This window comes from Miniopterus natalensis, chromosome 11, assembly GCF_054644295.1.
Source record: "Miniopterus natalensis isolate mMinNat1 chromosome 11, mMinNat1.hap1, whole genome shotgun sequence".
Taxonomy (NCBI): domain Eukaryota; kingdom Metazoa; phylum Chordata; class Mammalia; order Chiroptera; family Miniopteridae; genus Miniopterus; species Miniopterus natalensis.
The window spans coordinates 39,739,373-39,879,057 of NC_142091.1; the positions used below are offsets into that span (position 1 = coordinate 39,739,373).

At 53.5% G+C, this 139,685-nt stretch overlaps 2 protein-coding genes and 1 pseudogene across 2 annotated transcripts in view; 2 read left to right on the forward strand and 1 right to left on the reverse strand.

The window, feature by feature from the left end:
• Positions 1-15,241: 15,241 nt before the first annotated feature.
• ARAP1 (ArfGAP with RhoGAP domain, ankyrin repeat and PH domain 1) lies at positions 15,242-59,502 on the forward strand. Its single transcript, XM_016208488.2, has 33 exons — positions 15,242-15,315; positions 20,660-21,197; positions 31,958-32,121; positions 32,723-32,790; positions 33,422-33,552; positions 33,666-33,821; positions 34,206-34,275; positions 34,570-34,690; positions 35,081-35,283; positions 35,676-35,782; positions 38,236-38,435; positions 40,214-40,299; positions 41,620-41,802; positions 42,910-43,084; positions 44,265-44,399; positions 46,178-46,313; positions 46,607-46,709; positions 47,536-47,731; positions 47,995-48,046; positions 48,156-48,319; positions 48,516-48,728; positions 49,031-49,136; positions 49,570-49,717; positions 49,806-49,892; positions 49,975-50,043; positions 50,342-50,459; positions 51,943-52,056; positions 52,269-52,414; positions 56,267-56,349; positions 57,079-57,129; positions 57,312-57,375; positions 58,498-58,647; positions 58,895-59,502. Exons 2-33 carry the CDS (start codon positions 20,689-20,691, stop codon positions 58,910-58,912), a joined length of 4,326 nt encoding a protein of 1,441 aa, XP_016063974.2. The 5' UTR covers positions 15,242-15,315; positions 20,660-20,688; the 3' UTR covers positions 58,913-59,502.
• On the reverse strand, positions 37,081-37,620 carry LOC148091979 (small ribosomal subunit protein eS12 pseudogene; annotated as a pseudogene).
• Positions 59,503-100,043: 40,541 nt separating the features above from the next.
• The window catches only part of PDE2A (phosphodiesterase 2A), a 56,180-nt gene continuing 16,538 nt past the window's right edge, over positions 100,044-139,685 (forward strand). Inside the window, exons 1-6 of the mRNA XM_087822219.1 lie at positions 100,044-100,179; positions 106,043-106,104; positions 125,783-125,872; positions 129,500-129,588; positions 136,442-136,551; positions 137,392-137,447. Coding sequence (XP_087678345.1) covers positions 100,044-100,179; positions 106,043-106,104; positions 125,783-125,872; positions 129,500-129,588; positions 136,442-136,551; positions 137,392-137,447 — 543 coding nt within the window. The remainder of the gene's footprint in view (positions 100,180-106,042; positions 106,105-125,782; positions 125,873-129,499; positions 129,589-136,441; positions 136,552-137,391; positions 137,448-139,685) is intronic.

Below are 139,685 nucleotides of genomic sequence, written 5' to 3' on the forward strand. Positions count from 1 at the left end.
AAAGAGCCTGTTCTGGGGCGAGAGCTGGGCCAGAGCCTAAATCCTGCCCCCAGCAATGAGTGTTTGAATGAAGAAAAGGCAGAACCTGGGGAAAGGGGTCTCTTGAGAGTCCTAGGGGCTAGTGGTAGACTAACCCATTGGCTGGAAGAAGGGAGTCCCCTCTCCTCTTCAGGGCCCTCTCCCCTCCCCACTGCATTTTCCCTTTGGCCAAGCTCAAAGCCTGCAGGCTGATGCTCAAACAAGTAGCTTCTGTTCCCAGGGTAGGGGGAGGGGAGGCAGGCCCTGGGCTTCTGGCCTGACCCTGCTTCTCCCCTCCACCCCCCTTCACTTTGGATCTTAACCCTTGGAGGCCTGGGATGAGCCCTGGGCTGCTTGAGGACTGGTACTCCTTGCCCACCAGCTGTCCCTTTAGTGTTCCAAGGGTTCTGTTGCAGTAGTAGTGGATGTAGTAAGACGTGAGTTGGAAATAGAGAGGGAAAGAGGGAATGGAGGTGGGAAGAAGGCTGGAGCAGATATGACCATGGATAGTCAGAGACCACTTGACCCAGAAGCTTTTTTCACAGATGGGGAGACTGAGCCCAAGGGCCAGAGATTGGACCAGGATCAAACAGAGAACCCTCGTGGGGGTCAGGACTGACCCAGACTCGTGGTCTGGCCCCTCTCCGGGAAAGGAGAGAGAAAGGAGAGAGAAAGAAAGGGCGCTGTCCTTGATTTGAGTACCTACAGTGTGTCTGACACTACCCATTTGCTACTTTTTAATTTTGCATCATTCCACAAGACAAGGCTCAACCTCCAATAAAAGGGGAAGAAACTCAGCGAGAGCTGAGTAATGCATCAGCCAGGATTACTGCGTCAGCAAACACGCACACAGCACTGTTGCAGGCACTTTTGTCTATGTTAACCAGTTTCGTCCTCCAGCCAACCTTAGAGGTTATGTTCCAATCTACAGATCAGGAAACTGAGGCACAGAGAGGCGAAGTCACTTGCCCAAGGTTACAGCAAATAAGTGGTAGAGGCAGGATCAGGATCCAGGCTTTTTTTTTTTTGGCTCTTTGGCCTGATTTCTCTTCCTCTAGCCTGACCTCGCCCCTTGAGCTCAGTCCAGGGTCCCACTCAATAACGGGCTTTCCTCTGGGTGGTGGCCAAGGCAGCAGAGTGTGACCTCAGCCACAGACCCAGCCCCCCTCCCTCAGGAGCAGAGTCCAGTCCCTTGGGTGGCCACTCTCACCCCTTCCTCTGGTCTCAGGCAGGCTGGGCTCGTCCCTTTCACAGCCCTGCACAGAGGGGTGTTTGATGTTTCAGGAAGGGGTTCTGCGCTAAAGGATGGCTGCTCCAAGGGTCTGAACAAGCAGGAGGATATGGGAACCCTCAGGAGATCCCCTACAAGTACACTCCCCATAAAGCTCAGGGCTTGCTGCTGACTCCCGAGTGCCCCCAGCCCTGATCTGAGAGGACATCTTGTCCACTTAACCCCACCCCTGTTGGGCCCCCCAGACCTGTGCATTCCAATCAGGGCTCTGGGGAGGACAGTCCTAGCCAAAGAGGCAGATGACCTCAGGTTTCAGGGACAGCCTGGGGGTGGGGGGCAGTCCATGGTTGGTCTTCTGCATGACCTTCCTGTGGAATTTCTCTCTGGCTCATCCTTTGGAACATAGTTCAGAAGGAAGAAGTCTGTTCTATAATCAGGACATCTGTCCTAAACCATTGGGACAATCAGAGTAGCTTGGAGTTAAGTGACCAATTTAATAACCAAATTATTATTTAATAATAGTAATGATAGCTGCTGTTTCTTGAACGCTTACTATGTGCTACCACTGTGCTAAGCATTTTATATAATTATTTCATTTAATCCTCAACAATAGTCTTGTGGGGTAGGCACCATTCTCATTTTACAGATGAAGAAACTGAGGCCCAGAGAGGTTAAATGATTTGCCCAAGATTGTCCATTCCATAGTAGAGCCATGAGTCTGAATTTCTATTGTTTCCCAGTGATAACCCTGAGCACTGGGAGACACTGCCGCCAGAGAAGATCCAAACCCTGTCCTACCCCAGGAACTTCCAGTCAAGGTGGCAGGCAGGGACTAGAAGGCCACCTGATCAGGTGACATTGCTGGTGACCAACTGTGGGGATGGGATGCCTGCAAGGGCATCCTGCCTGCAGACTGGACTGGCTGCTGTCAAGTGCTGAACCCCCATGGGCCCCGCCCTATGATGAGCACCTCCTGAGGTCTGCTTCCTGCTCGCGTCCTGTCCACTTGGCTTTGCTAAGTGCAACGGTTCTTTCAGACCCCATTTTGCTGATAAGGAAACTGACATCAGTAGAAGTTAATTGACTTGCCTATGGTCTTTCAGCCAAGGAAAGGGAGAGCTGGGACTGGCATCCCAGGTAGGGAGCTCTGAGGCCTGCGTTCCACCTCCCTGCCTGAGGTCTGGTCAGGGCCTCTAACACCCTGAGGTTCCTTCACACACTGCCCACCTGCCTTTTCAGAGGGCCCAAGTCTTTCTCCCTGACCAAACCAGGAACCTGATTCCTCCGAAGGTGACTGAGATCAGGTACAGCTGGGTGTCAGTGACTAATTGAACAAACCTGGAAAAAATGGTTCCGGAGCCAAGAGGGCAAGAAGCATAGACCAGCTGCGATCAAGAGTGTGGTACTCAGGCCCAGCTGGGCGTGGCTCGGCAGCTGAGCATCGACCTGGGATCCAGGGGGTCATGGTTCAATTCCCAGTCAGGGCACATGTCTGGGTTGCAGGCTCAGTCCCCCGGTTGGGGGTGTGCGGGAGGCGGCCGATCGATGACAACTCTCTCATCATTGATGTTTCAACTCTCTCTCTCCCTCTCCCTTCTCTCTGAGGTCCATGAGGATATATTTAAAATAAAAAAAGTGTGGTGCTCAGGGTTAGAGGGGTCCAGAGGAGGATTCAGGGGTCAGAGAGCCTACTCCAGGAGGGAAGGATGTGGCAAGCCTTCCACCTCCTTATTATCTTCATTGTTGTGAGGGTAAAGATTGTGAACCAAAGCGGGCAAGAGACGGAGGATTGGGACCTTTCACAGCCACCTCCTTGTCAGGTCAAGGAGCCAGAGGACACACCTGGAATCTCAGCTGCCCAAGCCCCTGGGGGAGCCTGGCCTCCTTCTGGCCATGCAATACTGGGGTAGGTCAGCCCCCAGGACAGGGAACAGTAGCAGGGCAGAGCTACCACTGTATATTCCTCCCCAGGTGCCAGGGTCTCCTCTGGCACCTTCCCTGCCATTCCAGAGGTCATTGCTGTGCCCCTGGGAATCCCCTTTCCCCACTCCTTCCTATCATAATGCAGGCCAGGGCTCAGTCAGGCCTGGAGTCAGGAGCCCATGGTATGTATCTCTCACCTCCAGCTCAGTGAGGGGCTTTGGGCTGCACATAGCTGCAATGGACGCAGCTTTCCTGGAGCTTCAGGGAGGGAGCAGGAAGCAGCAGCTCCTGGAAACTCCCAGGTCCACCAGCCCCAGGTGTGCACAGCAACCAACCAAATGGCAGTGAGAAGTGAGGCAGGTTGAAGTGGGGTGCTTCTCCATCCCTCTCCACTCCTGCCCTCCCTCTCCCCACATTGAGCAGCTGCAATTTTAGGATTCTGACTCTGAAGTCCTAGGTATTAGGGATTCAAGCAATTCTCAGCTTCCAAATTTCCAAAATTGGGTAGGGTGGACCCTGAGCTGAGAGCTCTGTAGACTCTGTGCCACACCTTGGCCTGCTGGCGCCAGACAGATGAGGATTGGAAAGTTTCTCAGGGCTGCTTGGAGGGTGAGTGGCTCAGTTGGCTGCCAGGCTCTGTGTACTCTCTGCACCTACCACCCTAGCATACCTACCCAACTGCCCCCTTTCAAGAAGTCTGAGAACCAGGCCCTACAAGGGACTAGGAGGTAGCAGAAGAGACAGACATCTTAGTGGGGAATGGGGAGGGGACAGACAGGGGCCAGGCCTACTTTTCATTTGATGGTGGTGGAGCTGGATACCAGGACAGGATTGACAGGAGGCCTCAGGAGGGCTGGTGGTTCGTTGGGTCACAGGACAAGTTCTGGGCCACACTGCTGGGCAAAACAGGTACTCCTGGGACAGAATGTGGTTCAGCAGGTCGGCGGCTAGCCTTGGAGGGTTAGTGTAGCTAACAGACTTGACCCAGGGAGCCTGAGGGGGAGATACTGCCCCTCCTCAGGGGGCTGGGAAGCTGGGCCTTGGCTGAAACCTTTGAGCGTTTCACAATGCTTCCCCCACCTCCTTCTGGTCCCCATCTGGGCCTGTGGGCACAACAACTGCTCTAAAAGGACCCTGGGCTTAGAGTAGGACCTGCCCCCCAGGGAGGAGGCCTGTTATCTCCCCATGAAGGAAATGCACCCCTTCCTGGAAGATTTCCTGGCTTAGTGAGCCCCTTCCTGCTCCACATCCCTTTGGGGACTTTGAGTGTGCTTGTGTGTGCACCTGTGTATGCTTGGATCCAGATGTGTCCTTGAAGGTCCTGTGCTTTTGCCTGTGTGTAGCTGTGATCAGCATTTGATGTCTCACTGAGTTGGGGTAGGAGGTACTTGGCTCTGCACTCCTTGGTATGTGAGCTGGGTGAGTCTTTCACCCACTTGAGTGGTGTCCTTTGTCCAGATGGGCCACTTTGTGGGTCTGCAGCTAAAATGTCACAATTTATTCCCAAAGGTCTCCCTAGCCTGGTGGGGAGAAAGGGGCCTCCCTGAGAGCAGGGTTGGGATCTGAGCTTTGCCAGATAACAACAGGACAGCTCTGGGATGGGGTCCCTCCTGCTTGGTGAAGGGGTTCCAGAGCCTGAGCTAAAGGTCTACCTCTCCCCTCAGACTGGGGCTGTTCCTGTTCCTCCTGTCTTCTTCTCAGCTTTAAAGATGGACCTGCTGAGCCTAGGTAGGCTGGAGATCTAGGGAGTGTTTAGTGGTTCTGTTCCGGAACATGAACCAGGACACTCGTCTGCCTCTACTGCATGTGGCCTGAAAACCCATATTTCTCAGTGCAAGGCCAACCTAGCCAGCTCACTTGGAGGAGGGGAGTTGCTCCAGTATCTCTGAGGTCACCTGAAAGGAACTCCCCCTCCCAGTTCTTTCACGAAACAGGCAAGTGGAAGGGGGGGGGGGGACTGGGCCCTAGTCTTGACTTGCTGTGTGGCCCTGCTAAGGTTCTTGCCTCTCTCTGGGGCTCACTTTCCCCTTCTGGAAGTGGGAATGGTTGGATGAGGCGGTTCCTAAATGCCTAAGGGAGCAAGTGATTGCTGGTGGTGGTAGGGTTCCAGGTGAGGGAACAGTATAAGCAAAGTCCTGGAGGTAAAGTGTCAGGTAGTGGGGTTGGGGAAGAGTGAGCTGCAGGAACCAGAAGATGGAGGCCTTTGAACCCCATTGGATAATGGGGAGCCATGGAAAGGGTAGGCAGGCAGGGGAGAGGCACCTGCCTTGAGTGGGGGGTGGGGGGGGTTGGTCTCAGAGACTCCTGGAAGTCTGAGTGGTTCTGACCTTTTCTGGGGAACAGTTGAGGGGTGAGCAACTTGAGGGGGTCTGAGAGTCAGCACTTTTCCGTGTAGGTAAGCTCCCCCACTGCAACCCAGCAGTGTTTATCGGCCAGCACAGCAGGAAGTGGCTGGGCGCCTAAGTCACTGGGCAGCCGCAGAGGTGGAAAGAACTGTCAAGCCCAGCCATGGAGGGTGCCAAGGAGCCTCAGAGTTGAATCTTTGACTCCTGGACCCCTGGTCTGAACCTTGACAGCTGCTTCAGCCAACCATTTCTCTCCCTACCCTTGTCACAGGCCCCTGTCCCAAGCTCCTGACCTGGGTGTGTCAGGCCTTTGTAGATTTTCATTCATCCGTCCTCCCAGTGGCCAGACACTTCTAGCTGCTGGGGATAGAGCTGTGAATGAGACAAAGTCTTGGTCCTCCAGTTGAGATTGACAATGAACACTGTCTAATAGTGATTAGTGGGATGCTGAAAAATGACATATGGTCAGGAGATGGGGACTTATGGGAGCACTTTTTTAGGTAGAATGGTCATAGAAGTAAGGCCTCGTGTTTGAGCAGGTGCTGGGAAAGTATGGGAGTGAGTCCTGTAGGTGTCCGGAAGAACCTTCCAGGCAGACAGAGCTCTAGTACCCAGTCCTGAGGTGAAGCACATGGAGAGGGTTGGAGAAACAGCAGGGAGGTCGGAGGTAGCATGCCTGTGCTATCTTTGGCTTTCTCTCTGAGGGAGGTGGGAAATCACTGGGGAGTGAGAACTGGTCAGACTTGGAATCTGTTTCGAAGGCATACATTTATTCCTCACAAGCCTGTCAGGTGGAGCTGTCATAATCCCCATTGTGCAGATGATAAAACTGAGACTCAGAAAAGTTATGTGAATTTCCAAGTCTCACAGCAGTAGGAACTCCTGCCTGCCTGCCTGCCTGTCTGTTGCCCTGTGCTTGGTTCCCAGAGCACCCTGCTGCCCTTCATGGCTTCCTGTTTGGACAGTAAGGGTGAGTGTCTTAGCATAACCTTCAAGGCCCTTCTCAGCCTGCACTCATCTTCCCTCTCCTGCATGGCCTCCCTGCTTCCTGCCTGTTTCTAAACTGTTCCCTTTGAGGAGATGGAGTGGAAGGAGGGGCCCAGGCAGCCCTTGGTTCAGATTCTGGCTCCTGTGTCATTTTGGGCAAGTTACTTAACCTCTCTGAGGCTCAATTTCTTCCTCATCTGTAAAGTGGGCTAAAGCCATCCACTTTCTAGATTGTCCAGAGAATTATATGAAATAATCCATGCAACATGTTTAGCACAGTGTCTGGTAGATGGTAAGCACTCCATAACCATGACCTTTTAAGCAGGGGTGGCTGGATCAGATAAGTGGGTTAGAATGTTCTCTGTGAGTTAGAGAGGAAAGGCCTAGTCAGGAATCTTTCCTGTCTGTTATCTGATTATATAGTGGAGGAGGCTGAGGCCACACATCAAACTGCAGGCTTGAACCTGTGAGGCTGATCCCCTATCTCCCTCTCCCTTCTGGCGCCTGCTCCGCCCATCTGGTCACCTCCACCCACCAACACAGGCAGCTTCCCCTTTCAGGTGCCAGCAGCATGGGGCCGCTTGTCTTCTGACTTCTCCATTTCAGGGGCCACTAGTGAGAGGGCAGGTTCGGGTCCCTGTACTCCTAGGCTGCTAGTTCTGGGGCACAGAGAAACCCACCAAGCCTCTCCTGGGTGGACACACGTCAGGTCAACTCAGAGAGGATGGAGTCCAGCAGACTGCTCTTCCCCTCCTTTGTCAGGTCTCAGGGCCAGGGATAGCCCTCATCTCCTCTGGTGTGTGGTGAGGGTCCCAGCGTGTGACTCTGGTTCTGTCCACTCCTGCTGCCTGGGAGTCTGTGTTCAGCCCTGTGCACTCCTACCTTCCTTGTGGTTAGCCTGTTTCTTCCTGTTTCTGCCTCACTTACAGTGTTAAGAGCCCCCCACCCACCTTCCCAAGGCGGCCAGTGGTCACAGAGGAGGATCTTCCTGCAGTTACCTGTAGCACCTAAGACCTCCCCTTGGCCAGCACTTTTGGTAGGTGGAGGTGCTCCCTGCTTTGCCCGGGAAATCCCCAGCCAACTAGAGTATGTCTGTGACTGAGGGGCAGTGGGCCAGTCCAGAGGCCTGTAGGGAGTGCCCTAGGTCTCCACAGGTGCTGTGGGGCTGGCTGGGTCACTCTTTAAGGTGGGAAGGGCCTGAGTGAGGCCTGAAGAGTGAATGGTTGGGGGAGGTGGATGTGGGTCAGGGCTGTGGGTTTAGGGTTCCGGTTAGAAACTCTGCTTTGTGGCAGGTTAGAGGTGTAGGCTAGAGGGTGTCCTGGCCGCAGGTGGGGGAGGGGCATGAGGCAGGGAGGAAAGCCCAGGGGTCCAGGCAGGCTGGGGAGGCCTGGGGTGGATGGGGGCAATGGCGATGGAGAGGAGGGTGATGTGTAACAACATGGTGGTGAGGAGGCAGTTAGGGGGAAGGGGAGGGAGTGGTCCAGAGTAATCCATTTGGAAGTGGAGGTACATGGTAGAGCCAAGGGGAATTCATATGTCATAGACTTTTTGACAAGGCCTAGAAGTCAAACCATTTGAGTTTCAGCTTCATTTATTTCCAAGTGACGTACTTTAGACATTCACCCTGCATGCTCATACCTTACCCCCATCACACCCTCCCCAGGATGGGGCTTGGGCATGAGGAGCCCCTGAGTGAGTTTTGGGGGAATGTGGAGTGAGGGTCAGGGCTAGGGTGAGGTCAGGTGCTATTAGAGGACAAACCACAGGTCCTGGAGTCTCTCCTGTTTACTAGTGGATCTCAGTCTATTTCCAATTTGCAAGCCCATGGGCTCCACTCTGCTGCTGCACCCTGCTGGGTTCCTGGTGAGCAGACCTTATTTGATAATAGACCTTTGGGAGGATAAGCTGGTGGCGGGGGAGGGAGGGAGCTTTGGGTCTCAGTTTCTTATTCTCTAGTCCAGATGGCCCAGGAAATGAGCAGTTTTGTTTATAGTGGTTCTCTTAGTAGTCTATCCATGTTATATTTAAAATCATAACACTACTTTATAATGACAGTTTGAGGAACAAACTGAAACAAACTCAATTCTAATAGACACATACTTTTATTATTTTTTCTTTTAATTATAAAAGTGATACATAACTGTAAAAACTTTAAACAGTACAGACATGAAGGTTGTAGAAAGTAATAGTCTTTCAAGACTGGGGTGGAAGTTAAGGCTAGGCCTGAAATTTAGGTCAGGGATGTCTATGGTCACTTAGTCTTTAATGACCCTTGGTCATTAATAAAACTGGATTTACTACCCCAAGGAGGTTGTTAAAATATCCTGCCTGTCACCAGTTCTTTCGTGTGTGGATGGGTGTGTTGTGCACTCCCTAAGGGTAGCTGGTAGGTGGGAGCAAGCGGAGAGCTGGGAGAGGGAGGACTGAAACCCAGCCTGTCCTCTTTGCTGAGCTGCAAGCCTGATGTGGGGCTCCTGAGGGAAGAGGCATTTAAAAATTTATTTATTTATTTATTTATTTATTTATTTTAGAGAGAGAGGAAGGGAGAGGGAGAGAGAAAAACCAGTGTGAGAGTGGAACATTAATCGCTGCCTCCTGCATGCCCCCTATCAGGGAGCCCACAACCTGGGCATGTGCCCTGACCAGGAATTAAACCAGCAACCTTTTGGTGCATGGGATGGTGCCCAGCTAACTGAGCCACACCAGCCAGGGCAGGAAGAGGCATTCTTGTTTTATTTTTTTTAATCCTCACTCGAGGATGTTTTTTCCATTGCTTGAGAGAGTGGAAGGGAGGGAGGGAGAGAGAAACATCGATGTGAGAGAGACTCATTGATTGGTTGCGTGCCCTTGGCTGGAATTGAACTTGAGACCCTTCGGTCTACAGGCCGACACTCTAACAGCTGAGCCAAACCTGCCAGGGTGGGAGACGCATTCTTGATTTGATCAAAGGCCCCGTGTAGGTTGGAGGCAGCCTTGCTTTATCTGGAGAGGGGAGCTGGTGAATTCAGTGTGGCATGGGGAATGTGTGGTGCCCGGAGTCATCCAGGAAGAGGTCCAGGGGGTAGTGGGGTGTCTAGTCTAGAGCCCTGCAGGGGGACATGGTATCTGGGGGAACTGAGAACTCCAGGGTGCTGAGGGGGTCCAGACTAGAGTCTGGCTACAAGACCAACACCAAAGGCTCCTCTTGTCAGGAGCAGCCAAGGCCTTGGTGCTAGTGACCGAAAGTATATTAGCAATCCAGAAGTGAGTAGATGACCAGCGTAGCCTCTAGTATACACATGGTGACATGTCAGAGTCATCTAAATGACAGTTGTGCTTTGTGGAGGGGGAAACAGGCTCAGAGTGTGACATGACTTGTTCAGGGCTTCAAGCAAGACGTAGTGGACCTGCACTTGCCTTGTGTCCTGCAGGGGAGGTGCTCTAGCCTGTGTCCCCAGCTTCCCACCAGGTGGCTGAAGTGGCTCTTTATGCATTTAGGCCCCTGGACTGAGGGCTGCTCCTTGACAGCCTCCACCACTCCTGGGACACCAGCGGACAGGCCACGCCATAGATGGGATGGGAAAGAAAATGGGTGCTAGGGTGAGTGACAGGGCAGAGATTCAGGGCTGGGGTAGGGCAGGAGACTCTAGTGTGCCTCCTTGGGACCAGTGTGCAGTGGCCACTAGTCTGAGAGACAGAATATAGACTTCTTGGTCCAGGGGTCAGTCAGCAGCGCACCTGCTGCTTTGTCCAGAGCCTGAGGGAGCTGGCTTCTGCAGGGGAGTGGGGGCCACTTCTGCACCCTCTGAGCCAGGAACCCAACCCCCGCCTAGTTCCTCATATGTAAGGGAAGTGTCTCCAAGGCCTCTTGCCTCCATTAGTGGAGTCCTGAGAACGTCCTGCAGACCGAGGGTGGCCCTGCCCATAGGTATCCCCTGGTGACTGGGCTATGGGGTAGGGGTGGGCTGGGAGGGTGAAGGGTATTGGGCATTGGGGGCTCTGAGGCAGTTGTACACAGTTGAGTTATTGGTGGGGAGTGTGGGGACTGAAGGCTGTGTGTGTGGTGGTGCAGATCTGCTGTGTGGCTGTGGGTCCGGTTGGTGGTATGTGTCCCTGGAGGTGGTGGGAGTGTGCATTCGTGGTATGGGTGGGGTGGTTTGTAGACTGGGCCTGGCCAAAGCTAGATGAGTGGGGTCTTGGTTCCTGTGTGGAGAGCTCTGGGGGGTTTCTTGAATTTAGACACTAGGGTCCCTGTCCAGCCTGCCTGGGGTGGGGGGCTGTGCAGGGAAGGAGGAGGAGGGAGGTGGGTAAGCTCAGGCCTCAGGTCTGGACCCCTGGGCCACCCTTTTCCCCCTTCCTCTCCCCACACCTCTGGGTCTTCCCTTGAACCCAGAGCACAGCTCTGTGTAGAGTGGGATCCGAAGATGTAATCAAGGGCCTTGGCTGAGGGGATGCTAGCACTGAGTGCTAAAGGAACAAGACCTTCAAGGCTGCCCTGCCCTAGGCCTGACTCACTCATGCAAATCAGAATGCAGTGGATGCTCACATGCACATGGTGAGCAGGCTCTGTGGGCACCCAAGGGAGGGTTCCCAAACCTCTCTGGATGTCACTACTGTCTTTTCACATTTCCTGTTCCTGCTCCACTGAAATCTCCCATTTCTGCATCTGTCAGGTCCTATCCCATCCCTGGGCCTTGCACATTCAGTTTCCTTTGCTTGGAAGGGCCCAGTTCAGGAGTGCCCTCAGGAAGCCTTGCCAACTCCACCAGACAGAAGTGGTCACATCTTCTGAACGCCCTTTTGGCCCTAACAAGCGACCTGGGCCAGTTTCCACCTCACATAGCCTCCATGAAATGAGGTAAAAGCACCAGGCCTTGGGATTGTTATGAAGATGACTGAGATGAAGGTGGAAATCTGGCAGGGGCTGGGCACAAGGTGGGCACTTAGAAAATGAAGAAAACAGGAGTGTACCTGTCCTTGAGGAAGGCTCTGGGCCACCTTCCTGCTAGACTGTCAGAATTGGTGTCCCTAGTCAGTAGTGGGCAGGGATGGCACCAGGGTGATGCTGGGCTGGGTCAGAGAAAGGGAATGAGATTTAAATTCTGCCCTTGGGGGTGGAAATGGTAGTTAGAGGACAGAAGGGTGACAGCTTTTGCTCCAGCAAGAGGGACTCAGGCCAGACCTGAAAAAGGACTGACTAGCAAGGATTAGAGATTCCAGATGACCCTTACTTACCTATGGACTGAGTGCCCTGTGAGCCCAGTCAGGTCCTACTGTGGAGGGCAGGGGGCACAAGAAGGGGTGCAGACTCACAGGGTACCCCAGACCAGGTTGAAGGTTGGGTGGAGATGGACCCCCATGAATGGAACAACCAAAGATAGAGCAGAAGCAGTTCTGAGCTGCATGGCTGTTTCCTAGGCCTAAGAGCCTGAGGGCGGTCAAGGAGATCTTTCTGAAGGATGTAGTCTGGAATCAGTACCCGAAGGTAGGGAAAATTTGGGGACCTCCCAAGTGCCAAGCTGGTGCCTGATGCAAAAAAGTGAAATGGAGGGAGTTGTGGGCAAGCCCCGGGGCTTGGGGTATGTCACGGGCAACTTGGGCAAGTCACTTCCTCCCTGTGGGTGTTTGTTTCTTCATCTGTAAACTTCAGCTGCAGCAGGTCGAATGACAGGCTGAGCAGCTGGACTTGAGAGCACTAGGAACCACAGAAGGGCTTTGAGCAAGGGTGGAACCAGGGTTGGCACAGCAGAGATGTTCTAGAGGGAGCAGGGATAAGGTGGAATGGTGAGGTGTTGAAACCTGAGTTGGGTCTTTCGCGTAGGGAAGGAGGGGAACCCCACCAACTTTTGGCCATGCTATCACAACAGGCTGATGCTCCCCTCTGCCTGGGTTCCTGCTTCCCTAGGGGTGGAAACTCAATGATGTGTCATAGCAGCTTGAAGGGCTTAAACGTGGGGTGGGGTGTGTTTCAGGATTAGAGCGGAGCAAGCGAGGCTCTTGCCTTGGGGGCAAAATAAAGGGGGTGTGCATAAAAAACTCAATAATTAAGATAAATAATAATTTTTAAAAATCAATATTGATGAAAAAAGTCCAAGGTAAACAAAATATCCAAATTTATTTAATTAATTTATTTTTAAATATATTTTTATTAATTTCAGAGAGAGGGAGGGAGAGAGAAGTAGAGAGAGATAGAAACGTCAATGATGATCGGCTGCCTCCTGCACACTTCCCACTGGGGATCAAGCCGGGCATGTGCCCTGACCTGGAATCGAACCACAGTCTCCCCGATCATAGGTTGATGCTCAACCTCTGAGCCACGCCGGCCGAGCAAAATATCCAAATTTTAAATAAAGAGGTTTAGTATCACCAGTTCTTTCTTTGCCTCTGGCTCTGGCATGGTTCAGCTCCAAACTTTTTTCTTTAAGGAGCTGCTTCTTCCAGGAAGCCTTCCCTGACCCCTGGCCTGGTGAGGGCCATGTAAGCTCTTTTTGCTGGCTGGGTGGTGGGTGACCCCCTCCAGCCTGAGGTCTGACTCATGCTTCCAGTGCCTTGAATGGAGCTGTCCTAGAAGGTTGTGAGTGTGGAGTCCCTGAGCCTGACCTCGATCTGAAGCCTTTAGTGCAAGAATAGGAACTTGAGAGAGGCCCAGGATGGGGCTGGGTCCATTGCAGCGACTATCACTTTTGAGAGGCAGTGAGCAGAGAGGTTGAGAGTCTAGGGCTGTACTGTCCAACAGAAATATAATTTGAGCTATAAGTGCAATTTAAAATTTTCCAGTACACATGAAAAAGAAGCATGAAGTTAACATTTATAATATACTTTATTCATATAGCCAAAATATTATGATTCCATTATGTAATTAGTAGAAAAAGTTATTGAGATATTTATATTCTTGTTTTTTTGTACTAAGTCTTCAAAATCCAATTTGTATTTGATACAGCATACTTCATTATGCAGCCACATCCTGAGTGTTCAGAAGCCATATGTGGCTACTACTACTGGTTACTGTATTAGACAAAGCAGGTCTCGAATACTATATTCTAGCTGCCCCTTTCCTAGCTGTGTGACTTTGGGCAGTTATTTAATCTCTCTGTGCCTCAGTTTCTTCATGTTAAAGTATGAGGTATGTACTTCATGGGGGTTGCTGTAAGGATTAAATAAGCTAATTAAAAGTGATTAGGGCCTTGGCGGGTGTGGCTCAGTGATTAGAGTGGTGGCCCTAGGACTGAAGGATCTCAGGTTCGATTCCCAGTCAAGAGCATGTACCTGGGTTGCAGGTTCAGTGGGACTGGGGCCCGTGCAGGAGGCAACCAATCGATGTTTCTTTCTTTCCCTGTCCCTTTCTCCCTTCCATTTTCTCTAAAAAAATCAATGGGAAAAATATCCTCAAATGAGTATTAACAACAAAAAAAGTGCTTGGCATACAGTGAGGACTATTTATGTCGTCTATTATTCTTTGTTTGAATCGTCATTTGAGTAGCATTGCCATTTTTTGCCAACTCTTTTTGAAGTACCAATTACTTAAAACTTATTTTTAAAATACTCACTTTTAAAACATACCCCTATTTTAGCTTCGGCCTAAGAAATAATTATGGAGTCTACTTGAGATAAATACCTGACTAGTAAGTTAAAAAGCCATCATGTAGAGCCCAGCAGTGCCATTTACTCTGCCCTAATGGCAGGAAAGGTGGCTTTGCCCAGGACCTGCCCATTCCACCTCCTCCCGAATAAGAGCCCCTTCCATCTGAGCTTGCTGGTGGCCTGCCCTCAGGGAAGGCTGGGCCATCTGAGCTTGCTGGTAGCCTGCTCTCAGGGAAGGCTGAGCCATCTGAGCTTGCTGGTGGCCTGCCCTCAGGGATGACTGGGCCATCTGAGCTTGCTGGTGGCCTGCTCTCAGGGAAGGCTGAGCCATCTGAGCTTGCTGGTAGCCTGCCCTCAGGGATGGCTGGGCCATCTGAGCTTGCTGGTGGCATGCCTACAGGGATGGCTTGTTCTTTCTTCTTGGCTGGAAACACCTCTTTTGGCCCCCACACATAGGAACAGGCCTATTGTATCTCATGCCCCCACCTTATTTGCAGCCCCTCTGTTCTCACTGACCCCATGGCTCCCAGGCTTAGTGGAGAGGGTCCTGTCTCCCTGGGTCTCCCCAGGGTCCCCACCTCTCTCTGACAGGCTCTGTGTTGTTGGGGGAAACTGTCTCAGTCATGGAGCTGCATGTATCTTCCCTGTGTCTTCCCTGGGGGAGGGCTAGAGAATGAGGCATCTAGACGCTCCTTTACCACCTGTGTGGCCTCGACCTCTGAGCAGGCCTGTCTGTGAAGGCCCCAGCTTCCATTAAGCTCCCTAAACCCTGCTCTCCTCTCCCTTCTCTTCCTGTACCCTATTCTATGTCTTTTCCATTTGTCCAGGTCTTCTTTTGGCTTCTCATTAACACACCAAATTTTCCTCCTACAGATTGTGCACATTTCTCATTAAGTTTATTGGCTTTTTATATTTTGTGATGCTATTGTAAATGGGGTCTTTCATCCTGGTTTTTACCTGGTTGTTGCTTATAAGTATCAATTTCTGTTATAATACTTTTGAACCCACCTCACTTTCTTCCCTCTTTCCTTTCCCCATCCCTCTTCCCCTTCCTCCTTAGCCTTCTTCCTTCCATTCTCCTTTCCCTTCTTCCTCCCTCCTCCTCCTGACATGCCTCTGCTCCAAGTAGCCTTGCCTCATGGGTTTTCTCTTCTATTCCTGTCCTTGCAGCTTCCACCGCAGGCCAAGATGAGCTGCTGTTCAGAGTAGCTGCTGCCTTTGTGAGGACCAGTGTCCTGGGCAGCCCAGCAGGTGAGTCGGGAGATGGGGAGGGGGAGGGGCTGGGTGTGGCAGGCCAAGCACCAACACTGAGGTTGGGGAGGAGGCTTCATGGTCCTGTTTTCTATTTTGAAAACTGAGGTTGAGAGGCAGAGAGAGGGTGAGGCCCAGAGACCTTGAGAAGAGCCTCCCAAGAGGGCTTGGAAGGGTGAGAGGGGCAGGGACCACAGGGTTAGGGGGTGAGGTGTGTGTGTGAGTGTGTGTATGTGTATGTATGTATACCTGTCTATTTGATTCCCTTCTGTGCCTGGTGAGTTACCATCTCTTTCTCATTCCCAGATGATCATGTTATCTTTTAAACTGTATTTATATTTTTGAAAAATGATACAAAATTAAAAAGGTACAGCTGCCAATACTCCTCCACAAAGACAGTTTCTTATAAACCCATCCAGAGGTAATTTGTGTATATGTGTGCTATGTGTATGTGGGTTTTTATTTTAAAATTAAATTTATCGAGGTACCATTGATTAACTATATGATTAATTTATAATAATATAAATTTCAGGTGTACAACATTATATTTTGATATCTATATACTCTATTGCATGTTCACCACCCAAAGTCTAGTTTCTTTTTGTTACCATATATTTGGCCCCCTTTACCCAATTCACTCTCACCCCACCCCCTTTTTCCTCTGGTAACCACCACTCTGTTTTCTGTTATTTATGAGATTGATTTTGTTTATTTTATTAGTTCATTTGTTATGTTTTTTATATTTCACATGTGCGTGAAATTGTAGTTTTTGTTCTTTTTTGTCTGACTTTTTGCACTTAGCACAATACTTTCAAGATTCATCCATGTTATCACAAATGGCAATGCTTCCTGTTTTTTATGGCTGAGTCATATTCCATTGTTCATATATGCCATATTCTTATTCACTCATCCATGATAGACATACAGGTTGTTTCCATGTCTTGGCTTTTGTAAATGATGCTGCAGTGAATATTGGGGTACATATGTCTTCACAGATAAGTGTTTCCATGTTTTTGGGTAAATACCCAGAAGAGGAATTGCTGGGTCATATGGTAGTCTTATTTTTAATTTTTTGAGGAACCTCCATCTTTTTTTCATAGTGGCTGCACCAGTTTACATTCTTACCAGCTGTGTATGAGGTTTCCCTTTTCTCCAACACTTGTTATTTCTTGTTTTTTTGTTAATAGCCACTCTAACTGGTGCGAGGTCATTATCTCATTACAGTTTTGATTTGCATTTCCCTGATAAGTAGTGATGTTGAGCATTTTTTCATAAACGTTTTCTTTTTCTTTACCCAGATATTTACATTATAAGACACTTTTCTGCACCTTGCTTTTTCACTTAACAATAAATCTTTAGTATCATTTTATATTAACTGTAGACTCTGCCAGTAGGTAATTTTAGTTGAGAGTGTGCTAGTTATAGCTTAATTAATTCTGGAAGAACTGATGTTTTTATAATGTTGAGAGCTGGATTATCTAAGACATCAAATGTATTTCTGTTTGTGTCTTCCTTTGGGTCCCTCGGTAACCTTTTAAAAAATATTTACATAGTTCAAAATTTAGGTGAGAGGAAAAGATGTGGAGTGGAAAGGCTCCCCACCAGCCAGAGGTGGGTAAAGCTTGATCTTCAGGCTCCTTCCAGGGCCCAGGTATGGGCCCGAGCAGTGTGCACCCATGGTCATGTGTTGTACATTTTTACAAAAGTAAGATATTCTTTTTTTTAAAAATTAAAATAAAATTTTAAGTGGAGATCTAATTGACACACAACATTATATTAGATTCTGGCATATAACAGTGATTCGACATTTATATATATTGTGAAATGCTAAGTAAGATATTTTGCATTCTCTTTCTTAAACAGGACATTCAAATTGTATAAGCTTCAGACCCAGGGAAGTCTGGCTTTGCATCTGCTCCCTCCTGTCCTCTTGGCCCTCATTTTTCTTTCTCCCAGGCTTAATGGAGAGGGTCCAAGAAACCTTGTCTCCTATGTACCTTTTCAGAGATATTTTATGCATTTACTAGTAGATGCATACTGATCTATTCCTTTGTTTGTTTGTTTTCACATAAAAGGCAAAATGTTATGTATACTGTTTTGTACCTTTTTCTTTTTAAAAAAATATATCTTTATTGATTTCAGAGAGAGGAAGGGAAAGGGAAAGAGAGAGAGAAACATCAATGATGAGAGAGTAGTAATTGATTGGCTGCCTCCTGCATGCCTCCGACTGGGGATCGAGCCCGCCACTCGGGCATGTGCCCTGACTGGGAATTGAACCTCAATCTCCTGGATCCTAGGTCGAAGCTCAACCACTGAGCCACGCCTGGCCAGGCTGTACCTTTCTTTAGTCACTTAACAACATATCTTGGAAGTTTCATATCAATATGAAGGAGTTTTCTCATTTTGTACAGTCTCTCAGTATTCTACTGTGTGACTACACCATAATTTAGTTAACCATTCTCTGGTTTATGGATGTTTTGGTTATTTCCAACCTTTTGTTATTTTACACAATGTTTTAGTCATAACCGTTTATGTATGTCATTTTGGATATGCACCAATAAGACTGCAAGATAAGTAAGTGTCTAAGGATGGCTGGATCAAGGGCAGAAGCACCTGGGGTTTTCGCACCTACTGTGTGGCCTTGCCCTTCCCAGAGGCATTCTAGCCTGCCAGGGAGAGGAATGACTCACCTATCACCACTTAGTAGGGGGAGGTATAGTTCTTTTCATCTATTTAAGAACCACTTTTATTTTCCTTTCTGTGAATTTCTCTGTTCATATCCTTTGCCCATTTTTTTTTAGGTTATTGATCTGTTTCTTATTTTTAGGTGCTTTTCAGTTTTTAGGAAAGTCAGTCCTGTGTTTGGGATATAGATGGCAGATATCCCCTAGTTTGTCATTTATCTTTGCTTATGGTGTTTTTTATCATGTAGGAATGTTTAATTTTTATATATTTGAATATTTCACTTCTTTTTTATCCTTCTAGGTCTGTATCATTTCCAAAAGGGTTTTGCTCTCAGATGATTTTTAAAATCCTTTTATGGTTCTATTTTTTATAATCAAATCTTTGATCCTTCTATGATTGATCCTGTTGTAAGTTGTGAGGTAGGGGTCCAACTTAGTTTGTTTCTGGATTGCTCCACAGGTATCCCAACAACTTAATAATATATGTAGTTTTAATTTCTTTTATTATATACTAAATTCTTATATGTATTTCAGTCTATTTTTCAATTTTCTGTTGTTTAATTGATCTGTCCAGGTGCTGGTAACATGTACAGTCATCCCTAGGTATCCATGAGGAATGGGTCCTTGGATACCAAAATCCACAGGTGCTCAAGTCTCTTATTTAAAATGGTGTAGATCAGTGCATGCAGTCAGCTCACTGCATCAGCAGACTCCCAACTGTGGACTGAAAATATGGAGGCCCGACTGTACTGTTTTAATTACCGTGGCTTTATGTGTTTTAATATGTGGTGAGGCTGATTCTCATTCTTTACCCTTCCTTTCTCTCACCCCCCCCCCCCCCCACTTCCAGAATTTTCCTGGGTCTTCCTGCTTGTTTATTTTTCCACATTGACTTTCAAGTCAGCTTGTCTAGCTCAAAAAAAGAGAAACATTCTGTGTGTGCTTAGTAGGATTGTGCATGTTTATAAGTGAGAGCGAGTTGGTCTCTTTATGTTGTCTTCTGTCCTGGAGCATACTGTGGTTTCCCATTTTGTCCAAGTCTTCTTCTCGGTTCTTAGTAACATTCCAAATTTCCCCTCCTACAGATTGTGCCCATTTCTCATGAAATTTATTGGTGTTTTATATTTTGTGGTGCTATTGTAAATGGGGTCTTTCATTCTGTTTTTTACCTGGTTATTGTTTGTAAGTATTGATTTCTGCTGTATTAATTTTGAATCCAACTACTTTACTAAATTCTTTTATTGTTTATAAAAGTTTCTCAGTTGAGCTTCTTGGATTTTTCAACTCAAAATTCATATTATTGGTAACTAATAGATTGTTTATCTTTTCCCAATTTTTATTTATTTATTTACATTTTTATTCCTTGATATTAGAGAGAGGAAGGGAGAGAGATGAGAGAGAGAGAGAGAGAAAGAGAGAGAGCACTGATGTGTTGCTCCACCCATTTATGCATTCATTGGTTGCTTCTTGTATGTGCCCTGACCAGGGATCTAACCTGCAACCTTGGTGTATCAGGACAGCACCAAACCAACTGAGCTACCTGGGCAGGGCCTTCTTCCCAATTTGTATACCTTTTATTTATTTTTGGTCTCTAGAACTTTCAGAGCAATGTGAATAACTAATAATAGTAGTAGTGAAATGGATATCATTGTCTCATTCCTGACTTTAATGGAAGTTTTTCTGTTGTTTTTCCATTAAGCAAGATGCTGGTTTTTGACTTAAGGAAGTATCAATATATTTTAATTTTAGTAAGATTTTTATTTGTTTAAGTACCCTGTGTATTGAGTTTTATCATAGGCCTCTTTTGTGTCTGTAGAGATGATCAGATGACTTTTCCCTTTTGGTCTGTTAATAACCATCTTCTCTTTGCATCATCTATTTCTTGGCTCTTGCCAAGCCAGGAGCTCTTAAGTGTGAGCATGGGACCTGAGTTCCATTGCCCAGTGCAAGGCTATTTTGAATGAACAAATGAATGAATGGCCTTTCTTATATATTACTCCTTTTCCCCCTTGGTAGTGGGAGGGTTTACTCACTCATAGGGCCAGGACCCCACAGACTTTGTGGCGCTGAGTTGACTCACCTCCTGTGGCATTTTACTTCCTCCAGGGGCATGCAGATGGGGTGAGGCTCAACCCCTAGACTGGGCCTGTTGGGGGACCAGCATTGGTATCCATCAGTCTCATCCATACTAAGTTCCTTGGCCTGGCCCTTAGCTGGGAACTGGTGCCTCATAAGGAATTGGGCCCTTGCCAGGGTCTTGCAGAGGGCAGAAGTGTGTGTGTGTGTGTGTGTGTGTGCGTGTGTTCACGCACCAGACACAGCCATTGGCCAGCCTCACAGCAGTGACTGGGGCTCTGGATAGGGGTAAAGGGTGGTACCAACTCAAGCTCCTGGAAGGCGTCCTAGAGGAGACATGAACTGGGTGCTAGGCAGCCACAGGGGTAGGGTGGGGGTGGCTGGTTTCAGGCAGAGAGAAAAGCCTATCTGTTCAGAGACCTGGAAGTACCTGGCCTTGCCTGGCACGTGGGGCATAGGGGAGAAAGCTCAGGGATAGAGCTTGACCCCATGGAATGAGAGAGCCACAGAAGGAGTCTGGTTGGCGAATTACACTTGGGCAACCATGCTGCTGCTTCTGACCTGTGCCCATATATCTATTCCAGGTCTGGACAGAGCCCTGCTGGCAGGAACCATGACAGAGGCCGGGGATGCAGCACTGTTGGTGGCCGAGTGGCTGCAGGCACTGCACCTGGAGCAGTACACCGGGCTCTTTGAGCACCACGGACTGGTGCGGGCCACAGATTGCCAAGGCCTCAGCGATGCCCGCCTGGTGGACATGGGCGTGTTACTCCCTGGCCACCGCCGCCGCATCCTGGCTGGCCTGCTCCGTGCCCATGCGCCCCCAACCCCAGCACCCCGCCTTGCCCCACGGCCCGTGCCCATGAAACGTAATGTTTTCCGTCCACTACCTGCACCCACCACTCCACCTGAGCCACTGCCCATGGCTAGAGAGGATGGAGGACTACCCACTGCCCCACCCATCCCACCGCGGAGGAGCTGCCTTCCTCCTGCCCGCTTCTCTACCCCGTCCACAGCTGTCCCAGACCCTGTGCTGCCCCCACTGCCTGCCAAGCGGCATTTGGCAGAGCTGAGCATTCCACCTGTGCCCCCTCGCACTGGGCACCCCCTTTCATCTGTGAGGTGAGTGGATGCCGCCCAGGTTGGGAAGTACATGGACAGAGGATTCTAGAGGGTTGAGGGGGAGTTTGTGGCTTTTGGCACTGTAGTAAGAAAGACACTTTAGTGAAGGGAACAGCATGTGGAAAGCTCAGAGGTTGGAAGTGTCTTCTGGATTACTCTGGGCAGACTGTGTGGCTGGACTGTTGGGTGAAGGTGGGATATGCTGTGAAGGCCAGATGGGCAGCCAGGAAGGTTTTAAGCAGAATGACCTGATGAAAGCTGAGTGCTGAAAGTATGACTCTGGCTACTGATAAGGTTGATGGGGTAGGAGGCTAGGAGACCACTGAGGCACAGGGCCAAGTGAGGGGTCCCTGCTCAGGCTGTGTGAGAGAAGTAGGCAGATTGGAGTGAGTTGTTTCTAGAATGGACAAGACTTGAGGACAGCCAGAGTGTGGGTGGAGAGGACCTAGGGAGCTATAACAGTATCCAGGTTTCCATCTTGGATGGACAATTGTGCCATCACTGATTTGGGGACCTAGGGACAGAAGTTAGTATGGGAGGAAGCCTAGAGTTCAGGGTGGGGCCTAGTAACTAAGATACTGGGGGAGGGGTGTCAGGCTATGTTCTACAGTCAGGAGGTAGCATGTCCAGGAAGCAGGGAGCCTCAGGTGATGAGCTTGTGGGGGAGTAGGAACTGTCCAGGGTCTGGTGCTTGTGCTCTGTCTCTCCTCTTTACACAGAGAGACCCTTCTCAGGCCTTATCCTACTTCCCCTTCCTCCTCCTCAGGACTGTTTTCTCCCCTCCTGGCTCTTGGTACTCCTTGTTTTCTTGCGTTTCCTCCTATTTCTGTCGCCGTCCCATTTAAATTTCTTCACATGTGCCCTCCCTTCCTGCCTTCACTCGGGTGCCTAGCCAGAAGGGAGCATTCCCAGCTGAGGCTGGATGTGTGTTCAGGGGTGTAATGGAGATTTATTTCAGGACTCAAATCTAGTCAGCCTAATCCAGGAAGGCTTCTTGGAGGAGGAAGTGATATGGTTGGGCTTTGAGCTGTGTGTTTTGCTTATATGATCTCATTTGATCCCTGCAGCAAGCCTGCTGGGGAATTTGTGTCCCATTTTCAAGCACAGAAACTGAGACTCAGAGAAAGGAGGGGAACACTGGCTAGATACATGCCAAGTACATGCTCAAGGAGCCCCTGTGAGGAGGGCCTGGGAGATTTTTCCTACTGAGAGAGAGGCATTGAATAAGGTGCCTTGAAGGCACCCCAGGGCTGTGGTGTTTTGAAGTCTGATTGGTAGAAGCACAAAAATGGGTCGTACCTTTCCTGGGTCCATACAACTGGGGACAGTACTAGGGCTCCCCAGGAGCCTGGCTTGCAGCCTAGATTGGAGTTTCCTGGTGCCATTGTGCCCTCTAGTGGCCATTGTCCTGCATACAGGAGTAATTTCTATTTCCTTTAACTCCATCGTTAGGATGGGAATGTGTGTGTGTCTGTCTGTGGTGCAGTGGATAGCATTGGGTAAACAAGGGCAGGAGGTAGGGCCATGTTCACAGGGAGCTCACAAGGCTGAGGAGGCAAAACCCCTAGTGGGGGAGTGGAGGTCTGGATACCTGCTTAGGAGGTAGGATACCTGGAGCAGGCCCAGCTAGCTTTGTGACTCCCATTAGGAGCTGCTCTCTGAGCTTATTTCCCCTTCAGGTACCCTCCTTGGCCTTTCATGGTCCTTCTGGTGCTAATAGTTTAGTTCAGGAGACTTGCTGGGTAAAGCAAAAGCCTGTGCACTCCCCAGGGTACCGGCCTCCACTCTCAGAGCCTGTTTTAACTTAACTACTTAGCCAACCTCTGGGGGAGGCCAGGCTTCCATGGTTAGGAATCTGGCTCCTTGTAGTGAGAGGACCTGAAATTCATTCCATACTGAGAAATTTTGTAGACAGTTGCTCACAATTCCTTAAGGCAGAGTGTGGTGGGGCTGCCAAGCTTGGCTTCCTGTGTCCTGGGGCCTTTGACATTTGGAATTGCGGACATCTGTAGTCCCAGTGCTCTCAGGGTGTACAAAGTCCTTAAAGCTCATTGATAGAAGAATTCACAGCAGCCAGAGCCTCATGTATGTGTACTGGGCGAAAGTTGGGCAGGGTAGGAGCCAGGATGGAGCCTGATTGGCTACCCCATCCCTTCACAGCTCCTGTGGGAGACTGTTCAACCTGGCCTGGTCTGCACCCTTGCAAGATATGGCCTTCCTGTTCTTGTTTGCACCCTTCAGTGATGGGGATCTCACTCTCTCAATCTTAGGATCTCTTACATCAGATCATGTGGGGGCTGAGTGAACATTTCTGCCTCGCTCCAGCCCATCACAGGCTCCCCAGTGGAATTTGGGATTATCTGCTGGGTGTGTATGTGTGTATTCTTGAGATAGTGACTCCATGTGTGGCCAGTTTGTGTGTGCATGCACTCCCATAGGTGTGTATATTTGTGCGAGTGTCAGGGTAGTAGTATGTCTCTATTTATACATCTACACAGTTTCTAAAGGAGGTGATGTGTGATCCTAAAATGCCATTTCAGTGGTGACTTGTGAGTTCACCAGGAACCTGTGTACATACATGTGCCCATGTGTGCTTTGGGGTAGGGACTTCAACAACATGAGTCCATTTTTTGAGTGCTTATTGCTATGGGTGGTGACTTGGTAAATGTAATATTAATGTTCTGTTAGGTATGAGCCAGTGTGTACAGGTGATGTCAAGGAGTCTGAATGTCAGCTCCATTAGGGCTGAGAGCCTTATTGGTTTTCTTTGTCGCTGAGTCCCTACCATCTGGAACAGTGCGGGTGCCTAATAGGCCCTGAGAAAGTGTCTGTTGTGTGAGTGAATAGACAAAACTGACATGAGCTTCTGTACTGCTGCCCTTAGTGCCCACTGGACACTGAACAACAGGGTTAAAGGGCCCTGAGCTCACCACCCCAGATCCCTTCCCCCACCCAACCCATGTCACCCAAGATGTCTTAGAAAGGGAGAGCCCTTCAGAGGAGACAGGCAGAAAACCAGCAGCAATGGGGTCCCTTCTGCCTTGCCCTAGCTGGGTCAGGACTCTTAGAACCTGGCTCACCATTCTGGCTGGCCTGGGAGGACCCCACTTTACCCCCAAAAGGTCTGCACTCCCAACCTTATTTAAGACTATAATAGGGAACTTGCTGACAAGCCCAGAGATGCTGAGAAATTTGCTCAGTTATGTAGCCCAGCAGATGGAAGCAGATGTTCAGACTCTGCTCCTGGCCTGGGGCCCAGACTACGCAGCTCCAAGTCTCATAGATGTGAACCCTCTGAGCCTGCTTACCTGAGAGTGGCAGAGGGGTCAGTTCTGATCCAGGGTTCCAGGGTCACTCCACAGAGTCTCTCCTGGACTGACCTGAAGCTGGAGTCACAGTGCAAGGTCCCCTACCTGTGCCCTTGACTGCCCTGTAGCCTGGCCAATCCCTGGTCTTCTTGAAGGCTGATCACTGTTGCCGCGGCAGAACTTGCTCCCTTCAAAGAGTCTCTTTCCCAGCCTCTCTGGGCTTCTTTGTGGGGGTGGGGAGGGGCCAGCGAGGGCCAGGGCGGGCCGGGGCTTCCTGGGTGTCCACTCAGTAAGTCCCTGCTAGATGGCACTGGGGCATTTCGTCTCATTGCAGCTTGGGGTGGGGATGGGGGGGCGCCTGGGGGCGGGGAGGAAGTGCCTGCCCCGGGGGATTCTGGGTGACTTTTCTTTTTCTCAGTCAGTGTTTTCAGGAAGTATGTGTTGGCCAGGGCTGCAGGGGTGGGGGAAGCGGAGAGCAGGAAGCCAGGGGAGACCAGGGCTGGAAGCAGACACACAAACACACACACGCACGCGCACACGCACTCCATAGTTATACACAGAAACACACACTCAGACAAGTGATCAGAGACACTCAGAGATACAAATCACAGGCTCACAGAGCCACACCTGGGCCCAGATTTAGCTTCAGACATATCCAGGGAAGAGGTGCCAAGAAGCCTGCGAGACCAGCCCAGGTTGGACGTGGACTGGCCGGGCAGGCACACAGCACACTTGAGCACACGCTGGTCCCGCTGGGCCAGAGCTGTGGGAGTTCTCAGGCTCAGGACCCGGCAAGCATCTGAGGGTGAGCAAGGGGCAGCCTTGGGCTGGGCTGTCTGCAGAGGGGGAGGGAGGCTCCTGAGGGCCAGGCAAGGGAAGAATCCTACTTTGTCTTCCTGTCTCCTCTGGGCTGTGTTTCTATGGTGTTCTCCCCATTCCTTTTTTTACTCTCAGCATTTTCTCTCTTCTTTCACTTTTCCCATATTTTCTGTTTTTTCGCCTGCCCTTTCCTTTTCTCCTTTTTCCTCTTCCCTCCCTCTGCATTGGGATTTCCAGTTTTCCATCTCCCTGTGGGCCTCTCTCCTGGGTCCACTGGGAGCCCATGGTACCTGTTTACTAGATCACACAGAGTATTCCTCTGTGGGGTCTCTGCCCTTTAGGGACCCAGTGCTGATCTCAGTTCTAGCTCCCCAAACCCCACTGAGGATTCTCTCAAGAGGCTTAGTTGGGCATCTCTCAAGTTCAAGTTCAAGAGTGCTGTGGCTCTGGGCAGCTCCTACCTGAACACCCTTGCTCTCCCTGCTGAGTCCAGGGTAATAGACCTGCCAAGGGCTGGCATTTAATTGGCCTGGTTCTACCCCTTCCCTCCAGGGCTGGTGTGTGGTGGGTGCCTATGTTGTTGGGCCTCCCCTCCCCTCAATTGCTGTGGTTTTCTAATGAACTCAACAATCCTGTGTTTGGATCACTGGTGATGTAGAGATGTTTCTAACCAGGTCCTATCCATGCACCAGCCCTGTCCTGCATCCTCAGCTCATCTTCCATAGAGCTCAGCAGACATCTGCACCTTCTCCTGCAGGCCAGCCCTGGGTTGGGCAGTTGAGATGGGGGAAGGGGTTCAGTACAGTGTGAGCTCCCTGAGGACTGAACTTCCTCACCCTGCTACCCTCTAGAGCCAGCACAGAGTCAGGCCCAGGAAGCACATAGAGCTGCCATGGGAGACCCAGGCCTCTGTCTCCTCCTGCCCACAACAGGGCTGGCCTTTGAGGAAGCTCAGTATAGACCTGGTGGTAGATGAACCATGAAGGGCACGATAGACTGTGTGAGCTTAGAGAGGGGAGCAATTGGGTAGACTTCCTGGAGGAGGAGGCGTGTCCTGAGCACAGTGGAGTTGATTATCTGGATCACTGTGGGGATTAAATGAAAAAAGGCCCCCAGCAGAATGCTTGGCACATAGTGGGTACTTAGCAAGTGGTAGCTCTTGTTCTAGGAAGAAGTGTTAAGGGCTGGGTGAAGCTGTAGTTGTGAGGGTAGATGTCAGGTTAATTGAGCACTGCTCTGTGTAGGAGTAGGGGAGCTGCGTACCCTCTCCTATGAGCTGAACATGAGGGGGTGGTGATTATTCAGTCATTCAGTGCACTCGCTGAAACCCTCCTCTGTGTTGAGTGATGCCGTAGCATGAAGAGGGAGTGGCCCAAGGGGGCTCACAGCATGTGCCGAAGTTACAGACATCATATCTAAGCATGTAAAACACCAGGAAGGGCTTTCTGTGCCATGACCTGGGCAGAAGTCAACAGAATAAAACCATGCTAGAGGAGGTGACCTTTGGGCTTCATAATGGAGAAGGAAGGGCAAGAGCTACTGTGGAGGAAGCAAGAAGCATAGGACTGAGGCCTGGGCCTTGTGTAGCCAGCGAATGAGGAAGCAGGCAGCTGGGAAGTCCTTATGGGAAGGGAGGGTCAGGGTAGGAGACAGATGTGTTTAGATCGCTGAGCCTGACCCCACCTCTTGGCCCTGGTGGTGAGAGTCCAGGAGCTGGGATTGACCTGGATCCCTCCAAGGCCTGTATAGCCCAGGGGGAAGGTCCTAACTCTAGGACAGGATGTAGGCCTGGGTCCTTGGGTCCTGTCAGTTCAGTGAAGCAAACATTGACAGACAGCTATACTGAATGATCAGAAGTGTGGAGGCTGGAGGAGCCCCAAGGGGGCGCCATCCTAGCCTGGGGCATTAGAAGAGCCCCAGAGTGGAGAAGGGTGTATGATTTGGATTTCTTGAAGGAGGAGTAGGAGATGGCTGGACACGAAAGGGTATTCCAGGTGGAAGGAACAGCATTTGCAAAGACCTGAAAGTATGCATTTATGGAATGCAGCTCAGTCAAGGACAGCTGGAATGTGAGTGGGGGATGAATTCAAGGCCAGCCTGAGATATTCAGACTGCCCCACTCTGTGCCCCACCTGCCCTTATGGGGAGACTTATTTCTTTTTGTCAGAGATTGATGTAGACAGAAAGATATGAAGGGAGAGCCAAGGGCCACCCTGGAGGAGGAGGTTCCTGACCCAACCTGTAGGGCCTGAGACTCCTTCAGCCACAGCCAGGGTGAGAAAGTTGTGCTGATGACATATGGGAGTGGCTCTCCTTACTGAATGATCAATAACCTTGGAAGCAGATCAGAGAGGAAACTGAAGCTCAGAGATGAAGTCCCCTGCTTTGTCAGGTCACAAACTGATGGGTGGTCAAGATGGGATGCAAGCCCAGGTCTGTCTGGCTCCAAAGCTCTATTAGCTAGAGTGACCACACACACATCTCATTTTACCTGGGACAGGCCCTGTCTACACCTGTTACCCTAACATAATTATTAATAGTGCCTCTTTTAACTCTCAGAAATGTTCTGGTTTATACAATTAATTATATGGTCCCCCTACTCATACCCATTCTGGCTTGAGACCCCTACGTGTAAGTTCGGCTGTGTATATTTTCCCTAATCCAGTAAGACAAACCTTAGACTGAGGGCCCAGGGTGGGGTGGATCAGCCCCTGCCCATGAGTACCCAGTCTTGCTGCGGTCATAGTGGGGAGATTAGAGGGGTCTACATGTCACTTGGATAGAGGAGAAATGGGGCAAAGGAGCAGGGGAGCCAGGGGTGAGGCAGGGGGAAAGCAGCTCTGCATCTATCTGTATCTCAGAGGCTGCCTAGAGGCCAGGTCCATTGAGCTGTGTTTTAAAGTACAGATGGGCTTTCCATGGACCGAGATGGTAGGTACAGGACAGTGAGGAAGAGGAAGCCATTTGAGCCTTGGTGGTAGGGCCACTGAGGACATGCTTAGGGTTGGGGCCGATCTTCTGGTCTAATGGGTCAGAGGTCAGTGGGAAACATCCCAGCTGCAGATTGGAGCTGGCGCTGCTCTTAGGGGTGCAGCCACTGAGTGTCCAGGGCTCCAGCTGGGGCTGGAGCACTCTGCCCCTTCCCCTGGGGTTTTCCCACATGCTGTGCCTTCCTGACACCACTTCTCCTTTTCTGGACTTGACCCTGACTCAGCACAGCCTGGTTCCCAGTGGTAGGCAGGCAGGGGTGAGCCAGGAGGCTTCCTGGAGGTGGCTAGGATGAAGTTTGGAGATTCATGAGGGTCCCCCTTGCTCCCACCTTCTTGGCACATAGTCCTTGTCCTGTGAAGGCTGTGCTGGGAGAAGAACCCTTTGCATTTGTTACTCTCTCCCGTTTTGCCATGTTCACAGCAGTTATCAGAGCTGTAATCACATTCCCTCTTGGACAAAACATCAGCTTTAGAGCTGCCTAGATCCTGAGTCTGGGTGGGATGTGAGCAAGTCGGCCTCAGAGAAGCCCTCACATCCTGGCTGTGGCCTTATTTGCCACTGGTGGTTGAACTTGCAGGCTGTGGTGCTAGACTACCTGGGTGCAAATCCCAGCTGTTGAATGAAGGGCAAATTGCTTTGTGTCTCTGTGCCTCAGTTTCCTCAGCTGTAAAGTAGGGAGAATAGTAAGCCGTATCTTACAGAGCCCTTGTGATGAGTAACTGAATTTAATTCATGTAAAGTACTAGAAGACTGACTGCTGGGAATACACACACACACACACATACACACACACACAATTAATAAGAATTAATTAATCCAGGTCTTCACTTATTTACTAATCCCTGCTGAGTGCTGGGCCCACCATAGTGAGTAAGGTAATATGGCATTTGCCTCAGGGAGCCCACATGCTGGGGAGGCCTCAGGATGGGCAGATCCCTCCCAAATGATCGGGACAGTGATGGAGGACTGGGGGCCAGAGGTGGGAGGACCGATGCTATTTGGGCTCTGAGGATGCTCTGTTGCCACCACTTTCTCCTCAGTTCTGGACCTCAGTCCTGGGGGAGGTCGGGGAGCCAGCCCACACAGCCCTGCTTGGCTAGAAGGGGTAGAACCGGTTTCCATCTCCTCTGGGCCAGTCTGACTGGTCCTGGCCTGACAGCTTGGAGTTCTGCGCTCAGGTGATCAGGCCAGGCCCTTAAAGGCCCCTTCTTGGAGGCTGGGAGGCTGTGTGTGATGGTTGCTTTGCCTGTTAAGAGGTCTCCAAGGGCACTGCACCTGACTAGCTGGGTGCCAACACCCCCAGGTGATGCCCTTAGGCCTGCAGGGACTCACTCATTCTCTTGGTCATCATTTGCTTTCCTCCCAGCCCTCATAGACATCCTGTCCATCTACCTATCCGCCCATCCACCTATTCACCCACTCGTGCTGTCCGGCCATTTGTCTGTCCACCCACCCATTCATTCAGCACGCTCTTGTTGCTGACTCAGCCAGGCCCTGCACTGGGCTGTGGGAATAAAGAATCAAATCCAATGCTGTGCCTGCCCTAACAAGACCTAGGGTCAAGTGCCAGGGACAGCTTGGTGCAGTGCCTACCAGGGGATCTTCTTAGGTCCAGCTAAGCGTTCATGCCCTTGAGACTAATATAAGCCCGCTTGGCATCAGATTCCCTGAGAAGCATATAGAGGGAACAGCTGGCCACCAGGGCAGTGGCAGGTTTCCCTTGGCTGTGGGGCCCTCATAGCTGTCAGTGCCACTGTCCACAGAGCTGTCTAGGAGCCATTCTCTATAGCCTTCTAGGGGAGAGCTCAGGGGTGAGGGACTGAGACTCACAGTGCTCAGGTGTGGGAGCCACCCTGGCTTAGAAATTCTTGCCCCAAGGGGCCAGTATGTCTTCCAAAAACTCCACTGGTACAGTTTTAGGTTTCTGCATGGATGTGCCTGGATACAAGCCACCACATTCAGAGAAGCCCAGAGCTCCTGCTTCGTCACCAGGTGGTGACCCCTTATAGTTTCCCCCAGTCCAGGTACAGGTCCTCACTCAGGCTACTTTGCCAAACACAGTGCTGCCTGGGAACATGGCTGACATGCCACCTTTAGCAGGTTTCTAGGAGAACAGAGTGAGGAAGCTAGCTGAAGATCAGATTCTTACACAGAAAGGCAGTTTCATTCATTCTTTGCTCAGACATGGAGAAGAGACAAAATACAGGATGATACCGAAGGAGACATGTGTCCTAAGAAGTACGAAGACTGTAGATTAAGTGTTCAATTCCTGGCTCAGATACCAGCACAATTGTCTAAAGCTCATAACAAAAGGGAACATGGGCAGGGATTGGGGGAGCATGCAGGAGGCATCAGGAAAGACTTTCAGTGAAGGGGACCTGAGTTTGGAGTTAAAGGATAAGTAGATGTTCCCCAGTCAGAGACCAGGAAGCAGTGTATTCCTGGAAGAGGCAACAGCAGGAACAAAGGCTGACATCATGGTCACACCCCAGCCCTTGCTTTTGTAGTCAGTTGTGCACTGTCAGTCACTGCCAGGAACATGGGGCAATAGGCCAGGCTGAAAATAACCCATGGGGAAAGTTGCCCACACACTCTGGTGCTCCTCCTTGGCCCCTGCTGGACACTTGCAGAGACAATGGGTGGGGCCAGGGCTGTAAGGCTCAGACACCTTCCAGCTTGTGGTCCCTGTACATCCCGTGTGTTGGCATACAACACTCCTTGTCTTAGTTAATCCTCCAACCCCCCTGCCACGTTGGAGATATAGTCCCCACTCTATAGAAGAGGAAACTGAGATTTATTGAGGCTAGTTGCTCACCCCAGGACACATAGGAACTAAGACTGAGACAAGGTTCTAACCCACATCTCTGATGCCAAAGCCCTTTGGGAGACTTTCAGCCTTCAGGGAGCAGTGTGATCTGTGCTGAGGCAGACAGACAGGAGCACTGTGGCTGTGGGAGCCCAGGAGTCCCTGAAGGAGAGTTGGGGAAGGGTTCCTGGGGGAGTGATAGCAGAGGTGGAAAACTGGTGTGCAAGAGGAGTGTGGTGGGATCAGGCGAATTTGAGAGGTCTGAGGGCATCTGGGGAATGGTGAATATCTGTTTCTGGGATAAGAGAGAAGGTGGTCTTGAGCCAGAGACCCATGACTCAGGGCCTTAGAACTTGGTTTCTGGGGCTCTGATCTGCTCCCTTGGCCTCAACACCCATTTCATTTCTGCCCCTGCCATTTGCCAACATACAACTTCTTATCCTTGAAAGTTCAGCACAAGGCTCACCTCTTCCAGCCTTCCCTGACTCCCCAGGCTAGGATGTAAACCACCTACACTCCATTCTGATCTCCATTCCTCTTCTAGAGTGGTGCATATGGCTAAAGGCTAGTTCTGGTGACATGTGACCATGTCACAGTGATGCAGCTGAAGAAGGTGTCTACTTCCTGTAGGCTTTGAGGAGCTTGCAGGGTTTGGGGCAGGGGAGTGAGGTGAGGAGAGCTCCTATCTGAGTTTTTGGAATGAATGAGTTTTGCTGAGGTCAGGTGAGCTGGGGCCCAGTGGGTTTGAGTCCTTACTCTGCCGCATAGTGATGCTGGTCCAGTGACTCAACAGCGCTGATCTAACCCTTATTGCCCAACTTTTTGTCTGTTTCCAGCCTTCCCTACAAGGAGGAAGAGTTACTGTCATCACCACCGTCATCCTCTCCCCCACCAGAACCTGAGGAGCCCCCAGACACCTTCCCCCAGGGGCCTTACCAGCCCCCATCTCCCAGCCTCCCAGAGGTTCCCCCAAAGCCTCGTCACCTGTTCCCAGAGTTCGGTGAGTGCCATAGCCAGGCCTGAGGCTCTGGGTGAGTGGCCTGGCTCTGGGCCTTGAGGAGTCTATGAGGATGCAAAGTTTGCATCCCCCTTTCTGTTGGGCCCTGCCACCCACCCCCTGTGTGGCCCTGGTTGGGACAGCATCATTCTCTCCATTCTCAAAATAGAAACAGCACCCACTTATCCAACCAACTGACTGTTAGGTGCAGGCACATGGCAGACTTTCTGAGTTGCCCATGGTTTAAAGTTGGGGGTTATTTTCCATGATCATTGTTGATTTGCTGCCCCCTCAAATTGCCCACTTCTCTTGATTCTCGATTCATGTTGCCTTTTTTAGACAGTCCCCCACCCCTGACCCCCAAGCTTGCCACCTCTTCAGACCTCCATGTGGTGGCCAGGCACCCCCTAGTGCTGTCCTGTGAGGCCCTGAGAGTATAAATAGCACTTCCTGTCCCCTGTGCTTTTTTTGAAAGCCAGGTCAGGCTGGGGGTGGGCGTCTTTCTTGGGCTGAGAGTGGCCTTTGTGAAGCCAGGCCCAAGTGCCCAGGAGGGGAGGCCAGGCTTCTTGCTTCTGAGTCTCTCCCCACCCCTTTCTCTCCCCAGATGACTCTGACTATGATGAGACCCCAGAGGAGGGGCCAGGAGCCCCAGTTGCTGTGATGACCAACAAGGTGGGGCAGGTGGTGGTTAGTGTTTGGGCTGTCTGCTGTCAGTGTGGAGGGAAGGCTGCTCAGCTGCCTGCAGGCCCTGGGGACCACCAGATAGAAAATGGGCAACCGTTCCAGGAGAGTTCCCTTCCCCCTTCATTGTCTTGCCATGCAAGGGTCGGGTCAGGCATAGTATCCCAAGTCCCAACGCTGGGCCAGAAATCTGGGGGGTCTGGTTTGTGGCTCCAGCTCGTCTACAGCTGCATGTGGATGGCTGTGTGTGGCCTCTTCTCTCCCTCGGTGTTGTGAGCATAGCTATTGTAGGGTATCTGTTCCTCTGTCTTTGTTTCACTTTCTGTGTTCTCCTGCTCTCATGTCACCTTCTCTGAGTGTCTTAACTCTCCACCTCTGAGTCTTTCTGTTTTAGTTTTTGTTTGTTTGTTTGTTTTGTCTTTGATCTGGGCTGGTGTGGCCCTCTCACCCTGGGCCCCTGTGCAGTCTGCTGGTGGGAAAAGGGGAGCGTGAGGAAATAAGTAAATGTGCTAACTTGTGTGGGTCTGAAATAAAGTGGGCAGAAGGGAGCGTGGCAGCCCCTGAGTGGGTGTTATCTGGGTCTTGAAGGGAAGCATGACACTGAGTGGGTCTGGGGGGCCAGGAGGAGCCTCCAGTGAGCCGAGTCCCACGTGCCGTGCGTGTTGCCAGTCTGCTGAGCGAGGGGGAGGAACTGTCGGGGGACGATCAAGGGGATGAAGAAGAGGATAACCATGCCTACGAGGGCGTCCCCAAGTGAGTGCCCACCTCTCTTGGGTGGCTCTCCCTTCCAGCCCTGCCATCTCCTCAGCCCCTACCCTCTTGAGCTCCCACCTTGACCCCCCTAATTCCCTTCCTTCTTTCTCCAGTGGTGGATGGCACACCAGCAACCTGAGCTCAACCTTGCCCAGCAGCCTCCAGATCCCCCAGCTCCCACCCCACCCCATGGATCTGCTGCCCGGGGGTCCTACCCCCATTGCACAGGTCATCAAGGCTGGCTGGCTGGACAAGAACCCACCGCAGGGGTGAGTGAGGCCGGTTGGGTCCTGCTGGTGCCCTGCATGGGGTGCATATTGCTCTAGTACACTGGTGTCATGGATCTGAAAACCAGAGAGGTTGAGGTTATTTGAGCAGGGCTCCCCCCATGGAGACTATAACCACTGATGATTGCCACAGGACCTATGTTTTATTACCCTTAATATTGGGAAGTCCTACTTTGAGTCCAACTTTAGTCACTCTTGCTGTAGGTAAAGTCCATCTTCTCAGTGACCATTTGGGATCCTTTCTCTCTTGGACCTGGCTGTTCCTAACTTTGTATGTGGCTGCCAGCGGGGGCTGGGGTGATCCTAGAGCTTCTCTCATAATCCCCAATCCTTTGCTCTGTTGCCCCTTTGCCTCTGCCTCTCCAGATCTTATATATATCAGAAGCGATGGGTGAGACTGGATGTAGATTACCTGCGATACTTTGATAGTAACAAGGTAAGGCCTGTGTTGGTCCCTGATATGACCCCCCTGTTCCAGCCTGGCTTGACATTGGACCCAGGCAGAGTCCCTCTCCAGATGAGTTCTCACCAGAGCTCCAATCTGACTCCTTAAACCATGTTTTTCTGGCCCATCGGCCAGTTGTAGGCTGTGGTCAGAGTCAAGGTAGGGGTTATCCCTGACCACCTGTGGGAGATGGGGCTGTAGCCTTCATTTCAGCTGAGGTTGAGGAGGGGGGCCGTGCTGGGCCTCTGAGGACCCTCCACAGTACAGCTCCTCTCTCTTCCCCAGGACTCCTACTCTAAGCGCTTTATCTCTGTGGCCTGCATCTCCCGTGTGGCTGCTATTGGGGACCAGAAGTTTGAAGTGATCACGAACAACCGGACCTTTGCCTTCCGGGCAGAGAGTGATGGTGGGGAGCGGGGCAGGAAGAAGACTAGCAGTTTGGCTTGATAAGGGCGGGAAGAGCCAGGGCACAACTGCTTCTCCCACATAAAACCCAGGGAGGAGTCAGCCCTCTGTGAGGTGGGGAATGAAAGCAAGTACCCTCTGACTGGGTCTGCGCTTGAGACACCCACTAAGTCCTCAGAACCACATTCCATTTGCAGGGGGCAATGGGCTCAAATAGGCAAACGCGCTTGCCCAGTTTAAGTGTCGCAGCTGGGATTGGAGCCTGAGGTTGTCCAAGTCAGACAACTCAGATAAAGTCAGAGATAGGTGGGCTAGTCTGGGCAGGCTTTCTTGTTCTTAGGTGGCCTACTGCCAAGCTGAGCTCTGGCTTTCTCGTTTCCCTTACCCACAGTGGAGCGGAAAGAGTGGATGCAGGCCCTGCAGCAGGCAGTGGCCGAGCAGCGTGCCAGGTCTCGGCTGTCTAGCGCTTCTCTGTTGGGTATTCAAAGCTCAGAGCTGCCTGACCGTGCTGGCAGCCTGGAACTACGTGGCTTCAAGAATAAGCTGTATGTGGCTGTGGTTGGGGACAAAGTGCAGCTTTACAAGAATCTAGAGGTATGAAGGGGTGAGCCAGGTTGCTAAACCTCTCCCCCGCCCCATGCCCACCCGGTCCCTCAGCCTCTCCTTTGCCCATGTGGTCTTTTAGGCCTGACCTTTTCCTTTTATTGTTCCCTGTTCAAGCCCAGCCCTTTGCCTGTCTTTCTTTCTGCCCTTAGTCCCGATTCCATCCCTTGCCTAGTCCCTGAGCATTACCCTCCTATCCTATTGCTACATGGCCTCTGAGCCTGGGTCCATTTACCTATGCCCAGATCCCTGAACCCTCCCTTATCTCCTTCCTAGCCACTTTCTAGTCCCTAAGGAACCACCTCCCCCTCCTCTCTACCTCTCCCTGGGCCTTGAGCTCCACCCTCTAGGCTTGCCCTCACTCCTTCCCACCTGCCTGCCAGGAATACCACCTGGGCATCGGCATCACCTTCATCGACATGAACGTGGGCAATGTGAAGGAAGTGGACCGGCGTAGCTTCGATCTCACTACCCCCTACCGCATCTTCAGGTGAGCCTCCATCGCTCACCTGTGTCCTTCCTCCTTCCCACTGTTCTTGCATTTGTGGGAAGATGCCCCTTCTTCTAGGGTGGATTTCTCCTCCCTTCCCAGCCCTGCCTACCCCTGCTGGTCCTTTACCTTCACTTGCTAACCTGCTCTGACCCCTCCCTTTTAAGAAATCTCACTCTTGCCCCACCCCCCTCTGGCGATCACCGTCCCCCCTTCCCTGCCACAGTGCTCCGAGAGTTGCCAGAGTTACCCATAATGGCTTTCTGCACCACCCACTCACCCTTCTGTACTCTCTAGTCTGCCCCGCTCCCTCCAGAGTGTTCGTCTGTCCTCAATACTTGCTTGAGATCAATGGCTGCTCTTCCCTCCTGTCTCCTGGGACCTGTTCTTGGTACTACCTCCTGAACCTCTAAGACTCTGCCAACATGGTTTCCTCTGACCTCAGCTGTCTCTCTGTGTTCTGTCTTCCTCTGTCCTCTCCCTGTGCAGGCTCGCCTACTCCCAGGCCTTCAGTCGCCACCTCTAAAGCACTGTGTCATATCTGGTTCAGATCCCATGTATTAGCTCTGCTGCCATGACAGAATACCATAGATTGGGAGCTTAAACAGCAGAAGTTTAAGTTCTCAGTCTGGAGGCTGGAAGTCCAAGGTCAAGGTGCTGTCAGTGTTGATCTCTCTTCCTAGTTTGTAGAAGGCTGCCTCCTCACTGTGTCTTTACATGGCCTTTCCTCTGTGCGCACGTGGAGACAGAAAGCTGTCTGGCTTCCCTTTCGGTCTTGTTGGATTAGAGTCCCACTCTTATGACATTATTTAACCTTAATTACCTCCCTAAAGGCCCCTTGTCCAGATGCAGTCACATTGGGGTTAGGGCTTCAGCGTATGGCTTTTAGGAGTACACAATTCTGTCTGTAACATCTAGGGTGATTTATACCACTATACCACTGTATGATCTGGGCAGATCACTTAGCCTCTCTGTGCCTCAGTTGTTTCCTCTGTGTGTAGGATCCTGGCAATCTTTGTAAAGCTGTTATCTGACATGATGTGCGGTAACTGCTCAGTCAACACCCCTACCCCTGTCATCATTGCCTTTGCTCTTAGCTCAAATCTCTGTCTGTAGCAGGGCTTTTCTCCTGAGGTCTAGACCTGAATATCTAATAGTTCTATGGACATCCTCCCCCTTTAACTTCCTTTTCAACTCACTGTTCTTCTTGGGTCCCCTCTCTCACCGACGGGGACCCTTGTCTGTCCTACTCACCCCTGTGTGTACCCATCATCAAACCTGTTCTGCCTCTGTTGCCCTCACCTCCTGGTCCCTCCCCTCTGCCCCTCGCCATCTTGCCCTAGGCCTGTGAGCCACCTGGCCCCACACCTGCCTCTTCGTCCTTGGCTGCCAGTCTCTGACCACCAGCGTGGTCTTTTTTCCTTTTTCTTAAGGTTTTTATTTGTCCATTTCTTGCATTTGAGGTAATCTTTGATGACATCCTTGGCCTAATATTCTTTGCCATCATCCTTAAGTACCACACAACTGCAACTAACCACTGTACAGAGTTTTCCTTCTCTGTCAGTTTTACAGGGGCCTGCCCAGTCACCGAGTTTCTGGTTGTCAACCTTAATTAGGTTGATTTGGTGTTCAGCACCAAAGGCTCCCACCAACCTGACGAATGCAGGCTCGCACAGTTGGGTACAAGCACACAAAGATGGGCTTAGCACCTCGCTAAGGCCTTGGCAGCTTCACAGATTCCACTGCTAGGCCTTCGTCGATGAGGGGTCTTCAGCACCTCTCATAAAGCACTGTTAACAATCCGTTACACCTGCAGCAGCAGTGTCTTCTTTGGCCATGGTGGTGGGTTATGGGTGGACCCAAATCTTGAATGCACACATCCAACTCCAGGATGACAGGGACAGAAAGAGCCAGAGGGGAAGACATCTCTGTCCCCCTTCCTCCTTCCCACTGAAACCCTCCACTGCTTCTTCATTGTCCTCTGGGTACATTTTGACTTACTCTCCCTGGCACAGGCTTGTCCTGTACGTCTCCCAGCTTCCTCTCTGCCAGTCTGCCCATCCTGCCCACAGGTCCTAGAATCTCCATGTGCCATCCTGCCCCTTTGCACATGCTGTTCCCCCTGTCTAGAATGTCTTTCCATCTCTTTACCCGGCTAAGCCCTGTCATCTGTCAAGTCTTAGCCCAGGTATCATTTCTTCCCAGCAGCCTTTTCTACTACCTGGGTGGGCCAGAGCCCCTCAGGACTCCCCCAGCCCTCACATATCTCTCAGGTTCATGGTGTCCTTGCCTTTATCACACCCACTTTCCTCACAGACCCAGGATGCCTCCCTTTTCTGACTGAGCTCCCAACACCTTGTCCCCCCCCCACTTCATGCTGTGCCCCTTTTATGCTGCCCCCAAATCCCTCTGAGCCCTTTTCCACCAGCCTCCCGCCATTCCTGTGTCCCCAGTTTCTCAGCCGAATCAGAACTTGAGAAGGAGCAGTGGCTGGAGGCCATGCAAGGAGCCATTGCTGAGGCCCTGTCTACCTCGGAGGTTGCTGAGCGCATCTGGGCCGTGGCCCCCAACAGGTTCTGTGCTGACTGCGGGGCTCCTCAGCCTGACTGGGCCTCCATCAACCTCTGTGTCGTCATCTGCAAGCGCTGTGCAGGTGTGTGTGGGTGGAGCACTGGGCTAAGGCAAGACTGGTCTGGTGTGTTGGGTGGCTGATGGTCTGGTTGGCTGGAGGGGCTAGAGTGAAGATAGTAGTCAGAGATTATTTATGAAGTTGCACCTGTGTGCCAAGCCACTCCCACCAGGATTTAAGCTGCATCCTTACATTACAAGGCTGGGATTTAACTTCGCACATCATGGGTTGGGTACAGGCACAGACAGGGAAAATGGCTCGTTCAAGGTCACCTGGCAAGTAAGTGAGTCTGAATTTTGGCCCAGGCCTCTTGGGGCCCAATGCCCCCTGTCCCATCAGAAGAGTGGAAGGGGGCCAGGCTGGAGCTGCTGGCGGGCCAGGTGGGGGAGGAGATGGTTTTTCATCCAGAGGGGGATGGGAGGCACTGGTGGGGGGGATTTGTGCATCAGACTCTGGCAGGTTGGAAGCTGAGTTGCTGGAGACTAGTAAGGAGGTGGCTGCTGGAGCTGAGAGAGGAGGAGGTCTGGTCTGGTGAAGTGACAGAGAACATTCAAGGGATGCTTAGGGTCTGTGGTGTAAAATTCCCAGAGACAGATTGGATGAGGAGGATGAGAAAGAAAGAGGGTGGAGCTCAACAATCATTCATCTATTCAATCAGCATTTATTGAGGGTATATGATGTGCCAGACACTGTGTTGGGTGCTGGGGATTTGGCCCTCTTTGGAGCTGACAATGCCCAGGTGGCAGCTTTGGGCTGCTGGAGCTGGGATCCAGGAGGAGGAACAGTTTTGGGAAGTTTCTGAGCTCAGTGAAAAACCCTGAAGCCTGTGGGACGCCTAGGCAGACATCCAGGAGGCCTTGGACTATGAGATCTGGGTGCAGAAAAGCGATGACTGGATCAGAGACCAGCTTAGGAAAGCATCAGCTCATGGAGGGTGAGGGCAGCTGTGATGCAGAAGCAGGTGAGGCTGAAGCCAGAGCCAGGCAGTACCAGGCACTCCTAGTGCCCCCAGCCCCCCTCCTTTCTCCAGGGGCCCTTTGTGGGTCCTGTAGCTGAGCAAGGTTGCATTCTGTTCAGCCCCTACTCCCCATTCCCCTTCCACTTCACAGAGACTTACTAAGTGCTTACTATGTGCCAGGTTTTGTCCTGGGCTCTGAGATTAGACCCTAAAACAGACAATGGAGGTTCCTGCTCTCAGGCAGTTTACATTCTAGAGGGAAGGTGGCCATGTCAGTGGAGATTTGAATGTCAGGAAGGGGCCCTGGGGAGATGGGGGAAGAGAATCCAGGAAGAAAGAACAGTGAGTACAAAGGCCCTGAGGCAGGAATGAGCATGGAAGATTAGAAGAGGAAGGAAAGTGTGATTGAATGGGATAGGGGGAAGGGTGAGATAAAGTTGAGGGAGAAGCAGATAAGGAATTTAGATCTAATTCTCAGGAAGCATTGGAGGGGTGTGAAGGGATTTGAAGCAAGGGAATTTAAATATTAAAGAGATCACTCTGGCTGATCTGTGTAGCAAGTGGCCTGCTGGGAGCCAAGACTGGCTATAGGAAGCCAGCTGGGGGGCTGCTGCAGGAGCCTAGATGATGACTGCTGGACTCATTCCTGTGGTGCAGGGAGCAGTGGTGTGTAGCTGGATTCTGGAGATGTGTGTGGGTGGAGCTGCAGGCCTAGCCCCTGGGTCCTGCCTATGGCCTCTCCCTGTATGCCTCTGGGTGAGCACTTGAGGTTGGGATGGGGAGGAGGTGAATGCTCTATGAAGGAAACGGCCCAGAGGACCCAAATCTGGCCCTCTGTCTACAGGGGAGCACCGTGGCATGGGTGCTGGTGTCTCCAAGGTGCGGAGCCTGAAGATGGACAGGAAGGTGTGGACAGAAACACTCATCGAGGTGGGGAAACCCCCTACTTGTCACCTGTATTTGGGGTTCTAGCTGCTACCTGGGTGTCCTAACCCCATCTCCTCCATGTCACAGACCCCAGCACCATAGAGCTAGAAGAGACCTTTGGGATCACCTAATGGGTGTGGATTTTGGAAAAGCTGATTTTTTTGGCCAAGTCAGCAAACTGGCCAGTGAGCTAAGAGTGTTTTTACAGTTTTAAAGGGTTGTAAAAAAAAAAAAAAAAAAAAAAAAAAGACTATACAACAGAAACTTTGTGTCCTGCAAAACCTAAAACATTTACTTCATTTCATCTCAATTTACATGTGCCAGTGGGTATGAATATACATGTTTAGGAGCACACACTCATGTACACTTGTGCCTGTGTTCTTGGGGACCCCAGATACTGATATTTGTGGTAGTTACAGGGGAGAACCTACAACAGCCACTTCCTGACAGCCCCAGACCAGCTGCAGACTCTGGAGCAATTTGGGTGTCACATCCCTTGTGAGTTAGGGTTAGAGTCCCCAGTTTATAGATGCAGACATTGAAGCCCAGGGAGAGAAAATGACTTGCCCAAAGTCACAGAGTGAGTCAGCAGTGGCAGGGACTGTTTCCACTTTGTTCTCTGTTGTGACCCGAGTACCCCACACAAGACCTGACAAAGAGGCAAGGCGAGGGGTGGGGGTGGGGGCAGGAAATGGCAGTGGAACCAATAATCAGCAGAGTGAAATAATGAATAAACTAGTATCCTGAATGCTAGACCCCTGCACTGCAGAATCTGCTCCTGCCCCTTTCCCCATGCTGGAGCCCAGGTGATGATTGGAGGGCTCAGTCCTGTGGTGCCAGGAACAGGGGTGTGTGCCTGGATTCTGGAGTGATGTGTGGGTGGAGCTGCAGACCCAGCCCCTGGGAAATGTCCTAGAGGAATATCAGGGGCAGGATATGGTTCCAAAATCCCTGCCCACCCCATTGGCTGACAGCTTAAACTCCCAGCCCCCAGCTGTGATAGCCTCAGGAATGCAGAGTTCCAGATGTGAGACTGAGTGGGGAAATAGCAAGGCCCCAAACAGGAGCCAGGCCTGGGGTGTTCACCTGTCAGGTTGATCGCCTCTTGTCCTGTCACTGAGTTGAGGAGCTGGGCTCAGGCCCAGGGTTGGTGATGGAGCATCCAAGTCCACCAACAGGCAGGCTGCACCTCAGCTTCCCTGATGGGAAACTGATGGGTGGCCTGGCTCTCCAGTCATAAACCTGACAACCTCAATACCAAGATTTTGCAGGGCATGTGCCCCTGGTCATAGGCTGCCTCTAACCTCTTGCCCACACCTGTAGCTCTTCTTGCAGCTGGGCAATGGCGCTGGGAACCGCTTCTGGGCAGCCAGTGTGCCCCCCAGTGAGGCCCTGCAGCCCAACAGCAGCCCCAGTGCTCGGCGGCAACACCTGGAGGCCAAATACCTCGAGGGCAAGTACCGCTGCTACCACCCACTCTTTGGCAACCAGGAGGAGCTGGACAAGGTCAGGTCATTTGGCCTCGGGCCCCTTAAGAGCACCTCCTTTTCCTACTCTGTCAGCGCCCCTTGAGACCACCCCCTTTCTTCCTGTCCCCGCATTCCTCACCATTGCAGCCCATCTTTTCCACCAGCTCCCAGGGATAAGCTGGCCTAAGGGGAAACTGAGGCCCAGAGGGCAGAAGGGCCCTACTTAAGCCACAGGGAGAGTTGAGGCAAAGCAAGGAGGAGCCAGGCCTGACCCTTGGACCAAGACCACGTCCCTCACATCTGTCTGTTTCCCTCCCCAGCCGATTCCTCTGTCTCCCGCACCCTGTCCTGCTCCTTCTGTATCCTGCCAAAAGGAGTGAACTTGATGGGGATGCTATTTCCTGTCAGGCTCATGAAAAACAGCTGGTCGCTCTGACCCACTCCCATCCACACCCCACTCAAGAGAGGCCCTGAAAGGGCCCCAGGCCCTGACAGGCTGGGAGCCAAGCCCCGGGTTCTGGCTGGCTCCGCCTGAGTGGGAGGTAGCCTGCTCCGAGGCAGGGGGATGCCACTTGTGACCTCTGGTCGGCCTTTAGCCCCTCCCCCAAGCATCCCCACCCAGGCAGGCTCAGTCCAGCTAGAAGCCCAGTGAGAGCCAGGCCTCCACCTCCCGGGAACCCAGGCGTCCAGCCCCCGGTCCAGCCCAGTCTGGCTTGCCAGCTAGGAGGGGCAGCAACTCCCATTGGTCAGGAGGGCTGGGCAGGCAGTGAGGAATTCAAATGTGGGAGGAATTAGCTACAAAGCAACCCCCTCTGCCCTTCCACAAGGCAGAGGGAGCTTGAGATCCTTCTGAGAGCAGGCTTGGCAGCTGACAGGGCCCTGGGGGCTGCCAGCAGGGGTGAGACCTGGGCTGCTGGGACCCTGGCCTCTGCTGGGCAGCCCCTGCCCGTCCTCCTTCCTCTTGGCTTTTCTCCTTCTCTTCTCTGTTTTTCTTCCTCTGTCTTCTCTCTCTCAGTGTGAGGATGGGCCCCCCAGACCTGGGTTCCTCTTTCTTCTTCCTGTCTCTCCCCTCCCATACTCTTTTGCCCACTGGCCCCACACTCCTGCTGGGACTGACCCTTCCCTCCCTCCTCTCCCCTCCCAGGCCCTGTGTGCCGCAGTCACTACCACAGACCTGGCTGAGACCCAGGCACTCCTGGGCTGTGGTGCTGGGGTCAACTGCTTCTCAGGGGACCCTGAGGCCCCCACACCCCTGGCTCTTGCCGAGCAGGCGGGGCAGACACTGCAGATGGAATTTCTTCGGAACAACCGGACCACGGGTGAGCAGCTGGTGGGACAGTCCTCCTTGAGGGATGGGGCCTTCCTGCTGCTGGGGTCTGGCCCTTTGGAGGGGATGCCAGTGGGGGCCTGGGGGCTATATATCACCGTGTGAGGTTTGATTACATACCACTCAAGCTGTAATTGCAGCTCTTTGAGGATCCTCGTGCAACAGTGTGTGTGATTTGAGGTGTGTTTGGGTTTGCATGTCAGTGTTTGTGCATCTGGCATTCCCTTCATATATATGTCCCTTTGTGTCTCTGTATCTGCATCTTTGTGTATTTGTGGGTCCCTCCTTGACCTGTAATGTTGGTCTTCAGTGCTGCATCTGTGTGCTAGTGTCTGTGCGTCTCTGAGTTGCTATGGATCTGTTTCTTTGCACCTGGGGGTGCTAAGGGCTTTGGTGTTTGTGTGTGTGCAGAGTATGTTGCTGTGTGTGTGTGGGGGGGGTATTGCATTTCTCCATGTGCAGCTGACCCACCATAGCAGCCCTGTCCACTGCTCTATCTGGGTGGGGCTCTGTCACAGACTGGGGTTTGGTCCCATTTGGCTCCCACTCTTGGGGTGGGTGGGGAGGGGACAGTGGGAGTGAGTACTGCTGGTCATGGCCCAGGGCTAGCCTCTGGGGCCACATCCTAGGACTGAGGGTGGAGCTCCTCCGTCAGGGTTCTGGGCTCAGGGCCACGGGTGGGTGGGGTGAGCTGGGCTGGAGAGAGCCCAGGTGTCCAGGCAGGCACAGGAGACCACCCAGCTGGCTTAGGCTTTGGGACCACTGGGAGCAGGGCTGCAGCCAGGCTGCTTCCTTAGGCTTTGCATCATCTGAGATAGACCTCCCTTTGAGGATTGTTATTGAGTTTACCCAAGGCCCCCCTCATTCTTTTGTGCTGGCCCTCTGTCTCAACAGGCAACAAGGAGGGTGGGTTGGGCTGGGCTGGGAAGTCAGGGAAACTTCCTGGTACTGGAGCTGGGCCTTGGGAGCAGGGTAAAATTTGCACACGTGGGGAAAGGTGGAGAATGGCTGGGGCAGAATCCTGGGTGTGGCAGTGAGAGCCCAAGGGTGCTAGTCAGGAAAACCGGGGCTGGTGACTTAAATGTAAGCTTGCATGCTCAACCCAGGTAGGGGTGAGGGGGTCCCCCTTGGATGGCAAGCATGACCAGCCATTCTACCCCCCTTCCCAAAAGAGGTACCTCGGCTGGATTTGATGAAGCCCCTAGAAAAGCACTACTCAATTGTCCTGCCAACTGTGAGCCACAGCGGCTTCCTCTACAAGACCGCTTCTGCTGGCAAGCCACTGCAGGACCGCCGCTCCCGGGAAGGTGGGTGCTGGGAAGGTGGCATTCTAGCCAGGTTGGTGGGCCCATGAGGGTGCCACGTGCACTCTGGCAGAGTCACCCTGGAGGGCTTCCCGAATGTGGTCTCTGGTACACAGTAGGTGCTTAATAAATGGAATGATCAGTATATAAGTGGGGCATGGCACTGCAGAGCACATCACTACCCGTTTCCTTTAGACTAAAGAAGTCTTTACTGAGCACCTACTGGTGTGGGCCCTGTGCTGGGCATCTGGCATTTGGAGCCGATGGATATTAGGAAGTTTGAGGACTAAGCTTAAAGCACTGTCCCTCTCTCATCTCAGCCTTCTATTTGCTTGCCAACTCTGAGTAAATCCACAGGCCACAAGGATCTCCATGTCACGCTTCATTACCTCTCTGACCCTGCTCCCCTCACTCACTCTACTCCAGCCTTACTGGCCTCCTTGCTGTGTCTCAAACATGCATATTCACTCCCCCAGGGCCTTAGCACTCACCATGCCCTCTGCCCAAAATGCTTTTCCCTAAATATCTGCATGGTCAGTTCCTCACTTCAATCAGGTCTCTGTTTAAATGTCACTCCTTAGAGACTTCATCCCCGACCGTTTCATCCAAAATAGCACTCCCTGTTTATCCTACTTTCATACCATTTATCTGACATTAATCTGTTTATAGGTCTGTTTATTGAATCTCTGTGCCCCACTGAAACATGAGCTCCTCTTAGTCACCACTGTAGCCCCCAGAGCATAGAACAGCACATAGTGGGCACTTGGCAAATGTCTGCAGGATAAAGAGTGACTGAGGCAAGGCTGGTTGTCCTAGAGGGAGCCCAGCCTGGGGGGCAGGTTCTAGGACACACCAGCCTCAGAGGGCAATGTCACATTCTCGTAGATAGGATAAGACACAGTGTCTGCTGTGGGAACATTGTTGAGACCATTGCTCACTGCATCCCTCAGCATCTCCCGATGAACCCTTCCAACTCCCAGAGAGATTTCTTTAGAACTCTGTGCTGTGCATCACCTCACTGCCCCCGAGACGCTGTCCCACTCTACCTCTCTCTGCCTGATGATGTCATTTACGTAGCTGCCTGAATCATCCTTTTTGTCCTGGGTACCAGGAAGCCCTGAGCCAATGTGAAGCTCAGTGCTATGAACTACAGGAGTCTGAATGGCCTTGACATTCTGTTTTTTCTCCTACCTTTCCTGGCACAGATTCCTATTTCTGTTCCTTTATGGAATCTTGTCAGACTCCTTAGAGCCATTATAAGAGGAGGCAGAGTATAGAGTAATGGGTGCTGCTGGCAAAGGAGGGTGAGGTACAGGAGGGGGAGGGGTGCGTGGAAGGCTTCCTGTGGCATTTGGACTGACCTTGAAGGATGAAGGGTGTGGGGAGAGAACAGAAGAGCAGGGTTGAGTGGTCAGAGGGGGCTGGAGAGGTGTAGTATCAGGCTGAGGGACATAGACTTTGTTCTGAGGACAAGGGGAGTGGGTAATGGGAGAGTTTTGAGCTGAGGAAGGACAAAATCTGGTTTTACCAGATCACTTTTGACTCTTGGAATAAGCAAGGCTGGGAGAGCAATGAAGAGGCTGCTGCAGTGGTCCAGGGGAAGGGTGTGTGCTGAACTGCGTCTGCAGGGCTGCAGAGAGGAAGGTGGAATTGGGGGAAGCTTGTGAATTAGAATGAAGACATGGGCCAGGTGGGTGTGAGAGCCCAGGGAGCATGCAGAGGTGGTTTTCAGGTGAGGGTGGGTGGCTCCCTAATGGTTCCCCTGACCAACTTCTCCCCAGAGTTCAGCCGACGCTGGTGTGTCCTTAGTGACGGGGTCCTGAGCTACTATGAGAATGAGCGGGCAGTGACCCCCAACGGAGAGATTCGAGCCAGCGAGATTGTGTGCCTGGCAGTGCCCCCTCCTGACACCCATGGGTGAGCACTCCTGGGCAGAATCGCAGATTGTTATTGCTATAAAGCCCGCCCCATTCCCAGTTGAGAAGACCGGGAAAGAGGCCCAGAGAGGGGCAGGACCTCCCCAGGGTCACACAGAAAACTGGGGCTGTACAGGGGTTAAGCCAGTCTCCTGAGGGCTTTCCCACCAACTCTTAGGGAACCAGGTGAAGGGCACTCACAAGGACAGTCATGGAGTGGGGCAGAGAATAGCAGTGATGGGAAGGGCAGGGCTGGATCGGGGAGGGCCTGAATCCTGGCCTGTGTATCTACAGCTTTGAGCACACCTTTGAGGTGTACACGGAAGGAGAGCGACTATACCTGTTTGGACTGGACAGTGCGAAGCTGGCTCATGAGTGGGTCAAGTGCATTGCCAAGGTGGGCCTGGGTTAGTAGGAGGGTGTGGAGGGAGTCCTACCGGGCATATGGTGAGACCTCCTGGTGGATCCCATATATTCCAGCTCCCCCAGGATGGAGGGCAGCTGACACTGGACAGGCTCTCATACCAAGGGCCTAATATAATCTGCAACACTCTGAGGGTAGGTCAGGAGACCTGTCTCAACTATATGGGCCTTGTACTCCATCGATGCTCAATACATGTTTAATAATGACAGGCAGAGCCATCTTAGGATGGACAGTGCTGCCTCCAGGGGGAGTGGCCTCCTTGTCCTAGAGAAAGGAGGCAGGGAGCCTACAGAGGAGAGCTCTACCCTTGGGACTAGAGCCAGGTGTCCTCTGTGGTCCCCTGTGCTATGAGGGCCTGTAACTCTTTTATCATTCCCTTGTTCATTGACCAGACATCTGTGGCTCCTGATGGTCATTCCTCAGAGTCCTGGGGACTCAGATGAATTAGTCTTGGTCCTGGCTCTTCAATAGCTCTGATGGGGAAGACAGATGGGGTCCAGGTGGCAATGACAGTATAATCAGTGCTACAAAGGAGGGCAAGGATGCTTTGGCACCTTGGAGGCGCAGAGAAGGGACATCCTTTTGTGGTGTCTGGGAAGATTTTCCAGAGAAGGGCACATCTGAGTGGGTATGATGTGGGGCATGATATACCCAAGTTCATTCACTCTGCTGGGTTCTGCCCTGGGGAAGAGAGAGGAGGCAGCTGGGTGGACAGCAGGCACACACCCACAAGCCAAGGACTGAGGTGTCTGGGCAGGTAGTACTGATGGCTGATGTAGTCCCTGGCCTCCCCCACCAGGCGTTTGTGCCTCCCCTGGCTGAGGATCTGCTGGCCCGGGATTTTGAGCGGCTTGGACGCCTACCCTACAAAGCTGGCCTGAGCCTACAGCGGACCCAGGAGGGCTGGTTCTCTCTCACCGGCTCCGAGCTCCATGCCATCTTCCCAGAGGGGCCCTGCGAGGAGCCACTGCAACTGCGGAAACTGCAGGAGCTTTGTGCGTGGACCCAGACCTGGGGCTCCAGCCTCCAGGGCACCATATCCTGGGCTCCCAGGCCCCCAATCCCTCCCTGGAAGTCTGAATGCTACATTGGCTTAGCTAGAAGTAGCCAACCTGCCCTCCCTCGTTCTGTCCTGCCCTTGGGGTGCATCTCAGTGACCCCATGTGTTGGTGGGTGGGTCCCAGGGGGGCGGTGTTCAGAGAGCCTCAGGGGGACCATGAACAAGGCCTGGGCCTCACTTCTACTGGCTTCTCCACAGCCGTCCAAGGGGACAGCGAGAACCAAGTGCTAGTGCTGGTGGAGCGGAGAAGGTGAGCCCTGGCCTCCCTGAGGGGCTCTGAGAAGCCTTTGGCAGTCTGACAAGCCTGGGAGGGGTGGAATAGGTGTAGATCCCAAGTGACTGACTGTCCCCTGGCCCAGGACACTGTATATCCAGGGAGAACGGCGACTGGACTTTGCTGGCTGGCTGGGTTCCATCCAGAAAGCAGCGGCTAGCTCGGGGGATACACTGTCGGAGCAGCAGCTGGGAGACTCGGACATCCCAGTGATTGTGTACCGCTGTGTGGACTACATCACGCAGTGCGGTGAGCCCTGCCCCACTCTACAGGCTGCGGCCGCCCAGAACGACTTTCACCTGCCCTAGAGGCCAAGCCCCCACCTTCCCAGGGTCCCCTTGAAAGTAGTTGCGATGCCTCGCCCCATGACCAATGCCTTAGGCACCTCATTTTTGCCCTGCCCCCAGCTCAGCCCCACCCTTAGCTCAGCCCCACCTCCCTCCAGGCCTGACTTCCGAGGGTATCTACCGCAAGTGTGGACAGACTTCCAAGACACATAGGCTGCTGGAGAGCCTGCGGCAGGATGCTCGCTCCGTGCGCCTCAAGGAGGGAGAGCAACATGTGGATGACGTCTCCTCTGCGCTCAAACGCTTCCTGCGAGACCTGCCTGATGGGCTCTTCACTCGAGCCCAACGCCTGTCCTGGCTGGAGGCCTCAGGTGTGTGCCGCCGACTTGTCCATTCCTGTCTTAGGACTCCAGCCCTTTCCCAGTATGCACTTGGGCTAAACATGCCCCAGCGGACAGGCTCCAGCCCCCCTCCCTCCTGTTTCCCATGCCTGTTGTCACTCTATACGTGGCTGGCAGCTCCTGAGTGCCTGGTAGAATCTGGGCTGGACAGGGGCAGGCAGTACTGTTCCCAAGGATGAGAAGCAGGACAGCCAGAGGGTTGGGACAGGGAGGTGGTTACAGATGAAGGGTGGGGTGGAGGGTCCTGACCTGATCTGTCTCCCCTAACCCAGAGATTGAGGATGAGGAGGAGAAGGTCTCCAAGTACCGAGAGCTCCTGGCACGTCTGCCCCCAGTCAACCGGGCCACGGTGAAGGCCCTTATCAGCCACCTGTACTGGTGAGGAGCGATACTATTGCGAGGCTCTGGGGGGATGAGGTAGAGAAGATTCTTCTACTCCCAACCCTGCTGGCTGCCCTCCCCTGGGAACCAGGTAGGCCTGGGGACTGAGTGTTGACTTATGAGGTGCCCTAATCCTGGACACTTTGTCCCCCAATTTACTTCCTGCAGATGGGAGAGTAGAGGAGCTTTCAGCTAGGGAGCCGAAACCTTGGGGACCCTGGCCAGGGCTCCCAGCTTCCCAGCCCTACTCTTCCCAAGGACCCAAGACATGGCCAAAAAGACTGTCCCCACTTCCCCTCAATTAGTGGTCTGCTCTGACCAGGACCTTCCTTGGGTTCACTCCAGTCGTGACCCTGTTAGGAATTGGGAAGATGAGGTGGGGAAGTTCTGTGCCGGACTCCTCACTCAGCCTCCATCCCTCCCTGTCCAGCGTCCAGTGCTTCTCAGACACGAACCAGATGAACACACACAACTTGGCTATTGTGTTTGGGCCAACACTCTTCCAGACAGATGGGCAGGACTACAAGGCTGGCCATGTGGTGGAGGACCTCATCAACCACTATGTGGTGGTGTTCAGTGTGCGTCCCTAGCTAGTGGGTGGTGGAGGGCAGGGCTGAGCCTCCCAGCAGCACTGACCATCTGTCTCTGCCCCTCCCCGCTTCCCAGGTGGACGAGGAGGAGCTAAGGAAGCAGCGGGAGGAGATCACTGCCATTGTAAAGATGCGCGTGGCTGGCACTGCCAGTGGGACCCAGGTAAAGGACAGGACCTGGGGTGGGGGGCTCAGGCCATCCACCTGTACCCACTGGATAGACTTCCAGCCCTGTCTCGTTACAGCATGCTGGTGACTTCATCTGTACAGTGTACCTGGAAGAGAAGAAGGCAGAGACTGAGCAGCATATCAAGGTGGGGCTGGTGACCTAGGACTCAAATAGCCAGAAGAGTCAGGCTGGGTCAGGCACAGGCTCAGATGGCTGGGGGAGCAGGGCTTCCACTCCAAAGGGAGCCCCAGTATCTGGGTAGTGCTTGGCCTGTCTTTTCCCTGCCTCTCCATTCAGCTCATCAGGACCACTCAGAGACACCCCTCTCCATCCCAGGACTCCAGAGGGCCCTGAGAGGGGTGGGCTCAGCCCCTGATCACCCAGCAGGGATGTGGCAGGGCAGGGGATAGGGTAGGTTGATCTCCTCTCCTTGGTCATCACAGATCCCAGCATCCATGACAGCTGAGGAGCTCACCCTGGAAATCCTGGATCGCAGGAATGTGAGCATCAGGGAGAAGGACTATTGGACCTGCTTTGAGGTCAATGAGAGGGAGGAGACAGGTGGGTGACCACCAGGTTCGGTGCAGGATATGGTGCCAACCTGTCTTTGTCTGGGCTGCAGCCCCAGTTTGTCTTCCCCTATCCTGAAGTGTGGGGACAGTGGTGGCGAAGGGGGTTTTGGATGACAGATTTTGCTGTCGCACTGTGATCTCAGTAATGGTGGTAACAGTGTGCTGGTAGAGTTTGAGGTCACAGTTGTAGTGCTGCTGACGGGAGGGACAGTGAAGGGGGTAGATGGTGTCAGCTATGACGATGTTTCCTCAGCTGTCAATGAGAATGGCATTGCTTGCAAGGGTAATGATGCTGAATTTGATCATGGGGTTGCAGGTGACCCTGTTGGTGGTGAAGGGGGCAGTGGGTGATAATGACCATGCCAGAGTAGTGGGTGGGGTGGTGGTGTAGGTAAGGATGGTTGTGATGGTGTGGTGAAGGGGCTATGGTAGTGAAGGGGGGTAATAAAGGCATTTTAGGGTGAAGGACAGTCTTGATGGCAGTGGAGGGTGAGGGTATCTCTGTTCATTTTTTCTGTTATTTGTGGAGTGCCAGGCACTGGGCTGGGGAGAAAGACACACAGTCCTGACCCTCCTGGGGGTTAGTCTCGTATGGAATAGAGACATTAATCCTGTGATCACATCAGTAAATGTACAACTACAGCTGTGTCAACTGCTGTGCAGGAAAGGGCCACCACACCACCAGACTTATAGCAGGGTCTCTGGCTTTGAGGTCCCTGAGCTAGGATGTGAAGGAAGAAAAGGGGTTATTTGGTGAAGGGGGGTGGGAGGAGTGCTTCCAGGTAGTGGGACAGCATGGGCAAAGGCCCTGTCATGGCCAGAGACAGCATCCTTTCAGTGAGCTTGAGATAAGGGCAGTGAAGGGATTGTGGCACCTGGTAGGGCTGTGATACAGGGAGGCAGAGGCAGCCATTAGGGGCCTAGAGCCTGACACAGTGCAAGGCCAGGGAAGGGTTAGTGACTGGGAGTTAGAAAAGATGTCTTCTCGCTGCCGGGTGGAGAGAGCTGGGAGAGAGGGGAGTGAGAGCACACACAGGGGCCCACTTCAAAGGCTGCAGTATTAGTCTGAGTGGAAGATGGTAACACAGCCAGGGAGACAGCAATGGAGATGGGCAAAAGCAGAGAGATTCGACCTGTGAAGGGAGGCTGAGAGGGAGGAGGGGTGGTTTTTGGCTGGGGTGGCCTGGTGGGTGGGGCTGTGTTCCCTCATGAGGACAGCAGGAAAGCTCACCACTTGAGTTTGAACATGTCGGGTTGGAGCAGCTGTGGTTCAGCAGGCTGTGTCATGCCTGAAGCTCGGGCGTGGGAGGTGGTTATTGTGTGATGTGTGGTGGCGCTAGGCCATGCTGAGAGTGGACGGCGATGAGAGTGGACGGTGCTGGTGGACATATAAGTGGTATGTGTCCATGCGCCAGCCATCAGTTCTGTCAGGCCACGTAGCCCTGGTGACAGTGGGTGTGACCTCTCCCCAGAGCGCCCCCTGCACTTTTCGGAGAAGGTGCTGCCCATCCTGCACGTGCTGGGCATAGACAGCTATCTGGTGGTGAAGAAGCACCAGTCCATGGAGGCCATGCTGCTGTACCTGGGTAGGTGGTGGATCCCTCCATCCAGAGCTGGGGAAGGACCTGGCGGTGCCAGGGAGGAGCAGCTCAGGCAGTGGGTACCAGACAGGCAGGTCTCTTCAGAGGCTGGGGCAGGACGTGACACTTTCCTTCATCTTGGGACCCTACCCAGGGTATCTGGGTTCATGGGGGGGCGGGGGTTCGTGCATTCTATGCCCACTCCACTCATCCCACAGCCAGCCACGTGGGCGACACCAAGCACGGCATGATGAAGTTCCGTGAGGACCGCAGCCTCCTGGGCCTGGGCCTGCCCTCAGGTGGCTTCCACGATCGCTACTTTATCCTGAACAGCAGCTGCCTGCGGCTCTACAAGGAGATCCGGGTAAGTGGCCCTGCTTGGTCCTGCCTTGCGATGGGCACCGGCACCTGAGTATGCACAGACACCCATGCACAAATGCTCCCTTGGGCTTGCCAGTGGCAGCATCCCTATTGAGGAGTCTTGGGCCAACACAGTAGTGGGGAGAGTTGGAAACTCTCAGGGATGCGGCTGCTGTGGCCCTGGGTGGCTACTCTGCACTGTTCTGTAGTCTCACTAGACCCTGGTACCTGGATGCCATCACATCAGGCATGAGCTTTCTCACCTGTGCCTGTGTCATGTTAGGGCACACACAAGAACATGCTGCATGGTGACAGCCCAAGTTGTGGCCCATGCATGTCTTATTGCTTCATATCTCCTCTTGGCCCACTTTCTCCACATGCTGGATATCTTCCCAGAGCAGACTCCATCCTGGCAACCTTTCCCCCAACATCTATTGCACATACATGCCCCATGCCACCACACACCACAGCGCACACTATCCTGACTCTGGACCTGGGCCTCCTTCTTCCGTAACCCTGATCCTCTATCAAACAGAACCAGAGGCCATGGAGCGGGGTCCCTGAGACCGTGAGTAGCTGTGGGCCAACTGCCAGCTGCCTTACACCACCTGGGGGCCAAGTGAGCCTGGTGGGAACATAGGGACACAGCCAGAGCTCCTGGCCATCTCCAGGCATGGTTCCCTGCACCCTTGCCTATCAGCACTGGCCCTACCCTGGGGCCTGGCGCCTAGGCTCCTGTCCTTCATCCCCAAGCCTGTCCCAGAGTCCTTTCCCCAAGGTAGGAGTCCCCCATCAATGTGATACTCTAGATTTTCCAAAGGACTCAGTGTGGCAGCCGTGGAACCAGTAACGGATGCCCCTGTCACCTCTGGAGACACCCTCTTTTTAACCCTGGAGGGAGTTCCAGGGCTATCAGAATGTCCTTGCTACTGTCCTGTGGGTCCCAGCTGTGCCCCAGGGGCCACAGAACATAGATGTCCTGCAGAGACAGGCAGCAGAAATGTGTTCCCAAGCCCAGGGGACTGGCCTGAGCTCCCATAGCCACCCCTACCAATGTCTCCAGCCCTTCCTGCCCCTTCATCTCCTGAGAACATCTGGACAGGCCTGGCTGCCATGGAGGAAGCAGAGCCAATAGAGCAGGACCTTCACCTTCCTTTCTTTGTACATTATACCTCTGTTAATGCTGTCTGGGCTCCTACTGACCCTTATGGGGAATGCCTCCTCTTCTTTCTTTTGCCTCCTCCTATGATCACATCCTTACTTCTGGGCCTGTCCACCCCTCCAGTCAGTCCCCCTTGGTTCTGGGATATTATTTTCCTGGCCCCCTCCCTCTAGAGGCACTAGCCCCTTAGAACAGACCAAGCCCATCCATGTAGACAGAGAAGAGGGAGGATGGCTGAGGCACCTGGAAAAGCAACGGCTGATCCCTTGGCATGGAGGGGAGAAAGCAGGAGAGCTAGGGAAAGGAAACAGATATAATGTTTGTTAAGCCAGGCTTGGTGAACCACCCCTCACATATTGGGACATGTAATCTCACTACTGTCCCATTTCACAGGTGAGAAAGCAGGCTTTGAGTGACTTGCCTCAGGCCATCTCTAGGTGCTAGACTGGGATTCAAACCCAGGTTTGTCAGCATCAAAGCCGAGCTTTTTATTCCTTGAAGTATAGGAATCAAGGACTCCACAGCAAGGGACTGATAAGTGCAAGGGTGGGTGGTGTGCTCCCCAGTGGCAGCCAGCACCTCAGGCCTGACAGAAGCCCCAGGAAGGTATGTTTTGGCTACCAAGGTGCTAGCAATTTTGGTATTTGCTGGTTTGTAGAGCAACGGGACAGAATATTTGGGACAATCCCTGGCACTCAGGATATGTGAACCCTTGCCTTGTCCTGGGGGAGTCTCCCATTGTTACAGACACCGAGGCACCTGGGAAAGGCACATTCTAGAAAGATCTTGGTTCCAGCAGAGGTCTTTGAGCATCGAGGGGTAAACTTCCTTCTCTGCTAGTGACCTCAGAACTCAGAGATGCTGGAAACATGAGCTGGTTGATTAGAAATTAACTCCTTGGGAAACCAAAGATTACATTGACAGGCTCCCCTTGCCACCCCCTCCCAGCCCCCCTCAACCTTCCTGTCTCAGCCATGCACATGCCACTCATGTACCATGCACACCAGAGCTTGAGGAAGCAGAGGCCTGAGGGTTGTTTTTCAGATCCTCAAGGAGCCACAGCTTGGGTTGAATTCCTCAACTCCCATAATTCTCTCCACGCCCTGACTGGAATTGTCATTCCTGTCACCCACGGGCCTGTTCGTTTCCCTCTTGATTGACTTTACTCCTTGCTTCCACTTTACTTCCCCTCGTAGCCACAGCCTGATTTCTGAGCCTGAAGCCTGCTTTCCATTCCCTCAGCCAGATGCCTTCCATGCCTGCAGCCCAATTTCCCTCATGTCCTTTCTCCTCTCAGCCCAAAGTCTGTGGCTGCAGCCCAGTTTCCTTTACAGCCTGTCTGTTTCTCTATTCTTGCTACCTGCTTTCTTTCAACCTACAGCCTGATGTTTTCCATGCTCTCAGCCTTACTTCCCTGCATGCATGTAGGTTTCTTCCTTGTATTCTTCCCATATCCGCAGCCTAATTTCCCTTTCTACCACCCAGTTTCCTTTCTTCCTGCAGCTCAGGTCATCCTGTGCCTTTTGGGCACATGACCATTGTCAGGTCAGGTACTGTGTGTAGGAGACACAGGGCTTTTCCATCAGGCTTGGGCATTAGGGGAATTGGGCTGAAAGCAGGGTGAAGGGTCCATAGTGAGCCCCTCTTAAGCCATGACTTATGGCAGCACTGAAGTCTCCACAAATCCCTAGGCAACCCATCCTTTTGTGACCTCACAAGGAGTCCACCAATTCCCCAGATTCTCTACCTCCCCTGCCATCCCCTAGTTTCCTCTTTTTGTTCTTGCTGAGGAGCCATGCCTGGAGGTGCCTAGGAGCAATGGTCAGAAGCATGGTGGGGGTGGCTCAATCTTTGATCCCCCAGTTTTGGTTGTAAGTGAGTCCCCCCACCCCAGCCATTTACCCTGGTGCCACTGCTGGCTCCAGGGTGCCTGGTTGGGGCAGGGCTTCGAGCAAGTAGCTCTCAGAGCAGGAGGAAGGCTCATTAGCTTGACCTCCAACTAACTTCTTCCTTGGGAGGTCATTGCTCCCATCCCCCTGCCTCTGAGCCAGCTTGCTCCTTCTAAGACAGACCCATATGCAGAGGTGGGGGCCAGAGGTGAGCATGTCAATGATCTGGTGCCCCTCCCCAGTACATTGGTCTCTCGCTTCCTGACCTAGGCCATTGGAAAGTTCTTCCTTTGGTCTACCAAACAGCTGTCCTGCTTCAGCTTGAGTCATTAGCCTTCCCCTCGGGGAGCCAAAAAGCTAGTAGCTGCTGGCCCCACAGCCTTCTGTTCATACCGTCAACCCTGGAGCCTCCGTGGGACAGGGAGGGGTGAGGGATAAATAACCTGAGACAGATGCGAGCAACCAGCCGAAGCTCCCAGATCACACAGGCTTATTTAGTTTGGTGCCAGAGGGTGATGTGCAGACCTCTCCCTCTGGGACTGGGGCTCACTGCTCTGGATCCCATTGGAATGGCTGCCTCGGGGACTGAGGGTTGACTGTCTGATGCTGCTGCAGGGAGAGAGGCCTGGGGGGCTTCATTGGGCTGGATCGTGAATGGGGAGGGCTTTGTCAGGAAGGCTTCCTGGTGCTGGGATCCAAAGGGGGCTGGGTGAGGGAGGAGGGAGGTACCTAGTTGGGAGAAGTGCCCCAACGTCCACCCCAACTGACAGAAGTATCCTCTCCCTCCACCCTCCCCCATCCCCAGAGTCACCGACCTGAGAAGGAATGGCCTGTGAAGAGCCTCAAAGTCTACTTGGGAGTGAAGAAGAAACTCCGGCCGCCCACCTGGTGAGCTGGACCTGGGGAGATAGGTGTGCAGCTGGGGCCTACCGGGGCTCAGAACAGATCGAGAGAAAGGCACATCTGGGGGCTTTGAACTTGACTGGCTGGTTCAGTGGTTCTGAAGGTGTGGTTTCCCAGACCAGCAGCATCAGCATCACCTGGAAACACATTAGAAACTCAACTTCTGGGGTACCACCCAGACCTGCTGACTTGTGGGTCTGTGAGGTGGGGCCAGCGGTCTGTGCTGTAACAGCCATTCAGGGAACTCTGATCCTTGCTCATGTTTGAGAAATGAAGCCTGGGTTGAAACTCTGTCACTGACTGTCTCTGGGACCTTTCTGTGCCTCACTTCCCACATCTTTAGAATGGTGAAAATAATGGCAGTTGTTTCAAAGGGTGGTTGTATGTTTTCAAAAACTGAAAAGTGACACATAGCCATTATTATTGTTACTAATTTAAGGAGCCACCAGGCTTGGTGTTCTGACTCTCTGCTAGCCGTGCCTGGTTTTATCTGGGGTCGAGTGGGGTTGAGGATGGGGGAGCCAAGGGCCTGGGAGGCTGTGAGGAAGGTAGGGGCTGTGAGAGGAGAGGCAGTAGTTAGTATATGCTACCCTTTTGAGAAGGTCCTGAACTCTGCTCCCAGCTCTGACCCATGCTTCTGGGCTCTGTCCTGGGAACCTGGGCTGTGAGGCCTCTGGGGGCTGTCAAGTGATTCCACTCACTCCTCCTCTGCAGCTGGGGCTTCACTGTGGTGCACGAGACAGAGAAACACGAGAAACAGCAGTGGTGAGCGAAGGCTCTGTCTTGAGACCCCAGGCCAAGAGATGGTAGCCTGTCCCCCTTGAGTGGGTCCCCCCCACTGTCCAGATCTGTGCCCTGCCCTGAGACCCTGGGCTGGGGGGATGGGTAGGGTGTTTCCTGCTGAGCCTGGTTCTTGGCAGCATCCAGACCTGTGTCCCATCCTGCAGGTACCTCTGCTGTGAGACACAGATGGAGCTCCGGGAGTGGTTCGCTACCTTTCTCTTTGTGCAGGTACAAAGTGTAGAGCATGGTGGGCGGGTGTGGAGTAGGGGCCGGAGGAGGCATTCATTGTGGTGAATGGGACTTTGCTTCTTCACTGTTCAGGCCACCAATTCCTTCAAGGAAGTTTTGAGTTGCTTTTAATTCATTTTGTTTGTTCCTTTACTCATTAAACCCTTCCCAGTGCCCACTCTGGTCCATCCCAGAACCGGGTGTACTAGAGACAAAGGGTGCAGACCGCTCTCCTTGGGTGGGTGTATGGGGAAGGCCGCAGGGAGAGGGTATCATGGGAGCTGGATCTTTGGGGATGAGGGAACGTTCAAGCAAAGGCAAGGGGTGGGGGTGGCTTCTAGACAAAGGGAGCAGTTTACTCAGAGGCATGGCAAGAGAACTAGATTGCCCAGTGGGGTATAAAGGGAGAAGCCATGAGTGCCAGGCACTGGCACTGGGAAGGGAGTCAGGAGCAAAATCTCAAGACCCTTGAAGGCCATGCCAAGGAAGCTGAACTTGACCCAGTCGGCAGTTTTAAGAGAGAGTGTTAAGCAAGAAAGTGGTGTAGAGGTTTGAGTTTGAGAGGGCGCATTCTGGGTGCCGCATACAGGAGAGGATGGACTACAGGACCGAGCCCCGAGGTGAGGTGGCCAGGGAGGTGGCTGCTGCAGTGGTCCAGGTGGGAACAGGCTGAGGACTTCAAACAGGACCAGAGGGGCTGGACTTAAACAGAGGTTTTATCTGAGAGCTCAGAATTGTTTAGGGAGAAGGAAGACAAAACTGTACCAGGGCCTGGCTGAGTTCTTTTAGTAGTCAAGGTCCAAAGGGAAATGGTGGATTCTGTAGTTTTCTTGGTTCCTGGTGAGAGGAGGCAAACTGTTTTATTGGTGCTGCATTCCTGGAGCAGTTTGTTTGTGGACTGGGAGATGAGTGTTGTTGGGTAACATAATTGGCTGGGTTTTGCCAGGAATACAGTCATGTTCTCCTAACAGCTGCTTCTCATATCGGCTGGGTTCAAAGCTGAGGGTGTCACCTCGGATCATAGCTGGAGTCATTTCTGGGAAGGATGGGTGGACCTGGAGCTAAGTGTCTGGGCCAAGCTGAGCCGAGATCCTAGCACCCCTCTTCTTTCCTGCTCCCCAGCACGATGGCCTGGTGTGGCCCTCAGAGCCCTCACGCGTGTCCCGGGCAGTGCCTGAGGTCCGGCTGGGCAGCGTATCACTGATCCCCCTGCGTGGCAGTGAGAACGAAATGCGCCGGAGCGTGGCTGCCTTTGCTGCGGACCCTGTTTCTGTGAGTGACTCTCCATCCCTAAGGGCAAGTGCCCAGGGTCTTGGCTGGAGCCTCCCTTCCACCTGACTCATCTCTTTGCTGCTCCTGTCTGAGTGCCCTTGGACCCTGTTCCTCTGTCCTCAGTAGGAGTCCTCACTGTCCCCTTTGGTTCACATGGTTCATGGGAGCCCCCTCTCCACCTGACCCCTCGCCCCTATTAGCCTTCATGAAGTGCTTATGAAATCTGGGCTTCTGTGTCTTCCCACAGCTCCTCAGAAACATGTGAGTGCAGGAGCCAGCAGCCCCTGACTCTGATTCTGTGCCTGGAAGCCTTCCTGTTCAGACACTCTCATGCCCTGCGTGCCTGCTGTGAGCCAGCAGAGGGCGCATGAGGAAGCCGCACCCCCACATTCCACATCCAGACTGCAGCATGGGGCTCCTTGGCGGGGGTTAGGTGCAGCAGGGTCTGCCTGAGGAGGAACCCCTCACCTGCTCTATCCAGGTGCTCAGCCCTCCTGGCCTGGTCTGCTCCCCCCAGGGTCACCCACCCTGAGTTTGAGAGGTTGGAGAGATGGGCATCAATCAGGAACTCCGGAGGAACACCATCTTTGAAGAGGCTCAAGGCTCTGGGGCCCCCGCTGGAAGGGAGCCTGCCCCCTTGCACAAACTCCAGAACAGCAAAAAGCTGATACTCTAAGGAACACTCATCTGGGGTAGGGAGGGAGCTCTTGAGTAAGTTTCTACAGGGCCGAGAGGTGGACTTGAGGGACGTCAGCTCCCCTTCTGGTTTGGGCTGACTGGGAGGGCCCAGGTTGCCTGGTGCCCCTTCCCCACTTTGGAGACCTTTTGATACTATAAATATATCTGTATATTTTATCCTATGGTGCTGAGGCCTGTGATTGGTTGGGGGTTTCTGGTGTTCCAGTATAGGAGGAGATAGGAGATCAGGAGGCCCTGAGGTGAGTGCTGGTGTCCTGAAGCCCAGGGACCTGCAGCCATTCTCCCTTTCCCAGACAGAGCCATGGCCTGGCTCCACGCCATCACCATTCTATTTCTGTGCAGCCAGGGTGGGGAATGCTGGTCCTGATCCTGCCAGGACAGACCCCATCCGAATTGAGCCCCTATTCCAGAGCAGGATCCTGGGTGTGGCATGTGAGTGACTCAGGGCAGCCTCCCACCAGCTCCTCTGAGACACAAGATCACAGGGTCACAGGAGCTTTATTAAATTAGGAAGAAGGGCCTCAGGGTACTCTGGCCCCTGTGCCTCCCCTCCAGAGGTGGTCCCTGCCTTGCACTGGGAAGCTGCCCTCACTGGGCACTGCCTGATCATATCCTCCAAGAAGACAAGGCCCTGGCAAGTGGAGGAGATAATGAGCTGTTCAGAGATGGAGTTGGGACTCCCTAGGAAGATGCCAGACACCACATTCCCTCCTCTGCCTAGTCTCATTACTGGCCTCTCTCCAGGGGCCCAGCGGGCAGACAGGCTGACCTCCCAGCCTCAGTCTCAGCCAGTGGGGCTAGGCAAAGAGATGGAAGGTGGGTCACATGACCTCTGACTCATGTGATTCGGCTCAGTGGGGTGGCCTGTGGGTAGGGATCTTGGGAACCTGGACTCCAGGGTCCTTGTTCCTTGAGAAGGGGAGGTGGATGCTAGGAGACTGGAATGGGTCCCTGGCCAGTTTCACAGGCTGGGGCTAAGTCTCTTGAGTCTTTGACTCTTGTTCTGCTCTAGGTGAGCTTCTCCAGGCCAGGCTGACCATTCCACTTACAACCAAGACAGACAACCAAGGTGCTCAGGTGCTGGAATCTTCCCTGGATCTGACCTTGGACATAGGCTCAGAGAGAGGGTGGATGAGACTGGAGTCCCCCCCTCTGCTAAGTTGCCAATGTCACTGCCCTGGCTGAGGGTCTAGCTGCAGTGACTGCATTGGGCCACCAGGGAGCAGCCACAGCTCAACATTGGACCTCAGGACAGGTTCTGTAGATCTCCAGTGTGGCCATCCTGGCCCAGGCCTTCCTCTTTTGGAGTGTGGGGTGGGACCTGCCTCTGTCTTTGACCCCAAGGCTGGTGATATTCCGGGAGGCAGCACAGTACAGGGATGTTCTTTGGACTTGGGATCTGGAAGCCAGGAGAGAGGGAACAGCCACTGTGGGTCAGTGCCTGTGCTCTATGCACTATCTCCTCCTAGCAGAGGAAGAAATTAAGGCCCAGAGAAGGGAGGCAACTTGCCCCAAATCACACAGGTTTCCTGAACCTGGGCTGAGGTCCATTTCCATTGCCCTACTTTGGGGTGATTTCCCTCCTGCACTCCTCTCCTTATTCCAACTCTGCTCTCTTATAAGTGGCCCTTTATTCTCTGGGGAAGGAGATTTGAACTCTCAGGAGTTTAAAGTGCTTTTGCTTGGAATTGGGAGGCGTTAGGTTCTCAAAGGGCAAGGGGCTCTGCTGTTCTTTGTCACGAGGATTCCTAGAAGTGGGACCTCTTGAGAGGTTTGTTCACTTATTATTTGAGGTTGGGTTGCAGTGGAGATGGCTGAGAAGCCCAAAGCTAGACCTGCTGAGGGGTGGGGAGCAGCTCTTGAGAGGGAAGGGGTTCCTATAAGAGAAGGTGCCCCTGAACTGGCCTTAAAGACTGGTGCAACATAGGGTAGATGGGACTTGGAATGGGGATGGGTTGAAATGTTGGGGGAGGAGGACAGGCTTTCATGGTTCAACCCAAGTCTGGGCCTAATGGCAAGAGACAACAGGGAGCCTTGGGAGAGAAAGCTTGGCAAGTCAGAGGGCATTGTGGATGGAAAGGAGGCTGAGAGGGGAGATGGGGGAAGGACTGGGAGTGGGGGCTGGGTGGTGGGGTGGAATGTCTTTGTCTCTCTTCCATCTCCTTGTTGAACCTACCCACTCTAAAAAAGCATTCAGCAGCTGTCAAGGGTCCCTGGGCTTCCCAGGAAATCAGAGGGGCAGGGGAGGGGAAGATGGGCCCTAACTCTTCCCCTCTTCCCCCTGAGCTGTATTGGAAGGAGGACCTAAAGCTGAGGTCTGTCCTGGCCCCATGCTCTGGTGGCTCCCAAGCCCCCTGTCCACAGCTGGTGGTTTTGGAAAAGCAAGGGTGTGGATGGCAACTAGGCGGATGCTGACACTCCCATCTACAAGCTTTGGCTAAGCTCCCAAGGTTTTTGATCCCCGGTGTTCTCACCTGTACTTTGGAGATATTAATAGTACAGACATACCTCACTTTATTGCACTTCACTTTATTGTGCTTCACAGATATTGTGTTTCTTACAAATTGAAAAACACCAGCAAAAAGATTACAACTCGCTTTATTGTACTGGTCTGTAACCAAATTAACAATATCTCTGAGGTATGCCTGTGCCTGCTAATGGGAGGATAAGTGAGCCAATAAGTGGAAGTATCTAGCACTGTCTCTCAATAACCTTCCCAAATATGTCTGGGGTGACATCTTGGCATCCAGAATCCTCTCCAAGCCCCATATATTTTCATTTTTTGAGCATTTTTTGAACACCTACTGTGTGTAGAGCTTTACTGAACACTGAGTGGGAGCAGATGAGGAAGTGGCGTGGGAGAAGGAGGGAGCCCTTCTCTTGGAGGGTATTGATCAGGAAAGACTCCATGGATGAGGTGAGGCTAGAAAACTAGTGTATTACTGCAGGTGGAGTTGGGAGGGAAAGATGTGTCCAGGAGAGGGAATGGCAGTGAGCAGCCTGTTGCAGTTGGAGCTTAGTGCCCTGGGAGCCCTCCAGGACCTATCCCCCATGCCTCTGTTGTTGGAATTTTTGCCTATATCACGTGCCTCTTACATAGGGCCAGAACCCAGTCAAATGGGTTCCTTGGAGTCTTCCCCACCAGAAAAATGAATAGTTTCTATTCCTTTAGCCAACTCTGTGACCTAAGTGGCCCAGACCCTGATCTGGGAAATGTCTGTCTGTGTCTCATACATGTAAGCACAGCTCGCATGAACCTCCCAATCTCTCTTCCAATATGACACCTCCTTCAGGGAGCTCTTCTGGATTGCTCTTTATTCCTACTGTACTGAGTGCACTTAGGCTGTGTGTGTGTGTGTGTGTGTGTGTGTGTGTTTGCCCAGCTCACTTGCACCCAGCTAGGAACTGGCCCAGGGAAGAGCTGTCAGGGACAAGGTTTCCTGGTTAGCCCCAGCTGATCCAGCCCTAGTGTGTCCCCTCTCTCATGCCACTTTCAGCCGTGGAAATTTCCACACTTTCTCTGCCTTGGTTACAGCTCCTATTGCTGTATTTATTACCCTGGAGACACAGTGACACAGGCACGCACATGCCACACACACTCGCCCTGCACACACGTGCCTGCACACCTCGGCCTGCACTTACACACACACACACACATTCTGCACGTGTATGAACTCCCCCACACAAAGCTCTCTAGGAAAATTGCCCCCCTCCCTCCTGCTGCTGCTGCTCCACTCTGTCCTCCCACTACCACCCACCTCAAACACTGAGACCAAAGAGAGGGGCTGGACAGCGCCTCCTACCACCTGTCAGCCTGGGAGGCGCTTCCCCCTCGGTGACTACAGTGTGTTCTTCCCACCTCCCACCCTCCCCCCCCCAGTCTGTCTCCCAGCTCTTTCTACCCTTCCCCTCTCTGCCACTTCTCTGCACTCCTGTATATCTCCCCCTCCACTTCCATCACTCTGAGTCCTCTCTTTGCCACTCTTGTGACCCTCTGAGGTGGAGACTGTCCTTCCTCCTGAGGGGCTCAGGATGGGAACCTCACAGGGGCTGATGGAGACAGAGGGACAGGCTGAGGGGTCCGGTGGCCTGAGCCTCCTCAGCTCCTGTCACTTTCCATCCTTCTGAGTGAGAGAAGGGCTTTGTGCCTGGCATCATGGAGACCAGTGTCATGGCAACATAGCCTGGGTGGGCACAGCCTTCCTTCTCCTGGGAGGGGCCCCATAGTCCCCTAGGAGGAGCTGCCACGAAGTCCTGAGGAGGTGGGCCTTGTGCTGCTGCCAGGCACTGGCTTCCACGCATGCCTCCAGTTCCTGTAACCCCAGGACACCCCCACTCTGGCCAGCTCTACTTGCACTGCAGCTCCTAATGCCTTAGGTCGCTAATGGGAGAGAGAGGGCGAATCCTCAGGCACCTGAGGGCTCACTTACAGACTGGCGACCAGAGAGAGCAGAGGCTTGTCTAGGGGGAAACACATAGCTCCCAGGTCAGCAGTCACCTGATCAAAGAGGGCAGTCCGACCTGGGGGGTCTCTAGCCAGTCCTTAGTGTTGTAATAATGATACAGTGATAATGCTGATAAGCCATTAGAAAGCACCCACCCGTACCAGGCTAAGGCTTTGCATGTGTCATCTTGTGTCATCCGTATAACCAACCTTATGAGGAAGATACTCCTTTTGTTCCCATTTTATAGGTGAAGGAAACTGAGGCGTGGCCTTGCCGATGTCAGGTGACTAATAAGTGGTGTAGCTGGGACAGGAACACAGATCCTTCCCAGATGCAACAGGTGAGCAAAGGCTTCATGTCTACTGCCCTCCTAGGAGGCATCTTTTTCTATATTAGGGGCAAACTGTTTTCAGTTCTGTCCTTCCAGAGAGAGTTCACAGGGAAGGTCTGGGGCTCAGTCTAGGTCTGGTCTTAGGGTTTCTGGAAGCCAGGAGGTTATTTTTCTGAGAAGATGGAGGGACAACAGAGCCTTCCTAGTGTGGTTAGTCCTAAGGAATACCTCCCCCTTTCAGTCTGGCGATGCAGAAACTAGCTCACAATCTCCAGGACCTTTTGGAGTCATGTCTAAGCCCAGGCTGGAGCCTGGGGATGGAGCAAGGAGACCCTGCCCTCCGGGCGCAGCCTCTCCTTGCCTCCTGACCTTGATGGAGTCACAGATCAGCTGCCTCCCCTCCTGGCTTATGTAATTATTCAAATATAGCAGCTGCCTTTATTTCACTGAGTCACCCCCTCCCCCCCAAATCAGGTGCGCATAGCTAAGGGGGAGGAGGTAATTGGGGATGAGTGGGTGGCTCAGGGTCTCAAGGCAAGGAAGATCCTGGTGTTCTGGATTGGAGGGTGGTGGTAGTGGAGGAGCTGGGGCCTGGCTGAGGGAGAGTAAAGCCTTCCCCGGAACATGCAGCTGCAGGGGCCACTTCTGCTCTAACCTACCCCTTCTGAAGTCCCATATTCCTGGAGATTCCCTCCCCAGATCAGAAGCTGTGCCCACAGCCTTTTCTCCCGGGTCTTTGCCCAGCTGGAGGAGGCGAGGAGGAGGGAAAGGTGGAAGATTACCAAGAGGAGAAGGCAGTCTGGTGGGGCAGTGGCTAAAAGTCCCTGGTCCTAAGCCCAGCCCTGCCCTTTACTCTGCCCTCTCTCACCTCAGTTTCCCCATCTGGAGGATGAGGGGTTGAAGTCTGCTGCATTCTATGCTGCCTGATTCGTACCCCTGGAGAAGACGACCTTATGCAGACAGCATTTCCAAGTGTCTGGTTGACTTCCCTCCCCTCTTCCTGTTCTCTGCCCACCCTAAGTCTGCCTGTCCTCCCTGGGCCAGTTCAGCCTCCCCACCGCACCGACAGGGCAGTGTAGGCAGGAAGGGTCCTGGTTTCTGGGCCAAGGGGCTGAGCTTCAGCTGCCTCTCCCCTCCCTAAACTCGCCATCTGTTCTACCACTTCATCCCCCTGCCCAGTAGGAACAGGGAGCTCACTACCCTAACCTGGGGTCATCCCTTCCCTCATAGGGCAGCTCTGGTCTGGAACCTCAAGCAGGCCCACAATGCCTGGACCCGGGTTCCTGGGTCCCCAAAGCCACCTTCCTGCAATATTGAAGAAGCTGTTCCACCTTAGAGCTGTTCTGGAGGCTGTGGCAGCCTTTTGTTTCTTTTTCAGCAAGGCCTTTGTTACCTATGGTGTGATCGTGTGTGTGCTTAGTGTGGGAATGCAGGGAACTATGCCAGGCTCTTGCCAAGGACATGGTACTCCTCCAGCCATTGTCCTTGGAGCTACAGGTGGCAGCTTCCTAGCTAAGGAGGAAATGGAGAAGCACTGTGAGATGGCTCCCTGAGCTACCCAGCCCCCCCCCCCACACACACACCCTGTTGCCAAGACCCAGATGTGAGCCCATCCTGGCCCCCAGCCAGAGGGAGTCACCCAGGGGTTTTCAGGCCAACCCTCCATGAAATTCATGTTCTGCCAATTACCAGCCTTCCTCTGGAGAGCTGAGAGCTATTTTACACTTTATGGCTTCAGTCTGCCCCAGGTGTGTGTGTGTGTGTGTGTGTGAATCCCCACAAAGCAGGTCAGTGAGGCCTCCCTCCACAACACCTGTGTCCGCACATCCCCCTGCAGCCGCTTAGGGCCTGCTCTGATGTGACCCTGTATTGAGCTCTGAAGTATGCCGTCTCATTTCTGCACTCAACTGTGTCTCCTTCCTACTTCCCTCCGTCGATATTTCTCACTTGTACCTGGTGAGGCTGCTCAAAGGCTGGGGACGGGCTGAGATGAAGAGAACCTTGGCCTGCCCTTGAGGAAAATGTGATCCAGTAGAAGAGATGGACCTAAGCAGGGGGGTGAGGTGGTGGGACAGATGGCAAGTTAGGGAAGGGAGAGGAAGCCAAAGGCTGCTCAGTACAGAATCCATTGACCTCTCCTGCCTACCCTGTCCCCTGTGGGTGGGGACAGGGTGTGTGCTGAACTGGCCAGGAAGAATGGGCTGGCATTTGGGATGGGCAGAGAGGGAAGTCAGCCTGGGAGGGGAAACAGACTGTACCAAGTGAAGGAGGAAAACACTGGCATTGCTTAGGGACCGGGGGCTGCTCCATGTGGAGCTGAGGATGGGAGGGTCACTCAGGGTTGATCACGAGAGACCTCAGATGCCAGGCTGAGGAGCTTGGGCTTTATCCTGAGGGACCTGGGTAGCCCTGCCAGGGTTTTGAGGAGGAGTTACATGACCAGCTAGATGCCTTAGAAAGGTGACAATAGGCCGCAGGGTGGAGGTAGAAGAGAGGTTGAACTGGGATAGGGGGCTGGAGAATGACCAGGGGAGGGGAAGAAAGCTGGTGCTCGGGGAACGAAGGGAGTGGGTAGATGTGAGAATTACAGGGGGAGAATTGACAGGCAGGCCTTCGTGACAGATTTGGTACAAGAAGTGGAGAGGGAAGAGGCAAAGCGACTTTGAAGTTTCCAGATGGGATTAGAAGTTTGCTGATGCCTTTGATAGAGACAAAAGCTGCATTGGATGTTGAATATTTAAGTGTGAAGGACCTGTCATATGTCCCCAGAAGAAATGTCCAGGAGGCAGCATATACCAGACATCTGGTGCTGCAGAGAGGGCTGGACCGAAGGGGTGCTCACAATAGTTGGTACGTTGGTGGAAAGCTGGGTGCCCTGTGGGGGTGAATGAGAGACAGGGCCCGGCGCTTCTGGGAGGAGCACCCATCCATATTGAGCGGGTGAAGATAGGATGAGCAGTGAGCAAGACGGAGTAGGTGCCGTCTGGAAGGTGGGAGGGAAACAGCCTCGGGGGAGGGCGCCGAGAAGCCGCCTTTGGTCAGGAGGAAGTAGCTGGAGCCCGTGGAGCATGGGCGGAGGCTGGATCCTCCCGTCGCTTTGGGCAGCTGCCCGCCTCCAAGAGCACCCTGTGCCTCCCACCTCCCTCCAGTTCCCCAACTAGCAAACAACGGCGTCTGCTGACCAGCTGCGGGGCGGCGCCAACCGAGGCCTGTGAACGAGCCCTGCGCGGGTCAGCACCGCGGAGAGCGCCCGGGGCCCGAGCCGGGGCGGGGCTTTGCCGGTTCGCTCGGGCCGTCGGTTTCCGCACCGCCCGACGTGCGGGCCCGCTCCAGGTGGAAGAGGAACCGTGGGCCTGGGTAGTCTCAGGCTCTCTCCCCTTGTGCACCTTCCCCCTCCCAGCGCTACCCTACAGGAGCCCCTACCCAACCTCGGGGGGCTGTTACTCCCTCAGCCCCATCAGTTCCACCTCTTCAGGGGAGGGGAAGGGAAGAGAGGAACCCGATACTTAGTGGGAACCTTGTAAACATTCTCCAAACCTCTTTGAGCCAAGAAGTTGTGACCCCATCTTTCAGGTGAGAAAACTAAATTAAAGAGAGGTTAAATGACTTGCCCAGGACACATGGCAGAGCTGGGACTTGAACTTCCACCTGCTGGCTCTACGTTCTGGAGTACCAAGAAGTCCTGGATCTGGCACCTCGTTCCTGCAGACACCTTACTTCTGGAGCAGCTGTGGAGTTTGGTGTGACAGTGGGGTGGGGAGGAGATCCTCCCACCTGAATTGCTTGAGTATATTCCCAGGAGATTTCCAAGGACAAGGCCTCCACCATCATTTCCTGAGTGGGGGTAGGGCAGAAAGGGGCCAAGGGCCAGGTGAGGCCTCGAAGCTCCCCCTCACTCATGCTCAGGAGGAGCCCTCCTTTGAACTCCTCTGACTCAGCTTCTTACCGCCAGGCTCCTCAGGGCGTGAAGGGGAGCTGTGAGGGCCAAGACTGGACGTGGTCCAGGGCTCTGGCTTTCTGAGACCGCAGAATGCCTTCCCAGCCAGCAGACATGGAGCAATGAGGTCCCAGGGATGGGTCAGGCTGAGAAAACAGTTTTCCCAGAGCTCTCAGAAATAGAAAAGTCTACTTTCTGGGGCCGCGGTGGGAAGTAAATCTCCCTCACATTTTCTTTCTAGACACTTCATAAGTCAACTGCTCTCCTGCACGAGCTTGGCCATTTCTGCCTGCCCCCCCACCAGAACTGTGCACCCCCATACCCTTCAGCAGGGGTCAGGTTTCCACTGTCTCATGGGCTTCTCTGTCTGGAGCCTGCTGTGTGCAGCCGGGGTTATTCCCCCCACAGCCCAGTGAGGCAGGGTTACTGGTAAGGGTTACATGTAGTTCCCCAAGCCTGGAATACACCCCCTCCTCCTGGGGTTCCCTACTTGCCTTTAAAGTATTCTCTCTTCCAGAAATCCTCACCAACCTCTGACTGGGTCAGGGGCCCCCTCTGAGCACAACAGACCTCATGCTTCCCTCTTTCACACTGCAAGTTCCCCCTCCCCTTGCCTGGGGGCTTCTTCAAAGCAAGAAACAGCTTGAGTCATATTAGATGAGGTTGGCCAGTCATAGGTGTTTGTGAATGAATGAATGAATGAATGAATGAATGAATGAATGAATGGTGTTAGTGGTGGAGCCAGGACTCAAATCCCAACCTCCTGCCTCAAGGTGTGGAGCTTTTCCTCCTATGTCCAACAGGAGCTCTGCTGAGACAACTTTCTACCTGCTCCATTGTCTAAATTGCCCCCATTCCATTGGGCTAAGTTATCCTCCTGAGGAGTCCCCTCTGGGGGAAGGGCAGAGGTGTGGCAGGCCTTCCCCCATGGCTGTAGCCTATTGATGGCAAAGGCACATAGGGGTGCTGTGGTTTGGATTCTCACAGCACTTAGTAGGAGTCCATACTCCAGCATCAGCTCCCAGATAAGCAGAGCTACCAAGAGGTGGACTGGACTCTGTGACAAGGCTCTGAATCCAAAGACCATCAGCAAAATCCCCCTGAGCCTCCTTTGTGCCTAACTCCACGCTGGGGATACACATAGGATGTGATGCAGACCCAGTAAGGGAGCCCACAGAAGTTCTGCCTGGAGGCCTGGCCCGTCCATACTTGGGGGAGCAGGAGTATTGTCCTGCCCAAGGGCCTCTGTGAGGGGGTAGCAGAGGGTCTGTGTCCCATCCACTTGCTCCTCACCCCAGATCCCATCCTAGCCTCTCTCTGGGTTCCTGTATCAGCCCCCCTCCCCCTCTCTCTCCATTTTCATTTCTATTCCCCCCCCTTTTCTGTCTTTGTTCTGTGTGTGTGTGTTTTCCTGTGCTTCTCTGATCTCTTTGTACTTCATCTTGATCTCTGCGGGGCTCTGATCCCTCTCTCCAGGCGTTTCTCTCCCCTTCTTCTCTGTTTCCCTCTCAGTCTCTCGCTCTGTGTGTGAGTATTTCTCGCCCTCTTCCAGCCAGTCTCTCCCCCTCCCTCTCTCCCTCTCTCCCTCTCTGTCTGGGCCTCCCTGTGCCGCCTCCCTCTCCCCTCCCCCCCCTGCATTATCAGAACTCCAACCTCCTCCCGAGCCAGCCAGCCTAGCGGCAGAGGCAGTGGCAGCAGGAGCAGGAGCAGGAGAGGCGAGAGCAGCCGGGAGCAGCCAGGGCAGCAGAACTGGATCGGGGTGCTGAGTCCAGGCTGAGTCGGGGGCAGGCTGCTGCTCTTGGTCCCCGTGCCTGCTGGGCCAGGTGCCCTGCCTGGAACTCCGGGCAGGGTGGGCAGGGCGAGGTGCCACCTTAGTCTGGCTGGGGAGGCAGACGATGAGGAGTGATGGGGCAGGCATGCGGCCACTCCATCCTCTGCAGGAGTCAGCAGTACCCGGCGGCACGACCGGCTGAGCCGTGAGTACAGTGGAGGGGTTGGGGTCTGTGTGAGTGGCTACAGGAGGTGCTGTGGACAGAGTCCTGAGTCCCTCCAAGGAGCTGGGTTTGGCATGGAGCTGAGCCACGTGCTCAGGAGGATGGATCCGGCTCCCAGGCACCTGGTCGCTGGATTGGAGAATGGGGGTGGGGGGTGGGGCTCTGTACCGGGTGGGGATGCCTGGTGTCAACCTAGGGGGTGATGTGGCTGGGGTCCCACAGAAGGGGCTGGTGGTTAGGGTGGGTTGGTAATAAACTGGAATCATTCCTTCAGGGGCTTGGGGGAGGTCTGCGGTGGGTGGAGAGTGGGATGGGGGGGTTCCAAGGAGCTCTGGGGCTGATAGAGATTAATTCAGAACCTTGGAGAGGGACAATGTCTGGCCTGCTAGTGCTCCTGTGTGTGTGTGGGGGGGGGGGGGTGACACAAAAATGAATGAGTGGCCCTGGAGCAGGACAGGGTCTGGGACAACTGCACTCCATGGGACTGGGATTGGGATTCATAGCCGCCAGTTTAGACAAATTTACCTCAAATCGCCTGTCCCAGGCAGAGCTACAGCATTCCTTGGAATGAGGCCCCTGTGCACCAGCCTCGTGTTTGTCCACGTGCAGAGGATGCACGTGCAGGTGAATGGAGGAGGGCTCCTTGGAGGTGCCCCTCCACCGCCTGAGGGCTGCTGAGGTGGCAGGCAAGTGATAAGTCTGTCTTCAGTCAGTGGAGGTGCAGGTCTATGCCAGGCTACCTGAGGGTATGTGTATGTGTGCACACGTGGAGGTGCAAGGGGACAAGTGGATGTAAATGGGCCCATAGAGTTCTGGGGTCTTTGGTGGTTGGATGTGCAGCAGGGTGTGTGAGCATCCCACTGTGACGGTGAGAGTTTATCTGCATATGTCTGAATGCAGGCAGTGTGTGTGTGTGTGTGTGTGTGTGTGTGTGTGTGTGTGTTTGAATTTGTAAGTTGGCATGCATGTTAATATGTACTGTGTCTACAAAATAGAGCCGCTCAATACTGAGCATGTTGTTTGATTCCATGTGCATTTGTGTATATGGGCATATTTGTTAGTGTGTGAATATTAGTATTACTGTGTGTGTGTGTGTCTGTGTTAGCATGTGTTCTGAAGTGGGTCTGTGATCAGGGTGCTAGTGTGCATGAGTATGTATGTTGGTGTTTGTGTGGCTGCTGTGCATGTGTGTGTCTATATGTGTGTGTTCATCTGAGTGTGCATGGATGGCTATTTTCTTTCTTGGGTGGTTGAGGACGTGCTTGTGGGCCACCAAGGCGGGGTGGGAGTGGCTGAATATGTAACCACCTCCATGAGTGCAAGACAGTTCATTCTATACCCTGTGGGGAGATGCAGAAAAGAAATAGACAAGAATGGGTCTCCCCCCGGGGCCTTCTAAGCTCCCTAGATGTAAAATAGCTTGAGAATAGTTAAGCAATGAAGACCAGGATCAAGCTAACAGGTGGGGGTGAAGTGGGCACAGCATAAGCAAAGGCCCTGGGCTGGGATCGGGCACTTGTGGCAAGAGGCTGGAGGGTAGGCAGGAACCACATCCTGCAGAACTTTCAACTCCAGGCCTCTTGGGCTTTATCCTGAGGGACCTGAGGAGTCCAAGAAGGTATTGTGCAGTGGAAGGGCATCATCAAATTTGGGTTTTAGAAAGCTGCCTCAGGGCTGAGCTGGGAGAGGGAGATGGGGGCCAGGAGGCCAGTGTGGAGGCCAAGCCAGTGCAGGCATCAGCGAGGTCTGGTCTGAGTGGCTAAGGTTCAGAGGAGACCAGGGGCTTTCTGAAGGGAGAGACTGGGGCTTGGGAAAGGAGCATGAGGTAGCTCAGGCTTGGACTGGGATGAGGGGGTACAGAGGCAGGACCCCAGAGGTCAGGATGTTGGGAAGGGAAAACTCCTGGAAGTCTGGAGCCTCAAGCAGGTAAGGTAGTAGAGAACCCTACAGGGTTTCTAGCCAGGGTGCAGAGGGTCAGAGATTACAGAGCCATCTTTTCCAAGACAGGGAAACTGAGGCTGTGGCTTTGTTATCCTTGTCTGGCTGCAAGGCTGGAGCTAAAGCTCTTCATCAGACCTGAGCCTCAGTCTCTTCCTTCAGGCCCCGCACATGACCTTTTGGTGGCCTGAGTTGGGTTGGCTCGGTGAGGGTTAATTGCCATTAGGCTCCCCGCCCCCCAGCTCGCCCTGCCCACCAAGAAACTCCTGCCACTCTTCCTGCTTCCCACTCCAGCCTCCTGTCCCCAGGGGCTACTGATGGCTTGGCTGGGATCTGGCCAAATGGGGGAGGCAGAACTCCTGGCAGTACCCCCTTCAGTCTTAATGGACTGGGAGTCTCATCCTCAGCTGGGCTGCTGTCAGGTCGGCCTGCACGCCTCAGGCTGCTCGCCTCTACCGCCCTCTCAGCAGGCGTCCATTCCTGCCTGCGTCCGTTCATTCAGTCAGTCATTTATCCAACAGTACTCCCCAGTGCCTGTTTGGTGCCGACTGTGCTGGTCACTAGGGACACAGAGAGGACACCAACCCAGACCTCCTCTGAGGGAGTGCCAGCCTGATGAGGGAGGCAGAAGTGGAAACTTGGAATCCTGCTGTGTGAACAGTGCTTGCAGATGGAAGCCCTGGAACTATGGGGGCCACATTAAGTCAGAGTTTCAAAGCAAGAGACATTTGAGCTGGATCTTGAAGGACAGATAGGAAGTGCCCAGCAGGGAGGAGCAGAGGGAACAGCATGTAAATGGGGGTGGATGTGAGAAAGCGCGGCATGTTCAAGAGGCAGAAAGAGTTCAGGTTGGCAGGAACATGAAGGGTGTTGAGGAGAGGGCAGAAGGGTCCAGATTCTGTAGGGTCTCAAGTGCCAGGTTAAGGGGCTTGGACTTTTCCTTGTAGGATTAGGGAGCTGGGGAAAGGGTTTTGAATAGGAAAAGCCTCTCCTAGGAAGCCCTCCTTGGTTCTCTCACCCTCTGACTCAGTGACCTACCCTGAAGTCTCTTTCTCTGATGCTGCATGATCAAAAATGCGGCCTAGATTGAGCCTTCCCCTGTGACGTCCCCCGTGTGTGAGCTCCATACACAGCCAGCCAAGGAGTTCCTCAAAGACAGGAGCCGCCTCCTTGTGCTTCTCTGCTCACAGCACAGGTCTGGGCACCCAGGCTCAGTGCAACCTCTGAGTAGGAGAGAACATGAAGAGCCTCTGGGCCACCTTCTAGAAGTTGCTTCACTCCTCTCTGCAACTCGCTCACAGATCTATCCAGCCCAACTTACATACCCTTAGGGGCAGGATGCTCATCCCTTCCCTCTTGGGCAGCCCTTCCCTTGCAGTGGTTATATCCACCCTGTGCTCATCTACAGGGCCTGGCTGCTCCAGGGTTTTGGCCTGGCTTGGTGTCATTGCTTTATCCTGGTCACTCTCCTTCCGTCCAAGCAGGGCCAGGCCAAAGCGTAATGGCTCAGGAGTGGTATGAATACATCCTGGGCTGAGAGATGAACAGACGGTAAAACTGAGATGAGGCAGTCCCTGACCCCTCTCCAAAAATAAGGACAAAGAAGCAGACATGGCCAGAAAAGGGAGTGAGGAGTGAGCGTAGACAACAGGAAGAACTTCCTACCAGCACAGAGAGGCTGTGGGATCTCCTGACTTCAGTGGGGGGAGTCTCCCAGGACAGGAGGAGGAGTTAAAGGAGGAGGCATCCTCCATCCCTGCCCCTCCTGCAGGGAGAGGGGGATCGAGGGGTTCAGAGAGGCAGGGGGATGGGGATTCATTCATTCCCTGGTTCATTCAGCAGCTATTCACTGGGTTGCTGCTCAACCAAACATGGCAGCCCCAGGGGAAAATGGACAGAGCCAATGACCAGCCGAGGGGAGCCATGGCCTTTCCCACCTCTGCCTGAGTCAGGGGCAGGCATTTAAGAGGAGGGGCTTTGGAACTGGCCTTGGAAGGAAGAGTCACTTCTCCAGGCAGGACTGAGGGTCAGCTCCAGGAAGAAGGGTTGCCATGTGCAAAGGCCAAGGGGAGCACAAGCATGGCTTTGCTTCTGTGTGAACTGTGGGAATTCAAAGTGACCTAAGCATGAAGTGCAGGGTGAAGGAAGGACTGGGCAGTGATGAGCAGAAGAGTGAGGGAATGGAGGTTAGACCACAGGAAGCACTTTCTGTCGCCAAGGTATCCCAACAGCCTTAAATTTACAACTTCTCCGTCTCTCCTAGTGACCCCAGCGGTTCTGAGGGGCTCCTCCTTACTTGAGAATGGGGTGTTCAGTGAAAAAAAGAGACCCTGGAAATGGGGAGAGGCGGTGGCTGAAGAATGTGGCCCCCTTCAAGAAAGTGGCATGCAAATGATTGCAAAGTTAAATGCAAATCAACCGACTACGGCTTGGCAACTTTGGCTTCACGCCTTTAGTGCCGGCCTCCCACCCCTTCTGCCCCAGACGCCAGGACAGTGGGAGCAGCCTTTGCTGCTCTGAGCACCCCAGCTTGTCTGAGCCACAAGATTGTGGCATACAGGGCTCCCTTTCAGCACCCCCATCCTCTCGGGAAGTTGATATATTTAGTAACAGAGATGTTTTCAACACATTTATCTCCCATTGTTCAGCTGCCCACTCCCTGGTAAAGGCCAGGTCCCCAGTGACGTGACCTAATTTTTGAAGTCCCTGAAGTCACCCTTCTCACTGCCCTCCTGGAAAAACAAGAGGCAACTGGGGCTTGGTGCAGCAGAAGAAATTTAAGTTGGACATCTGGGAGGACTTCCCAACAGTGTTGGTGTTGAGCTATGTGGACCCTGGGGCTTCTGGGCTCTCACTCTTTGGATGGCTACCCTGGGTTCAGAGGAGGCTTTGAAAATAGGATAGAGAAAGTGGCAGACAGGCAAGGGTTCAAATTTCAGCACCATTACTTTGTAGCTGTGTCGTCCTGGGCAACTTACTGAACTTCTCTAAACCCCATGTGAGCAGTGGAGTGGGAATAACAATACTTTCCTGGCAGGAACACTGAAGAATCTGGACATGGAGAGCATAGCGCCAGGCATGTAGCAGGTGCCTATAAAGGTTAGCTGCTGCCGTTATGAACCACCCACATGCACCTACACTTTTAGAAAGATTCAGTGGGTGGGGCCCAGAGGGGGAGAGGCAAGAGCTGGGAGCCCAGAAGCTGTCACTGTGTGGGAGACAAGGAGGTCTGAAATGGAGCTGTGGTGGGAATGGTGAGAAGCGTGGATGCCCTGTAGGAGGGGCTGAGGGGCTGAGGGGCCTCGGAGACATGTGACCACCTCTCTTGACTGCCCTGTCCCTTCCATCGAGTCTAATCCCCAGAGAGTGCAATGGAGGACAGGGCTTGGTGAGAAAAGGTTTAGGCCTGTGGCCACGCCCATGAGTCTGTGAGTCATTCTGGGAGTTGTAGTCTGGTTGAATTTGCAGTACTGCCCTTCCTTGGATTCAACTCCGCACCCTGCTGCTGAGGCTGGCTGGGGACAGGCCCTGGTGGGTGCTGGGGGATGTGAGGCCCAAAGGTGAAGCAGCCTCAATCCCTTCTCTTAGGAATCCCTCAGTCTTCTATGTGTTGGGGGTGCTGGTGGGGGCAGGGATAAAAGGATTAAGGCACAATTATGACTCTTCACAACTCACACACAAGTTTACAGCTTCCAGAGCACTGTTTTCATGTCCATGATCTCATTTAATCCTCACCAGAAACACCAGACACAGCTATTTTCTGGATGAAGAAACAGAGGATCTGAGAGGGAAAATGACTTGCCCAGAGGCATTCAGCCAGTGACTGAGGGAGCCAGGCCTGGAGCATAAGTCTGTCTGTCCCCAAAGCTCCTGCTCTTTCCACGGATTGTCATTTCAGGTGGCAAAGGCTGGGCCTTGAAGGACAGGCAAGATATAAATTATTAGACATGTCCACAGAGGAGCAGCTTGGCTAAGACCCAGCTCAAGGGACAAAAGGCGAGGCTGGGCTCCTCGGGATATGAGGCTAAGAGGTGGAGTAGCCAGCTCAGGGGCCTGCTTCTGGGCTCAGAGTTTGGACTTCTCGCTGTGGTCCACTAGGATCTACCCAAGGATTTTGAGCAGGAGCAGGACCTGATTAGAGCTGGGCTTTGGGAGGATTGATCTTGCAGCCTGGGCTGAACGGACTGGAGCGGAGAAACCCAAGACAACCGGAAGCTTCTGAACTCCACCCTCGGTGCTCCGTCCTGTTGCTCCTCCCTCCTCGGAGCTTCTCAGAGGCTTTCTCCCCTCCCTCTTTCCCTCGCCCTAGAGCTGTGCTGTAAGGCCACATGTCTCCAGCAGGAGTCGCTGTCACGCCCCATCCATTCCAGCCTGGATCTTCCTTGCGCGTGAAAGGCCAGAGAGAGGGAGGGAAGAAGCTGGACGCAGAACAGAGATGAAGGGTGGAGAGAGAACAGCCTGTTGTTCTTCACTCCCCTGTGCCAGGGGTGGGAGGGCCCTGCTGAAATGGTACAGGGAGGAAGGAAGGCTGAGGAAAGGCTGGACCCCAACCCGGCAGGCACGGACACACTGGGGGGTTAAGCCTCACAGGCTTAGATTTGGACATGGATTTAGAATGACATTGCAGCTGGGGTCTGAGTTTCCATTAGATTGTGAATTTCTTGATACTGAGATAGGGGTGAGATTAGTTGGTTTCTTTGTATCTGAGTGTGTGTGTGTGTGTGTGTGTGTGTGTGTGTGTGTGTGTGTGTGTGCTTGAATGTGAGCTTCCAGTTGTTCCAGTAGGTCTAAGAGGGTGAGAGCATGTGGATCAGTGTTTGTATAAAAGTGTGGATATATTCATATGTGTGAACATGTGAGTGTCCATTTTTATGCCTGGTTTATTGGTAAATGGTTATGTACATGCAATGTGGCTTGTGTGTATACCTGTGTGTAGAGTGTTATGTACATTTGTTCTAGTAACTGTGGGTGGGGAGCTCTGTGTATGGGCATCCATGTTTGAGTGTGAGGGTGTGGGTGAGTGAACCTGTGTGAGGGCACATGCACCTGCTGCTCTGCTGACCCAGCAAGGCCAGGCTCAAGGTCTGGCGACTCAACACTTTCTCTCCTGGCTCTTACCTGCCTGAAGGTAGAGATAAGATGTGTGGGCACTTGTCCCACTGGCATGGCTCAGTGGTTGAGCATCGACCTATATGATCCAGGAGATCGCGGTTCAATTCCTGGTCAGGGCACATGCCCGGGTTGCAAGGTTGATCCCCAGTAGGGGATGTGCAGGAGGCAGCTGATCAATGACTCTCTCATCATTGGTGTTTCTATCTCTCTCTCTCCCTCTCCCTTCCTCTCTCCGAAAGCAATATATATATATATATATATAAAGATATGTGTGGACTTGAGCTGAAGGGTTATCATGTGTGGGGCTGGCATTTCCTCAGGGAACTCTGGGAACCCTCCTGGTCAGTGAGGACCCAGGAGGATCAGGTGGTCTTTGTGTTCAGGCTCAGATTGAGTTGGCTGGAGCTATTAGGTTGAGATGCTAGGCATGGCTGTGAGGTCTAAGTTCCATTCTCCTGGGAACTCTTAATGGTCACACTTGCACCTCACTAGAGAGTTTCAAGGACTCCCGGCCCAGTCGTTTTGTTATATAGGTGCAAATATTGAAACCCAGAGAGTGGTAGTGATTAACCTAACATCACACAGCAGGATCCAGAGCCAGATGGCATGGCTTGGAGCAGAGAGAGGGGTGTGTCTGGCCTTCCCCTCTCCCTCCCTTTCCCTCCCTCCCTCTCTCCCTCCAGGCTCTAGAGCAAGTGGGGAGCTCAAAGTAGAGATCCAAGTCTTTGGCATGAAGCCACCTCCTGTACCTGGGCATTTCCACTCCTCCCAGGCCTCAGATGCTGCCTTTGAAGTTCAGACCAGAGCTTCTGCCTGCTGTGAGACTCCTCCTGGGAACTTGTGAAGTCTGTCATTCTGTGGAGCATGGAGACTCCATGGAGAAGAACTAGTGGTAGGGTGCAACCAGGCGAGGGGTCTCCTCTAGAAGCCTCAATTTCCTCATCTTTGAATCAGATGCTTTTTTAGGTCTCTACTGTCCTGACATTTGAGGCTTTCCCTATAATCTCTCCTTGGGCTCTTAGTACTGAGACAGCGCAGGGTGGTGAGAGAGGCCTGGAGGCCTAGCTTGGCTCAGTGCAAAGGTGGCAGGGCAGTCCCATAGGGAAGGGGTTGCCTTGGGAAGGAGGGATGAACTTCTTGTCTGTGGGGTGGGAGGTGTGAGTGGGAGCTGAGCAGCCTGGTGAGGGAGGCTGCAGCTGAGACTCCCGCCCTAGCAGGAAAGCTGGTTGCAAGCTCTCTGAGATCCATTCAAGCTGTAGCTGCCACAGAGGGGCCAGAGAAGGGGATGCCTCAGCCCACTCAGCATGGCGAGGTTTGAGCCCAGAATGCTCCCCTGGAAGGGGAGTGGGAATGTGTGGTATTAGACTGTGCAGCTGGAGGTAAGGAGACCCCTTCCATGGGAAACTGGAGTGAAATGAGTCTTCCTCAAGGCTTGGAACTGGAGGCAGGGGCTGGTTGTGAGGACATTGGTGGAGACTGGGGGTGGTGATGGACTGGGCAACTCTGCAGCCGCCTTGCTGGTGCAGCAGGGACAGACAGACAGCTTCCTTTTGCAGAATTGTGGGGGCTTAGGGTGGGAGGCCCATGGCTGGGGGTGCAGACATTGGCTCTGGGTGGAGCAGGGGTGGAAGCTTCCTGGTGCTGGCACTGGGCAGGAGTTGGGTGGGAGAAGAGAGAAGCAGGTGGCTTGGTAGTGCATCCTTCCCACGCCAGAGAATTCAGTTCTCTTACAGCTTCATGCAGGGTGGTATCTGGGGGCTGGATGGAGAGAACCAAGGCTTACAGAGTGTCCTTTATATTTTAAAACCACCTTGTTTAATCAGCTCAACTATCCTTCAAGGAGCTAGCCCTACTTTGTAGAGGGGAAACGGATGACACATCACATGGTTTAATTGAAGGAAGTTTGATGACACAATTACTACGGAGGTGGGGAAAGAGAAAGGAACCAACTGAGCATGTTGAGGTACTTAGGACTAGCATCTGAGAGGCCAGAGAGTCAAGAAGAGTGCGCCAGATCAGAGGGGGGCTGTCAGAGGAGGTAGGAGGGGTGAGGGTGTGAATACCCCAGGTGTGAGTGCTCTCTGCTCTCCTGCCCCCATTGGCAGAACCCGGCTGGAGGCCAGAGGGCAAGTGGGGATGGAGGGAATATGAAGCATCACTGGAAGTCAGCCTCCACAGCACAGAGCACAGCGACAAGGGTGCATACCTGGACAATCTGGAGGGACAAATGGTTGATGGGAAACTGAAGCCCAGAGAGGGTGCCAAGTTGCCCAAGGTCACACAGCTGGGTGGGTCTCAGAGCAGAAGCCAGAAGCCAGGCCCTGCCTCTAAACACCCACTTTGGCACCTTCACTGGGTCCTGGTGGTGCCCGGGCACCAGGGCTTCCTGAGGGTACCACATACCCTTAGTTGTCTGCTGCTGCCCTGGGCTCCTTCCTGCCATCCTGCCCTGCTCCCTGTCTGGACAACACTGGGGCTGCTGGAGAATGTCATTTGAGCCATGGTGATCTTGGGTTTAGGAAACTGCAAGTGAAGGGTTAGTGGAGCCAGTGGGAAGGCTGGTGGACATGCAGGTTGTACAGACAGGTGAGAGACACAGTGACAGGCCCCACCCCCAGCTCACTCACCTGAGCTGTGGCCCTCATTCCCCAGTGTCCACCCACCAGTGCAGGGATGTGTGGCAACTCGCTCCCCTCCTCCAGGAGCATCCCTCCCTGCCTCACTGGGCCTGTGGCATCCGTACTCCAGGGGACCATTCATGGTACCAGAAGTCACCTCCTCAGACGATGGCCTCCAAGAGCAGAGCTGTGTCACTCTCGCCTCATCTCTTGATAACACTTATGACCTGTCCACTGCCAAGTCTAATAAAAGTCCTCCTTTTAAAGATCTTCATCCTGGAGTTTGAGCTCAATCTTTCCTGCTATCTAAAGCCTGGGCCTTGGGCCTCCCTGGGAGACAGTCAGTGAGAAGGTCCCCTCCTCGTGCTGGGTGGTTAGAGGCCTCTGCCCAGCCAGGTCATCAAGTGCTGTGTGTCAGTGGGGATTCACTTTCAGCCTCCGCCAGGCCCCAGGCCGCTGACTCAGTATCAGTGTTAATTAGCATCTCCAGTGCAGCCTTCCCCCCACTAAGTACTGACAGTCATTAGACGCTATTGTGTGCAACTGGATCCCAGCTCTAGCACCCTCCTGCCCCCAGGCTTCTCCTCTCCACACCCTCACCTGAACTCAGGGATCAAGTGTCCTGGCCACAAACACTGCTCCAGGCATGGGGAAACAAACACACATAAACAGAAAACCTCAACAAACAGAAATGCACACACAAAGAAGCAGACAACAGCACACACAGATATCAGTACACACGGAGAAACAGGCAAGGATGAGTCTAAAAACTGACGTAGAAACAGCAGAAGCAGAATGAAATGCAGTGCCTGTGCTCACAACCCAGGTGTACACACCCAGATGTGCAATACAGGCACGATTTAGCACACGGTTTGTGCACACCTGCAGTACACTTACACTCAGCATAGAGACTGACCATCAGGTAGCCAGGCCCAGCTACCTTTGGTTCCCCATCTGTGCAGCATCTCTCACCTCTGGGCTGTTGTATATGCTGTTCCCTTTGCCTGGAACACCCTTCCTTGATGCCCCTTCCCTTCACCTGGCTAATATCTATCATTCTTCAGGTCTTGGTTTCCCTTCCATACTTCTCAACCTTGGAGCACTCCGCTGTGACGTGGCACCAGTCTTTGACAAGTTTTGGGATGAAGGCCTTTGCCTGTGCTTGGTGAAGTGGTGACTGTGGTTGTGAGTAGGGAATTAGGGCCACGAAACTGGGAAGAGACACATGGGGGGAGGGGAGTAGTGAGTCAGGAATAGCAGTGAGAAGCCCTGGCTGCTCAGGCTGCTGTAGCTGGATGTCCCTCTGCCTCATTTTTTCAGACTCTGCCTAATTTCTTTTGTGTTTCTTCCAGTCTTGCTGCCTGACCCAATTCCCTCCTTCCCAAAGCTGGCCCTGCCTCTTGCCACCTCTGAGCTCCCACATGCTCACCTCCTTCTTTGCTAGGGTGTACCTTGCCCGAAGCCTAGTGCAAACCTCACTGTTCAAGGCCTGGGCTCAGGCACATGGTCCATGCGCAGCTTCCTGAGCCGGGCCATTTAGTAGCAGAGGTGAGTGATTATGAACACAAGCCCCAGGGAGTGCCTCCCGGTTCACACCTTAGCTCCTCCACTTCCTCGCTGTGGGACCTTTGCTCCCTCATCTGTAAAAGGGGCATGGTGATGGAGTCGGCCTTGGGGCTGCTGAGAGGATCAAATGCGTTTGTAACGCACCTGCTGCACAGTTTGGCTAGCTCTCCGGGCTGCACTAGAGCGGGGGAGAGCTAACGAGGTCAAGGATGTCTAAGCAGCCCCAGGAGGTGCCTAGTGAGCTCTTGCTAATTGGAACTGAGTGAAGCAAACATCTGCGTGGCACCTACTATGTGCCCTCCACAGCTGGTTCTTTGCGCCGCCCCTCCTCAGTTTCTGCGCGGCCACCGGTTCTGCACAGCTGTTATGCTGCCGGAGCCCAGAAGGTGGGGGTGTGACTTCTTTTTTTAAATTTGTTTTTTGTATCCATTTTATTAAGGTATAATTTACATACAATAAAATCATCAATTTAAAGTATATGATTCAATAAGTTTTGGTAAATACAGGGTATCCTCCAAAAATGTATACAGCTGATAGCTCAATTGATGTTTTTCAGATTTAACCCATTGGAATTAATAATTTTGGGGGGACACCCTGTATATACAGTCATATAACCACCATTTCAATCAAGAAAGGGATATTTTATCACCACCCCCCGCCCCACCAACTTCCCCTATGCCCTTTACAGTCAATCCCCGTAGGGGCTGACTTCTCACAGGCTGTGAGAGGTGCTGGGTTTTCCTTGAGCTGACAAACTAAGCACATAGAGTGGGGCTGCCTTGGATAAGCTGAGAGATGCCAGGGAGCTACTGCCCTTTCCAGGACTGGTTCCTGTGGGCGGGCAGAGGTAGGGAGGGGAGGGATGCTCAGGCCTGAGGCCTCGGCCAGCTGGGAGTGGCGACCTCATGAATCCAGAGTGGGTGACAAAAAGTTGGGACACCCACAGCCTGCCCCCTAAGATCAAGTACACCCTGTGGCCCTGGTGGACATGGCCATATGTTGGTCCAGACTGGAGCAGCAGTCCAAGATGACTCCACTTCCCTCCCTATCTCCCCCACTAAGGGCCATAAACCCCTCTGTGGATTAGCAGTTCCCTGAAAAAAAGGGGGGCACTTTTGTTCCCCAGTTCTAGAACCAAATATTAAAGCATTTATGTAACTAGCAATAAATTACTTAAGGTAGTGACTCACTCAGCTTAATGAGAGCACAAGCAGGGAGGGCTTGAGGTATTTTTAGAACACACACCTCACACCCTCCTGTGGGGGAGGCTCTGTGTGAGGTGGGTAGAGAAAGGTCTGGGAGCTCATGGAAGCACCCCAGGTGTCTGCAAGGAGAGGAAAGCTGATCCTCTGCCCCACCGAGGTCCCAACAAAGAGAGACCAAGTTAAGCGCAGCAGGAGCGACTCAGATCAGACTCAAGGAGCACATTCCAGTGGCGCTGATTGGAGAACTGGGTGGGTAAACTAGGTTAGGAACACTTTGATGGCAGGCACTAGGTCTGTGACCCCCTGCCCCAACCAGGAACCAAACAAGGATGAGACCTGGGTCAGACGCATCTGGGCTTGAATCCAGCCTTTACTGGTGACTAGTCTTGAGGCCTTGGGCAGGTTCCTTTCACTCTCATCTTCAGTTTTCTTCACTGTAAAGTGGACATAATATCCACCTTCATAATATCGTAAGAATCAAGTAGGTTATTGTGCGTAAAGCAAACCCTGGGGCTGACTTTACAGGGCCAAAGTCTCCAAAAGGGCAGGAATGTTTCATTTTGTTCACTGTTGTATCTCAAGCTCCATTCACAAGCCACTCATCTTAAAGTGTTTAGTAAATGCTTGTTGAGTGAGTGCCTGTTAGTTTCATCCCCAGTCTCCTGCTCCAGATGGGTTCCTTGCTTCAAGGTTCTGGGGATGAAGGGAGGCAGGGCAGGGCAGGGCAGGGGTGCTCCGCGTGTGGAGTCTGGCCTCTCCACCAGGCTGAGGAACAGGTGACTTCCAATAGGAAAAAGCTGAACTTCCTGGGAAAGGGCTGGGAGGGTTCAGAACCAAGGAGAGCTTTAGCCTGTGTCCCAGGGCCGGGAGGGTCCACTTCGTGTGCCCTTTACAACCTTGGGTGGGAGAAGGAGGAGCCAGCAGTCCAGCCTGACCCGGAGACCAGGACCCTCACCCACCATCACTGGGAGTTCAGAGGAGGGGGAATGGGTGTGGGGTGGGGCATCCTGAAAGTCTCCCCGGAGGAGATGGGATTGGCTGGGAAGATTTAGGCAGAGAACATCCAGGCATCTGTAAAATGGAGTAATAATTCCAAACCTGTAGGTTTTCTGGGAGGATTAAACAAGTTACTTTTTAAGAATGTCTAACACATGCCTGCCTGGAGAGGGCACCATACAGGCTTACTTCCTCCACCTTCCCTCCACCTTTTCTCAGCCCCTGTGGCATTAGAGGGACATCCCCATGCCCTACTGGGGACAGCAGGGTTTGGACACATGCTCACAGACATTGGGGTGGGGGGCTTTCACTGACCCCCACCTCTGTGACTGGACTGCGCTGGACACACAGTAGGTGCACAGGACAGACTGGGGAGAGGTCTCTGCTCCTTCCTCCCAGGAAATTGGGAGACTGAGGGGAGGACACAGCTGGATGGAGAAATGGAATTTAATCCCTGACTCCCCCAGGCCTACAGCCCCAGACTCCTGCTCCCAGTGGCTCTCATCAGCTCTGACCAGCTCTCCTCACACCTCGCTGGCCTCCCAGGGCTGGGTGATGAATTAGTGATGACAGCATCGCAGCATCGCTATGACGACCAGGCATGTTCTTAGCCTCCAGTCAGGGTGCAGACAGAGGCCAGGGACCCCTTTGGCTCTGGGCCTTTGTACTGATGTGTGTGTGACGGGAGCTGAGGCCCAAAGGGGAGTAGGGGTGAGGTGAGCCGGGGACAGGGCACCAGCCAGAGCATGGGGGCTCTGTCTGGAGTGAACTAGAGTTCATTCAGATCGTTAGAGCCAAATGGACCTCCGGGACAATTGTCCCTCTCCCTCCCTCCTTTCTTATCTCATTCTTTTCATTCCTCCCTCCTTTCCTTCCTTTCATTTTCTCTCAGCGCCATCCCCCTTGGAGGCCCTGAGCTGCCCACCTCTCCCCCTGACCCTGGGAATCAGGTCCAGCCTGGCACTCACCCTTGAGAGCTCAGTGAGATGGGGACACAGACACTCCAGGGAAGGCGTGTGGGGCCACTGGTGGCTCTGCAAGGGCGTCTGGCTTAGCTCTGTCAGGAGCCACGCAAATGGCTCTGCAGAGGGGGTGATGTTTTTGGCTCTGTTGAGTGAGGAGGAGACTTTCCAGTGGAGAGGCAGAGTCCAGAGCTGGGCCCATGAACCATGAGGCGTGAGTCCAGAGGTGAAACGTAAAGAAGGATGGGGGGTTGACAAAATCCATAGCAGCCTAAGTAGAGGATGTAAGAGGGGCTTCTGGAGAAGGACTGGGAGGGAGAGGGTGCAGTGAGCTTGCAGTTCGTCTCACAGGGAAAGAAGAGCCCACGAAGGTTTTTGTTGTTTTGCTGGTCTGATTTTAGGGATGGGGAGACTGAGGCCCAGAGAGGTAAGTGACTTGACCAAGCTCGCTGAAGTCATTGAGACAGACTGAGACTATGGGTCCTGCATGGTCCTGCAACACCCAGACAGGACCTCCTGCCCCAGATGTGCTGGTCAGGATTTCCCCAGGGAACTGCCACCTCCAAAAGGTGGGGAGGGCCCATGGGTGACTTTGCCCTCAGTTTGAATGAAATTTGGATAGGCAAGGGCTATGCTTATGGCCCTCCTCTGTCTGACAGACTGGGCATGTGTGTGGTAATGGTAGTGCTGGAGGACATTCAAGGAAGTCAGGGGCTTGGCTAAGGTCAGCAAGCAATTAGGGTCATAAATTGATTCAAACTTGGGTCTTCAGGCTCCCAGCCCAGACACTGTGCCATGTGCCCTTACTCCATCCATACCCTCAGAGATCTTTGGCTGAGTTGGGCACCAGTGGGAGGTAAGAACATCTCTGAACCCCTCGCACCCTCCCCAGGGCTCTTCTTGTCTCTGCCTGATATTGGGTCTGCTATGGCTGGAACTTATCTGGGCAGAATGAGACATTTGACCCCATAGTCCTGATGAAGAAACAGGTCCCAAGGTTACAGTGACTCACTCAGGGTTACCAAAGAGGCCAGTGCTGGGCTGAGCCTGGCTGCTTGGCCCTTAACTTGTCTACACGTCCCCCACTTCACAGCTGTCCCCTTGCCTCTCTTCCATCTTGCTGTATAGCATTTCAAGGCCTGCCAGCTTTGATGGATGGCCCCACAGTTCAGCCTTCCTCCCATTCCTTTCAGGATGCTGGGCTGTTAGACTCCTAATCATCAGTCCCGCCTGGTGGCCACCAAGCCATCCATCTCCCTCACACAGCCTCACCCAGCACAGGTGGATTTTTTTGTTGTTTTTTAATCCTCACCTGAGGATATTTTTTTCCATTGCTTTTCAGAGAGAGTGGAAGGGAGAGGGAGAGAAACATCGATGCGAGAGAGACACATCAATTGGTTGCCTCCCGCACAAGCCCTGACCAGGGCCAGGGACGGAGCCTGCAATCGAGGTATGTGCCCTTGACTGGAATCAAACCCTGGACCCTTCAGTCTGCGGGCCGACACTCTAACCACTGAGCCAAACCAGCCAGGGCACAAGTGGGTTTTTGGGAGGTGCCATAGGTCTCCTGAAGAGTAGGGAGAGTGTTAGACTGAGGAAGAGATGAGGGATCACCGCTCATTGTCCCCAGGCTGCTCCCAGACTCGCACCCTGGCAGTGACACCAATCAGCTAGGGGACTGCATGGAGGAGGCAGCCTCTAGGCAGCAGGAAGAGGAGGCTGGGAGGCAGATCAATAGTCCCTGCAATGCTGCCTTCCAGGAACTGAGACTCAGGGGAGTCTGGCACTGTGGGTCGATCTTCTGGGCTGTGGCCCAGGCCCAGCATGCAGAGTGTGTGTGTGTGTGTGTGGAGTGAGGTTGATGTGAGCTGCCTGCTGTCCCCTGCCCCCTCCCCCCTGCTCTCCCTTCCCTCTTCCTCTCACCTTCCACCTGCCTACCCTATACTTTCCCCCTGCTCCCCCACTGCCTCCCACCATGGGCACCATAGCTGGGAATCAAACTATCAGTTTCCAGGCACCTATGTGCACCTACCAGCTTTGAGGTGGGGGGAGGGTGGGCAGGGAGGCCAGGGGTGAACCCTCAGAGCCCTCAAGGGACAATTTAATGAGATAATGAATGTCAAGTGCTTCATACCACCAGGGGCACATAGTAGGTGCTTAATTATTCTTTGTCTTGTTCCTCCCTCAGGAGTCTGGGGAGAGCAAGGCTCTGGGGGCAGATGGGGAGCCTCTGAGGACATATGAGCTCCCAGAGTGGCTGTCAGGTGCTGCCGACAGTGTTAACAGTAAGGGGAGAGAGAGAGAAGAAGGAAGAGAGATATTAATACCTGACACCTGACAGAGTCTAGCCAAGCCCTGTCACCCATTCTGACACAGGGTGGATGTTTGGTGTTGGGAGGAATGGTGTCCAGAACAAGTCTTGGAACCAAACCCCACTCTCCCTCTGGGAAGGGTCCCCGAGCAGACTGGGATTGCCCCCCTTCCTGGAGCAGCTGTCTCCACCTTGGCAGGGGGGCCTCCACAGGGCCCACCTACTTGCACTAGCCCCAAGAGACTTGGATTCAAGTTCTGTCTCAGGTACTTTAAGCAAGTCACTTTCCTTTTGGGGGCCTCAGTCTTCTCATCTGTAACAGGTTGCTGTGAGGATTCATTGAGATGTCACCTGTCAAGTGCCTGCCACTTCCCTGCCCCTGAGGGGTTAGGCTGCTCCGGGTTCCCCAGAGCCTGCCTTCCCTAGGCACAGCCCTGAGAGGGACCATCTCTTCACTGGGTGCTGTCTGCTCCGTCCTTGGGTTTGGGCTTGTTGTCCAAGAAGAAGGGAGTAAAGGGGGTTGCGTCTTAGGTTCATTCACTCTGGTAGGGGGCCAAGTATGTTCTCTGTACTGAAGGTGCCTCCATGGGTAGCCAAGGAGCGGTCAGACTCTGGTGAGGGTGAGGGGGAAGCTCGGGGCTGGGATCCCCGAGCCCTGCTGTTGCAGATGCTGTCTCACTATGACCTTGGGCAAGACCTCAGGGGAGTAAGAGAGATGCGGGACCTCTGACCAGTCTCTTTTCTGAGGGTCACTGCCTAGATGAGTCTGTGTTCGGGGGGAGAGGCCTGGTGGCGGGATGGTTGCACAAGGCTGGCGACCCCCCTGCCACAGATGGGCAGACCACTGCGTAGGGGCCAGCTCAGGACTCCTGTGACCTCGGTGCCCTTGTCCTCATACTGTGTCCATCTTGCCCTGCTACTGTTTGCTCGGCCTCCTGGTCTGCATTGCCCCGCCTGCCCCCCTTTCCTAGTCCTCTCTTTATTATCTGCCTCTATAGTGCCTCCTGCCTCAGGCTTATCTCCTCCTGTCACGAGTCTATCCATCTTTGTCATTCCCCTGTGGCTTCCTCTGCTCTTGGGCACACTCTCTCCCTCCCCGGGAGTCAGCCTGTCTGGAAGTCCATCCCTCCCTGCCAATTGTCTGTCTCAGTGGTCTCTGCCACTCTGACCAGCTCTCATCTTCTACCTTCCTGCGTCTCCCTCTTGCTGATGGTGTCTCTGCCTTTCGCTGTCTCTGGGCTCCCTTCGTCCATCTCTGCAAGTCTCTCTCTGCTCTTACTTTTGGGGGGGGGTCTCAGTCTCCCAGGAGTTGCCTGACTCTGGCCCCTCCGCCTCCTTCCTCCCCTTTGCAAGCCCAGCCAGGGCCGCAGGTCCAGCCCCTCCAGCCTGGAGCAGGGAGTAGTCACCCCACCTCTCCTGCTGGCTGCCTCCGAGGCCCCTGACAATGCCCTCCGCCCCCAGCCGCGCCACCCGCCTTGTTGCTAGGCTTGGGCTGGCAGCACCTGGCTTCCATAGCGACGGGTGCTTAGAAACTGAACGCCACAGCTCCCAGTCCCACCACTGAGCGAATCGAGCGCCTCTGGATCAATCAGGACAGGAAATGGGCCTCTAAACTGCCTCTAGCTTGGGGAAGTGAGAGAAGAGGGGACCAGGGCCTCTGCATTCTGGAGCTGGGGGACCTCTGGGGTGAGAGGCACAGCTTCAGTGTGGCCCTTAAGTGGAGGAGGGACCGAGAGGGAGGCCCCCAGGCTGTTTGGGGGAGCTAGTCTGCTGCTGGGAGACAGGAGGTTGCCAGGGGGCCAGGTTTGGGCTGCTGCTCTACTATTTCCAGCTGTGTGACTTTAGACAAATGGCCTCCTGTCCTGGGACCTCAGTTTTATCAACTGTAAAGTCAGGCTAATATGAGGATTAAATGAGAAAGTCAACCGAGAGGCCTGGCACTCAGGAGGTAGCCAATGATGGCAACACCCTCGCTTCCCCGTTCAAGTTAAGCTTCAGTTAGCAGAGAGGAGGGTGGCGGAGCCCTAGGCATGGACAAGGGTGTGAGCGAAACGGTGGGGGCTGGAGCACGCCGCACATGCGCAGGGGTTCGCTGGGGCCTGCTCTTACCTGGCACCTGCAGAGGCTCAGCCCACAGACCACCAGGCTCTGGAGGGCGCAAGCCTTGGTGTTGGAGTCCTGGCATCTCAGGCAGTTAGAATAATCGGATGTCAGGATCTTGGCGCCTACATCCTCAGGACCCCAGGCTCTCACTTGCATAGAATGTAAGAAGCACAGGCTCTTCAAATAATGAGACTTTTATAGAGGCTCTGATTTTCTTAGAACACAAAGCTCTGTGAGTTCTTGGAACCGCGAAGCCACACACTGGGGCATCCTTGTGTGAGCTGGCAGGGAGTTTTCAGAGTATGAGGCCTTGTGTCCCTGTTGCTTAGGCCTTGCTTTTCTTTCTTTCTTTCTTTCTTTCTTTCTTTCTTTCTTTCTTTCTTTCTTTCTTTCTTTCTTTCTTTCTTTCTTCCTTCCTTCCTTCCTTCCTTCCTTCCTTCCTTCCTTCCTTCCTTCCTTCCTTCCTTCCTTCCTTTCTTTCTTTCTTTCTTTCTTTCTTTCTTTCTTTCTTTCTTTCTTTCTTTCTTCTTTCTTTCTTTCTTTCTTTCTTTCTTTCTTTCTTCTTTCTTTCTTTCTTTCTTTCTTTCTTTCTTTCTTTCTTTCTTTCTTTCTTTCTTTCTTTCTTTCTTTCTTTCTTTCTTTCTTTCTTTCTTTCTTTCTTCTTCTCTCTCTCTCTCTCTCTCTCTCCCCCTTCCTCCCTTCCTTCTTTCCTTCCTTAGTGAGGGGGTTTAGTGAGGGGGTGGGGCTCAGTGGATGTTGCTAAAGAGTTTCTCACACTGCAGTCTTTCTGCACTGCCCAGGCTCCTGCAGATGGTGGTTGGGGTTGAGGGAGCCTGAGCACATAGAACCCCCTGCCTGTCCCTGGGTTAGGCTGAGAGCCAAGAGCTCCTTTTCCTACCTCTGCCCCAAGCTGGGGAGGTGTTAGAGCTACTGAGAAAGCTGGAATCTGTCTTTCCTTTCGCTCATCTTCCTTCCTGGTTTCCATGGGAATTGTGGCTCAGAATGATCAGTTTCACAGGATGGTGCTGGGGGAGGAGTCAGCATCGGGGTGAGAGGTGGGGGGGGAAGGTGAGGGTTAAGGGCCATGAAGGCCAGGACCAGGGCTGTCACTTTATCCTCATGGCCAATGGGGAGCCATGAGGTTGTGGATGAGGCAGGCTGAGGCTTGGGTGAAGAAAAGATGATGCCAGCATGTATGGGCATCAGGAGAAGGCACAGCCATCGCTGAAGGAGACACTGGGGTAGATATGCCCACCTGCACCTCTCTGTGTGGAAGCCGTGTGATCATGTGTATCGGGGTGCAGCCTCCCCCCCACGTATACACGTGTATCTGTGTGTAGGGGTGTGTGTATCTGTGTGTAGGAGTGGGGGGGGTGTCTTTGTGGAAAGACAGCGAGTGTGTATATGATTGTGTGTGGCCTGGGGGAGCCTTGTGTAGTGGAAGGATCTCAGGGTTTGTGAGAAGCAGATACCAAGGCTTAAGGTGAGCTAAGGCCCAAGTCTCCTGGACCTCAGCTTCGATGTAAGCCAGCTTCGGTCCTGGAATAGTCTTTGACAAGAATCCTACAGGTTCCCTTCCCCTTCTAGGGTCATGAAGAAATCTTTCTGCTACAGACAGGACAAATGTATATGCAGATAACATGGAAATGATGTGGAGATGAATGAGACCTATAGCTGACCTACCCCAGACCCCCTCATCACATGGACTTGAGTTCATTCAGCCTGTGCTCTTTCCAATTCTAGCTGCTGCAGGAGCTCTGGAAGCAGGCCCTGCCCACCCAGAGCCCAAATCCATATTGTCCCCAGCATCTGCCTGCGGCCAGATTCTTTCTCTGTGAGGGCCACGCCCACATCCAGGGCCACAGCCAGCAGACACACAGGGCTGAACTGGGCTACTGGCAGCACCTTTGTTTGGTGTGAATTTGGGTACACACATACTCACACATGTGCACACACATTCATACATGAATGCCCATGTGTGCCATACTTGGACACTTGGGCACACATACAATTGTACACACACATCTGCATGTGTGCGTACATAGACCTGCACACAGACACACACCTGTCTGCACACACACACCTGCATATTCTGTATACACACACACACATTTGTGTACACACACACAAGTTCAGCTATACCATGGAAATATCACACGTCCTCACAAAGACAAATTTACAAATCTGTACTCATTCTCTCCCATTCTCACCCACATCATTCTCACAGACCTGGGTGCAGCCCCCCCCCCCCACGCATACACGTAAATAGCTACCTAAGGGTGCTTCACACCCATGGCCTCTTCAGGGCTGAAGTGTTGAGGACAAGATCTGGATGGATGCAGGACCTGCAGAGATGTCATCTTCCTCAGATGCTTCTTGGATTGAACCCTTGCAGGGCCCCTCAGGGGGTGGAGCCCTATTTTAGTCCATGAGTTCCACTCCAAGTCATGGAGAGACTGAGTCACACATTCTCTCCCTAAAGAGCTTCCTGTACTGGGATCTGGTCCATGTTTAGTGCTTGGGCTTGGCATTCCTGCCTGCCCAGGAGAGCTATCTTCAGCCCAGTGAATCCTACCTGGATCCTGCTTCCTTCCACCTCTGGTGCCTGAGCCCTCAAAGAGAACCAGGTCAACCTTCACAGCTGTTGAGAAGTCTGAGGCCAGAGAGGGCCAGAGCTTTGCCTGAGATCACCCAGCATGTCGGGGCAGGGCTCAGGTTTGAACCAGGGGTTCCAGGAGTCTGACCATGCTTAGCAGCAACAGGATAGATGCATGTCAGGCACCAGACGGGCTCAGAGAAGCAGGACACATGGTCATGGGGATGGGAGCAGATTGTGGCCTGTTGAGGGTCTGCTGGTACAACGCTCTCAGATGGAGAGACGGCAAGAGGGAAAGTCTGCCCACCAGTCCTGGGCAAGGAAGTGCTTTGTAAGCACAGTGGCCCACAGAGGTGTCATGATTAGGAACAAGGGAGGGTCGGTTCCTGGACAGGACCTTACCCAGACTCTTGGCTGAGTCACCTCCGAAAATACCTACTCTGATTTTGCTGGGTGACTGGGTACCTTAGAGTGGCCCATAAAATGGGGAGATGAAAAGAGGTGGCCATTGGGGCTGGGCCAGCTACTTCCGTGGCAGAGATGGGCAGAGGGTTCAGGGATGGGGAGTAGAAGACCCTCAGTCACTGCACTGTTGGGAACAAAAGGAGAGGTGGAAAATCTGTTTTTCTCACATGCCTTTCCTTAAGAGGTGAAGCATGAATCTAAGGCACAGATTAGAGCAAGACAACATGGATTTGATTTTTGGCTCCACTACTACCAGCTGTGTGACTGTGGGCAAGTTACTTAGTCTCTCTGTGCCTCAGTTCCCCTTATCTGTAAAATGTGGCTAATAATAGATTCTACCTTATACTGTTGTTGAGATGAAATGTGAGGCACATAGTAAGTACTTAATAAATGTTAAAGCTCCTCACACACAGAGCTCTAAGCCCCAGATAGGACAGCCCTGACCCTTAATTCCATGGTACTGAGGTCAGCCACAATGCATCTGTTCCAGGGTTTGTAAACCTGGCAGCAAGTTTGAATCATCTGGGAACATTAAAAAATATCTGGTACTGGTGGTGGTAGTGGGGTGTCCCAGGCATGAGCCAGGGTGAGAACCCAGCCCAGAATCACAGAATGGAGACTTGGGAGAGTGGAAGAATCCTGGCCTTGGAGCAAGGGTCACTTTCTATCCGTGAGAGCTGGGGCAAAGCCTTTCACCTTGGCACCTTGAGGAGCCTTGGCTGCCTCTTCTGGGAGGGGCTCGTTGGAGAATTTCAAGGATTATATGAGGGGATGTTTGTGAAAGGACCCTGTATCCTGCCAGGCATCAAAAGAAAGCAGTTTACTGAATCCAGTGTGTTACCATTTCACAGATGAGGAAATGAGGCCCACAGAGCTGCAGTGGTCTGCCCCATGTTCCTACAAGTCTCTAGTAGAGTTAGGACTCAAACCCTCTGAGGAATGCTTGAATCTGAAGAACTGACAAAATACAAATCTCTACGAGTTGAGAGAGACACAGAGTGTGTTCCTGGGGCCCTAGCCATTGAGTTGCAGTATAAGAGACTAAGTAAGATTTCAGAAATAACTCCTCAAAAGGTGAGTGCCGTGGAGGTCCTGCCTAGGACTGAAAGCCCAAGAGATGGCAGCTGTGCCAGGCCAGGGTTGGCTCTTGATGTGGGGCCTGAGATGGCTGGCTTCCCCTGAAGAACAAATAGCTCTGGCCAGTGGCCATATCAGATACCTTCTGGGTACCTGTGTCCCACCCAGGCCATCCAGAGCCTAACAATGACCTGGTGACAAGTGCTCAGGATTTATCAAGAGGTTTGCACACTGGGCTCAGGCTCACTTCTTACAATAAGCCTTACATCAGTCACTCTCTTTACAGAGCAGGAAACTAAGGCCAAAAAAGGGAAGGGAGGGCCTTTTCTGGGCCAGAAGCTGTACACATCTTAGCCCATGTAATGTTTTTTACAGTAATAATAAGTAGGACAAATTGCCCTTAGTTTGAAGATGCAGTAAAATACACTGACTTGGCCTGGATCACTGTGATATAGATACTCCCCATCCCTCCCCATGCGCCCAGACATGACTCCCAGGAAAGACTAGAAGGGGAACCCAGAGGACTAAGCAGCCTCCTGGAGGAGATGGGCCTCTGAATGGCCCATGCATGATAAGCAGATTAACAAGATCTGGAGGGCACTGGGGGTGGGGTGGCACGGGCAAAGGCTTGAAAGTGAGAATGAGTCATTCATCCATCTGAGAAGAACAGGAAGTATAAACTTAAGGAATTGTGACAAAAAGGTCAAGGCTGGAAGAACAAGCCAAGGCTGTCGCAGAGGGTCTGCTCCATCAGGCTGAGGGGTTGCGCTTTATTGTACTGGTGGTAGGGAGTCACTCAAGTTGTTTGAGCAGGGGAAGAAGCATGTCTGGAGCTGAGCCTCAGAAAGAGAGGTGGGAGATATCCTGGCATGGAGGGCCTTCCCCTGGGCTAGTGGCACAGCCTGTGTGCCAGGTGCCTGGACTGAAGCCAGGACTGGGCTCAGTGACTCAACATTAAGAAAATCACTCTCCCCTGGGAGAAAGGGCCCAGATGAATCAGCCAAGTGAAGTGGGGAGGCTGGGAGGCTGGGGGCGCACTGAGTCACCCACCTTCCAAGGGGAGAGTGGAGAGTTGCATAGAGGGGCCCGCAGTGCAGCGGGAAAGATTCAGGTCAGACCACAGCAAGGGCGGTCAGAACTCTGGCTGTCTTCCCACCATAATCGGCCTTGATTCTTCTGGCTGTCCTGTGAAAGAGATGAGAAAACTGAGGCCCAGAAATCCGGGAGGGGCAACCTCACCAAGGTCATGCAGCAAGTTGTTGGAAAAGGCTAGGCGAGACCCAAGCGCACCCTCTAGTCCAGACAAGTCCCACCGCTGCAGCTGATCTTATGCCAAGCGAAGGCTAGGAACTGGGTGGGTTCAGGCAGGGAGCTAGCCCCGGTGAACCCCCTACCCCATCCCCTCAGCCAGGCTGACCACAAACGGGGCCCGGCTGCGCCGCCCCGATGGGACAGCAGGGGGCGCAGGAGCGCCAGGGCTGTCGCAGGCGCCTGAGCGCAGAGGCTCTGCGGAGAACTGCGCTCGGGGCGCGCGGGTCCCACTGCGGAACTGTAGACTGTGTGGCCCGGGGCCTGCACCCTCTCCGGCTTCCAAGGGCGCCAACGCAGACCTGCCCGCCCATTGCTGGGGCTCCAGTGAACCTACCCTCCACTCAAGAGCGGTGCTCCTGTTCTTGTTTGCGTTGGTGTCTGTGCGCACGTGTCTCTTTCCATAGATTTGCTCCTGCTCCCGGGGCCTGTCCGTATTGGAGCAGCCTCTAAAATTCTCCCTGACTTGCCCATTTTTTCCTGGGAGAGGAGCAAGCCCAGGGCTCCTTGTAATTTGTCTGCGGCCCCTTCCCCGTTTCACCCTCTGCACTACCCTTCACTGCTCCCTGCCTTGGGGCTCTTGGCTCTAGGACTTTCTAAGTGGTGGGGCAAGAGGATGTGAGCAGACAGGAGAGGGGCTCTGCGAGGTAGAGAGAGGAGTGGCAAAGGGGCAAGAGGAGGGAGCGAGGCTGGGAGCCGGCTGCCTGGCGGGAGCCTGATACCGGACGAGCTGGGAGACTTGAGAGTGGAGAGGTGAGGGAGGTGAGAGCTGGTGGGAAGGCCTGGTTGGGGTCGGAAGATCCGAGGTGCCGAGAGGTGCTGAGAGGTGCTGTCCAGGGTGGCGGGGCTGATGGGCGGGGCTGGGGCGGCCGGGGGGCGGGGAGAGGGCGGTCCGGGGCGGGGCCCGGGGGACAGCGGCGCGGACGCGAGAAGCTGCCGCGGAGGCGCGGACCGAGCGCAGCGGCCGGGCCGGCGGGCGGGCGGGCGGCCGCGAGCATGGTCCTGGTGCTGCACCACATCCTCATCGCTGTTGTCCAATTCCTCAGGCGGGGCCAGCAGGTCTTCCTCAAGCCGGACGAGCCGCCGCCGCCGCCGCCATGCGCCGACAGCCTGCAGGTAGGGGGGCCCTGAGCCCTGGGCGCGAGGGGGAGCGGGGCCGGTCCGCGCCCGGCGCGGGTCCTCCGCCGCGCGTGCAGTCGCCGGCCCCGCGGTCCCCCCGTCCCTGAGCCCTCCTCAGGGTGGCGACCCTTCCTCTCGCGCTGATTTCCACTCCCGCGCTGACTGCAGCCCATCCCCGGAGCCCTTGAAGCCCCAGCTCGCAGTCCGAACCTCACCCCAGACTCTGAACCCCTTTCGGGTCGGGACTCCAGCCAAAGCCCTGAACTCCCAGCACACAGCGGACCCCAGTCCGCACCGAAAGCTCTGTTCAGGTCGGGAGCCGCCTGCCTCTCAGATTAGGGGAGCCCCTAAGCCCAAGCCCCTAAACCGCCACTACGCATACTCGACTCGGGGCGCCCCCGGAACGCCTGAGCCCGCGGCCCTCCGTCGGGACCCCACCTCAGAACGGGGGCCTCAGTCTGAGCCCCCGCCCCCGCCCCAAGCCTCATTTGTGCCCCACTCCCATTCCCACTGGAACGTCCGGACTTCAGTCCTCACCTGGCCCAAATGCCTCCTTCCATCGCGCTTCTTTCCCCTCTGAAGGACCCCCTCCTACCCGCTCCTGCCGCGCCTCCCGCCCGGGCATGAGGGCCTTTCCCCACTGTCTCGCCCTCTCCTCCTGTTTCTTTCTGGGTGTAGTGGTCCCACTTCATTCTCTGGTTTTTCCTCTGGCTTCTCCCGGTCCTTCTGGGCATCCTCTCTCTCTGCTTCTCTGTTTCTGTCTTGTTTGGTCTCTTTTGCCCATGTGCCCACCTGTCTTGGTCTTTCCATCACCCACCCTCCCCCAATTTCTCCAGGTATCTATCTTTGTTCTAGGGTCCCTCCCTGTGGTCACCCCTCCCCCTTCTACGTGCCTCTGCTTTGGGGTGAGGAGGGGCAGGCTCAGAGTGCTGGGCTGGTTTCCCCAGGACCCCCATCTCTCCCACGTTGTCAGCCATGGCATGGTGTGGGCACTGGTGGAAGGGACGACACATGGAACGCGGAGTCCTGAGGTGGTGCCCAGAGATCTAAGGCAGGCGGGAGTGGTGTGGTGGGGCACTGGGGTTTATAACTTATAAACCCACTGTCCCTGCTGTCCTGGTCTTGACTGGGGGCAGCTGGGGGTGTGGGATGGGGGGGGAGGAATAGACTGCCATGTGGTGTCAGTCACCTGTGGTGGGAGGTGTCCAGGGCTTGCTGAGTCTTGGGTGTGTGTGTGTGTGTAGGACAGGCTGAGTTGCATGTGTTGGGTGTGCCTTGTGTGTGATCATGTGTGTTGTATCATGTGGTACTGTGTGTGGGATTATTCGGAGGGGCTCTCAGGGGCTTATGGTGAGTGTGAGGATTGTGAGTGTATGGTGTTGTGTGCTGTGTGTGGCTAAGGAGGTTGTTTTGGGCGTATGCAGTGGCAGGAAGCTGTATATATGACTACTGTGGGTGTAAGGAACTTCTATGTATGTGGCTGTGTGGCTGTCATCGTGGTGTGCACTTGTAGGGCAGCTTGCATGGGGCATTGTGTGTGTGATTGTGTATGTTAGAGGCTGTTGTGTGCAGCCAGGAAGAGCCACTGTAGGGGCCTGAGGAAAGGTTTCATTGATGTCTTGGCAGAGGGGGTGCGGGCGTGGGGAGCTGTGTGTGTCAGAGTGTGTTCTCAGCCTAGGTGACTGGCTTAGAGTCACTATGTACAGCCTACGCTTGCTTGGGAAATAGATCAGGACCCGCGTGTTAGTGTTTGAGGATCATGTGTCTGTGTGGTGGCTGTTTGAGCAACTCTGTGTGGGAAGAGTACATACAGCATCTAAGGCTGAGGGGTGCAAGGCGCGGCTGACTGAGTGTGTGTGTGCGCGTGAATGCACACGAGCACGAATAGTACGAAAGCAGTGTGCAGGCAGGATTGTCTGTGCTGAGGGGCTGTGTGGCCACGGACGTGACATCTCGGTGTGACGTAAGGTGTGCGCATTATCTATGCAGGGTGTGTCTCTGTCTGGGTGGTGTGTGTGTTGAATGTAATTGGATGTGTCTCTGTGGTTTGGGAGGTGAATGTGGGTGTGTGAGGTGTGTGGTGGGAGGCTGAGTGTGAATGTGGTGTGAGGTGTGGGTGTGTGAGCTCTGTGACTTTTCAGTGTGCCGCGTGGATTGTGTGATCTGTTCTCCCTGTGAGCTGTTTGTGTGCGTGGTGAGGTGTATGGGAGGGGTGTCCAGGAAGATAAGGGGGGGGTGTTGCGGGCTGTGGGATGTCCTGCAGGGGGTAGGGGAGTGTGCGCACGAGGTGTGTGAGGTGAGGAACGACGTATGTAATGTTTGGGGTGCGTGGAATCCAGCAGGCGTCCCATAAATGTTTGTGGAGTGATGTGTGTGTGCAGGGAGGGCTTGGCTGCCATCCTGTCCTTGCTTTCCTCCCCGTGAGGTCCCCAGAGCTGCCCAGTGACGTCCTCTCCTGCCCCCCTCAGGCCAGGCTGCGCCTACCCTCTGCCCCTCATCCTCTGCTGTGACCGAGGCCTTTGTCTTGGGTTTCCGGCGGAGCAGGCGCTGGACAGGCAGGCGGCGGGCGATGTCGCGGTCCGGGAACCTTTGTTCTTTTCCTCCTCCCCTGTCTCATGTTTTGGGCCGGGGTTTGGAGTGGGGGTGGGGAGAGGATGCACGTGTTGCAGGGTCACCGTGTTTACTGCTACCTCACAGTGCTCCACAGGGAAGAGGTGTCCGGGCCAGGCAGTGACGCCTGAGTGGTAGCCCGGATGACACACTCTTGGGCCAGGCTTGGAGTTGGGCAAGTTTGCCAACCATGAGGTCTTAGTCCCCCTGGGGGCCCCAGTGCCCTTCCTGGCTCCCATCACCTCTAGGGTGCTGAGCAGCCAAGTGCCCCCTTCTGTATGCTGGCTTGTCTTCTTCCCTTCTCAGTGTGGCCCCCAGGGAGGGTTCCAGACCAGGAGGACCTTAATCTGTCTCCATTTTTGTTGACCCCACATTCAATGAGAGGAATAGTCCCTGTCCTCTGAAAAAGGAGGCCTGGTCGTACCTTTGAGGACCCTCTAGTCTGATCGGGGAGATCCTGTCAGTGGGAAGATCCAGGTCGTACTCTCCAGAGAAAACTATGAGGAAATATGATTGGGCAGCCTACCAACAGGTATTGGAGGGCATGGAAGGACAGCACTCCTTATAGTTGGAAGGCACAGAGAGGATCAGAGTTAGTCAGGGGAAGGGGCTGGGAGCCAGTGCCTCGGGATCACATTCCAGAAGTTTTTCTGAAGTGAGTGGGCTTGAGCTGGGCCATGAACAGGGTGTAGGGTGAACAGAGAATTGTGGTCTGGGGCTGAGGAAGATTCTGGCCCAGCTGGAAAAAGGGATCTTGAAGGCAACTGATCCTTCCCAAACAATACTCTATGGCTTTGGATGGCCATCCCTGGGCCTCCATCCTTCTTAGGCTTTCACATCCAAGCTTTTTGCCCATCCCATTGTCATTGGCGGGAATCCTCCTCCTCATCATCATTATCATTTGGGTAGCTCTTTCCAAATTCCAAGCTCCTTTCACAAACATCTCATTTAACAGATTTACTCATTCAGTTGTCTAAAAGCATTTATCAAGCACCTGCTATGCACCAGGCAGGCACAGTTTCCCAGAATCATAGTAGTGACCAAATGGGCCTCACTGGGCTCCCACCTTCTGTGTCTGAGATAGCCTGTCTTTCTGGCCACCAACATGGTCAGCCCTAGGCCCTGGGCAGATGGCCCTCCCGTCTATGTTTCTCCCAGCCTGATGTGCACCTGGTTCCATGAGGATCCCTCTTCAGATGCTGCGTCAGGACTGCCCATCCATGTGTCCTGAGCTGGGCTTGCCATAGTCCAGATGTTCATATCAATCATCAGATGTGGGCTTGACAGCCCAACTGCCATCTAGGGAAACTGAGGCCCAGAGTAGAGGGCAGGGGACTTTAGGCAGCCTCCTCTTTAGACCCTCCTTTTACCAGCAATACCAGAGACCAAGAGAAGTCAGGTGACTTGTCCAGGTTTCACAGCAAGGTGGCAGGGCCGGTCCCAGAATACAGCTCTGCTGGCCACCGGGCTGGGCTCTGGCCCCAGCACCATGCTGCTCCCTGGCTGGCCTCCATGCTGCCTGTGGCGGGTAAATGATTATTAATGACCCCTCTGGCTAGGAGACAGGAAATGTTTCCCAGCCACAGCTGGGGACCTGCTCCCTGCCAGCCCTAGCCATCCATAGCTGGCCTGGCCGTGGTGTTGGTATTGATGTTATCTCCATTCGCCTTAGCCTTCTTTGCTCCTCCTGCTCATCTGCCTCCACCTCCCTCTTCTCTCAGGTGTAAAGGACAAAACGGGACAGAGCTTTCTCTTCCACACTGTCTCTCTCCACTTTCTCCAACCTGATTCATCTCCACTGTCTTCCCTGTCCCAAAACAGCCAGAAGTGGCTCCTCCTCCAGGAAGCCTTCCCTGAATGCATTGCCAGCCCATTCAGTGGCACTATCCTGGGCCCTGGACACTGAATCTCCTGGTGCCTCTCTGGTGGTTTGCTCTGATGCCCCTAGGGCTGGGCTGGGGACTTCCTGTGTCCTATCCTCAATTTCTGCCATAGAACTGAGACATGGAGGATTCTCCCAGATGCTTTCTCCAGGAAGTCCCCAGCCTAGCCCAGGGACTCTCTTTTCCTCTGAACACCCCAGCCCTGCCTGTCCATGCTACACACTGTGTACTTCCAGGCCTTCATATGTGGACATTAAGTGAGCACCTACTATGTGCCCAACAGAGAGGGTAGGTATAGATGAACGCAGTATGGGCCTTAAAGTTCTGCCACATATTACCCCAAGTCTGAGTAACAATGCATCTGCGCCATAGCAAGTAGACAGATCTAGGTACCAGGCTGTCAGTGGGCAGGCGATGGGATGTGGGAGGGGGCACAGACAAAGATTGATGCTGGTAAAATGTGTGGTGAGGGCAATGCAGGAGAGAAACTAAGGGGCCATGGTGGGACAGAATCAGTGACCCTAGTTCAGTCCAGAGTGAGAGGGAGAGGCAAGTTGGGAATTTTTCAGGAGGAAGCATATCTAAACTGAGAGCTAAGGGAAGAGCTAGGAGAAAGTTCTGGACAGAGAGAATGAGAGAATGGCATATGTGAAGGCTTGCTGGTGACAGGCAGAGAAAGGAAAGTGTGGTTCCACAGTTCTGTGGAGCAGTATCCTGGACTACCAGGGAGGCTGAGGAGGTGGAATTGGCTGTAGGGGTTAGTGAAGCATCAAGAAAGGAGGAGGCTGGTGAGGTGGCAGGGGCCAAATTGTGCAGGGCTTATAAGCCATGTCAAGGAATTTGGACTTTTTTCCAGAAGGATCTGAGCACTGGGGGAAGAGTCGAAAGCAGGGCAAGGATGGCTCAGGCCTGTGTGTTAGGGAGCCCCTTGGGCCATAGGTGGGGACCGCATAGAAGGAGTGGGGGGGAGGCTGGGCTGCCTATGTAGAGACTGGTGCAGTGTGGTCCAGACAGGGGCTGATGAGGCTGAGACAGGGAAATGTCAAGGATAGAGGGGAGGGGTGGGGAGGAGGGGTGGAAGAAGGAGCTGGTCAGCTGTAGAGGTGAAGGGAGAGAGAGAATGCTGCCCCTGGTATCTGAGTGGGGAAGGACAGGGATTGAGGCCAGATGTCCTCTAAGGACCAAAAGGTCTCAGGCAGGCCTCCCATGTCAGGAGCTTTGAGGCTAAATGGAGACCCAGAGTCCTGGACCATGCTTGGGGCTGCTGTGTCTTCCTCTGTACGGTGGGGACTAGGATCTGCCCTGGGCAGAGAGTGTTCAGAATTCAAAAATTAATACAATCTGTGAAATGTAATATTTAACAAAATTCAAATCCAAAAATGTATGCATACATTCCAAAATGAGTTAAAATGTAAATTTATAAAAACGGTAAATATACATGATAGTTCTAATATCATTTGTAAGCCTCAACTGCTTCCCTCCACTTTGGATCTGGCCTCCAAGAAGCTGTTGCCTCTGGTGTGGCTGGACCCTGAGGAGTCCAGGATCTTCTGGTCTTGTGCTCAGGATACCTCCTCTGGGGAGCCTGCCCTCTGGCTGGTGACTTTTCCTGTCCCCCTACCCTTAGGGAGTTGGCCCTTTTAGCTCCCCCCATCTGTGATTGCCTTTATTTGGAGGGCTTAGGTACAGAGTTAGGGGGAGAGGAAGGGCGAAGGAGTTGCAGGAGCCGAGGGTAACTTTCTGACAAGCTTTGCAGTTTCCGGAAAACCAAAATCTTGAGATCCCATCTTGCAGTCTCGGGGTTGGGCTCTGCTTGGCTCCCACTCCGATAATCTTGCACAAGGCTGTTTTCTAAGCTGTATTTTCTCATCTGGAACGGGAGGAAGTTGGGGTCAATATCTCCAGGGAGTTTTGAGCTCTAGGGATGGATAACAGAATCTAACATTGTCAGTCTGCGGGGTTCTAGCCATCCATGACTCTCAGCTCCCAGCCAGGGCTGTGCGATGGTGTGGCTGCATGGTTCCAACATTCTGTAACTTTAAGACGCTGAGACTCCAGGACCTGAAGATGCAGACGTTCTGTGAATCCAGGATTCTAGGATTCGATGATTTGATGATTCAATGATTCTAAATGGGGCTGCTGGGAAGAGCTGCAACCACCTGCCTTGTTAATGTCGATGTTCAGTTATTAGAACAAGAAGCAATGGAGACAGATAGCTTGGGGTGGCAGGTGGCCCCCGCCTCCAGGGAGGGCTGAGCTTGAGGTAGGTGAGGAATGAGACCCTCCCATTCGGGGTCACACAGGCTTTCTCTTGCCACAACAGAAGTGGTGCTTGTGCACATGTGAGACCTGCCACTCCCTAGGCCTGCAGGGTAAGAGGTCATTTCCTTCACCCCCCTGCCTCCATCCCTCAACCATTTCAGATTATGGCAGAGAGAGGAGTGCCCTTGCCTCCCAGCCCCTAAAGTCTCTGGGCAGAAATGTCAACAGTGGAGGAAGGAGAGGCCTGCTTGCCGCCCCCTCCCTGGCAGCCTGGCCTGAGGGGGAAAACAGGACATGAACGCTTCCTGGACACAGACACGGAAACACACAAACCCCTGCCTGTGAGGGCGCTAAGTACAAGGGCCTCCAACTAGGGCAGAGGCCAGGGCAGCCAGAAGGGCAGTGCGGGCATTGGCCAGTGACCCATCAGCACCCTTGGAGCGCAGGCCGAGGAGGGAGAACCCTGCTTGTGCCCTGGGGGTGGCTGAGAGAGGGCCTAAGGAAGGGGGGTCCCAGGACAGGATGCCTGGAGAGCTGATGACTGATGGGTACTCCCCTGTGGCATGGGCCCGCCTGGCACAAGGCTGGCCCATCTGTCAGCGGCTTGCTGCCTCTTGGGTTGTGCGTATGTCTCAGTACCCGCACCAGAGTCAGGAGGGAACATCCAGACTGGAGAGAAGGGCTTCAGCCCTCTAGAGAGCTTGCCCTAGCGGGGTTCCTCAGAAGCCCAGTAACCACTGCCTGGTTTGCAGATCAGGTGACAGAGGCCAGGAGCAGCCCCAAGTCACACAGCACAGCAGGGCCTGCAGCCTGGCTTCCTGATTCCCTGGGTGCTCCCCCCTTCCCCTTAGAACACTTGGAGAGCAGGAGTGGAGGCAGGACTCAGGTTAGGGGGGCAGAGCCCTTGTCTGTCACCCTCCATCTTTCTCCGCCCACAGGCCAGATGGGTTGGTGACAGCTGCTCCTTGTCACCCACAAGGCTCCATTGTCTACCACCTCCTGTCCTGGCCCTGAGGATAGGGTCCCCAGCAGGGAGCCCCTCCCCAGCTGCCCAACCCACAGTGGACCCTCCTTAGGGTTCTCCTCTCTTCCCTCAGCCACTCTCCTCCTCCTGCTGGCCCATTCTTCACTCTTCTCTGCTTCCCTCGGGCCCTGGCCCCATCCTTGTAGTCTCCATCTCAGGCTCTTTGTGTGTCAGCCTTTTTCAAAAGACAGACTTGGAAGGGCCCTAGGAGATCATCAAGTCCAACCCCTTCAGTCCTCAGATAAGGAAGGCAGCTCAGACAGCGGAAGGTCCTCAGAGGGGAAGTTGCTCAGTAGGTTGTGGCAGGGCCTAGGTCACGGCAGGACACTGCCCTTGGCGTCAGGCGTCGGGGTTTGAGGGCTGTGTTATGACCAACTTGACAGACTTCTCTCCTCAGCCTTTCCTCTTCTTTGCCCAGATTACTCTCTTCTCTGTCACTGTGCCTGCTGCCTGGTTGACCCCTACCTTGGGAAGACCCAGCCCTTGGGACACACACCAGAGCTCAGGACTCTATGACTGGGATGTGTACCCATGTACACATGAACACATGCAAGTACATACATGAGTACATACAAGTCTTGGGTGAAAAACCTATACCTTGTAGTTAGGAGGGTGTCCTAGAACCTAGTGTTCTCTTCCTCTGAAGCACCACACACCTCCTCCAGGAAGTCCCTTAGAACTTCTCTGCAGACCATCTTCATCCTATTAGACCCTTTGTGACAACTGAGTTCTGAGTCTAGGTTCTGCCTCTGTGGCCCCAAGGGCATGGCTGAGTTTCCCTCTAGTCCTGGAGCCCCTCCTTCAGTGTTCCCTCCTTCTGTCTCCAGGAGGGGCTCAACTTCCTGTGGCTGGGTGGGGAGAGCCCTGAGGTCCCCAGAGAATAGTGGGACAATGGGGAGGCGGTGACAGATGAGGCATTGCGTCTTCCCCAAAACAGACTCCACCCTACCCTGACCTCCTGGCTGGTGTCTCCGGCACAGCCCTAGCCTGTGGGCCCCTTGGGACTAGGGTCTGATTCCACACCCTTGACCTCTCAGTGCTGAGGTCAGAGAATGAGAACCACAGACCCCACTGTAGCAGTCCTCTAACTGGGGGCTCCGGAGCCAGGTCCCCAGGGTGCCGGCAGCATATTAACAGGGTGGTGTAGGTGCCTGGGGCCTCTGGGAGGGGTGAGCTCTTACTGCGGGGGTGGGCAGGGAGGTAAGCTATGGAGGGACTGTGGATGCCTAGCTGAGGCTCCTCTCATCCTGTCTACCTTCCCCATGCTTGAAGGAAGGAACCAGAGAGCAAGGAGCAGTTGGGGAATCAAGTGAAATTAGCTACGCCTCTCAGGGAAGGGGAGGGGGCTTCCCAGGCAGCGCAGTGGGTGAACCACCAGAGGCCGCGTGGAAAAGAGGGCTCAGACTTGTGGACAAAAGGGATGGGCCCTGGGGTCAGGCACTTATCTTGGCCCTTGTCATTTCCTCTGCCGGACATGGCTGGGTTAGCAGGGTCATCGCACAGAGGGAAGGAACAGGCCAGAACCAATGCACACCAAGCCCTACAGTGGACTCGGGCACATGGGTGACCTTGTCACATCCTGGCCTGCAGTTAGTCCCCCACAGAGGCCCAGCCATGTGGGAGATGGCCCCGTCTAGACCATTGTCCTACACACAGACCTCCGCCATCCTGGGCCACAATCAGGCCCAGCTGTAGGCATGGCTGAGCAGGGAGACCCCATAAGACACAGGGACATGTGGGACAACCAGACACCCTGCCACAGCCACACCACAAGCATCCACACGCCAGGTGCAGCTACTGTCACCCCTGTGACCCAAGGAGAGCTGTGGATTCCAGCAGTCATGGGCAGGCATCCAGGGCCTGGGTGAGAAGAGGGGGGCACCAGGCAGGGAGCCCAGACCGCCCCCAGACCAGACTGTGCCCTCCCCCCAGCTCACTGAGTGCCTGAGGCTGTTTATTTCCTAGCAGGGATGGGTGTCTCATCCTCCCTCCCCCGCCCTGTCCCCACCACACGCTTCCGAAGCTGCCAAATCAAATCAGCCCCTGCGCCCGCGCCAGGCTGGCATGGCGGCCAGCAGCTGACAGGAACGAAGCCAGGCTCAGAATATCCCAACGCCTGGGCCTGTCCCGTGCTTGGGTGTGCTTGTCGGGTGGGGGTGGGGAAGGGCAGCCGGCCCCTGGGCAGGGCCTCCCAGAGAGGCTGGGGTTTCTGGATGCCACCTGGCTGGTGGGGTCCTAGAGATCAAGTGAGCAGGCCCTGGTGTGTCCACCAGCATTCGAGGAGCTGTGGGAATGGTGCTGATGGGATGCAGTTCGCGGGGGTCCATTTGGAGCCTAGACAACTGGGCGCCAAGCTGGAGTTGGGGGCTCGCACACATGGTCGTGTACATTTAGGATTCACAGCAGCCTTAGCTGGGAGCCCAGCTCAGCAACTATGTGAGCTGGACACTACAAATCCCATTTAATAGATGAGGAAACTGAGGCTTAGAGAGGGCTAGTGAAATTCCCTGGAGAGAAGCAGAAGTGGAGGGGGCCTGGGAAGGGGTAAAAATGTGATAGATTCCACTTCTGAGGGGGCCCTGGCTGAAAGAAAGAGCTGGGCCCTGTTCTCAGAGTCGAGGGACGGAGAATATGCCAGAGCTAGAGGTGCCCAGAGAAGCAAGGAGTAGGAAGAGAGTGAGGAGATAGCAGGGTGCAATCTGGCTGGTATCCCTGGACAAGGCTACCTGTGGACAAGAAGCCCGATGTCTGCTGGAGACTGGGTGGGGGAGCAGGCTGGGGAGAAGGGGAGAGGGACTGGCAGGCCTGAGCCCCTGGACTTCTTGTCTCTGCAGCCAACCCGGACCTCCTTGCACAGGAGCCAGTGCCCCCAAGAAGTAGAGACGCCAGACTGGAGGTGAGAGCTCAGCAGAGGGAGGAATGGGTGGGCTTGAAGGGTGGGGGCACAGGCTGGGGGTCAGTCTGAGCATTGCCCTCACCCCTGGGAGAACTGGGAGGCTGGAGCCGAATCCAAGCCCCACCCCCTCCAGCCTAGGGTCACCCCACACCAAGACCACCAACCCCACCCTATTCCTCCCTGGGGTTCCCTCCCACTGAGGATTGGCCCCCTCCTAGGTCACCTGGGAGATTTCAGACTCTTCCCTCCCCCTCCCCCCTCATCCGACAATCCCCCCTGGATTCTCTGCCCTGGGTATTTCATGAGTTTTCCTCCCCGTCCCCGCTGCCTGCCCCAGTCCTAATCTTCCCCCTGGACAGCTCACTGCTGTCTGCTTTTGGTTGCCCCCATCCTCCATGTTGCTGCCAGAAGGATCTTTCTTATATGCAAACCTGAGCTTGTCACTTTTCTGCTAAAAAATTCTCCATGTTACCCATCCCCCTGCTTCCTCTGCAGCCCCATGCAGGCCACAGTCCCCCTTTCATCTATTCCAGCCTCCCTAGAACCACTCCTGCTGGCTTCTTTCCACCTTAGCTTCCCAAATCCTTCTGGGCTCAGCTCTAGCCTCCCCTCCTCCAGGAAGCCCTCCCTGACCCACACTCCCTCCTCTGAGCTCTCCTGCCCAGGCAGTCAGATGCTGGGGCGTTCTGCTGTCTGTGCCATTAGCGCCCTGTTTTCTCCATTCTGTGACTCTGTGTGTCTTCCCCTCTTAACTATGAGCTCCTTGAGCCCTGGGACTGTGCTCTTTTAATTTTTGAGTCTCAGCGAGTGCATTTCCTTTGAAATGAGGGCTGCCATCCGCAGCCCTGACCATGCCTTTGGAGTGTCTCTTAGGAATCTTCAGGGCTCAGGGGGGCCTCGAGCAGCAGAAATGGGGTGGGCTGTGGACAGTGAAGTATGGAGGAGAGGTGGTGTAAAGTGGCCCAGGCAGCAAGACCAGCACAAGTTCACTCTTGTGCCTAGGCCTGGCTGAGAGGAAGGGGAGGCTGCTGTTGAATCAGCCCCTCCTCTGTGCCAGGAGCTTTAGACACACTTCCCTGTTTAATCCTCACACCCTCCCTATGAGGCAGGGGCTCACTCACATTTGGGGGAGCTGAGACCTGCTGGGGTCATATGGTGAGTGAGTAGGGGCAGAACTGAGAATGGAGCCCAGGTGTGTCTCATGCCCAGCCCTAGCTCTTTCCCTGCCCTCCAGTAAGACTGGGAAAGAAGAGGCCTACACAGGGCCTGGGCACAAAGGGGTCAGCCTGGACTCACTGCTGGGACATGGGTCGAAGCCCTGAGAATGTCCCTACAGCTGGGAGGTGGGGGGTGAGAAGGAGGCTGGAAAGTCATTATTAATTTATTTATGGCCATGCCATTCCCTATGGGGGGGCTCCCCCAAGAGCTGGGACAGATGGCGTTCCTGAGAGCCAGCAGTGTCTCAGCAGCCGTTGCCACCCGCCAGGAAAGACTGTATTTGTCACCCTCCCAGGAAGCCATGAAGGGAGAGGGATTTGGAAAAGCTGAGACCCTCCTGGGCAATGGGAGCTCAGCTCTGAGAAAAGGAACCAGGCTCAGGCCCCTTGTTTATACCTCTGTGCACAGCCCCCTTTCCTAGGCCCTTGACCCTGCTCCCTGCAAGTTCAAGTTCTGACCCTCCTTCCCAGCCCTTACCATGGGGCCTTTCTGGGTCACCCCCATTTGACCCCTTTGTCTCTATTGTCTCTCCACCTTTCCTGTGTCTGGGTCCTGCTGCCCCTCCTTCAGACCAAGGATCTTAGGCTGTGAGGCCCTCAGCTCTCAGCTCTGTCCTTCCCCCCCAACTCTTACCCCACACCCACCCAAAAGATAGCAGGTGTCTGCCTGGCCTCTTAGCAGAACCTACTCTATTTCTGGGTTTAGCACCCCATCCTGAGGGTCCAGGTCCACGCTCAGCCCTGCTGGGAAAGATAGGTTGCCACCGTTGGGGACTCCCCAACATAGAAAGGACAGAACTGGAGAGAGTAGGGTCCCTAGAGTGTTGCTCAGACTATAAGGACAGCGGAGGGAAAGAGGGAAGAGGGATGGGGAGATGATGAGGAGCCCTCTTGTCGGGGTGGAGGCTGGAGAGACAAGACGGCCTTATCTAGAGAACAGACATGGGGTCCAATGGGCATGAGTTCAAGTTCCAGTTTCACCACTTCCTAGGCGTGTGAGCTTGGGCCAGTCCCTTAACCAGCCTGAGCATCAGTTTCCTCACCTGTCAAGGGGATAAGAAGTTCTATCATTATCGGACATAATCACTCATTAGACATAATCACAGAAGAGCAGCTGGGAGAAGTCACAAAGACAGTATTGTGAGGTGCCTGGCCCACAGCAGGTCCTTGGAGGGAGCTGGCACCCTCCCTGTTTCCCTCAAGGGTGAGCTCCTTAGAACCCGGACTAGGCTGTGCCCTGTGAAACGGGGTGCACTACAGGGCTGAGCTGGGGTTTGTGAAGGTTCTGTGGGCACCACACATTTTCCCGGCACTAGCAGCATGACAGCCAGGAGAGCAGGGCTGCTGGCACAATCTCCACCTACTGGGTGTCTGTTCAGCACACCCTCTGGGATGGCTCCCTGGCCCCTGTGCCAGCTGGCCGGCATGGGGGAGGGGCTCTTCTGCTTCAGCCTGGAATCCTCCTTTGGAGCCACGGTCATTACTCCCTCTGATGTCAGGGCTGAGGCAGTACACATAGTGAACTGAGCACACTGGGTCCATGCCTTCTGCGCTGGCTCTCAGGGCCCAGACGGGGGTTTGGGAGCCCTAGCTGGGGTGAAGGCTGGGGGAGAAGCAGACACAGATGAAGGCACAAGTCTCTATGCTAAGCACCTGAATGCTCTGCTCAACACTGGCTCCTCTATTGCTGCCCATGGGATAAGTAAAGACCATACTTCTTTGAGTGGCATTGCCAGCCTTGCCCGCTGGGCCCCCTCATGTCCACCCCTTACCCCTAGACATGGCAGTGCTCACTTTTCAAGACACCAGCTCTTCTTGGCCTCCCTGCCTTTGCTCGCACTGACCCCTCTCTCTGAAGTGCTCTCCACTTTTTTTCCAACTAGTACTCCCTTTTTCAGCCCCAGATTAGATGTCACCTCTGTGAAGTCCTCTCAGATTGCTTTCTCCACCTCAGGTCAAGTCAGTCTCCCTTCTTTCCTGGGTACTCACAGCCCCCCAAGCTTCCCTGAGCTTAGATCAGGTAACTTGTTACCCCTTGTGGTTATATATCCTCTCCCACGCAGCTATAAACGCCTGGGTGGTAGGAACCAAGGCTGTCTCCTTTGTCTGTCCTGGACCCATGTGGGGCCTGGCATAAGCCTGGGATATAATAGGTGCTCAATAAATGTTTCTTGATTGAATGAGAATGACTGTGAGGGGGTTGGAGTAGTTCCAAGAAAGGGTCAGTTGCTGGATTGGTGACAGTCTTGGAGACTTGCTGGTGGAGAAAGCCTTGGACCTTTGAAGGATAGGGAGGGTCAAGGCTGCTGACTGATGAAGCCAGAGATTAGCTGGATAGTCAGAGAGGTCCATGTGGTCAGCTTTTGACAGAGCCACCTGAGGACAACAAGGACCAGCACAGGCCTGGGAACACCAGAGAGAGGAGCCTGGAACAAGGACTCAGACCTAGAAGGGGCTGTAGGAGGCTGGCTCGGTGTTGAGAACCCAGCTCCAAAAACCTCTCTGCTCTGGGTCCTGGGCTAAGGACCACTTGGTCTCAGAGTCTGGGCTGAGGCTGAGGTTACCAATGGTGAATAAGTGGTTCCAGCATGGTAATATGGTGATGGGTAGGGCCAGGAGCCAGGAGTCATGTAAGGTAGGATTGCCATGGGGTTGAGAAAGGCTTCAAAGCTGAAAGGAGTAGCTTGTGCAAGGACATGTGGGCTGCCTGCCGCTGGGTCTCTGGGAGAAGATCAGCAAGTCAGTGGGGCCCAGGTGACTGGGCAGGGAGCACTGGGGTGAGGCTGGGAGGGCTGCTGTAGGCAGGACTTTTTTGGTCCATATTTAAGTCTTGAGTGAGTGCTTCTAACCGGCAGATGTGCAAGATCCTCCTGGATTCTGCACATCAAGAGCAAGTGTCCTCAATGATGCCCCATGGCCCTGAGGGAGCTGCTGCCAACAACTTAGCATGGCATCTGGCATCCATAGGGGCCCTGAGGCCCTGCCATCTGTCCATGCCCACCTGTTGGGCTGCACAGGCCTGGGGTATGCAGGGACTTGGGGCCAGGGAGGTGGTCTCAGCTGCCACTCCATCCTGTCTCTCTGTCTCTCTGCCCAGTCATCTGTTCATACCCCTGACTAACTGAGGACAAGGCAGAGGTGGGCAGACACAGGTCCTGCCATCAGAGAAGTCTCGCCTGAGGAGGAGGCATCAAGCACCAGGGACTGACAACCAGAGAAGCCACAAGCTGAAACTGGGCGAGGCTGTGGGCAGGCCAAGGCCCAGGGAGGTCCAGCCTGTTGAGGGCTTGGAATGGAGGCTCGGAGAGAGCTGGGGACTGGCTCAGAGGCACACAGCAGGTCTGAGGCAATGCTGGGCTAGGATGAGATTTGGGCCCAGGATGAGGTTTCTCTGGCTGGCCCTTCCCCCATCACCCTGCCTGGCCCTTGGCTGTAAACACAGAGAGAACAAGTTCCGTTCCTCGGGAAATATTTATCTCAGGCCGTGTGGGGAGCGTGTGCTGGCCTCCGCACGGCCTTCCTGCGGGCTGACCTGGGGCAGGAGGTGAGGGGCTTGGCAGCTGCGGGGGGCAATCTGTGGGGCCCTGAAGGCAGGGCAGGAAGGGTGTGCCCCGTTCGGAGGAGAGGAGCGAGCTGATGGGAGAGAAGCTGGTTTCTCTCCAAATCCCACAGCAGACCCCCTTTCTCAGGCTCCTATCTTCATCCTTGTCAGCTCTGCTTCCTTGGGTTCCTGCCTGCAAGCCTTTGCTCCCATCTGGTGCCCCCAGCTGGGATGTCTTCTCTTCTTCCTCGTGTTCCCAGCTCTCAGCTGGCTTCCTCTGGGAAACCTTCCCTAACTCTCTAACCCCCTAACCCTTTGTCCTTCCCTGTCCACTGTCTGTCCCCTTCCTCTGGCTCCCACCAGCTTCAGACCGAGCCCTTACACCAGCTAAGGTCTGTCCCAAGGTAGTCAGACAACATAGTCAGCTTCTTCCAGGCTGCCCAAGGGTGCCCCTCCTGGGAAGCACAGGCCTGGGCCCTCTGGGAGTGGGACAGTGGAGCCAGCACAAGCTCAGGAACTTGGGAGCACAAGCTGAGACTGGGCCAGGTTGACTGAATCAGGGGAAATCCCATGGGTTCGGCCAGAATGAGGGGGCAGACGGGCCCAGGGCTCCTGCTGGCGGGCGCTTAGGCTGTGGGCTGTGTGTCCCAGGCTGCGCCAGGCTTGACGGGGCCCTGACAACAGGAAATCCTTGGAGGAACAAGCAGTGGCTGAGGACTTCGAGCACAACAACAGGAAACAACCTTGACATGGGGCAGCAGCTCTGGCAACTGCCCTGTGAGGTTGGGGAGAGGGGAGCTTGTGGGGCCCAGAGTGATGCTGAGGTGACACTGAGACACTGACTGTGGGGCAGTGGGTATTCTTCTGAGTGTGTGACACTGAGCTTGTGATGTGCGATATCAAATACATGACCCCACCCATGGGATGCTGAGTGCAGAGTGGGTGAGTCATTGAGTGTGACACTGGGTGTGACACCGAGTGAATACCAAGTATGTAACAGCACTTGTCGAGGATGGTGTGAGACCCTGGATGTACCACCGAATGTATGACATTGTGATACTGTGTGACTCTATGTGATGCTGAGTGTACCAAGCGTGTGACCCCTGAGGGTGTGACATCATATGTAAACATGGATGAATGACACTGCGCAATAGCAGGTGTGGCCCTGAGTTTGTGGTTCACATGTCTGACACTGAATTGTGACACTGAAGTGTGTGCCCCAAGCATATGGTAGAGTGAGGCTGCTTGTGCCACTGAGGGTGTGACATGGAGTGACATCGAAAGTGTGTCAAAACCAGTGTGTGACGCTGTGTGTAATGGTTGTGACAATGTGAAATGTGAGCATATGATACTGTGTGTGGCTCTGTCATGGGAAGACCCCAACAGTTTCAGGCAGGGAAGTGACACTGTTCAGTTTGATTTTGAAGGATTGCTCTGGCTGCAGAGTGTATGTGGGGATGAGCTGGAAGGGCTAAGACGAGGCAGGCAGACAAGTTGGAGGCTACTGCAGCCGGGGCGTGGTACCTGGGCTAAGGGGATGGCAGAGGAGCTGGAGAGAGATGGATGAGCTTTGAAGATGTTTGGAAGGTAGAAATGATAGAGCTTGCTGATGAGTGAGAGGATGAGCCAGAGGGAAGACGGAGGATGACCCCCAGGTTTCTCACTTGAAGAACCAAGCGGTGGATGGTGGAGATGTTACTGAGATGGGTGAAGACTGAGGGAAAGTCAGGGTTAGGGGGGTAGGAGAGAGCAAGGAGGCAGAAACGAAGAGGCCTGTTTTGGACACAAGACAAACACCCAGGTGAAGATGTCCAGGGGACAGCGAAGGCCAGGCTGGGGGCATATTTGGGAGTTGGCAGGCATAGCTGATTTATTAAACCGTGGATCTGGCTGGGATGACCCAGGGAGAGGTGAGGACTGAGCCCCAAGCCTGAGCCCAGCCTACTCCATCAGCTAGAGGCTGGGGAGGTATAAAGGAGCAGCAAAGAGACAGAGGAGGAGCCACCAGGGAGGTGGAGGAGACCAGGAGTGTGGGAGGGGAGAGGTTCAAGGTGGGAGGGATGCTGCTGCACCCTGCAGTATGGTGGGGTGGGGTGGGGAGGTTGTGCCCGACTGGGCCATGTGCATGAGTCGGCCTGACGAGAACTGTGTCAGTGACAAGGTGGGGCCAGAAGCCAGATGGCCTGGGCAGACTGTGAGAGGGAGGTGAAGACACAGTGTAGTCAGCTCTTTGAAGCACTGGGTTGTGAAGGGATGCAAAAAAGGGGCGTGGACGCTGGAAAGAGGTGTGAGGTCAAGGGAGAGTGAAATTTTTTTTTATTATGGCCTATTTTAAATACACAATAATAGAGAGAATAATACAATAAACTTGCCATGTGCCCATCACCCAAATCTAACAGTTATTGAGATTTGAGTACATGTAGTCATCTACCCCCCCTTCCTTCTTTTTTTCACTTTTCTTTCTTGAAGTACTTTATTTAAAACTTTTAAATTGTGGTAAAATATACATAACAGTAATTACCATCTTAATCATTTAAAAAAAATTAAATATATATATTTTTATTGATTTCAGGAGAGGAAGGGAAAGAGAGAGAGAGAGAAACATCAATGATGAGAGTCACTGATTGGCTGCCTCCTACACACCCCGACTGGGGATCGAGCCCGCAACCGGGGCATGTGCCCTGACCGGGAATTGAACCGCAATCTCTTGGATCCTAGGTCAATGCTCAACCGCTGAGCCACGCCCAGCCGGGCACATCTTAACCATTTTTAAGCAAATGGCTCAGTAGCGTTAAGGGCCTTCACATTGATATGCAACCAATCTCCAGAACCTTTTCATTCTGCAAAACAAAACTTACACCCATTAAACAACTCCCCTCCCCCACCCCTGGCCACCACTATTCTTCTTCTTGTCTCTATGAATTTGCTGCTCTAGGTACCTCATGTAGGTAGAATAATACAGTATTTGTCCTTTTGTGACTGGCTTATTTCACTTTGCATAATGTCCTCAAGTTTCATCTATGTTGTTGCCCGTGTCAGAATTTCCTTCATTTTTTGAGGCTTAATAATATTCTATTGTATATACACACCACATTTTGTTTACCCGTTCATCCATTGATGAACACGTGGGTTGCTCCCACCTTTTAGCGATTGCATATAATGCTGCTATGAACATGGGTGTACAAATATCTCTTCAAGATTATTCTTTCAATGCTTTTAGATATATACCCAGCAGTGGAATTGCCGGATCACATGGTAATTTTATTTAAAATATTTGAGGAACACCATACTGTTTCCCACAGCAGCTACACCATTTTACATTCCCATCCATAGTGTACCAGTAGGGTTCCAGTTTCTCCATATCCTCGGCAACACCTGTTATTTTCCGTTTGTTTTTTTGTTGTGTTTTATTTTTGATAGTAGCCATTCTTAATGGGTGTGGGGTGGTATCTCATTGTGGTTTTGATTTGCATTTCCCTAATGATTAGAGATGTTAAGCATCTTTTTCATGTGCTTCTTGGTCATTTGTATATATCTTTTTTGGAGAAATGTCTAGTCAAGTCCTTTGCCCATTTTTAAATCAGTTTGTTTGCTTTATGGTTGAATTGTAGGACCTTTTAAACATATAGAGTGTCCCCAAAATGTACACACACACACTTTGAATAATTATGAAGGCAGTGTTTATTAAAATGCATTTTATTTTCAAAATTGAGCTAGCAGCTGTTGAAGTGTGAATACATTTTTTGGGACACCCTATATATTCTGAATATTAACCCCTTTTCATATATAAGATTCACAAATATTTTCTCCCATTTTGTAGGTTGCTTTGCTGAAGTATTTTAAAGTAAATCCCAGACAGACATCATGTCATTTCATCAAAGGTGGATTTTATTAGGGTCAGAGGGTCTTGAATGACACTGAAATGTGACCGTGCAACACAGAGCCAGCTCGGAACTGTGTGTATGATGCTGTGTGCGGGTCGCACTGTGGGCATTGGGAACATGGTGTGTGACACTGAGTATGTGGGACATGCCACGTGAAGGCAACAGTGACCGCATCCCTGTGCCCCGTTGTGGGATGATGAGTGGGACACAGAGTGGGACACTGTATGGGAGTGAGAGGGGTCACAGGTGTGCTGTAAGTGGCGGGGAAGGGGGTGACCCATGTTGGACTAGCCCGCCCTCAGCTGCTGACCGGCAAAGGGAGGACAGACAGCATGGGGTGCGCAATGAGAAATGCCTGCTGGGGACAGAAATGGTGTCTGGGTCCAAGCTGGAATGAGGCCTCCTCCTTCCTATGAACTCCCCCGGAAGGCTTCCTGGAGGCGGGATGGGAACATGCCAGTGGGAGGCCGTGGGTAGCTGGTAAGAGCAAGGGCTGCCGTGTCAGACAGCCCTGTCTGGCTCTGACATTTAGCAATCATTTTATCTCTGAGCCTCAATTCCCTCAAGTGGAAAATGGGCTGTTGGGAGGATTACATGAAATAGTGCTTTTGAATGAACAGTCCCCAGCACTAAGCACTGCTCAGTGGTCTCTTGGGGAGCACCATTCCTCTCATCCCCTGGCCCAGGCACCTAGAGTGATGGGAGCGCTGGTGGGTGTGCAGAGAGGGTGTTCTGAATGAGGGATGTTATATTCTCCTATGCCCACCACCCTTGTGTCCCCTGCTTAGATTGTCAGTGCGCCCCCTCCCCACTTGTTCCCACGCCCTCCTCTCCCAGGCTCCTGCTGTCTTCACCCATTGTCAGCCTCCAGCCCAGGCTCCTGCAGCCTCATTCAATTAGGCCAATGCAATTTACTGAAGAAAAAACCCATAATTTGGTTAATCACACCAGTAGGGGATCTGGCCTGGGTGGAGAGGGTGAGGATGGGTACCAACAGCCGAGAGCACAAGTCTTGAAGTGCCTGTCTCTCAGGAGCCCCACCACTCCCTTGGGTTCCGTTTAGGAACGAACAGAGTCCAAAGCTTGGACCTCCCCAAATCCAACTATAGAGAGAGGTCTTGAAACAGAGCTTGGATTGACCAGGTCCACTTGTGCCCCTGGGAGGGTCTCTGGTCTTTCCATGTCTCATCTTCCCGCCTGATAGTGAGAGTTGGACTGGGGGAGGAGAGGGTCTCTGAGCCTCCAGCCAGCCTAGCTGGTCTTTGCATCCCAGGTCTGCTCAGTCCCCCTCATGGCTTCAGGAGGGCCTTCTCTTGGGCTTCGGGGACAGAGGGGTGGAGAATGGGCAGAGGACACAGAGCCCCAGGGGAAGTTCTGAGGGGGTGGGTGTCCTCAGAGCCTCATCTGGAACATGTCCACCCCAGCCCTAGTGCCAGAGTCCTATTAAACCCAGGCTACACACCTGGAGTGGGAGCAGGAAGAAAGGGAGCTGCTGTTTCTTGGTCACCCGAGGGCCACTGCTTCTAACCTCACAGGTTGTACCATGCACAGGGGCTCCAACAAAAGTGGGGCAGCACTGACACCCTGCCCGTTCTGCCACCACCAGTCCTTGTCCCTCAGGGTTGCATTTGCCCAGGGTGTTGGGGTCACCTCTTTCTAACTTGCACAGAGGTGGCCTAGTCCCCTGCTGGGAGCCAGCTGAGGCAGGAGTTATATGGTTCCCGCAGTGCTGGGAGAGGGCATCATTTTATAGATGAGTAGACTAAGCCCAGGAAGGTTAAAAGACTTGTCCAATGCCACACAGGTGACTTGTGGACGGGCAAGGATGTGAGCCCAGATCTGGCAGAGGTAATGGGGTACCTGTGGGAGGAGAATCAGACCCCCTTCATGCATAGATGCCGAACACTCTCAGCCATATACTCACTCATTTGGAGTCAAAACCAGCCACGGTGCACTCACAGTTCCTCAGACAGCTGCATACTCACTGTATACACCTAGGCTCACATAGACACGGACACAGGCTGTGATGGTCACTGCACATTCAGATGACTCATGCACAGATGTGGACACAAGGGTGTCACACATTTACACTCTCACACACATTCTCCTACAGAGTCACAGCCCCACGCGCTTTCACAGACATTCTTTTAGTGACTCAAGGGTTATATTCTGCTGTGGTCACATGATGGCCCATAGGGACATGCTTTATAGACGACTAATGGGCAGGCCGCACATGTGCTTAAGTCACCAACAAAGCGGGAGCTCCCATGGAGTGAGAGAAAAGGTCAGTTTCGATGAGAGCATCCAGGATTTTGCCATCAAAAGAAGTCATACAAAAGCGATTTTAATTTTCATTTCCAAGACAAAACTTAGACAGGGTCTGTGGGGGGCATCATTGTGTTTTAGGCCATCTTTTGGGTTTCTGAAGGATTTGCACAGACTCACAGGTGCAACAATCTCCTGGGCTCACTTGTTTACCCAGCCCTGAGCGGGGGTGTGTGTGTGTGTGTGTGTGCGCGCGCGCGCGCGCGCGCGCGCGCGTGCATCTGCCTGCTCAAGTAGCTCCCTGCCGGATCCTTGGATGTGAGGAGAGAGTAGGGAGAAGTTCCAGAGACTCCGGATGTTTGTCCTCTGGCTTCCTGGGCCCTCCAAAGGCAAATAACTTTGGATGCCAGGCTGCTTCCCCAGGTGGGTGGGTGGGGTGGTGGGTGTGTGAGAAGCCTGCCCCTGCCTCTGGAGCCTGGCTGATGGAGGCCCTGCAGAATGATGCAGCATGACTGGGGCCCATGGCCAGCTCTGGTGGCCTCATGGGCCCATCACCTCCCCTCCCCGTGGCTCAGTTCCCTCATCTAGAAAATGGAGGCACTGAGGAGGTGAGACCGGATGGACTATCTGGAGACTGAAATTGAAAGTCATTCCAAGCCTAAGGTGCAGAAGAGAAAACCAAAGCTGGGGTGGGCAGGGGAAGAGGTCAATAGGGTGCAGATTTCAGGGCACAGTGCAGGACCCAGAGCATGCAGTGTCTTTCCACCAATGTCCCCTTCCCTAGAGAAGGGCTGTGCCTCAGTGCCACCCTCTGCTCAGGGCCCCTGTGGCTCAGACCCTTGCTGATTTGCCCAGGAACAGTGCAGGGAGGCAAAAACTGGAGGACAGCACCAGGGGAGCAGAACAGCACAGCAGGGACAGGGCGCTAGAGCAGGTGGACTAGGGCCAGGCCTGGAAGGGCAGGAAGGTAGAAGAGAGGAGATCCCAGTGCAGGAGATGGAAATGGAGGAGCCAAGGCCTGGAGTTGGGAGGAACAAAGAGGCGGGAGGAGTAAGGCTGGAGAGTTGGGAAGAGGCTAGAGCATGGGAACCTGGATCATGGGAGTCACAGGAACAGCAGTAGCGCTGTCAAGGTGCTTAGAGCTTTATACACAGCTCCAACAAGGCCTGGGTGCTGAGAGCCTGTCCCCGGGCCCAGGAGCCATGGCAATTGTATGCGAGGGAGGGATACAGCCAGATTGATGTTTTTTGACAGTGGAGAGTGGGGGGCAACTCATAGAGTTTTCCACTCTGGGGCACAGAGTGGATGGGAGCCCAGAGGCAGGGGCACGCCTGCGATGAACCCTGCCCAGAAGAGCCTCACTCCAACCCCCAGTACAGAGGGCTATTCTTAGGAACAGTAAAAGTGCTCACACATTCCTGCAGGGGCAGGGATAAGGGGGTGGCCAGGAGTCAGTGTGGAGGGAAAGGGCGGACCCCACTTCTTCCAGCTCTGGCTTTGTCTTCAGGGTCTTCCCCTCAGGGTGGGGGAGGCCACATGACCTTCGCCAAGTGACCCTCCCCAGCCCCTGTCCCCAGGGTCCCCTCTTCACTCTTGTCTGTTCCTCTGCCTCTGAATTGGTCCTTGTCTGTCGGAGTCTCTTTCTCATACTTCCCCTCCTTCCTGCTCCCCCCGGGATTTGGGAAACAGCTGAGATGGGCCAGGCCCTGAAGATAGAGCCAAATACAGTCATGGGACCAAGCACTGAGGCAGTGGGAGAGACACATACCACAGAACAGACAGCAAGAGGGACAGACATGGAGAACCCAAGGAGACAGAAACAGAAACAGAGAACTCAGAACAGAGTCAGGGACAGCCAAGCTCGCCAAGGCCTTTCTCCAGGGCACAGACTACCTGGCAGCCCCACCCTCTACCCCTGCCTTCTTCCTTGCACACCTTTGGGGACGGGGAGCTCACCCCTCCTATGGCTTAGGCTTGTCTTTGTGGTATGACTGACTCACAGCATGCTTACAGCTGCCTCCTTATGACTGCCCACTGTGCCTAACTCTGCCCACATGGACCCCTGGCCAGGAGTCTAGAACAGTAGAGGCATCAGGTGACCAAGATGATTGGGACAGCAGTGATGAAGGGTATGCTAGTGATGGCATGGAGGGGAATGTGGGCAATTGGGATGGAGGCATTATTGGCTCTGCCGCTGCCTTGTGGAGGCATCTGAAGGTGGGGAGGGTTCAGGAGGAGCCTTGAGCCTGTCTTGGTCCCTTGGCTTGAGGTCTGCCTCCCGGGGCCATTTCCCCTATCCCCATACCCAGCTCTTGCCTCCCTCCCTCTGTTCCCTTAACCCCTCCTTTCCTGACCCCAGCCTATGCTAGGGACCGAGGATACCAGTGAGTCAGCTTTCAGAGACCTGAGTGTTCACACAATTCCTTCCTTCTCTCCCCAGCTCCTTTCCCCTTCTCATCTCTCACCACCCCCAAACATAGCCTTTGGGGATCCAGGGGGCCTGGGACAATCAGGAGGCTATTTTGGAGGAGGCAGAAGCTAAAGTAGAAGCTGAGACTGGCTTAGAAAGGGTGAGGGACCTGGGAAGAGCTCCTTGTGACTACTGGAGGGGACACTGGGGGGGCGGCATCAGGACTGGGCTCAGGTGTATTCTACAGTGCACGTGTCTCCAGTGTGGCTCAGAGGCTGGAGACGCGGCCCTGTTGGAGTAACAACTGAAGCTGGAGTCTGCGAAGGGTGGGAGGAGGGAGAAGGACAGGGCCAGGGGAGGGGAAATAGAGGAGGCAGGGGAGGAAGAGAGGGACAGGGGAGGAGGGGGAGGGCAGGCCCTTCCATTAGGGCTGGCTCCTCAGCTCTAAGTGGCCCCTTCCATATGCCCAGGTCCCGAGTGGGGCCTCACCGTCCCACCAAATGGCCCCAGTGTCTTGTCTCACTCTCTCCTGTCAGCACCCTCCTCTGGGACCTTCCCTGAGAGGGCTCCCTCATGGACTTGCTGCCAGAGAATGGGCATTCACACCTCGCTCACCCTTAACCTCCCCACCTATAGTGGGGTGGTCAAACAGACCACCAGGGTTTGTAGGAGGATTAGAGACAGCTCCTGTTCCTGGGCCTTAAACTGTGGTCTCCAGGCCAGCAGCATCAGCAGCATTTAAGAATGTTTTGGAAATGGAAATTCTTGGCCTCATCCCAGACCCACTGTATTGGAGACTCTGGAGGTGGGCCTGGCAATCTACATGTTAATGAACCCTTCAGAGGATTCACATTCAAGTTTGAGGACCACTGGTGGACACTTCTAGCACACAGTGGGCACTTGAGAAAGGTGCCTTCCCTTTCCCGAAGCCATGTAAGCAGGGCACTGACATTTGAGCTTGTCCAGCTGTGGCCTGGATCTATCCCCTTGTGGTTCCTTCAGGTCCAGTCTCTGAGGCCCACCAAGCCTCTCTCCTCTATTATCTTGCTGCTGGCCCAGCTCAGCCTTGCTGAGGGGAAGTCTGGAGCTATAATAGCTTAGTACTCCCGGGCAGCTCTTCTCTGAGTATTTAAGGCACTGTGTCTGTTAGCAAGCTCTTTGGGCAGGTGGCAGACGTGGGTGGCAGGAGGGGAGGGGCTGCCTCTCCTACTTCCTTGTAGAGCCTCCAAGTCTACAGAGCTAGCTAGGCATGCTGCGATGGCTGTGAAAGTCACAGAATAAGCTTGGGGTGCTTAGGCTCAGGCTGGGGTCCAAAGCTCAACCAAAGGGGGCTACTCAGCCTGGGTCCCCAGGAGGCCTCCTCTGGGGGAGTTCTGCCAGTCACCCAGATGGAGCTGCTGGGCACAGAGACAGCTTTGCTCCTTTGTCTTTGGAGACTCTGTTCTCTGGGAAGGTAAGAGACTGTGTATATTGCCCATCAGAACGGGAGGCAGGAAGCCAAAGAGTGTAGATGGCATCTGCCTTGGCACCCCTGATTTCTCCTAACAGGGCTACCTTCCTGGAGCTCTCCCATTCTATGGATGCTCATCTTGGGTCAGGTAGTTTCTCCCCAAGTTCTCAAGGTGTCTACTTCGAAGTTTGAGGAAGGAGTGGGCAGGACAGACAGGAGTGGGGAGGGGCAGGAGTGTGCAGGATGGAGATGACAGGAGAAACCATGAGAGAAGAGAGGATTTGGAGGTGGAAAAAGACATCAAGACTCTTGGAGATGAGACAGGAGAGCAGCCTGGGAAAGAGATGGAAGTCACCTGAGGGAGACAGAGAGAAGAGAGAGATCCACTCAGAGATTGGAGAGACAAAGTCTGAGCAAGACACACACAGCCCCAGAGAGAAGGAAAGAGAATTAGAGAGGGAGAGGGGCTCCAAGGTCCTAGAGGATCTTGAAGGAGCCCCCCTCCTTTAGAGAAGAGGACACCAAAGCCTGGAGAAGAAGGGTCCCCACCCTCAGGCCACACAGGGGACCTAGCATAAGCAGAGTTGGAAGAATCAGTATGTATGACCTGTCTCAGTAACACAACTTGCATCTTGAGAGGTGCATAACTATTGGGTTAGATGTTATTTTGATGTTTGATTTTCTTCTAGGCCACCATCAGGAGCATTGTGAGGCTTCCTTCAAGAGAGGGAGGGGTGGTTCTAGGCTGCAGGGAGAGCAATAGGTAGTTTATGGAGGTAGGAAAGACATAGAAACTCATGGAAACAAGACAGGGGAGCAGGTTGTGACAGTGACACTCACCCTCAAGAAGGGTATTAGTCCCTGTGCTGGTGGCATCAGAAGGCATAAGGCCAAGGTCTTTGGCTTCATATAATCTTAGGCATTAAGGAGTTAGAAGTAATTTAGTCCAGGCCCTCTCCCCTGCCCACGCAAGTGGAGAAATGCTGATCCAGCCTCAATGCTGGCTCCAGAGAAACTCTGACTCCTCTGGAACAGAACAGGCTCCCTTTCTTAGCACCTGGGGTGAAAGACTAGTGAGGGGGAGTGCCACTGTCTATGGTGCTGAGTGGCCCTACCTCCAACCACAGAGCTACAGGTAGGGAGCTGGGGAAAGCAGGAAGTCTCCATCCATCCATCCCTCCATTTGCATTGAATTAAAACAAAAAAACCATAGGACTATATGTTGCAAAGCTGGAAGGACTCCTTTTTACTAATGAGGAACCCAAGGCTCAGAAGAGGAAAGGGGCCTTCTGAGGCCACACAGAGCTTCTGTATTCCATCTGGGACAGGACTGGAAATTACTGCTTTTTTTCTCCACACCACAAATTCTCCCCTGTGGTCTGGGAAATTGCCTGGTTGTTATGCTGACATTTATACTGATGTTTGTTCAAAAAAGCTTGGAAGGCAGGAAATGTGACCTCCTTCACCCCACCCTGAGCCTGGGCTGTGTGTGTTTGCGCGCGTGCTCACGAGTGTGTGCACATGCCTAAGTGCTTATTTGTGTGTGCATTGTATATAAGGTTGCATTTCTATTCATGTGTGCATGTTTGTGTGAGGGTGTGTGATATATGTTGGGCAGTCGTGTGTGCATGGCCATATGTATATGTGTGATGCGTGTTGACGTTCATAGCTCTATCTGAACTTTCCCTGTCTTCTTTTGCTGAAGCTCTAGCCCTTCACTTGAGCCTTGTTAGTTTCCCACCTGTGCCCCCCATTGGAGAATTTCCCCACGTCCTATGCTCAGCTGCTGCAGCCACTCTGCTCTCTGAACCCCAACCTCATAGGCTTTAGAATCTGAGCTATGTCCTCCTTGAGATGATGCAGTGCAGGTGCTGTTGCTTTAAGATCTGTGGAAGGTTCAAAGAGGAGGTGGCACTTGGGCAAGTCTTGAAGAACTCTTTGAGGGCAAGGGTGAAGTGGTCCTTCCCAGCTGCAGTTCCTGCAACCAACACCCCCCCACACACACACTCCTGGGGTGGGCAGGGCCAGGAAGTGTATGGACAGAAGGATGCCAGGCAGAGGGCCCCAGACTTCACCGGCCTGTCTCCCTCCAGCCCACTCTAGCTGGATATCACGCCCCCTACCAGCTGCTGCCCCAACTCTCCCCAAGTTTCCTATCGTATTCCCCCATCCTTGCCATTAATCCTGCCCTTAGCCTGAAGTCACAGAAAACTGACCAATCAGAACAAAGGCCAGACAAGCACCCACCAATTCCAGTAAAGGACAGGGCAGGCATCCCCCAATCCAAAGAAAGGGCAGGTCCAGGAGCCCACCAATCAGAACAAAGGACAGTCTATTCTCTCTAAGCCCCTCAGGTGCAGAGCAGGAGCCAAACAGGGCCTGGAGATCTAGAGTCTTGGGTTCTGGACTCGGCTCTGCTTTGACTGACTGGCTGACCACAGATGGGGCATTGCTTCTCTTTGAGCCTCAGTTTCTTCATCTGTCAAAAGGGAACATTTAGCTGTCCCAAGCCTATGGCTTTGAAAAATTTCTCCCCCTACATCAGGGCCTATATTCCATCACCTTGGCCCCTCTCCTCCAACTTCCACAGCACACACATATCAAACTGCAGGGAAGGGCCCCTCAGCGCTCAGCTTGTCCACCCCCTGTCTCCAGCTAGGAGCAGACCTAAACCAGTACCACCTTCTAGGACTCTCCCTTAGGAGCCCCAATCTGAGGACCATGGGTTGGCAGATGTTATTTCAAGATTATATCAGTTCCTCCTCCCCTGTTTAGTCTGCAGAATTGACCTCTAAAGGCCACAATAGCCTACATGTATATGATGCGAGCACGTGTTTCTGAGCCCTCACCCTGTGACTCGGTGAGGAAAAAGCTGCATCCTCATGAGCCTGTGTGTGTACAGGGAGGCTGTCTGAAGGCACGCTGGGGGATTTCTGCGAAGGTGTGAAGGCCTGTGGCTGTGCCACCAGGTATGCTGGTGCTGAGGGTGTGTGCCTTGTGATGAGGAGCGCCTAGGGAAAATCCATCCAATTTGGGAGATGTATTGTTTGGAAGCAGCAGCTTTTGTTGTCCAAGGGCAGAGGCATATCTCAATGATCAAAATGTGTCTTCATCCTTGAACAGTGGGAGGGATCAAAGGGAGCTGGGGGTTGGGGAAAGCAATGCCAAGTGAGCATGGGTGGGGGGGCACTGCTCCCCCCTCCTGGGAACACAGCACTGAGAGGGAGTAGGGTAGGGAGGAAACTGAAGTCAAGAAGATGCAAGGATGAAATCTGGAGCTGAAGTCTCGACCCCAATGCAGGACTGCTCTCTGTAGCCTCTGAAAAATGAGCATTTAGCCCACTGTTGCACACCCTCAGGGATGGGGAGCTCACTTCCTCCTTCTCTCCTGGTAGCCTCTCCCTATGTAGTATGGCTTTGCCTGGAAGAAGGTCCTTCATCCCACTGGGCCAAGAACAGCCTTCTGTGAAATCTTATGGGTCTCAAGGCTGTCCCTGGGGAACAGAGAGTCCAGCCCCCCCCCCCCCCGCCCCGCCCAAGAGAGCCTGAGAGATTAGAGTTGAAGACTGAGACTCCCTGGGTCTGCTCTGAGTTAGGCTAGGTACCCCCAGGTTCTTCAGTTTTAGCACATAAAGGACTTGGTTTTCAGTTCCCTCCTTACTGAGTCTCATCTTGTCCTTACCTGAGACACAATGCACTGGGGATGGTCTAATCAGACTTTAGGAGTAGGGTAACTGTCATCTTCTCTATTCAGGTTAACAGATCTTTATCAATATGGACCGCAGTTACAGCATTTTAATTTATTACCAGCCACACTCACACTATGGGCTCATGCTGAGATTGTGGTCCACTAAGACCCTCAACCACATATCATTTTCACATGAATGGAGGCCAAGCAGTCTTCTTCATTCTATGGATAATCACTTTGTTTTTTGAACACAGGGACCAGCCATCCACAGGGAAGACATCAGATAAAACTTCCAAGGGCTTGTGAGGAGGGCATGGCTGAGTGAAACGTATGAGTCATAATCCTGCCTTGGCCCTGGATCCCCTGTTCTATTACCTTTCTCTTTGATCGGCTTGGCTCTGGCCAAGTTAATAGAGCGAGAAGCAGGGACCTTTCTCGTTTCTGTTCCGGCTCTCCAAGGACGATGCCTATTCCTGGGACTGGAACGCTGTGAGGCCGTCAAGGCTGACTTCTCCTTCCCCTCCGATCTTGCGAGGGGCTGGCCCAACTATTTCTTCCACCTTGTGGGCTCATGCATCCCTTGGACTCTTGCTGCTCCCAGCCCCTCACTAGGCTAAAAAATGAGACTGGATGAAACCACTTCACTTTTGGGGAAAGTGCGTAGGACCCAGATTCTGCAGATATTTAGCTGAGCACCTACTCTGTGTGGATAATCGGGGAGGCACCTTTTAGGACTCGGTTTCATTTTATCTTCATATCAACCAGTAGGGGGAGACAGCCATAGTTGCCCCCAGTTTATAAATAGAAGACTGAGGCTCAGTGAGTTGACCTAATCACGCACTGCTAATAAACAGTGGATCTGGGATTCAAATTTGGGGTCTTTTTTGCCTGCTTGTTTTGCTTTGTTCTAATGTGGAAACTTGTGCTTTCACTACTATGTCAGAGTTGTCCTCGGCTAAAGGGCAAGAGACCTGAGGTCTAGTCTAGACTTGACCTCTTGCCTCACTGTGAGTTCTTTCCTAGGTCCATGGTCCTTCTCTGAGCCCCAGTTTTCCCCTCTGTAAGATGAGTGGACTTGGACATTCAAGGACCTTAAGAGTTGTTAGATTCTGAGATTCTAAGATCCTGGAATTCCAGTTCTGAGAGCCTTGGGCTCTGGTTTAAGCTCAGAGTTTCTAAAGCTCAGATGGGACCACTCTGACCTGCCCTTTCCTCTCTTCCAGGATGCTTTGCTGAGCCTGGGCTCTGTCATCGACATTGCAGGCTTGCGCCAGGCTGTCAAGGAGGCCATTTCAGCCGTGCTCCCCAGAGTGGTAGGTACCTGGTTCCACATTTCCCCTGCCCCCCGAACCTTTGCCCAGCACCTTGCTGTACCTCATACAGGGTCAAGAAGAAAGAATGGGTAAGGGTTCCTGACCAGAGGAATCTTATGGGGAAGTGAAGAGTTTGGTTGAGTGTTTAGAGAGGGCTTCCTGGAGGAGGAGGGCTGAAACTAAGCCCTAAAGAATGAATTTATATAGGAATCCTGGAATGCCTGAGACAGAAGTGGCCTTTGAGCTTAACTGAAAAGTTCATGTCTCAGATAATGGAAGGGGCTCATCTAGGATAACAGCTAGGACATAGCAGCATCAGATGGGCTTTGGAATACGTACAGCAGGAGGAGTTGAGGGCAGACATGCAGGGAACTTCCTTGATGCTAGGTCTGGGAGATGCTGGAAAGGGGCTCAGCCTGGACGAATGGATCTATGCTGAGTTAAAGTGTCCTGCCTGGAGACTGGATGCTGGACAACATGACCTCTAGAAAGAAAGGTGGTTGCCTGGGCTCATGGTCACCTGATCATCATGGTTGCCTGAGCCCAGAATGTCTTGGTGAGGAAACTTTGACCCTCTTCAGCTGCCCCAGGCCACTCCTCAACCTGGCTTGAACAGTCACTGTTTCATCCTTTAGGCCAGGGGTAGGCAACCTTTTTTCTGCCAAGGGCCATTTGGATATTTATAACATCATTCAAGGGCCATACAAAATTACCAGCTTAAAAATTAGCTATGAAAAAAAGCTCCTAGATTTATTGAATTTTGAATCCCACCTGTGGTTGCTTTGGCAGGGCCAGACCAAACTGGCCCATAGGACCCAAAGCAGCAGAGTCTCAGTTGTGCCAGATAGAGGGAAGCAGAGGACTATCAATCTGGAGAGGGAGGTCTGATCCAGCCTAAGGGGCAAGGAAGACTTCTCCTGGAGGAGATGCCTAAACTGAGTCCCCATAGCCTGGAATGGGGACTGTACTCTAGATACCAGCCAATGGCAATCTCTGCTCCAGGAAATAAGGGTAATTCAGAAGGTGACCCCTCCACCCCTGGGGCCAGTTGCATCTGAATCTGCTTGATGGATAAACCACCTAAGGCCCAAAGAGGGCAGATGCTTCCCCCAAGATCACACAGCATGACAGGGACACATGGGGCTTGGCACCTAAGCATCCCCATTTCCTCAGCTCTGCCTTCTCAAAACCTCCTAGAAGTTCAGAGCCCAGGAGGGGGGTTAATGAGTGAGCTTCACTGAGTGTGAAATTGGCAGGAAGTGGGTGGTGTTTTGGCACCCAAAAATAAATCTTCCCTGAGAAGGATGGGACTGAGGCAACATCTGGCCTGGGTTGGAGACACATCTGGAAAGGAGGGGGTGGGGAGGTTGGCAGGTCAGCGTCCACAAGGCTGCCTGGGCCCCTCTGTGGCCACTGATTCTGTCCTGGGAGGGGGGAGAAGAGGTGACTGGCCAGAGCGTCACCGGCAAGGTGCCTAGTTGTACCCGCATAGATTCCCTGCACCGGATTAATTGTATTCCCAAAGTTCGGTGCTGGAAAGACAGCAGTGGTCCAGGTGACTAGGTTCCTGGAACAGTAGGTAATGTCTGCCTTGGCTGGTTCGAGAGGCCTGCTTGAGCTAGGGAAGCCCTGACTTTGGCAGGATTGCATGGAGGGGCTCAGCCTTCTAAGAGGCAGAAGGAGATGAGAGGTCTGCTTTGTCTCCAGACAGGGGGAGAGGGAGGAGGGGTCTCCCCCTCCCAGTGAGGACAGCCGCTAGCACCTGGCTCCCTCATCAGCACCCATTGTGACAGGCAGCCCTGAATGCAGATGGTGCTGATGTGTCTGAAACAGTTCCCTCTTCTCTCCAATAAACTCAGCTAATTTTAACCCAGAGGCTGAGCATGAGGGGGTGGGAGGCAGACGGACATCCGGAAATGAAGTGAGAAGCTGTCCTCTCTGCCTCCCCACCCCCGGACCATCCACCCCTCTCTCTGCCAGGGAAGGACTCTCTGTGTGACCCTGAGTGCTGTAGGGTCTCTTAAATCTCTTAGGGACAAATCCCACAGGCTCCTCCTAGGCTGCTAAAAAGGGCTAGATGACTAGAAGGAGGCTGGATATAGATGCAGAGTGGGTGGCCTCCTTCCTACTGATTTCTTCATCTCTGAACTCCTCACCTGGACCCTCACCCAGGAGGACAAGGGGGCTCCAGACTTCGCCTGTGTCTTCCCCTCATACTCCCCTCAGGCCCTGTCATCCCCAGCCCACACTATACTTTGTCTGGCTTGGGCTCTCTGGAAGGAGGACTGGGCCATCTCCTGGGGGTTGGGAGAAGGTGGGGGCTGGCTGGAGACAGCCAAAGGCAACAAGAGTGGCTGGCAGGATTATGGACTCACAGTCATGAAAGGCAACTGCTTTTGCTGAGGATTCCATACTTACAAAGTCACTTCCTCCAGAAGCCCTCCCTGATACCAAGAGCAGAGAAGAGAGCCTTCCATTCTCCCACTGAGAAACAACCCCCCCTCAGGGTACTTAGTTGAGCACTTGGATGCTCTGTCACTGGGGCATGGGTTCTGCTACAGCACTGGCATCTGGGTCTCCTTCGTCACACAGTGTGGGCAGCAGAGATGCTCTGCAAGGCTGTGCTGAACAGGAGTTGGTTGTGGATCCCTAAGAGTAGCCAGTCCAGTCTGGAGGGGATGTGGATTTTTGTGTGTGGGTCAGTGAAGGCAACTGATTTTTCCAACACCTGGTACGGAGGCTGAGACTGCTCTGGGCCCTTGGAGACAGTGGATTGACACGCCAAAGATGACAATCTTTGAGCAGAGCTTGGATCTCACTCTGGGAGTGATCATTCCAAAATACAAATCTGCTCCTGTCTCTCAGGGCTCACCCCACAGCACCTCCACCTGGTAGCAGCCCCTGGCATCCTTACCCAGCTTGGTTTACAGGCTCTTCCTGCTCAGTCCCTGCTGACCCCAAGCCCACCTCCTGTGCCCCTACCCTCACTGTCAGTTCCATAAAAGCTCAGTACTCTCACATCTACATACCTGCTACTCAGCCCAGAAGCTATTCTTCTGGGCCTCACCCACTCCCTGAATGAGTCTAATTTTCACTCCAGTTAGAGCTTTAAGGTCACTTCCTCCAGGAAGCCCTCCCAGCTTGGGTCACAGCATGTGGTTTCTTGTAGGGTTGTTTGTGTCTCTGAGGTAGGAGGGAAGCTTCCGGGGCATTCTGAGCCCCTCCTGAAGTAAGGCCTTGAGTGGACACTGAGTTATTGTTTGCTGAGGCTGGACTCACAGCAAGGAAATATCCTGGATAAGGGTGGGGGATTTGTCTGCACCTTCAGCCCTTCAGACCCTCTCCTAGTGCCTTGGATTTAGGGTGATAAGTAAGGAAAAACTGGCAGGGTCATGGATCACTGCCTGCCCAGAACCCCTTCCAAGAGGGGACAGTGAAGTGGTAAGTTCATAAGGGAGTTTTCCCACCCTGACTGCACGTTATAATTACCTGGGGAATAAAAACAATCAGATGCCTGGGCCCACCCCCTGGGGGCCCATGACCTTGTCACCTGGAACTGTGTATAGGCTGGAACTGGGCAGCTGGCAGGGCCTCTCTGCGGGGTCTCACGAGTGCCCTCTGTTTTAGGAGACTGTCTACACCTACCTGTTGGACAGGGAGTCGCGGCTGGTGTGTGAGGACCCTCCCCACGAGCTGCCCCAGGAAGGAAAAGTGCGGTGAGCCATCCTCCATCCTATTGCCCTCTCTTATGGTCAAGGACCTCAGGCCTGGGCACCTTTCAAGGTCATCTGGTCTGACCCTCCCCATCTGAACTTGACCTCAGCTTCCCTGCCAGGTGGGGTTCCTTGGCTGGGTCACTGACTCCAGCATAGAGGGGAGAAGCAGTGTCTTCTTTTGTGTTGGGCTGGGGAAGTGGACGGCACAGGGAAAGTGCCAGCTGGTCGATTTTCTCCCAGAAAGTTTTAAATTGCTGCCGCCTCCTCAGAGCTGAGTCTCAGAATGCCAGGGCTACAGTTTATCATTTAGAACCCCAGCAGGCTAGGGAAACTGCCTGGAAGGTTCTCACAGAGTCACAGAATCACAGAGTTTGGGATCACTGAACCCTGCACTTGTAGGAGTACACGGGCATTGGAGAGCAGAGCTCAGAGGTGCTGTGTTGCTGTGGGTTCTGGAGCCCAGTTGCCTGGGTTTAAATCCCAGCTCCCCATTTAGTAGCTGAAAAACCTAGGGCAAGATATTCATCTTGCTGTGCCTGGGTTTTCTTGTTTGCAAAATGTGATAATAATAGTACTTATCTCATAGGGTTGTTGGGAGGGTTAAATGAGTTTAACACATGTAAAACACTTAAAACTATGAATGCTAAATGTCTGGCTTTGTTTTCATTGTGACAGAATGTTGGAATCACTGACTTTAGAAATGTGGGCTCACTGCCCCATGGTCCCCTGACACCTCTGAGCCTATTGAATCCAGCTTCCTTATTTTCCAGATGGGCAAAGCTCATGAGATGTGTCCTATGCCACATACCTAGTGTGAGGCAGAGCCAGGCCTGGGACATGGTCTCTTGGCTATTGGCCATTCAGGGAACAATGAGGGGAAGTGGAACTTGTCAGATGAGAAAGTGTTGACAGGCAGGAGTGCTGGCCCAGAGGAGGGCAGGGCATGGAGGATGTGCTCACTGACTTCTAAGCACCACAGGGCCATCAAGGGCTAGGGAGCACTGGGTTGGGATCTGGGGACTGAGTGGGCACAGGGGTGGGGAGGGGTGTGTGTGTGTGTGTGTGTGTGTGAATGGAAGGCAGCACTTTACTCCCTGGGGGGAGCTTTTCCAACAGGCCAGGACATCCAAGGCTGTGGCTTTTTCAGGTAGTAGCTGAGGCTGGCAAGATACTCACCTTTACGGAGGCCATGGAAAGGATTGCTCTTTGGGGATGCTGCAGGTCCCCATGCAGGGCATGCTGGTGGTCCTGGATTCCTGGATGCTGGTCTTTTCCCCAACCCTTCCCTGTGGAAGGGGCTGGCATCTCTCCAATACTCCAGGGCCTTCCCACCTCCTGTTCTCCCATTCCATTTCCCCACAGGGTGGGGGGTGAGTGTCACTCTCCCCTTCAGCATTTCCTGACCACTCCTCCCCTCAAGGATTGTGAAAACGAAGCCAGCCATGCCCCTCTCTGCCTCTGCTGTCCCATCTGTAAGATGGCAGCATACAGCAGAAAGATCTTTGGAATCTTAAAAAAAAAAAAAGCTATAATGTCCTCCTTTCTCCTCTGAGCCAGCACCCCCACCCCTAATTCTCAAGAACTTTGCTTAATCTGAGCTTGCCCTATCCAGGAAGATTTTTCAAAGCAGCTAGAAAGGCCTTCTTAGGAGAGGGGCACAAGATCCTGGGCTCAGCATCCTGCCAGGTTCACTCTGCCCTTTCTGAGACCATAAACACTCCCTTCAGGCTTTCTGCTGCTAGGGATGGGGGTCTGCAGTCCAGGCATCTTGGAGAGGGCTCAGATTCCTTCAGTATCCCCCAACCCCCAACCATTTCAGACTTAGTGAAGCCTTTGGAAAAGGTACAAAAAAGAAAAAAGAAAATTAAGAATGAATGTCTCAATACAATTAGCCTAGAGTTCAGTGGAGATAGAGAGAAGAGTGCCTGCTGAGAGACAGGGCTAGAAATCCCAGGAGGCCCAGGAGTAAGGTGGGGGAGGGGTGATGGGGAAGGGGTGTCTCTTGGGACATGGAGATCAAAGTTCATTCAGGCTGGCAACAATTGGGATGAAATCTGCACTCCACCTTCATGTCTGGTGGTCAGCCCACCTCCTCCACTAGGGCTGAGACATAGGGATGTGGAGAATGGGAAGAGCCCTGGAATGAGAGTCAGGCAGGCCTGTGCTGGTCACATGCCTAGCACACAGTAGGAGCTCAGAGATTGCTGGTGGCCCTCTAACCCCAAGTCCTAGTACATTTACTCAGCGAGTGACCTTGAGAAAATTACTTCCCAGTCTCTTTTTCTAGAAAATGGGCGGGGTTAGTTACAGGGTACTTCCAGGGACGATCTCTGTGGCACTGTCCCCAACAGGAGGCCGAGGTGGAGCCCAAGGCTCTGGCAGTGCCCGGTGCAGGGGGTGCTCCTCCAGGAAACCCTGGAGGACTGGCAAACAGCAGCAGGTGTGAAGTGGAGGCGGGTCATAAAGACAGATAAGGCCAAGAGGAAGGGCAGAGAATGGGCAAAGGGTGGTGTGGGGCGGCAGGGTGGGGATGGACCACGGGGCAGTGCGGCGGTCACCAGCTGCCCAGCCCCTCCTGCCAGTGCCCCTGCCGCTCCTCGGGCCCGCAGACTCGCAGCTGCACCTTCCCGGGGTGTTTTGGGCTTCCTGCCTCCCGGTGCTGGATGTGCTCTCTGCTTCTCGGCCAAGTCCTGCCCTGGTCTCCATCCCGACCAGCCCACGTTCCACTTCTCTTCCAAGGCCCAGATGGAGGCCCTCTAGGAGGCCTGCTCCGTAGTTCCCTGTCACTAAGGAAGGTCCAGTTTTCAGAAAAGGTGCCTTGGGCCATAGTGGCTCCGTCCATAAGCAGAACCCTGGGCCGAGAGTTGGGAGATCTGGGATGCAGAACAACATGGCTGCAGTACAATCTCATGCAGCCTCTCTGGGCCTCAGTCTGTGCTTCTGTAATATGACAGAATCGGACACTGACATGTGAGGGCTGGTCCAGCTCTGGATTCCAAGTTGCTGCAAGGGGCCTCAGGGCTGGAGGGGAGAGAATCCTGGAGGTTGCCTGGGCGAAAGGCTTCTTGGAAGGTTTCACCCCCTCTCTTCTTGGTGCCCGCTCTATCTCCCAGACTGTTTCGGTCCCCAGTCCTGCCACTTTCCTCTTCTTATTGTGTTTCCTGCCATCTTAAAGCCTCTGATTACCCACTGCTGAGTGCAGCAAAATCTGGGACCTTTCAGCTGCAAGGGAGACACCTCCCGCACCAGCCCCAGCTGTTTGTCTACCTCCACTACCACTGAGGGGTCCCAGGGCCCAACCTTGAGAAATGTCTTCCTCAGAGCTTGTTCCCTCTCACTGCAGAATCTGCCTCTCCCCCTGATTTGTCCTGAGGGCACAGGGAATAGTCTATTTCCCATCTCTGGAGTCTCACTCTCTGGGATAGGGAAAGGAAGAAGGGGATCCAGGTCCTGGCCTGGTCTCCGAGAGAGAGGAAAGGTCAGACTGCGGTCGAGGCTGGGAGTGGGGGTGTCAGTAAAAGGCTTGAGGTTACACTAAAGAAGGGTCTCAGATGAGTGGAAGGGGGCCTGGACATCCAGGTTTTTCCAGGCCATTGAACCCACCAACAGAAAGCCTTTCCGTCTACTCTTTCCACTAAACAAATAGTTGTTAAAGGGACGGAACTGTCATAAAATCCACACCCCTTCCTCTCTCCACTCTGTGCCCATCTGTCTTTATCTTCAGTGGGGCAGATCATGACCACCCAGGCGCCCTGGGGCTGAGTCATTCATTAGCCTTCAACCTGGACAGCTGGCCAAGGGTGTGGAGTCCCCTCGCCCCTCAACATCAGCTCGGAGAGGGAACAGGAGAGTGGGAGAGTCAGGAGGGGAAAGGAGACAAGCAGACCTGGGGCTCTGAGTTGAGGAAAGAGCCATCTGGGGTGTGAGCAGTAGACAAAGCCCCCTCCCCCATCTGGGTGGGGACAGCAGTTCTGGGAAAGGTACAACAGAAGAAAAACAGCTCGAATGGGGATGGGTTGAGGTGAGCATGGCTTGTCTGGGGCCACCTATGGCTGGGCCGGGGAGGGCAGGTCACAGAGCAAGGTACCAAGGTGTGGGACTCTTGAGGGCTGAAGATCCTTGGAGGCCTCATCACTCAGAGGGAGATCTGGGCCCAGAAAACATTGACCTGCCCCAGCCCAGACTCTCCTCTGCTGTCCAGGGACCACTGAGACTACGGGGTGCTCACTGAGACTGGGTTTCTGGTCTCTCAGATTCTCCCCGTCTAGTGAGAGTTATTCCCAGCAGCCAGCAATCAAACCTGACTTTTACGTTCCTCTGCTGAAGTCCTGCTCAGGCCTCCCACTGCCCTCAGGTTCAAGCCCAGCTCCTCAGGGCCCTGGTTCCCTTCCTGCTGTCCAGCCAAACCAACTCCTTACAGTTGGACTGTCCAGCAGACACACATTCTTTCTCTCCTTTAAACCTTTGCAAGGGCAGGGTTCCCCCTGCTTGCACATTCCTTCCTGTCTGCCTTGTTAACCTCTGAATGTCCTTTAGGACTCAACTCCGGCATCTCCTCCTCCAGGAAGCCTTCTATGACCCCACTTCCGTTCTGTACCTGCGTAGGCTGGGCCCACTCTTCCTCCCTTTGTCAGAGCCCTCACTCTTGCACTCAAATATTTGTCTGCATGTCAGTCCCTGCATGACATGGAGACTCTTGGAGTGAGGTATATATCTGCCTCCTTCTCGTCTCAGTCCTCAGTATCAAACCTGACTCAGAAGGACGCTGGAACAAACACTCCATGGAATGAAATGTTTCAAGTAGAATGTTCCCATAAGTAGTATTTCATTGAGAAAACTTGTTCTGGCTCTAGTACAGGGGATGGATTTAAGGGACCTGACAGGAGGCAGGAGACTAGGCGAGAGGTTCCTACAGGGTCAAGGGAGAGGTGGCTCTGTGTGAGCTGGGAAGTGACTTGGGAATGGAAAGCAGGGGACAGCTGTGAGAGCTGCATGGGAGGTGACTCACCCATTGGCTAGGGGAGGTGAGGAAGAGGGGGGCAGCTAGGACAGTTTGTGAACTAGCTTCAAGGGACCCGGTGGATGACTGTGCCACTTTGGAGGTAGTGGTGGTAAGGGTAGGTTTAGATTGAGACTGGGTGCCTTTGGCAATCTAAGGGGTATTCAGGACAAGCCTCCTGGAGGCCTTTGGATGTCTGGAGCTTGTGAGGCGGGGAGCTGGAGAGTCTCGAGGCCATAAGCACAGAGTGTTGTGCAGAACAGAAGAAAAACTGAAGGCAGATTCCTTCATCAGGGTCCCTTGGTGGGAAGGAGGGAGGCCAAGGCAGCCCCGGATCCTGGGGTGCCGTCTGGGGTCAGTGGAATAAAGCTGCAGAGTCCACTAACCAGCTAAGCAGGGACCAGCGCCACCTCGTGGCTGCCCAATAACCAGATTGTCCCAGGCCATGTGGCTGGATGGGGTCCATAAGGGTGGTTTGCCTGAGGGTCACCAAGGTCAGCCCCTGCCTCCATGAAGTCCCAGCCTTTATCAATTCAGTCATCAGAAAACGTGGGTTCCTTTGCCCTTCTGCCACCCTAGATTTATTTTCCTTCCTGGGGTGATTGGCACAGTCACAACCCAGAACTGGATCCCAGTACACCAGGAGCCTTAAAGGTCCAGAGTGTTAGGGCTAGAAGGTGGGAGACACGGCTGGTTCTTGATAGATTCTGAACCAGGGCCCAGGAGCGAACAGGTCTGGTCCAGAAGGCTACGTTGTGACCTGCTGAGATGCTCAGCCTCTTTGTCCTCGATTTCTCTAGCTGCTGTGATCTCCTGATTGGGAGACTTTCAGAGTGCCTGCACTCTTCTTCATCTGACCTTTTCTGGTCTCCCCTTAGTGACCCCCCCAACACACACACACACACACACACACACACACGGGAGTCCCAGCTCCCCAAGCTGTTCTTCTAGCTACTAGGCCAGGCAGTTCCTACAAACACAATTAAGTGGAGGCAGCATGAGAGATGAGGAACCCAGGACAATTAATCATCAGGGAGTGACATTTGGTGAAAAATCAGGCACTTAATTAAGCAGGAAGAGCCAGAGGCTGAGGGAAAGGGGGAGGGAGAGGACGGCATGTGTGGTGAGGGCAGAGAGAAATTCATTCTTCCACATCCATCTCCTCTTCCCTCCATCACACCTACACCCTTTGCCTCCTCAACATTCATGCCTACTCCCTACTGGAGGCTCACACGCCCATAGGTCTTTGGGAAGGTTCAAGCATCCTGCTAGGAGTATGGGTTCTGGCGCCAGCTGGTTGGGTTCAAATCCTGGCTCTACCACTTCATAACCATGCAACCTTGGACAAGTTACTTAATCTCTTGGTACCTTAGTTCCTCCACCTGAAAATGGAGATGATTATATTTAATTCAGAGGATTGTCGGGAATTCTGAGCTCATCTATGTAAGTTGCTTGGACTGTGCATGGCATAAAGGGAATGTCTGGTCAACTTTAGTTGTGATGATTATCTGGGAGGCTCAGAGAGGTTAGGTCACTTGCCCAAGGTCAAGTAGTAGCCACAGTAAGATTTAGCTCAGGCAGCCTAGCTCCAAGCCCTGGCTTTCCTTGCTCTGGGGATTTGGGCTGGCCCCTGAGGTACCTTTCACATAGCCAGCCAAAGGCACCAGAGGCTATCCTATAGCTGACAAGGATCCCCAACTCTTTTATTTTTGCCCTCCTCGCGTCCGCCCTGCAGCAGGTCAACTCGTCCAGATCCTTGCACATGTGCAGGGACCAGCCTGCTGTGTGTCCCTGGGCCAGGGCTTGTTCTCTGTGATCCAGGAACTAAGAAGTGGGTCCATGTCCTTTTTTCAGAGAGGCTGTGATCTCCCGGAAGCGGCTGGGTTGTAATGGACTGGGGCTCTCGGACCTGCCTGGGAAGCCTTTGGCCAAGCTGGTGGCCCCACTGGCTCCTGACACCCAAGGTAAGGGCTGGGAGCTGGGCAGGGGCAAGGAGGGACTGTTGCTCCTGCTCCCCAGATCACATCTGTCTCCTGTTTTCATCTCTCTGTCTCCTTTCTTTTGCTCTGTGTCTGTAGCAATCCCTCCATCTAATTCTCTCTCTATTGTGCTACTAACCTCTCTGAGCCTCAATTTCCTGATCTGTAAAATGGGGACAACAGAACCTACCTTGAGGGGGTGTTGCAAGGAGGAGCAAATAAGATAACGCATGTTAAGGGCCTGCCAGATGCTAGGGCTCGGTGGCCGGTGGCCGCAGTGATGATGAGTTTGTGCCTGTTGCTAGATGGGCTATAGCTGTTGTCATGCTCTCTCTGTCACTATCTCTGTTTTTCTTTCTCTTCCTCTCCATGCCTCCTGTCCGCCATGTCTCTCTGCCTCGTGTCTCAGTCTCTCTAGGTCTCTGTCCTCTGTCTCGATGTGGAAAGTGCACAAGACTGGGAGTCAGGAGACCTGACTTGCTGTGTGATCTTGGGCAAGTCACTTCCCCTTCTGGACTTCAGTTTCCCAATCTGTAAAATAGGGGTGCTCAGCCTTACCTGCCTCCCTCCCTCTCAGGGTTGCTGGGAGGATCATAAGAAGGTTGTCAAGTGAGGGGGCTTCCTTCCATGCAGGGGTCTTCACTGTGGTTGTTTTTGTCACCACCTCAGGACTCCCCTCTGTCTCTCTGGGTCTCTGGGTCTCTCTGTGTCTCTGTCCCAGGCTCTCTCTCTCTCTGTGTCTTTGTCTCCCTCCCTGGGTCCTGGCTCAGTATCTCTGAGCCTCACTGGCCCCGCAGGACCACCTCATTGCCCTCTCCCCCTCAGTGCTGGTCATACCGCTGGCGGACAAGGAGACTGGGGCTGTGGCAGCTGTCATCTTGGTAAGAGCCCTCCTGGGGCGGGATGGGGGAGAGGAGAGCAGGGAAGGGAGAGGTGGGTGGCATTGTGTGTGTGTGTGTGTGTGTGTGTGTGTGTGTGTGTGTGTGTGTGTGTGTGTGTGTTGAGAGCAGCAGGCTGGGCTGAAGTTGTAGAAAATGGGGACCTGGGAGAAGTCTGGGGCTTCTCACACCACCCCTCTAGCCCACCTTGAACGGGCAGATGAAGTTGCTGGCCGAGCCTGTGGGCTCGGTTCTGCCGCCTTCTGGATTCTTCTCCCATGTGGAGGGGGCAAGCAGTCTTTTTCTTATCCTAGGAACAGAAGGGTTAGCACCCCCACATCACCATTACCTCAATAAGGAGCAGAATTGGGGTGCAGACAGATAAATGAGCTGGCTTTGGTGCACCCAGGGACTCCTCCGAGCTCATTAAGACAGAATTAAAGGTTTCAGAGGCGCCTGACCTTTCCGGAGCTGCTGGAGGGGGAGGGTGGGGGGAGTGGGGAGAGCCATGGGGAGAGCAGGGAGAGGAAAGGAAGGAAGGGGTATTTGGCTTGGTCTCCTCAGCGTCCCATCTGCCTGACTGGGGGAGACATGGCCCCCTTGGTTTCTCCCGCCCCCAGCTTCTGCTCCTGCAGGAGCAGATCCGATGGGCTGTTGGCAGAGTTCTGAGCACTGCTTGCCTCCCTCCTTTAGTCCCAATCTGTGCCCGAGCTGGCCTCTTCCAAGGGAACCAGGGCTGGGGACAGTGTGCAGAAGTGGAGGTGGGAGGAGTGGCCTGGGTAGCCCACCTTTGTCGAGGAAAAGAGTGGGGCTGTCAGGCTCCTGAGAAGGACTTCCTGTGTTGCGGCCGTGAGGCCTGAGTTAGGGAGGAGCAACTGCCCCAAGGGGAAGACATCCGCAAGGTTGTTCTTCTTGTGGGCAAGGAGATGGTTGCCGTGACTGCTGCTCCCCTTGGCTCAGGTTGGGCCAGGAGTCCAGGTTTCAGCCCTCTCCTAGGGGAGAAAGGCCTGTGTGTATGTGTGTGCTGTGTATTGGGGAGGAAGGGGTTGGAGTCAGATCACTTGAATTTAATTCTCTCTAGCAAAACCCTGCTCTGGGCCCTGCTCCAGGCTGCACACTAGGGCAGAGAGAGGAGTCAGACTCTCCAGGCTTCCCGAAGCTCTCAGTCTGGAGGAAGGCAGGGACACCCTCAGACCACTATTGGCCAAAGGAAATAAATGCAGGTACTCTGGTGGCAGAAGCTGGAGCACAGGGAGTGCCTCACAGTGGAGATAGCATTTGAGTGGGCTATAGGCATGGGTGGAGGTCAACAGGCAGAGAAGAAGGGAAAGGATATTCTAGACAGAAGGCGGAGCGTGAGCAAAGGCAGGGGGGGAGAAGGGTGGTGGAGCGTTGGGGGAAGAGTGTGATCCTGGTGCGGCTGGGGTGTGGGGGTGCATGCTGTTGAGCAAGATGCTACCTGGGACTTTGGCTACCAGGAGAAGTTACCAACAACTGTCCCCTCACCTTCTAGAACACCCCTGGCAATAAAGAGCTCTTGAAAGGTGTTCAGATTATTCATGGTCTGCCTCTTCTCCAAGCCTGTGCCTTCCTGTTCTAGTAGGGAAGCACCCCTCCAGGACGCCCCTCTCCCCGGTGCACACGCATCTGACAGGCCCTGCCCTGCTGCTCCACCCCTGTGCTCCCGAGTAACAGGACCTCACATCTGGGAGAGGCACCACAGGCAGACTTGAACCTCCCAGCTGCTACCAGATCCCAAGGGCAGAGGGTACAGGGGGTGCCACAGGGCAGATGTTTTGGGAGGGCTGACTCACCAGCTCCTTCCTCAACAAGCCCCATTGCCCTCTCTGAGTCTCTGCTCTTGGAATTCATCCATTCACCCATCTATCAATAGAAGGCATGTTTCTTGAACACTGCCAGGCACTGTGTGGTAGGCGCTGCAAACAGCACTGACGGAGACATACCAGACAGGTGCTGCCTCCACAGACCATAGTCTGGAGGGATCGGGGAGACAGAAAACCAGGGGGCAAAATAAGGGTAGGATTGCAAATGATAGCAAGTGCAAGCAAGGAAACCAGGAAGCCCTGCAAGGGATGTTGGGGCCTGATGGAAATGTGGTCAATGGAAGGCTCTCCGAGAAATAAGCCGTCCAGGTGCAGGGCAGCCTGGATGAGTTCTGGGCCCCTGCAGCTTGCAGCTCCAGGCACCTTGATTACAGATTCTTTGAGTGGAAAGAATCTT

Excerpts from the sequence above, each read along its gene's own strand:
- ARAP1 (XM_016208488.2), top strand. The coding sequence starts at position 20,689 with ATGACAGAGGCCGGGGATGCAGCACTGTTGGTGGCCGAGTGGCTGCAG. Across the intron at positions 48,320-48,515 it reads GGACTACATCACGCAGTGCG|GCCTGACTTCCGAGGGTATC; the intron begins GTGAGCCCTGCC and ends ACCTCCCTCCAG. Across the intron at positions 52,415-56,266 it reads GGCTCTACAAGGAGATCCGG|AGTCACCGACCTGAGAAGGA; the intron begins GTAAGTGGCCCT and ends CCCCATCCCCAG.